Genomic DNA, 144179 nt, shown 5'->3' on the forward strand with positions numbered 1-144179 from the left:
ACATAATTTTCTTTCAATTTATTACGTTTTACTATTTTTTACTATGGTTAATTACTGTTTGCAATTAATGTAAAATAATTAGGTCAATTATGGATATGTAACAATTCCCGTGAAAATAACAATCTGTTTAAATTGTACATTTGCTTCCCCATACGCGAGCAACAGAGCCGTGATGTGGCTAGTACGTAGCGCCTGCCCGGGGGTTGGTGAGCGAAGCGAGCAGGGGGCAGAGCCCCCTAGTAAATTAAAAAAACAAAATATTATGTGTCATAGGATATTGAATATGCATTGTTAATGAAAGGTGATAGTAGGGCTCTGTCTTTGTCAGGAAGAATAAGGACACCTTGAAGGCGCTTGGGGAAGTTTCTCCTTTACTATGATAGGAGATATGGATTTGAATGTTGCTCCATGGAATCTGTTTCAGTCAAGGGGTAATAACGTGTCTGTTTCAGTTTGCCTGCCAAAGTAAAGTTAAGAAAGTGATAATAGGTGAGCCAGTCATAGGCCCCATTCACACTAGTATGTAAAGAGACATTTATCTCTTTTTTTGCCTTTAATCCACATTAACCCCATCATTTTCAGATGATGAAAATGAATACTTTCAAAAATAGAGGTACAGCATGTCAGTGTGGACAGGTGACAATGAAGACTCCATTGCTCTTTGGTTGGTTCATGCATTTTACGTGGCTCTTCTCTGACTGGATCCTGCTCATTACAACATCTCATTCACTGATTGTTCAACCCTTCATGGAAGAAAAACTTAATCCAACATAGCAGGTAAGGGAGAGTTGCTTTCCATGGAGCTTGTTGTGTTGTTTACCTGAATGCATCTAAATCACATGATTTTTAGAAACTGGTCAAGTGACTACTCACGCTGCAAGACAGAGGCACCAGTTGTATATGTGCTCAAACTTAGCAAACGCGTTTGGTCCAATTGAGACGCCACAACATGTGTGCTCTAACTATATGTGCACAATGCACCGGACTGTGGTCATTGGGCAAAGACATCTGATTGAAATTTCTGATTCTGACATGACAGAAATTCTTCACAACTACCCAATTGGACCTAACAACCACTCATACTGTGTGTAAAACAATGACAAGTGCAGCTGAAACTCGGGGTGACTCATAAAATCAGTCCGGCAACTGCAAATTGGACCTAAAATCAGTTAAGATGTCAATGCTGTGAGCAGCATGCCCAGCGTAGGTAGAAGATTACATTGTATGCATTTTCGGTCATTTTAGTAGTGGTGAAAATACTTTTGTAAATGATGTGAAAATGTCAACAGAATCGGTTTTGTCTAAAAGCATTGTTTTTAAATGAAAATCTTTTAGTGTGAATGTCGCCTTAGTGAAAAGGATAAAAAGGTTTGTTCACAGAATGGAGGAGATTAGAGGACAATTAATTGTCAATAATGTATCTGTACCTATGGGACAACAATGTTAATCAATCACACCAAGGGGGAAAATACTGTGATCAGACATTACGTACAGTGAAGTGGGGCATAGGGTGCTCTGTCTAATGAAAGGTTTCCCAAAGAACATTATATGTTACAGTTTAACAGTTATGGAAAGATAATCACACCAAATGGACTATTAATGGGTCAGTCACTGTGCAGGAATACCGATAGATCTCTTTCAATTTAACAGTGATGTGGAGACATGATAGGAATATTGTGAAAGGCCATAATGAAGCAGCCATAGTGATTAATAAGCGGCTGTAGAAGAGAGTGCTTGATAATAGCATAGAGATAGTTAATTTGGTAGTAAAGGGTCTTTCAGGGGGCATTTAGGAGACAGTAATGGTACACTGTGAAAAAAGTTTTTGTTTAATGTCACAACAATATGGAGTGAGCAAACAGATAATACATAATAGGTTTATAGGGCATTATTGCCTTGTTCACAGAGTACAGTCCACACGCAACACTCTCTGGTGCCATTATTAGGGAGTATAACAACCTTACCTGGAAACTTCCTTTTTCCTTACCTGAGAACATTTGTTATACACATGCAAACAGAATGCAGAAATTTATATTACATAATGGAACAAGTTAATGGTTGATCAAGAATGCAAATTTCACATTGTCAACCAAACTTTACTTCTGCTGTGCATTGTGACTTGTAGATGTGTCACAGAGCAACAAGGGGACAGTTAGAGCAAGGAGGTAAAGAGGAGTCAGTCACAGAGAAAAGGGCAATAGTGAGTTCATCACTTGCCAATGCAGCAACAGCCATGATGAAAAGGGGTGAAAGGGCTGTGTCTTAAAGGGGGGGTTCAGTGGACTGTCATTGTAGGGGAGGTAATAAGGGGTTTGTCCAAATTCAGTGTGTAGTCATTAAATCGAAGGGGTAAATGGGACAGTCAGGAGGAATGTGGGGTCTCTTTCATTGACTAGTGAGTTAAAAAGTGCTTTGTTGGGGCAATATGGTGTATACAAATACAATGCTTAAGACAGTTAATTGGACAGATAATCACTGTAAGATTATTAAGAGACAATAAGGGTTCATTTTATTGAAATTAAAACAGGTGATTCATGGAGAAACAGAGTAATAAGGATTCTGCTTCAATGAGCCTGTGATATGGAATCAATCAAAGAAAATGACCTGCCATGGTGCAACCAGGAGACAGACATAGTAAAGTGGTAATAACGTATATATCACAATGGGAGGCCATAATTCATGTGGAGGACATGTTAAATTATAAAAGGTGGCAAGAAGCATTTTGTTACTGAGACACAGTAAAATGGAGTCAGTCATAGTGAGGGGGCAGTGAGGACTCCTTACTGAGCCTTCACAGATCTGTCAGAATGAAGGTGGACAGGCCAGGCTTTCAAGCACTCAGACAGACTTTGACTGTTGGAGAGGGCTGTTTCACAACTCTGACATGTTGTCACCTCAGTCCCAGATATTTCCTGCTTGCTAACCTCACAGTTATCTTCCTCATTTTTAGCTTCCTCTTGAGGATTTCAGAGCTCTTCAAAATGTTCGGCCTTCCTGTCCTGTGTGCATTTGCTGTCTGCTGCAGTCCTGGGCAAGAGGTCAGGCAAGTGCAGGGTGGCAGAGGAGTGGACCTTCAGCGACAGCACCAGTGCTGAACTGGTAAGTATGAGCATTCACAAAATGTTTGGCTTTTGATTAGAAAAAGAAAGAAAGAAAGAAAGAAAGAAAGAAAGAAAGAAAGAAAGAAAGAAAGAAAGAAAGAGGTCAGAGCAGCAGTCTTTCTAAAAAGTGCAACATTTCCAACTGCTTTATGTTGAATGCTTCAATAATTAGAAAGTGTCTCTGAGCCTCAGCTTAACTGCACACAGGTTTTGATCTGTGCTCAAGCCAGCACGTGCTGACATCCAAAATGGATCAGCATACTTAAATGTTCTGCTTTAGCCCTCTCTCGATAAAAACAAGCCTTTCGCTGATGAAGTTCTAGAATTTTCTTGTAGTTTTCTGCTTGATGAACAGCCCACGTTCCAGTGGAGTCCAAGCGGGAAGCTCACCCCTTAGCTGGCAGGCATTTAAGTTTCTGTTCTGGGGGAGGATGGCACCCTGTGGGATAGAAGGACGCGTGCTAGCAGTGCTCTCCTGCAGAATGTCACCGGACCATCTGCTGCACTGTCATTCAAACCTGTCATTTTCGGATGCATGGTTTTGAAAAATTATATATTTATAAATCTCTCTTTTATGTAGCGCCTTGCTATACTGTCCACCTAAGTTATGCAAATAACCCTGCATAATGTATCAAAGCTTTAACTTTATACTCTACCTTACACAAATGTACAACTGAAAGTGCTTCAGAATTACAGGTATATTTTCTATTCATTCTGTTTTATTTTTCTTCCATAAGGGTACCTAAAAGCATTTAACAAGCTTACTTCATAATAAGATGGTGGTGACACATTAGCTTCTTGACTGGCAGCATCCGTCCATTAATCCAGTATTAAACATAGTGGCCCAACTAAAGGGGCATCAGAAAAGGGACATTGTGCTTTAGTGTCACACTTCCTCCTTCCTCAATCTAAAACTGCTACTTGTTCTCCACCATTCCTGCAGGAAGTGCTGCATTGAAAAAATCTCCACTTAAAAAGCCCACTTCAGGGTCCCCCGCTCCGTGTATTTGACAAGCTGAGTTCGACACTCAGTCTGATAGAGTGTCAGTTTGTCAAATACCCCAAGCGAGGGGCTCCATGACAACGGGCAGGTGGCTGAACTGCAAAAGAGGGCCCCCCACCACAGAGGACAAGTCCAGAAACAGGAACAACAGAGCTGCTGTGCAAAAGGTCTAGTGCCAAGAGCAGAGGGGCAGAAGAGTGTAAGCACAACTCCAATGTGTCGCCGTTGTGCCAAAGAGACGATCGGGTCAGCATCAAGAAATGGAGTAACATGAAAGAAATGCAAGCGTAAGTGAAAGTCATGAGAAATGGTGTTTTTGAAGAATAAAAATAATTTGTTGGCTTCAATTTATGTGTGCACAGAGGCATTGTCTGCATTGGCCCCCTTCTGTATGAATGAATGTACTGTCACTATCAACTTTCTCTTTACTCAGTGACGAGATTCTGCCCATATGTGATAGTAAGAGCTTTTATGTTTCAGACATGAGAGGTTTGCCTGGTGAGCAGGAGGCAGCAAACCCCACTGCTTCATCATCCAGGCATACATGTGGGTATCTATCTATCTATCTATCTATCTATCTATCTATCTATCTATCTATCTATCTATCTATCTATCTATCTATCTATCTATCTATCTATCTATCTATCTATCTATCTATCTATCTATCTATCTATCTATCTATCTATCTATCTATCTATCGGTATGGGTAGTCAAGAGTTTATGTAAATATACAGTTCACTGTTTCAGGTGACCATTATTATTGTGTCTCTTTCTTCCCACTGTCAGCACTTTTATCCTTACTTGATGGCTTGTATAAACTAAAGGTTTTATTTGTTAGTGTCCACCCTGTCCCTAAAGCCTACTCCTATACTCTGTTCATGGTGGACTAAGCCCAGAGTGCAGAGGGGTGAAGTAGACACACATCTGTTTAAAAAAAAGTTTTATTTCAGGAAGAACAAAAAAAAAGGGCAGAAAAAAAGAGAGGTGCAGGGTAACATCTGAGGTGAGCGGTGAAAACCTGCAGTACAAAGTGAAATCGGCAGTAGCAGCTCAGCATTCTCACAATGTCACCAGACAGACCCCTGAAAGTGTTACATTAAATGTAGTCGAGGGGGTTCACCATTAGCAGCTTTGCAGTGCACACTTCTACATTCAAGCAAATTACACATCTGAATTTTCTGTAAAGAAGGGAAACACTAAAAAAAGTTGTGCGGTCTAACTGGCAGTCAAAATTTGCAAAACTCAAGCCAGACCAGCAGATCAGTGGTGAGAACTAAGGTAAGATTAGAGGAGTGCAAATAGTGGTGGTGGTGGAGTGGGGGATTTTAAGTGAAAAAAAAAAGACAGACATTTTAGTCACAGTTTTATCTTGCTGCTGTTCATTTTTACAATTGTTACTATGCTTTTAATCTGCATGTGAATTTCAATATTCATTTATAGTGTAATTTTTAATACATTATTAAACATATATCTATCTATCTATCTATCTATCTATCTATCTATCTATCTATCTATCTATCTATCTATCTATCTATCTATCTATCTATATATATATATATATATATATATATATATATATATATATATGTATATATATATACAGTATATATATATATGGACTTGTGATAAAACCTAAATTCAGTTATGCCTGAAAGATCTGTGACATTTGAGGGTGGTCACCATGCACCGTGATGAACATTAGCACTTTGCCGCTTTGGATAGTGACCACGGTCATTTTGAACATCTATGACAGATCATCCTGTGGTGCTTCAGCACAAACCAGATGGTTTGGTTCCATTTGGGCAAAGATGGCTGTGAATGAATGTGTGTAATGCTGGGCGCTGACTTCATTTTGTGTGCTTATTTCTTAGTGCTATGTAAGGTGATTTTTTTTCTTTGTTTATTCACTGCTCACTTCTTGTTGTTTTATGATGGTCTCCATTACTGCTGGGATAAGCTTTAAGCCCCTGTGTCCTTCAATGGGGTAAGCGGTCTCAAAAAGATTCAAATAATGCACAGACACATATTTAGTGCATTGCTGCCATTACACCTGAAATATCGTAAATGTATGTTATGCAAATAAAGCACCTTTTACTTGAACTGGAAAAAATGGGTGTCTGTCTTTATTGTAAGAATGATCTTATTAACATGTGCTGATTTATGAGATAACTACATGTAAATAATGACAATGCTAACTTATGATTTTATACATAAGAAGGGGGACATGACGTCAAAGTGGGTAGCCATGCTGCCCAGAACTCCCGCTTTACTCCTGCCTCGCATTTTCATGTTCTCCCCGTGTTCTTTTAGGGTTGTCCTCTCAATGCAAAGACCTGTTCCTAGAATGACTGTCAATGCTAAAATGACCTAATGTGTGTGTATTCTGCCATGTTCTTGCCCTGGAAAATTCATAAATGAAGACAGAGAATGATGTGGGGATGTTTCATGGCTCGCTTTACCCAACAGTCCATGCCTTGCCACAAAACTGGTGTGAAAGTAGGCATGCAGAGTATGAGCACCTCCTATGAGGATGAATAAACTCATTTCTGGTAAGCCCCTTGATTGTACATAAATCCTCTTCTTTTTTGAATTCCTTATTTTAATGTTTGATTAGCTCATCTAACACACGTTAGTCCACTTTTTTTCTGCCTGCACCACTTCTCTGTTTCAGCCTCTTTAATTTAAATAAATCATGAATCATAGAAATGATGTTACATGTACGAGTGTGTCTGAACTGGCCTGGTGTCAATAAGTGAGTGTGCCCTGGCACTATAGTATGCCAGGGATTGGCTCAATTGTCTCCACGATAACAGTTTGGACTAAAAAGGTTCAACAAAGTATGGATTCTTTCTAAAAATGTTCTGCAAAGCAGTGTATTGTATGAAGATTAGACAGAATATTACTGGTAACTCATTACAATCAGGGTTCCTTCCTGTCCATAGGAGTTAAGTAATCTTCCTGATACTAAACCACACATTTACAATCTCAAAAAAATTCAAATTGGTACTGATAATTTAAATAAAGGGTGACACGGTGGTGCAATCGTAGAGTAGCTGCCTCATAGTGAGGAGACCAAGATTCACATCCCAGGTCCAGCCTGTGTGGAGGTTGCTTGTTCTCCCTGTGTTCATGTGGGTTGCCTTTGGTGCTCCAGTTTCCTCCCACAGTCTAAAGAGATGCAGGTTAAGTGGATTTGCAATGCCAAATTGGCCCTGGTGTGTGAGTATGGTGTGTGTCTGTGTGTGTTTGAGTTTTCATCATGCAATGGATTGGCACCCTGTCCAAAACTTGCTCTTGCCTTGCACCCTATGCTTGCTGGGATAGACTCCAGCCACCTTGTGACCATGCTTAGGGTGAAGTGGGTTAACAAAATGGATGGATGGACATCAGGGAGAGCAAAAATTCAACCTGACAGTTTCATTTAAGTGCAGATAAGGAGAAGACCCAAAATGGAGTGGGCATGCAAATGCTGACAAGGAGCTCCATTTCTCAAAGTAACTCTTGATTGCTTGTGAGAAATTTATTTGGTCCATAATTAATGAATTAGCATATGGCATTTCTACAGAAAGTGGTCTTCCAGTATTGAAAACATAATGCTTAATGTGTTAGTAAATGTGCTAGTAAATGCTTGAGCTGAGCCAAGATACTTATGTTAGGCCGAGCTTTTGAGGGCACTGCAGTTACATGAAATAAGAGAAGCTTAATAAACAAATAAATTACAGTCCATTCAATAACCATTTCCTGTAACCTTATTGATGTTATTTGCCTTCATTATTTCCTGAAGATTTATGAATAGTGTGTTTAAAAATTGACTTTGTTTTAATAAATATGCTAATAGAACCTGATACTTTCTGATTTTATTTTTCAAACTTCCAATAAAGTAGATTGATCAGTAGAAAAGCACAAGTGAAACTCCATGGAGCTCTCTTGGTAAAAATGAGTGCTGATGTCTTGTTTGGTGGGGGTCAATGGTGGCCTCTATATTCCACTCAGGTGGTGATGCTGCCACACTTTCTTTGTGCCAGAGTTTGACTGTGGGGGCCTTGAATGTGACATGCCACTCTGAAAAAGGATTGGGGGAGAGGTCATGGTGGTATGTTAAGCAGGAAAAGAATGAGAGTTATTGTGTTAGTCCAGCCCTCATAAAAATAAAGGTCTTCCATGAATAGCACCACTTCATAAAGAGGTTGCAGTCTTCTCAACTTCCTTGACTGGCTACAAAATTTAAATTCTTCTTGGCCTATCATTGCTAACAAAGTCTTCCTGTAATGGCCACCTTGCATCTATTACATGAATTTCCCTACCCTTGCTTATATGGTTTTTGCCCAACAGCCAAGTCAAGTGGACAAGTGGAGATATCAGAGCAGCCAAAATATCCACCTAGACCAGCAAATCTCAAGGTTGGTCCTGGGTGCCCATTGTGGCTGCAGGTTTCATCCCATACAACTTCTGCTTTAGTATGGACTTCTACCTTCAATAAGTGAGATATTATTTCCCAGTTTCTGTGTGTTTCAGTGCGGAAATTACAAAACTGGGTTTGCTAAACGTGTATTGGAATGTAGTGAGTATTTCTGTATGTGAATTTATAATCTTGTTTTAAGCTTTTCACCATCTATTTACCTGCATCCACAAAATATGGGTAAAGTGAGTAAGATGGTTAAGGTGCCTGCTTTTACACATGCAAGTACATTTAGGGAGATCTCCTTTGAAAAATCGCTCTGATGTCATAAAATGTCAGAAAAAAAAAGGATTAAATATCATCAGCGGTCACCATGAATCTAAAAACAAGCATGGAGTCTGTGTCTCCTGAGCAATGAGGGTAACATTACTTTTAAAAGTAACTTACAAAAAATATAACACTGCTATTTGTCCTGGATATGATGTTAAACTGCATCTGGACCTGCAACTTGCAAGGAAATCATGGTGGTTGGTGGTAAGATTGGCACTCCAGCCACCATAACAAAAAACTTCACACAGCTCTGAGACGACAGACAGGACTCCTTAATGGGGTCAGGCTTGTTGGGGATCAGAACTGGTGTGGTGCTGAGGCGTCGCCCGCTGCACAGCAGCACTCAGGTCCCAGGATCCTGATCTTCATCGTGTGGTGGATGCGGCAAGGGCTTTTACCAGTGCATGATCCACAAATTGACCTGACGAGACCTGTGCTATAAAAATTGTTGCCATCTTTCTCTTTGGTCATAACATATCCCTGGGCATCCTTTGAAAAGATTCAATTGTTTCCCTAATATTCTGGCTTAATTGCCCACCACAGCCTGGTGATTTTGGCCCCCTGATCCTCCTCTGTCCCTTATTGGCTAATTATCTCTCTCACTTCTTCACCCCCTAATAGCGCCGTGAATGTGATGGCACAAGAATTTCTGCTGTTGCACCATCCCAGTGGATGATACACCTTGGTTGTGGTTAAAGTGATTCCCTACTGTCTATGCAGAGCACTGTAAATAGCTTAGGAAAGTGCTAAATAAATGTAATTAATTATTTGTTATTATTATTACAAAGTCATGTTGAGCTGCAGCCTACCTAGCCACAAGCAGGAATCACCCTGGACTGGATACCAGTTCATTGCAGGGCACACTCCCATACATCAGGCCAATTCAGAATCACCAATCAGTGTAAGATGCATGCCTCTGGAATGAGGAACTAAGCTGAACAATGGAAATGCTGGTAAACTGCACACAGATGGTAGATGGGGATTTTTAACACCAGACTCTGGAGATGCAAGACAACAGTGCTAATCACCTCACACCTCAACCCCCAATCAACCATCTACCCATTACTGATCCCGCTTAATTCAATTCAGAATTACCAGGGAACTGGGTTTATAATGGCAGAGTTGGCACAAAATAACCCAGGGTTGGATGCCAATCTAACACACACACACCCCGACACTCACTCATATGCGGCCTGTTTAGAGTTGCCAGTTCATCTAACCTGCAAATCTTTGGGATGTTGGACAAAACCCCATGTGCACACAGTAAGAGTTTATCTAAATTCCACAATGAGAGTAACCCATTTTGAGATGAATCCAGGACTCTGCAGCTAGAGGGCAGCCCTGCTAACCACTGTGCCTCCCTTTACATGTCAGAGTTAATTGAGAAAGGGATGTTGATTGGGGATGTACATCCATGCCTTCACAGATGCTGGTCTGAAGTCAGGCTGTTGAGGGCTACAAACAAGGCGTGACTCAGCAGCGTGTGCGCTGGAGAAACTCAAAGAGACTATCTGCAAAAGTCAACGCTCCTTCTGACTTCCTCTTCTAACTGAACAGAGTTTGAGCAAAAGCGGATGTGGGACACCCTGTGATCTGATAGCTAAATATGGCCATGTGTCAGAGTCAGCGATGGTTCCTGCAGATAGAGACACCCAAAAAGAGAAAATGCTGCCTATTAGCAGGATCGGCCATGATGTTAGGAGAAGTCTTATGGAGCTGCCTTGCAAAAGTTGCAAAAAGGAAGTGAAATTCCAAATTGGGTCTCCAACAAGCCACAACATGGGGAGATAGTGTGTATTTGAAAAACCAGTAGGGAAAGGTCCACAAAAAAAGACAATCATTTTGGCGCTGGGGGTGATCTCATTTCAAAGTGTGATTGTGTAAGATGGGCAGGAATCATTCTGTATGTGCAGCATTCAAATTGTTAGACGTAGTGAGTGTGCCATTTGTATATATACTCCTACTGAGTGATGTGAAGGTATCCCAATTTGTAACCTGACGTCACTCCTTGGTCCTTGTGGTGGGGCGACAGGACACTCACACCCCCCCCCCCCACCCCCTCCCTAATGAAGAGTTCTATTTAAATTAGTCACTTCCTGTCTAATCGCCCATTTCAATCTGATAAGCAAGGCCATGTTGTGCTGAGAAAGCTAACACTTGCACACTCTAATTTTATTCACACTATGCTTTGACATTCAAAATGGTTATAAAAAAGCCTTTACAAGAGAAATGATTACTACTGAAGCTGCCCTGCTTGCCCGTCATGGTGGGTCCTTGAAGAATATAAAGACCTGATGAAGACTTTACTCTGAGATTGTGACCCCCTCCACCCACAACTTTTAAGAGTTTGGCCTAACAAAGCCAGTCCCATGATGGCATCTCATTTTTAGATCACTGGTCAATGTATCAAGAAGTAGATGGCTAAACCCATGTTATTGAACAAACCTTTTGTAAATTAAGCTGCATATAGTGTGATATTTCCACACTGGATTCAGAACAGGGAGAACACACTTGACCATCTTAACAACAATTTGGTAACTTTGAACTGGTGCCTTCTATAAATGAGCACCCAAAGTGATGGCAAAGCAAACTCTCATGCACACTTAAAATATCTGGTAAGTCTGGAATGGATTGGCTCCAGCTTCAGAGGAGTCAGCACTTTCTTCAAATTTTCAGGTTCTTAAGTTCAGTGACATTGTCCAGGGGAGCGCTATTATACCTGTGGCCAAGCAAAACAAAGAAAAGCACATTAGGGGTGTCAGTGGTCACTGTTGTAGCTCTCCAAGGTGCTAGTGGGTGGATAATCAAAAGACACAACCTCAGTAGTTTCCAATTTAGTGTTACAAGAACGATTTGGGTATCAAAGAGGTCCTGATCCTTCATTGTCACTTAACCTCCTGTCCAGATATCTCATTCATCAACCTCTTGATTTCCCAGTCAGCTCTTGATCATCTGCTCTCTTCTGCTTTCATACTCGTGTCTCCCTTGTCTTCCATATACTGTGTGGACATTGTGTGCCTCACTCTCTGATACACACGTTATTTAAAGGAGTTCTTGCATACACTGTGTAAAAGATCCCATGATAATCATGGGTCTCAATTTGTGTTCCAGTGATGGCTGGACACTGAAATCTTACTCTGGTAGTTTGGAGTATACAATAAACTATCTATCAGTTAGGATGTGCATATCCTAAGTAGGTGACTCACACCATACATGAATAAACAATTCTACAAACAAAATTCGCAGCACCTTGTATGTCTCACAAGCACCACACAAGACAGTCACTCTTCACAACATTTATGCATTGTGTGTGCATTGCTAAAATGGCTATTTGATTATGCGGATTAATGTAATTGTACATCATGAACCAATTCACCTGTTTACCAAAGACCAGTGCTGAAGCTATAGTTAGTTAAGAACACAGAAGGCAGAATCAGGTCATTTCAAGGGTGAAGCAGTGGTTTACTGCATTGTGAACTCCTTCTGTATCAGCAGTCTCTGTCACTTTCTGCTATCCACCATCACACTCTTCGGTATCACTGAGATTAGGACAAGCAACAATGGCTGTGTCAGGCTGCTGTTGATGTTTTTGCTCAAAATGTCGCTGTCCTTTTTCTCAAATACTCTCAAGGTCCATCAAAGTACATATATCCTTTCCTTGCTGGATAGGCTCCCACCAAGCCAAGCGTCTAGCCTGTGTCGCTGCCTTCCCACCCAACCTATAAGAGCTACTACAACATGTTTTTAAAATTCATTTTTAGAAATTCAAAGGCTTAATGAGGGGGTTCCCAGATCCCCAAGTACTCTCTGTATTTTGAACCATCCTTTCATGATCATTTATGGGGCATCTGGGTGATAGTTTTCTTTAGGAGCTACTTTGGTTTAACATCTTCTGCCCCCTAGGGGCTATGAGGATTAAGATCTTTTGCAGACTGGAAGAGTTGCTATTATCACTCCATAACAGAGTAACATACAGTGCAGGATTTACGTATAAGCTACACAAGCTATAGCTTAGGGCCCCCGCCCTCTTGGGGGCCCCAAAAACAAATTGTCCGAGTGAGCAATTGTCATATATACTTAAATATACTACAGCATTATTTGTCACAATCAAGCCCGGCCTTAGGCATAGGCGAAGTAGGCGACCGCCTAGGGCCCCGGCGTCCGGGGGGCCCCGGATCAACTCCTTGGTCTAATTTTCACGCATTTCACAGAGCTTCCAGGGGGGCTCCGCCCCGCTCAGGGGGCCCCTGGACCCCCCTTTCACCTAGGGCCCCATAATACCTAAGACCGGGCCTGGTAACATAACAAACAATGCTACATTTATATTTGCTGTCGCCTGCTCACCTGATATGGAGCCCCTGTACGTTTCAGATTTGCTAGTATCTTATGATCCTCTGTAGATTTTGGTCTTTCTCCTTTGGATGTTTCCAGATATCTTGTTTTCTCGTCTTTGTGCTTTGTTTTCTTTGATGTTCCCTTTCCTTTACATCCTTTACAGACTCATCCATCTCTTCCATTAGAGAGTAACATTTCCCTTTGATTTAATTAGCTGACCTCAAACTAATCTGACTTTTCTTGCTTCTGGCCAGATTCACATGCATTCACTTGTTCATTTTTCATAGCGATAAATTCCATTTCAGCAACTTCGGGTCCAGACAGTTTACAGACAGCACTGAGTGCAAGGCCAGAACACAACTCTGGATAGGACACCAATTCATCTACTCTGTGAATTTGCTTAATCCAGTTCAGGCAGGTGTCAGTCTTACCAGCAGCAGTGTAAGAACCACCTCTCCAAAGGACAGTGGTCCAAATGTAGTGGTCACTCTCACACATAGCCATAGAGGATCAATTTAGAGCTGCTAGTCAACCTAATGTGCACATTTCAGGAATGGAGGAGGAAATTCCTGAATATCTAGAGGAACCTTAAACAGACATAGAAATAAAGTTGAACCTGAGTACACAAACTCTACACAGACGGGACTGGGCAGGAAGTCAAAGCCAGGACATTTGGTTTTCTAGGTCGCAGAACTAGCTGCTGTGCAATTCACTCACAATGAAACAGTTTACCACCATTGAGTAACCTTAACACATTTTAGGATGTTTTGTAAAATGCACAGGAACCCAAGTAGAATCTGTAGTGTGCAAACACTCACACACAGCTGAGATTTGAACTCTGGATCAGTCAGGCCACCTTACCACCCAGATTCCAACTCACAATTCCCTTTTAGTCTACCATAGTCAAAGATTTATGGGGCTCTCACACTTTCCATCCAAGTCTCATCATACCTTGAAACAAAAATGTGATTTTGTTTTTGCTTACCCAAATTTCTTCTTCCCTGCAGAAACATAAAGAATAAAAAATATTAGCATTGCTGAAATCTCTGTGATCTGCGAGTGCTGATCATTTTTTGTTATTACATGTCATCATTCTGTATTTATACCTTAAGCAGAGGAGATAAGAAGCAGAAGCAATACTGCTTTGTCGATCATACAAGAGGAACAATACAATAGTGAGGCATGGCATGCCAAGAATAAGAAATCAGTGTGTCTGGAACACTGGCAAGGGAAGATAGGCTTAAAGAGCATTACTACTGAAACATTTTTCTTTTATTTAATCATAATCCAGAGAACATTTGTACCTTTCTTCTTCCTCATGTAGATGCAGATAGCGAGGCTGATGAGAACAGCCAGCGCCACTGCACTGATCAAGGTGATAAAGATGACAGTTGCTAATGAAGAACGCAAGTGAGCTGCAAAAAGACAAAACAGAGGCAACTTAGAGGCCGCTCTGTTAACCGATTTAATTTTTTTTCTTACCACCCATCTTGCTAGGTCAAAACATTAACATTCTGGCTATGATTAGCAAAGGCACTGTAGTAGCTTTTAATGTGCTTACACGTGCAAGGCACAGTTCATTAGAATGGAATTTATGTACACTCTCCTCAACTCCAGAGTACTGAGTGAAAATCCCGATCCAGTTGCTACCTTTGTGGAGTTTGATTGTCTTCTACGTGTCTGAGGGGGTTTTCTTCCGGGTGCTCCATGTAAGCTAACTGGTGACTCTAAACTCCACTCAGTTTATTTCAGTTTATTTTTTGTATAGCACTCTTCACTTGCTTGTTATGAGTGGGTGTGGGTGCCTGTGTGAATGTGCTGATCTGACATCCCTGCCAGGGATGTTTCCTGCCATATGCCAATGCGTTGGGCATAGATTACAGTCCACTTGATTTTGTATTAGAATAAGCATGTTAAGAAAAGAAATGGAATGAATGTTGAGATAAAAATTATAGGCTGGCATCCCATGCAACTTTGAGATGCCAGCCTATAATTGGTTGGAACCTGATGAAAAAACCTGGTTAGGCTAGGAAAGACTAGGAACCCCTCTGTCCTAAATTGCTTTGTGCGGGTTTCAAAATGGAAAAATTGATACATTTATTAAGGTCTATTCTGGGAAGGCTTGTGTTCCTTCTCTATGATGAGTTTACCGGGGGGCGCCTTTATGAAATATTTTAGATAATGAAAAGAAACTGTGCCTTCATGCTGGACTCAGCTGCTGCTTTAGTGTGTGTGCAATTGCATTGTGTGCCAAGAAAAAAAGAAAACATAAAAGTGGTCTTCCAGATGATGCAACATGTGTTCAAACATCCTGTTGTTTTTTTGGAGAGGATTTTCACAAACTTCCTGTGAAATTGTGCTACATAAATTTTTAAAAAGCAGAAGTGACCCATTTTACGGCTGGAGATGAGGAGGAGGAGGAGGAGGCTGACAGGATTTTTTAACATAATCACATTTTGACAGTCAATAATTACATAATGAGACTATGCCAAGAAAGAGTTTCACCATGATGGTTTGGACAATTTCACAAGTCCAGGCCTGAAGTGATTCCTGGAAATGTATTGCATCACCTTATCTGTTAAAAAATCCTGAGATTTAAAGATTCACGGACATAACATCTGAAAAAATCATTAATGATAATTAATTACATTTAGTGCTTTTAACGCTACTCAAAGCGCTTTACATAGACAGAGGGGAAGCACTTCAACCACCACCAATGTGCTGCATCCACCTGGATGATGTGATGGCAGCTATTATTGCGTCAGTTTGCTCACCAAATATTAGCTATGAAGGGGTGAGAGAGATGGCCAAGTAGGGGGCCAGGATGGAAAAGGCCGTGATTGGCAATTAAGCCAGGACATCAGGATAAAACCTACTCTTTTTGAAAGATGTCCAGGGATCTTTAATAACCACAGAGAGTCAGGACCTCAGTTTTACATCTCATCTTAACGACGGCACCATATTTACAGCACAGTGTCCCCATCACTGCACTGGGGCATTGGGATTCACACACAGACAACATGGTAAGTACCCTCTGCTGGTCTCATCAACACCTCTCCCTGCAGCAACTCAAGCTTTTCCTTGATGGTCTCCTATCCAAGTCCTGGCCAGGCCTGAACATGCTTCAGGCGGATGACCCGTTCTGAAGTGCATGTGCTATGGCTATAAATCATAAGTGTCTTAAGAGATGACACTTTATTAGGTACACCCCAGCCTCACACAAATTTATATTCCAACAAGTCATGCATCATGTAGTATAAATCAGGCAGTCCAGCTTATATAGCATCAGTTAGTGTCAGCTAAGCTTTGGAATGGACAAAGGGAGTGGCATTAGGGACTTTGAACATGGCATGGTAGTCAGCGCAAGTCATGCCAGCTTTAACATCTCCCAAACATATGTCGTTATATACTTTTCATGCACATCTGTTTCTAGAGTTTTACCAAGACAGGTGCAAAAGCAAAAAAAAAAAACTTCTACAGAGTGTGTGGAAATGTCAAAGGAGAATCATACAAAGAAACTAATGGGCCACGACAAGGCAGATCACATCCAGATTCAAAATCGGTGTGCAGAATGGCATCTCAGAATACTCCATGACTTTGTCTCAGATTGGCTTCAGCAGAAGACCACCATGTTGGGTTCCAATGTTCTCAACAAAAAAAAAAACAGTAAGTGTGTCCCCAATGAGTACAGAACCATCCAAACTGGACCATTGAAGAATGAAAAAAAGTTGTCTAGTTGGATGTGTTTAGGTTGGTTTTTCCTCATGCTCATGGACTGATCAGAATTTGTTGCCATGGAGCCATCATGTTTGTTGTCAACAGCTTAGGTCAATAGCGGCAGTGTGATGGCATGGAGAATGTTTTTCTGGTACACATTAGGGGCTACGATCCCCACTGAAGAACATCTGAATAGCAAGTGTATCTGAACATCACTACCAACAAAGTTTACCCGTGTATTTCCAAATGATACTGCACTGTGTTATGTATCTGCACCAAATGGTTCCAGGAACATGACAGTGAATTTTCATTGCTTTTGTCCCCTGGGTGTCAACTCTATTGAGCATTAATGGGATGAGAAGAAAAGAGATGAGGAATGCAGTTATTTCCACAGGGTACAACATACCTGCATGACACATCCAGCATCTGGTAGAATCAACGGCCAAAAAAATCCATGCTGTTCTGAAGGCCAAAGGAGATGCAACATGCAACTAGATAGGTATACTTAACAAGCTGACAACTCAGGAAATAAATATGCAATGACCTCAACCATTTCCAAAAATAGGAATGAAAGCCAATTTGTGCTTTTTTGGAAGATTAACTACTTTAAAATGTCTGGGAATTGTGTGAATTCTGAAATAAAAGAGTTCTTCTCTGTCTCTATTTGAGATGCATGTTTGGGGAGAGGTGATAGATTCAGTAATATGCCACCTCTGTACAAAGATCCTGAATAAACACAATGGAGTGAGACAAAGGACTTCAGCTATAAGCTATAGGTTACCCTTTACAATGTCCTTAAGCCAGAATGTTGGGGTCAGAGAACTAACTGGTCATCTGTGTGTGATCAAGTGACCTCACTGAATTCCTGGGAAAACCACATTCTACCTGTGAAGATAATTTACAGGCAAAGGTCTAGAGGTTGGAACAGAAGGAAAGAGCAGAGTAAGCAGCTTTCTTAGTGAAGTTGTCTTTCTTGAAGCTCTCTGATATCATTTTGAGCCAGGCTAAGACAGCAGTAAAATCTGGCTGTAATTCCTTGTAATGGGAGACAAAATCATGGCAGCATGGGTCTGCTGAATATAAATATGTTAGCATCAGAGCCAAAACTGCCTCCTAGGGTGAAAGTGACACCTCTCTGGGCCATTAGAAAAATCAAGACCAAGCAGAATTCTCACATGAAAGATTGACTATATCTTGGATGTTTAGTCTCATTCTTTGCTGCCTTCTGTATCTTTGTTTTTTCTAAAAATGTTATGCTGTATCTCTCAGTGGTTTAGAACAGGGATGACATTATGGGTTCAGGCCCATCCACACTTTAATGTGTAATGTATATCAGTTCTGCGGTGGGTTGGCACCCTGCCCAGAATTGGTTCCTGCCTTGTGCCCTGTGTTCGCTGGGATTGGCTCCAGCAGACCCCCGTGACCCTGTGTTTAGCTTCAGCGGATTGGAAAATGGATGGATGGATGTATATCAGTTGATATGATACCCATATATCCAATTGATATAGCAGATGGAACAATTTCTGGCATAACAGTTGCTGTGCTCTAATGTCCCCTTCACGGTTGACTTCTGCACACTCATTGCTGCCCAGATAGGCTTATCCTGACCATATAATGAATTGATGGGTTCAGAAAGTGGATAGGTGGCTGGTTAGTGGAATTCTCATTAGGATGAGGGAATTCATTTAGAAGAGTGATGCAATCATCTGGGTTGATAAGAAGCCTGTGCTCCAATAATTAATACTGGAATTAGGTGGGTGAAAAGCTTATGAGGATATTAGAGAGTAGTTTGGTCTAGGATGCAACATATGGATGTAGGTTCAGTTCTTTGTGTAGAACTGATATCTCCAAAGAGTTAATGGATTTTTGATGAAAAATTCTTGGATTTTGACCAAGAACGTTGATATAAATATTCAGTATGACTAAGTGTGTGGCTCCTGTAATGGACTGGCATACCATCCAAAGTTTGTTGCTACCTTGTGCAGATGACACTGGGTTAAGCCCCCCCCTAATGATGAAAAATAAAAAATTTTGAAAATGAATGGACAGATAGCTCATTTAAAGATAATAGCAGTGTCTAGCAGAGAATTATCAAACGGTCGGGAAGCCAGAAGACCTCTTTGAAACGGGAATCTATAGCCAGCACATTCAGAGGCAAATGAAGTCTGCTAATACCTTTTGGAAGAAGACCAGTGAGGAGGAAGTTACAGTAATTCAGCTGAGAGGTAATGGATTCCTGAAAAAGTATGTCTACATCTGAGGTGGAGGGGTAAGGTCACGATGCAGAGATGTTGCATAGATGAGATAATGAGATTTTAACAGCACTCAAGACACAGGAGTCAAAGTGTAAGCCGCTGTCAGAGATGATGTTGAATAGCAACCATTAATTAGCCTTTTATGTCCCCTTTTAGGGAGCATGCACTTTGGAAGAAAGTTGGAACTTGAGTGCATGGAGGTTATTCCATTTACTCAGGGATGCACAGTGGGTGTGCCAAGGGATCATCAAGTACAAACTCCTTAGGCACCTTGCCACACTGCAACATCTATCGCACTTGGGCATCCTGCATATATACAGTACATATAATGAGGCGCTCATATTCTCAGTACAAAAAGGGAAATGAGCTTCTTAAGGGTAGCAGTCACGGCTCTGCTGGTGGGAGAGTACATGGTCACAGCTCCTTAACGAAACAGAGTAAGTTAGTTAGTAACTGCCAAATGTGTACTGCCCCTTAGAGGGTGTTTTTACAGGGCAGTGAGCTAATATAATACCTTTGTCAGCTGGGTTATGTTTTTCAAATATCTGAGATGGCACATCATGGACTGGTAGACAAAGAAAAAGAAACTGATAAGTATGAGAGGGCTCGTCTGTGGCAGGACACCTGAAAGTGGAGCCCATTAGAAATGTTTACTCAAAATTAAATAAGTTTTCTGACAAGTGAATACATTTTAAAACTGTCACTTCTACCCTGGCACCTATGACATTGAAAACACCACATATAACAGGCTTGGCATTTTATCCAGAATTAAGACGAGTTGCACAGGTACAAGAATTTTAACACTGCATATCTGCCATAGGCAGGCTGTCTGTATGTGGGGGAGCTCATCCTCACAACCTTTCTGTTGAAATATAAAATATAGAATAGAAAATGTGTTTCTCACTGGTAATGGTGCAGGCTCTACTTGTATAAATGTACACAGTTACAGCTCCTTAACCAAACATAGCAAGACTAGATAATACTGTAACAGTCAAGTGTATACCGCCACCTAGAGGGGTTTTACAGTGGAATGAGCCAAGATGATACCTTTGTCAGTTGTGCCATCCATCTCAAATACCTGGGATGTTACATTGTACTGGGCTGGGAGAGAAAAAAAAAGAAGTTGGTTAATTTGGAAGGGGTCCTCCATGGCAGGACACCCAAAAGTGGGGCTCAAAAAGAATGTTTATTCACAATTACGCAAAGTAGATACACTTTAATAATGCTGCTTCTACAATAGCACCTATGACTCTGAAGAAACTTTACAAAAAGGTTTAGCAATCCTTTCTTCTCATTTCAGTCTTCTATGGCAGGACACTTCAAACTGGTGACAAATAAGATTTTTTATTCATAATTAAGTAAAGTCTTCTAACAAGCAAACACCTTCTAATGCTACCACTCCTTCCCTAGCACCTATTACCCTGCAGACAAGGCCTATAAAAGACTAAACTGGCCTTTTATGCAGTATAGGATCAAGTAAGACGGGTACTAGATCTTCACACTCCTTATACATTTCTCCACACTCCATTGTCTGTCATAGGCAAGCCTTCTTTATGTAGAAAGGTTCACTCACACAAGTCTCTCTTGAAGTATAGGTAGGAAAGAAAACTTGTTTCTTACTGGTAATGATGCTGGCTCTACTTGAAGAAGGGTACACAGTCACAGCGTCTTAACAAAACATAGCAAACAGAGTTAATATAACAGTCAAGTGTATACTGCTCTCTAGAAGTGTTATACAGGCAAATGAGACAAGATGATACCTTTGATGGTTGACATATCCGTCTCAGATACCTTGGAGTTTACATCGTACTGAGCTGGGAGAGAAAAAAAAAAAAGAAGTTGGTTATTTTGGAAGGGGTCATTCCAACACTCCATGTTCTGGCAGAACACCCAAACGAGGTAATCAATTAGAATTTTTATTGACACTTAAGCAAGTACACATTTATAACGCTGCTCTTACTATAGCACACATGAACCTAAAGAAACTTTATTAAACAGGCTTAGCAAGCCGTTCATCCAGTACAGGTATGAGTGTGACAGGAGTCCGTTCCTTAGACAGTGGTGCTGACTTTGCTTATGAAATGCAATGCAGTACAGCTATGGAATAACACTAAAGCACATACTGCCCACTAGAGGTGACTGGCAAAAATCAACTTTCTTTGTCAACCCGGTTATTCTTCTCAAATATTCTGGTTGATTTATCATACCAGGCTGGGAGAAAGAAAGAAGGTTATTTTGGATGGTGGGTTAAGACATTTGAACTGGTAAGCAATGCTTTTTAACACATAAACATGGCCTTCTGGCAGGCAGACACAATTTAACAATGTCACCTTTATCTTACCCCCCTCTGAAGACCCACAAGACACTGCTTATAACAAGCTATGGAGATTCTACCCATGTAGGAAAACAGCACTGGGTATGGTTCTCTTCTCTGTTCTTATTGGGGATGGGGGGGATTGAATACTGCATGAAGTGTCTGAAAAATGGGAACAAACTTAACCAGTTTAGACATCCTGCTTATTGGAGTGCATTTACAGAAACTTCCTGTGAAATTGTAACAAAAAATGTCCAAAGAAAAAAGCAGAAGCATGCCCTTACCAGGATCAGCGCTAGTTTTGTCTACAGAAGAGGAGAAGGAGAAGGAGGAGGAGGAGGAGGAGGAGGTGGTGGTCAGAACTGTTCAATTAAACAAAATGAGGGCATTTAGTAACACTAAAGTATGCCTTCACGTTTTCAGGTGGTTGATCAGGACACACGGTACTGTACCTTTGCTCTCATCCTCGAAGTTTCGAGATGTCGTTTCATGCCAAGCTGCAAGAAGAAAGGAAACTGGTCACAAAACAGAGCTAAACTTAACACTTAATAAAGAATCACATTAACACTTGAAATGTTTTTTCTATCCAGACAGTGTAATCTGGACACAGTACCTTCACTCTCTCCAGTGGAGAAGCAACAAGTGAAGGTCGATGGGTTACAAAACACATCTTTGTGGATGTTTCTTATTGAGCTGTTATATCTACAGTACAATGAGCCTTCTCCCCCTGAGGTATAGCCACTTTTTGTAGGTGGGTTTCTGCATTTAAGTGAGAGCGGAGCACTTGTGCTGAGAGCCCATGGAGATGATGTATAAAGTCAGATTTGATGTTGTGAGGTGAGCGTCTGGAAAACGCCAATCCATTTTCAAACAAGCTATGGGCAGTTCAAAGATTACACAATGAGAGGAGCTGGGCCTGATAGAGTTAGGTAGACTGAAAATATAAATCTAATAATAAATGACGCAGTGCAAAGTGGCAAATGCAAGAAATAAAAGAAGGAAAACTTGAGGTTGGACTCACAAGCAACTCAATGAATCCTCAAGCAAGACCTAGGTGTCCACACGCTGATTGTTGTTGCTGACTAGTGTAACACTTTAGTTCAGGTACGATTAAAATCCATCTCTTATTCATTTAAGTAACAAGACCTTAACAATGGCTTCTTTTGGGCTTAATTAAACTTGTAAAGTATCGATAAAGTGGTTATGCATCTCTTTGCAGTGTGATACAGTACATTAAGAGTCTTTGATAAGTTGTTAAAATTATTTATGAATTTGAAGGATTCACAGGTCTTATACTGAAGTATCTAATTTTAAAAGGGATATATCTTCCTTAACCCACCTCTGAATGTTCCTTAACTGAAGCCTTTGTTAAGGTCTTGTTTCCTAAGAGTAAATCAAGTTCATTAATTTTCTTATAACATTTTGTTTTATTGATAGGCGTTGCAATTTTGCAGAGTTTGCCTCGCTGTCTCCATGGAATTCTATCCATAGGTGTTGCTTATGACATCATCAGGTTTACTAGTATAAAGGTCTCCCAGTTATCCAAGACTGGACCAAATATAGCACATTTACTTTACAACTTTGATTTTTGGTTTGTGTTTTAGCTCTGACAATTCTCTCTTTTGATTTATAAGTTTGAATTTTGTGTTGACTTTTACTCCACTCTTTCTCCTGTTCCTCACACCGTCTTCTGGACCCACTGGCCATTTGCTGTCAGTACAACTACCTGCTTGTCTTTTATAGTGTGTCAGCCTCAATAAGTGCTTTTTTGTACTGATTGGCTACATTTTACTATTTGTTTTCACATTTTATCTCCCAGGCTGATGATCTTCCAATTTCCAAGATGGCAGCAATGTTACAACATTAGTTAGACCTACAGTACATATGGGACTGAGGTCATTTTCCCTGTCTAAAAGCAGACCTGAATGAATGGCAAGGTTGTCTTTTAATATGTAACATTTTTAAGTATTTGTTCATTTATGCCAGTGCATGTTGTTATTTTTCTCCCTTTTTTCTTTTGCTTTAGTCAGTTTTCCATATTTGTTTTGTTGCTTTCCTTCTTTCTACACGTGTGATGTCTTGTTGCTCTTTAGGAGCTAGCTGATTTCAGACAAGCATCTACCTATGTGCAGATAAGTGAGCGACACAAACACATACAAGTTTGTCTGTAAGGCCTTCTTAATTAGGTCTTTTTTATTTTTCTTTTATGATGTGTGTGTGTGTGTGTGTGTGTGTGCCCTGCAGTGGACTGGCACCCTGCCTGGGATTTGTTCGTGCCCTGTGTTGGCTGGGATTGGCTCCAGCAGACCCCCATGACCCTGTGTTAGGATATAGTGGGTTGGATAATGGATGGATGGATGGAAAACTCTAATTTCACTTCAATTTTCTGCAAACAGTTTTGCTCATCACTACTTTGAAGCGCATCAAAATTTTTCATGAATATTAATGTATATATTTGTTTATCAACACATCTACCAATATAACCTTTCATGACCTTATCCACCTAATTGTAGGTGTGAGAAACATGCACATTTTTAGGATGTGGGAGGAAAACTGGATTTTTATTTACCTTCTGTCAGAATCTGTGTGAACATACTGGTGTCATTCTGCTGATCTATTGGGTCACTGTGCTTTCCTCTTTTCCTAATTTGTTGCTTTTCTGGTACTCATTTAGTTTTAGAAAGTTCAGATGTACATTGTGATTTTTTTGTGTGCTCTGAGTTGTCCTTTTCATTTTTAAATTCATTTGTCATCATTCTCTGGACTCCACTTTGGCCACAACCCTGCTGTTTGTAGCAACAGTGTTTGGTGCCATCACATGGTGCGGTGGCAGTGAAGCTCATGGTGTCAGCATGCTGATGTTTTAAATCTAGCATAGGGACAGAATGCAAGTAACGAACACAGAAGTAACAAAAGAAGAAGAATGAAAGAGAAAAGAAGCAAGAGAGGAACAAGGAGAGGAAAGGAGAAGGGTTAGGGATTTTAAAAATCACCTCAAAATTTTGGATGGTTTAGTAAGAAAAGGAAAAGAAAGAACTTTAAAGTCTAATGAGCTTCAGGACTAGTTTGCCCTTTAATAGAGAAAAGAAGTAAAGAAAAGAAATTCAGGGTTTATCATTTACTCCTGTGTTTAGCCCTTCAAACAATCAACATTTATCTTAATTTCCAAAACTTTTCTCTTTTTGGACACCTAAACACTGGCAAGTGTCTGCCACATTGGAGTCGCAGCAGATTTGTTGTTTCGGTTTCTTCCATTAGTGCAAATAGAACATTTCGGGATACCAAAGTGTCACACACTGAAGTATTTATTGAACATACTCTTTGCTGTATACATGAGATACCCAATCAGAGTGTATGCTTTTTAAAACAGCTGAATAGGACTCTTTATACAGTAAACAGTGGTGTCTACAGTTGTCATGTGTGTGCTGTTTAGGCGTCATCACCGAGGGTGCGGTGTGTGTGCAGTGCAGCTTTTTAGTATTGGGATTCCTGGAAAAGTCGAGCCACTTGATTGCACTGTGATGTGCCACCCTAAAAAGTGCAGCTGACAGTGTGACCATCCCATAATCTAGGATACAACCCGGAACAAGTACAAAGGAAGCCAAGATAAACAGGTAAAAAGGTGAATTTTATTTTAAGTCCCTAATCCAAAAGATAATATCAAAAGACATGCAATAGGACAGAAAACAAGGTAAGGGAAAACAGGCAACAGTATCCAAATCACTGGAGAAAAGGGAAAAACCAGAAAAAAATCCTGTTAAAGTCAAAATCACAAGAAACCATTGGTGAAAGGATTTCCCAAAGGCAGGCAAGATGCTTCATTTGTTAGGAGTGTATAAATACAATATACTGTATACTTAACGGTAATAGCAGTGAGATAACGGTAAAATCAAGTGAGATTTCTTTGAGCAGGGGGTGAAAAATGTTGAAATATATATTGTTTATTACTGCTTATTATTTTGGGTGCCACCATTTTGTGTTTCTGGTTTTTATTGGTCCTGCCATTTTATGTGTCTGCTTACTATGATGCTATGCAGTTGCTAGGCATTTGATGTATGTGTAGCATGACTTGTGACATGATGGCTGCATGGTTATAGCAGTGTCCAAATTTTGTTGGAAAAAAACAAAAGAAAAGACTCAGTGAAAGGCTGAAGTAATATTTTTTTATTAAGTTATGGTTATGACATTGATTTTGTATTCCAACTTTGATGTTAGTGTCCTCCCTTGTATTTGAAGAACAATCTTTCTCTTTTCGTGTTTTTGACCTTGGCAACAACTCTTGAGCTCTTTAATCTCTGCCACTCTAGTTATTAAATTAGCCTGGCTAAATTCTCCTGCTATGTTCCACACAGGGTTTATTTTCTGGCTTAATTTTATTTTCCTTTTCATTCATGTGTTTTTTCTTATTATGTCAATTTTTTAATGTTGTTATGCACTGTGTATATGAGCATCAAGGCTACTGTATATTTTGTGCTTTGTGGGTTGAACCCCAGGAGGTGGGGCCACCATGACAACTGCTGAGGTACTGCCCTCCACTATTATATACTGGAGGAAGAGATGAGTCCCTTAGAGGTTCATGGATTGTTGGAGATTTAGCATCATTTTGTGATTATTGTTTTTAATTCTTAGTTTATTGGATTTTTGCTTATAGTTTTTGGATTCTGATTACTGGTTTGCGCATTTTGATTTGTCATCCTCGGGGTTCCTTTTTTGGCATAACTATTTTGCCTCATATTTATTGTTTATTTTGCTATTTTGTGCTTCTTTTTGTTAATGTGAATGCATGCTTCACTTATAAAGATTTATTACAATAAAGGTACAGTGGTTAAGGTTTTGAAGTTCAAATCCTGAGGTTGTAGGATTAAATCCTGCTACTGACAATGTGTGACCACAATCAAGTCACTTCACCTGTCTGTGCTCCATTTGGAACCAATTGAATCTCAGATGTTGTAAGCTGTCTTGGATAAAGGTGTCAGCCAAATCATAAGTAATGATAATCCTTTGCCTTGTCTTATCAAGCCATAAATATCATAGTTTACCCTCTCTCTTGAAAATCATTGTTGTGTATTTGGGCTATTTAAAAGTATTTTGAATTTTTAAAGCCTGAGCTCTATTTCATGTCTGAGAAGGTTTGGAATTCTTCTTCTTTAGATTGGGGTCTGACTTTCTGGGAAGTGGCCTATTTTGGGCAGCTAAGTGAAGTCCTGGTCTGGCCTTTTTTGTATTTTGTGGCCTGCAGCCCCTTTCACCATCCTGTGTGATTCAATTCAGAACAGCTTGCTCTTTCATCTCCCTTATCCTTCCCATTATGTGACTACCTCTTGATTAATGCACAGCAACAGGAAGGTCTGGGTGTAGAGACTAAGTCAACCGATAACACTACTGTCTTTCAAGTGCAAAGCCCATAAACTGTATGAGGGTGTTTTTTAATCTGTAGTCCCTTCTCTCTGTCTCTTGGTGGGGACATTTACCTCTATCTGTAAATATTTCAATTGGCAGTTCATGGTGACCTACGTTCAGCATACATGAGTCTGGTAGTTTTTCTATACAATGACATCTTTTGTTGCAAAAAAAATTAGAATGTGTCTTACAACTTTTTCGTAACATCAACAGAACATCAGCTCTCTTTGTAAATAAGTAGCAGGATTTTTGTCAAGAAGTAAGTGAACAACACACAATGGAGTGGGCTTCACCTTAGAGGCCCTTTAAGAGGTAATAAGCTGTCCTACTCTAGAATGGAGCAAATTATTATCCTTTTAGTACAATTCCTAGGAGTAATTCTGAGATACTTTATCAATACGGGCACAGATCTGGTTTCTGCATTGTGTTCAGTGGGTCTGGGTGTGTGAACTTGTATTGGATTAAGCAGCTTCAGAAAATGGATTGATGGTGTCAAGTGCCTGAGTATCATGTGCTTCTTATTGGGACTGATGTTGAGGGTGCACAGAGGAAAGATTTGGGGGTGACACTGGCACTTATATGTTTTCTCCTTTCACCCCAGAACAGATGGCTATGACCTGGGGGATGAACCATAACCTCTAATAAAGCCCCATCTCTTTTGGCCTTCCCTCATAAAAAGACACAAGAAACAGGAAATCCTCCTCATTGTAAGGAACAGTGGCACACCACGCACTACTATGGCGCCATTCTAGGCTTTCTGCAAATGAGGTATTTTTTGCCTTGCGAACGACAATTACACAGGGTTACCACTGGTATCCAAACCCTTTTTATGATTTACAGTGTCTTTGTTTAAACAATTAAATTTCTAATCATATCTCTCACTTCTTACCTGATGTTGGATTTAGTAAACTCATGATGGAAGTGGTTGTCCTTTCTTTTGCTGAAATATTTAATTTAAAAGAAGAGGTTAGTCAACCTGATGCCCAAGTCTTGTCTCCATCATCAGTCATCACTTTTTTCTTAATACCTAGCACTGTGACCAACACTGGGTCACTCTTCCTGTTGATGACCTCTGGAGCCTTATTTTCAGCCGTGCAGTAATACTCGCCACTGTCGGACAGGGTAGCATGACGCCTTGATAGAGAGTCTATGAACTCCATCACCTGCTCGAAGCTGTCTGACTTCTTCTTGTACCATCTGTATTTGACAGGTGGAGACCCACTTGTTGTGCAGTACATCCTCAAGGCCTCTCCCTCAAAGATAGTATGTGGGGACTTGACATTGGTGATCACTGGCTTTGAAACTGGCACTAAACACACAAGGGAAAGAACAGAAAATCAGGCCTGGCTGATAGAAACACAGTATGGAAGCCTCAGGATGATTCCTGGAGGATCATCAAATAAACCTGCCCTGCATCAGTAAACGTGTTCAGATATTAACATGTGTGTGCAACCTCAGCTACAGTTCTTTGACAACAAACTGAAATGCATGTGACAATGTAATAGTTCAGTACTATATATCGAGTGCAAAGTACCACTTCTCTGTAGAACTAGCTAAGGAAATTCATTTAAATACACTGGGAGAACACTAAGGAGTGGGAGAAAATGCACAGACATTGCTTGAGCATCTACAGAAAGCTACCCAGAACATTAACAGGGGCTTCCTGGACAATTATAAGGGGTCCTTTGGAAATCTAAAGTCCTGTTTGAACTCATTATATCCAGTTTGTGATTTTCATGGACAGGACATAAAGGTGCAGTAAGGGAAGGGAGGGTGTCCAGCTTGGTGGCCTTACAATTGAGTAACTGCTTTTTGCAGACGACAATGTCCTTTTGGCGGTGAACTCCAGATTGCATTGGGATGGTTTGCATCTAAGTGTGAAGTGACAGGGATGAGGATTAGCACCTCCAAATCTGACACCATGATCCTTGGTAGGAAAAAGGTGGACTGTCCTCTCTGAGTGGGAGGTGCCTTCAGTGGAGTAGTTTAAATATCTTTGGGCCTTGTTCACAAGTGAGGGGAAAAGGAATGGTGAGATAGACAGACAGATAGGGGAAATGAGTGCAGTCATGTGATCGCTATTCTCATCTGTAGTGGTGAAGAAGCAGCTGAGCCAGAAGGCAAAGCTCTCGATTTACCAGTCGATCTACGTCCCTGCCCTCATCTATTGTTGTGAGCTTTGGGTAATGACCGAAAGAATGAGATCAAGAGTATGAGTGGCCAAAATTAGCTTTTACAACTCAACTTAAGATATGAGGTGAGAAGCAAAGACAAAGACCCCAGCTGTGCATCAAGAGTAGCCAACTGAGGTGGTTCGTGCATCTGATACAGATGCCACCTGGCTGTCTCCCTGCGTAGATTTTAAAGGACAGGACTAGCTGGATGGAGACCACAGGAAACTCCAGGGGGTCGCAGGGAGGATTATATGTCCCAGCTAGTTTGGGAACATCTTGAGATCCCACAATTTGAGTTGTGGCTGTGGAAAGGACTTATGGACCTCACTACTAAGACTGTGAACACTGTGACCCGGTTGCTGAATAAGCGGTGGAAAATGAATGAAAGAGTGAATGAATGAATGAAATAATGAACTCACTGTGGACTTCAGGACACTTGTGAAGGAATCCTGAGTAGTCTAAAAATCTAACAGAACTCACTAAGTATACTGAAACATTTGCTACAGCTCCCTGATTACCAGTAACTCAACAGGCCAGATGCAGTAATGTCAGCACATTTTCTATAACCCCCTGGTTATTAAAGAGAGCTGCTTAGATTCATTTTGGGCATTTGACCACTTGCAAATTCTTCCTGGCTACTCTAAAGACCAGTTAAAATTTACTAGGGACATCTGGATAATTGTAATATATGCCTGGGCACTCAAGAGTTCTACTGAATGCATTAGAGCTATCTAGAAATGAGCTAAATTACTGTAGCTATCTGTTAGTAATTTCTTCTCTATGGAAACCTGGACACTTACTAAAAGTCATTACAGACAACCCATCTCCATTAGAGACCTGTTAGATGTCATTATTTACAGCCTGACATTTCCAGCAGCTCACTGCCTTCTCTATACATTTGTTAGAACTCACTAGTGCCATTTTCTTGGTACTCTAGAGGCCTGTTGCATCTCATTATAGACATCTGTCACTTGCTGTAGGTCCCCTCATCATCAAAAGGCCAGTTAGAACCTACAAGGTATATCTATACGTTTATTATGGTTCCCTGGGTACTCTACAAGTGTGATGTGCAGTATATCATTATTAACAATTGGTCACTGGCTTGGCAATACTAAGCACTGCCCAGAAATTTGAGTGATGGTAACTGACCATTAGGTGGGGGCCTTCATAAGTTCTTGGAAACATGAGGACATATCAGTGTTTACTAGAGTCTTCTAAAGACAAGCAGAACTTTACTAGGGACCTACAGGCCACATCCATAGACAGAGGCTTTCTAAGCTAATTGTTCTACCTTATGGTTGGTTATTGAAGACAGTCGAGATGTTCCTACCTCTGAGTATGATGATCTTGGTGTGAGCACTCAATGGTGTTATCTGGCCATCTTTGGAACGCAAGTCAACTTCACAGATGTAATCTCCTCGGTCCTCAAGAGTCACCTTAGTTAAAGTGAGAGACACATTGCCCACTGTGCTGATGTCAGGCACAGAAACCCGTCCTCTGTATTCCAAGAGGGAAATGGTGCTCTCATCTCCATGACGGGAAAAGATTGACTTTTCTCCTGTGAACTGCATGATTGTCCATTTCTGCCTGTTCTCTGAGTAACTGGAAGATGGCTGGTAGGAGCATGGAATAGTCAGGTTTGAGCCCCATAAAACTGTGATCTCTTTGATGCTGGTTAGCTCTGCAGTAAAAAAAAGAGCAAAATATGTCAAATGACTACTTGATCTAGTGACATTTTACAGGGAATGTCATTCCTAGTTGCTTGGCATGTGCCATACATTAAACATGATATTCTCAAAGTAAAAAAGCTGAAGATTATTTCTGTGCCCAAAGAGACACAACTTTTCAGGTGTATGGTCTTTATCAGGTGTGCAGCTGAAGAAGAAAGAGTGGGTAACATATAAAGAAAAAAGGGAACAAGAAGACAAAACTAGGCCAGGTGAAAGGAGAAAAGGTTAAAATAGGTGTGAAAAGCTGCCATCAGAGAGAAGATGAAGGAAGAGATTTAAATGTGATTTGATCTTTAAAAGACAAGTTTGGTATTTTTCAAGTTAAAGTTACTTCTTCACAATCATCATATATTAATTTGTTACATAAAATTGGCAATTCATATTTTATACAGTTTAAAAAATAAATAGCCTGTGGCCGGACATTTCCTACAAGAAATGCAGTAAATAAGTGAGTTTGCCAGAAGGACCAGATACAACGATATTGTTGGTGACATATTCACAATTAATGCAGCTGCTCCTGTTACAGCTCAAAGTGGCTGTTGGGGACCACAACTCTTCTGTCAAGTGAGTTGTGGACTAGTTACATATCTAAAGAAGACTATACAGCCAAGGCATTGTGTCTTTAACCTTCTTTCCTTTCCACGCCGCAAAAAATGAAATCTAAGCAAGTGGAAAAGTATTAATTTCATGACATTAAATCTTGCTTTCCTTAGTGTAAGAATTATTCTCTTACCAAAAAATTGTATTTTTTAGCTTACATTAAGAAATTTTGTCAAAGTCAATTTTGCTTACCCCATTGGTAGATTGTTTTGCTAAATAAAAGCAAAACAAGTCCCATTTAAAGTTTTTGTGTAGTTTTTGCATATGCATTTTTTGCAGTGCAGTATAGAAATAACCTTGAACTTTTATCCTTTGCAGATGGACACAGCTGTTCATTTACATTCTCAGTAATGCTTATGTCAGTTCACGGTTGTGAAAGGACTGATGTTCCAGTCACTCACTCACTTATGCATACAATCATATAGCGTAATAACTTCTTTCACCATGAAGCACGAAAAGGGGGTGCAGGCCTCAAAACAATCAGCCAAACCAGGGTTTCACCTTGAGCTGGCTCCCCAGAATTGACCTCACCAGTGGCAGTCAAGCCCCAAACTCTACAGAAAGACATCACACCTGTCTTGGCCCAAAGATGGGGTGCAAAGCCTTTAGCAAGCAAGCATAAAAACTGTACACAAAAGGAAAACAGAAAAACCATTAAAAACCTCTAATGCAATAAACCCCGTAACTAACTTCCTTTAATGTTTAATTATTTATTGGAAGTATTTAGAAATATTTCAGAAGGCAGAAGCAAAAAACTCAATAAAACCAAATAGGCTGAAGCAACCAAATACAAAAATAGAACCAGACAGGACCATTAATATGGAGCAGGGGTCAAAGCCAGGAAATCCAATATCAAAAAGAAGCAAAGACTGCAAGCAAGAAGCAAACACACAAACTTTTGCAACTTTCCAAAGCATGTAAAATATCCCTTAAAGTTACAAAAGCACTCCCAATAATGACCACTAGAGGGAGATATACTGCCAAACCCGTATTGCAAAAAACAGACAAACAGACACTGTATAAATATAAAGAGGTTTTATTTCCACAAATGATGCTCTGTGATACTGTGAAGTTTAACATAGCAAAATGGAGTTGCCTAAAACACAAAACAATACAAGCAAACAAAGTCACCAATCACAAAGCCAGAAAATGGTTTGAAAACAGCAAAAAGGTCAGCAAATCAGAAGAATATAAAAAATCCACAAAAGCACAGTAAGACACAAGAAGTCATCAAACCGAAATAAACCACCAGGAACTATGGGAGACCCTCTGGATTTATAGGGCAGAGGGCGGTGATTGACAGGTGACCCCACCTCTTGGGGGAAGCACCCATAAAACACACGGAACATATAAAAAAAAAAGTTAAATAATCAACAAAAGTAACATTAACATAAATAAAAGAAACAAAAATAAACAAAGCAGACCTAAAACATGAATTTGAATCCCCGTCAGGAGATGAACTCAAAACGAATGCTGAAGCTGTTGAGCCTTCCTCAGGTTTGGCTTAAATACTACTGGGGCCAACACCCCAGCTGTGTAATTAGGTGGTGCCACCTCTTTAGGCTCCACATAATTAAGCAGGGCAGACAACAAGAAATGCTAAGACATAGCCACTTAACATAATACAAAATTAAAAAATTATCAGCAAACAAAACAATATTAAATGCATACAATGCATTCAGAACATAACCCTGAACACTATTAATTACAGAATATGACAAATATTACATTTTCTTTTAAATGTAAATGTAATGAAAAATAACATTTAAAGGACAAAAAGATGAAATAAAGAAGGCATTAACCTGAGCCAGGGTAGCATTACTGACTGCACCATAACACTAGTTATGCCAGTTTGGAATTTGGAGACACCAATGACTCTAACATGCATGTTTTTAGGATAAATGAAAAATGGAGGACCTGGAGAAAACCCTATGCATATATGAGAAGACCATGCAAACCTCACACAGACAACAAATAGGTGTGGGATTTGTACCCAGGAGGCCGAGTCCATGAGGTATCTGTGCAAGCATGCTTTGAAAGTACAGAGCTATAACACAATTTACAAAAACATGGCTGAAACAACGGCGTTACACAATGAGTCAAGGCAAGGACTGAGCTAGCACCCTTGTAGTGTAAAATTGAACACCTTAGCCACTAGGCCAAAAAGACGTCCACAGCAGCTTTAAACCCTGGCCTTGTCATACCTCATTTGTGCGTTATACATTCTCTCTGAGAACTTAATCACTGCATGGCCTCCTGACTGTCAGCTGGCTGTTATGGTGGGTAATACCTAGCAAGTGACACAAAGGAGAATGTCAGGGAAAACATGCGAAAACCGAAAACACAATAACTGGGCAGGATATTCAGATCTTGGCAGGCAGATCTGAGGATTCAGATTATGCACAGAGCCATTAACATCTTACATTAGTAGCACAATGAAGTGATGTAAATTAGTGCCACACAATCAGTTAAACTGCCAATCCTAAATTGGAACGAATGTGTGGTTGGGGTGTGTGTGTGTGTGTGTGTGTGTCTTCGCAAGGCGATGGATTAACTCCCTGTCCAGGGTTTGCTCCTCTCTTGCGCCCTATGCTAGCTGAGATAGGCTCCAGCAGACCCCCATGACCCTGTTCGGGACTAAGCAGGTTAGAAAATGACTGACAATCAGTTAAGAGTCAACAGCCTTGGAACGTCAAGTCCAGTATCTTAGCCATTAGGCAACACTGCCTGGCCTGCTATATCTTGGCCCGGCCACTTGTCAGTTGTGCATTCCTCATTCTAGTAGAGGTATTAATGCGTCTGTCACTGCCTATCTCTGCTAAGTGACACACGAGGAGCGGCAGAGTGGCTTTATGAAGTGACACTACCTCTTCATTGCAACACAGAGCGCTCTGCCCAAAGTGTGCCATATAGTGCCTTTCATGCAAAAGGCCATTTCAAAGTGAAGGAGACAGACAAATGGACTTTTCTGTGGTTCTGAATATTTTATAATTACACTGCACAGAAAGATTTTGCTTCCTGAAGTCTTTTGGGTGTAGCTTGTGGATTTTGCCCTGCTTAATGCAAACCTCAGCTTTAAATTCTACTATCCCATACCATTTTATTACAATTTCCTCTTTTTATGATTTCCTGGCATAAATATTGTAAGCATACATATACAGTATAACACCTACAACTGGAACATCTGTGGTGGCTTAAAAGTAGCTCTGATCTACTGAGTACTGGTGATTCTTTTGTAAATGGGACAGCCGTGCTAAAGAGTCTCATTTCATTAAAAAGAAATGGCCGCTCCATATGCAGTTATTTCCAGGGCAGAAAAGTGTGGCAGATAAACTTCTTGTTGACCAACCAAAGATATTTTTGTCTCCTCTTCATATAAAACTTGGACCGATGAAAAATTTGGTGAAAGCGATGAACAAGTAATGTGAAGGATTTTGGTATTATGTTTCCATAATTAACTGACGTCAAGATTAAGGAAGGATGGGATTTTGTTGGTTCCCAAATCAAACACATCATCAATGAAAAGAGATTTAAAGATCTGCTAGTGGGGATGAAGGAAATCACATAGAAAGTATGTTGTTAATAATAACAATAATACATTTTATTTATATAGCACCTTCCCTATGCTCAAGGTGCTTCACAGAGTCTCAATATTATTATCATTATCATTATCATTATTATTATGTATTATTATCATTCTTTAATTTAATATTATTTATTGTATCAGTATGCTGCTGCTGAAGAATGTGAATTTCCCATTGGGATTAATAAAGTATCTATCTATCTATCTATCTATCTATCTATCTATCTATCTATCTATCTATCTATCTATCTATCTATCTATCTATCTATCTATCTATCTATCTATCTATCTATCTATCTATCTATCTATCTATCTATCTATCTATCTATCTATCTATCTATCTATCTATCTAGCAGGTATATGTAACATCCGCTACAGATGTTTCCTGAATAGAACATTAAAACTGATAGATACAGGATTGAGAATTTTCTTTGCAACTACAGATTGCCAAACTACATCCTGCTGGTTGACAACATGCTTCAAGCAAAGAAAATCATGAAGTGCAACAAGTCACTAAAGATTCATTTTCTGCCTTCACACTTGGACTTCTTACTTACTAATCTTGGTGCAGTCAGTGATGAACATGGTGAAAAGTTTCACCAGGACATTGCAACAATGGAGGAACGGTATCAGGGCATGAAGGAATAATTCAGTGCTGGACGACTAATGTTGGACACTGAAACGAGAGGCGTCAGTCAAGAGTACGAAAGAAAATCAGCAGTAAAACATTTTAGCTCAGTTATTATCATTAATCATTAATCGATTAAACACATGAAAAGCAAGAAAAGTTTCAGGTTTCTTCAAATCCCTACGTGATACAGTTGATCTGAAATCACATTTGTGTTAAACTTACAGCTATCTACTACAGTCACCAAATCATTTCCAGGAAGCAAAGCCTTTGAGAAAATGTATCATTCAGAGTTGGACTGTACTGACATATACAACATTCTGAAAGCCATTAAATCCAGATCATGGTCAGGGGAAGCTGAGACAATCTCAACAGCATTAGAAAAGTAGCAATCAGCTCTGGACAGGGTGCCAGTCTGTTGTAAAGTGAAATCATGAAGAAGGCCACTTTAAAACCACCAATCCACCCAAAACATTCATATTTTGGATAAGGGCATGACGACATCGGGAGAATGTGCACACTCTACAGAGATGGTGACCAAAGCAAGTTTTAAATTCTGAAGCTGTGAAGCAGCACAGTTTCACTAATCCGTTTTAATAAACAGTGCAGGCCATAAGCAGAAAGAGTGTTAGCAGGTCCCACTAGACTAAAGAAACTTTTAAAGATCAGGAATGAGAGAATCATAGGTACAGTTAAAGTCTCAAAAATCTCAAAGAAAATACAAGAGGGAAGGTTAAGGTGGGATGGTGGACATGTCATGAGAAGAGAGGTGAAAAATGTGGAGAGAAGAATCATGGATATGGAGGTGTTGGGACGGAGGAGAAGAGGACAGCCAAAGAGAAAGTGGATGGACTGTACTGTATGAACGGGGATCTACAGAAGAAAGGGGAATCAGGTTAGGAAGAGTATAAAAGATGAGGATGGATGAGGCTGCTCCAATATAGCGACTCAACATGAAAAGGGGAAAAAAAACTTTAGAAGAAGAAGATTCCTACAATTCCTTGGTACTCTCAAAATCTATCAGTGCTTGACAAGTGAAGTTTTGTAAGTTGTAGAAGAGCAGCCATCTGATTTTCTAGTTAAAAGAAAATGAAAAATAACACTTTCTTGTCTAAAGTATTTTAAAATATAATTGCCACAACAGGACCACATTAGTCATATTTGGTCATCTTTATGCTCCTAGTGGACCGGAAGCAAGGCTTCAAACCATCATCAGTGTGCAGATTATTGGAGGCTCAATGACACTGCCACACTAAAACAGTGTATTGTAGTGTTTAAGGCTTTGGACTTTAAACGCTGTGGTTGTGGGTTAAATCCCGCTACTGACACTGTGAGACCATGAGCAAGTCACCACACCTGCCTGTGATGCATAAGGAAAGAGAAAAGAAATGTAACCAATTGTATCTCAAGTGTTCTAAGTCATCTTAGATAACATCCATCCATCCATCCATTATCCAACCCGCTATATCCTAACTACAGGGTCACGGGGGTCCACTGGAGCCAATCCCAGCCAACACAGGGAGCAAGGCAGGAAACAAACCCCGGGCAGGGCACCAGGCCACCTCAGATCTTAGATAAGAGCGTCAGCCAAATAAGGAAATAGGAAGCCCTATCAACATTTGTAAAGCAAGTCTACAAGTTCAGAGAAAGCACTAGAAGTAATTATCAACACATCCGACTCATTTTAAAGTGAATCTTAGACCAGCACCCACCTGGTTATGCTAAAAGGCAAAATGAAACACAATACACTTCATTGTGAAAAAGCTGCTTTCTAGAAGCCTGTCATCCGAATGTGGACCTCTAAATGAAAACTTGTTCCCAGCGGTGACCTCTGCCTTCATTCCACTGTCATCCTTCACAAAGGTTAAGATTTGTTCCAGCAAGCTTCAATCAAAAGGGGCCACAAGTGCTGTCCAAACAGAGTGGCAAGAAGCAACAACAGAATCATAAAAAGGCAGATGAAACACTGCTGCCACCTACTGGACAATAAGTTGAGTATTCAATATTTTCTGAATTTATTTTTTCACTGAAATGGCTGCAATGTACCAGAGGATCCTGTACTAAAGAGAACACAAAAGCAGCATTGTGGTCTTGAACGACTCATGCACCTGTAGGAATTATTTTTATTTTTTGAAAAACGCATGTCTAGTAGACAAGGCCATTTATCCTATTAAGAAAGACACGGTGGTATGTTGCTTGGTGCTGGTATCACACAAATCCAGGAATGTAGGTTTGATTCTTTTCCAGTCGTGGTCTCTGTGGAGTTTGCATGTTCTCCACATGTCCACATTGACTCCCTTCTGGTTTTCCAGTTTCACAAGTATCTCAAATTGTGATAAGGCCAGGTTTATACTACATGCGACGCGACGCATAATCCAGCTGCCGCAAGCGTTTTACTGTTTATACTTGAATGCATACTTTATGTAAATCTGGAAGATTCCACCAGGTGGCAGTGCGAGATATCATCATCTGTGTTGTGAATTGCCTGAAACATCCATTAAATTCTGAGGACACCTTGCAACAATATCTCTGAAAAGGATGTTTAATGATTACATCCATCATGTGCCCATTCTAGCAGCATCAGGTGCAAGAAAGAAACAAAATCCCTGGATGGGACATCATCTTATCGCAAGGTGAACACAAGCACACACATACACTGGCGTCATTTTAGCGTCACCAAATCCCCAAAACTTCATGTGTTTGGAAGGAAATTGTTGCACACTGTAGAAACCCACCAGGAAAATATACAGACTCCAGGCAGGGAACACAAGAGATGTGACTCCCTACTGTGAGGGAGCAGCGCTACCGCTCTGCCACCGTGCTGCCACAACATGGGTAATTATAATAATAATAATAATTCTTTGCATTTATATAGCGCTTTTCTCACTACTCAAAGTGCTCAGCAATTGCAGGTTAAGGGCCTTGCTCAAGGGCCCAACAGAGCAGAGTCTTTTTTGGCATTTACGGGATTTGAACCGGAATTATAATCAGTATTCATTATTTAAATGATGTCAACGACTTATCTGTAAAATGTAACATATATACTTTGATGTATTTCATCATGAAAATGATATCAAGTACAAATCTAAGGATTCTAAATGTGCAGAGAGCTGGAATATCATAAATATAATGTGTTCTGGGTGTAGCGATTGCTGCCATCAGTTCAGGAGGAAGCCCCAGAAGTGCATAGCGATTAACAAGTGGGTCGCTTTAAAGATGACATTTACAATGGTCTACTTTAATAATAAAGTAAATTGCGAGGTTAAAGTGGACATTTCGAGATTAAAGCCGAAATTTCCACTTTAATCACAAAATACACCTTTTCACCATGCCCTTAATTTTTTTTCTCTGTGGCTCAAATACGCTGCTGTACATTTTGATAATGTTGTGAAGGTGCAAAAAAAAAAAATGACGGCACAGAAGATGGTATATGAGACCTTTAAAATGTATCGTGTCATTACGATGGGGAATATGCGACGCTTGAATATAAAATGCATTTCTATGTCGGCATTTTTCTTCACCACATCGAACCATTCATCAAACGTCGAAGCACCATCGATCCCGGTGGTTCCGCATAGTGGCTTTCTGTCACATCTGGATCATAAACAGAGGCTCTGACTTTACATTTCGACTTTTATCACTTTGCGCTCCCCGACTTTTTGCTGGTACTGCAACTCGCTGAGAACCGTGTCAAATGAAAGCTGGGAACGCGTGGCAGCCATGATGCGTGCACGTACACGTTCTGAGCGTGAAGTATAAACGAGCCCATGTGTGTGAATTGTGCTCCACAATAGGATGGCTTCCAATACTGACTTGCCTACTGTAGAGCATCTCTGTAATAGAAAATGTGATTTAATGGATAACTAGATGGATGACAGATTTAAATAGAATGGATAGTGTCAAACTGCGTGTGCTTTTGTGTGAGGAACTTGCAGATTTGGGTGCGACTGCTGATCCTAATGTGATGTGGGAGGCCTTCCGTGACAAGACCTTGAAGGTTGCTGAGGGTTGTGTTGGTGTTACCGGTGTTCCCAGAAGGAGGTGTTTCATCTCGCAGGGCACCCTGGATATCATCAAGAGGAGTCGCAGTGCACGGCTCAATGGCAACTCTGGTCTCTACCAGGAACTGAGAAGGACGGCTGTGAGGGCTCTGAGGGCAGATAAGGAGGCATTTGTTAGAGGAATCTATGAGCAAGTGGCACACCATCTGTGGTCTAACGACCCACGTCCTGCTTACAGAGGAATTGAAGCATTACGCACATCTGAATCTGTCCCTCAGAGAGTTGCAGTCAGGGTGGCTGATGGAACGGTCCTTACGAATGACACTGCAGTTGTGACCCGCTGGGCTGGCTCCTTTGAGCAGTTGTTCAAAGCTGATCCTTCGGCTAGGACGTTGGATATCTCTGGGTCCACGGTTCTTGAGGCTGATCCTCCAATTAGTTGTGAACCACCCAATCTCACTGAGATTACACAGGTGGTGAACCAGCACAGGGGAGGAAAAGCTGCAGGGATCTGTGGTATCCAGGGAGAACTTCTCCAGGCTGGTGGACAAAATATTGTCCTCCTGGCATTGCAGGCAATCTTTGCTTCCATTTGGGAGACTGGCATCATCCCAACTGACTGGAAAATGGGAGCTGTCGTCCCTATCTGGAAAGGGAAGGGTGATTGTCTGGATTGCGGCAACTACAGGGGGATAACACTTGTGACAGATAGAGGCTTTGTCCTCCTCTTGAACCCTCAGGCACCACTCTGAACACCAGGTAAAAGTATAAATATTCTTTATTTTATAAGAATATTGTGCACAAAGCACTCTCCACACCCCATTCATATAAATCAAACTCTCCAACAAACCAATCCTCCTCGCCCAGACACTTTGCCACCCTACCTCCCAGCTCAGCTCAGTGTTCTGGGCTTCCCACAATCCTTTTATATCCCCTGACCCGGAAATGGTTCCTGGCAAAACCCACAAGTCCGTTTTCCTTCCGGGTCAGGGCAAACAGTCCTTTTCTTCACACCGGGAGCACGTCGTTTCTTCCTGTCACATGACCGTGACGTACTCCCGGGTTATAGGGCACATGTGAGCCTACGAGCCCCCCTACAGCGACGCCTGGTGGCCCCCAAGGTATCCAGCAGGGCTGTGTATAAAAACTACATAGTCCATGAGGCCCTGCTGGAACTCGGGGCATGTCCACGCTGCTGGGAGAGCTCCTCCTGGCGGCCTGGGGGTGAGGGCCGGAGAAAGAAGCCGGCAATCCACCACACACTGCTCTCGGTGCCGGGTAAGGTCCTTGCTAGGGTCGTCCTCAATAGGATCCATGATCACTTGCTCATCTACCAGCAACCAGAACAGTCTGGTTTTACACCTAAGAAGTCTACCATCGACCGCATCCTGGCACTGAGGATTCTCATGGAGTGCAAACGCATATATTGGCACCAAGATCCAGGCCTTTAATAACCTCTTGGGCACAGCCATCAGCAGTGTGTCTGTTTACGGAGAGAGTGTCGACCTTGTCGAGAGGTTTACTGACCTTGGCAGTGACATTCATGTTTCTGGTGACTCTTCCTATGAAGTCAGTAGATGGATTGGGAGAGCATGGGGGTCATGATGAGGTTGCTGAGAAGGGGTGTGTGGCGCTCCCAATATCTATGCAAAAGGACAAAGGTCCTGGTGCTTCCTGTCTTGCTATATGGTTGCGAGACATGGATGCTATCCAGTGACCTGAGACAAAGACTGGACTCCATTGTACTGTGTCTCTCCGGAAAATCCTTGGGTACCATTGGTTTGACTTTGTGTTGAATGAGCGGTTGCTCATGAAGTCCCAAATGAGGCACATTATCTGCATTGTGAGGGAGCGTCAGTTACGGCACTATGGTCATGTTGTGCATTTCCCTGAGGGTGATCTAGCTCGTAAGATCCTCATTGTTGGGGACCCGAGTGGCTGGACCAGGCCAAGGGGACGCCCACATAACACCTGGCTGCAGCAGATAGAGGGTCATTTCTGGAGGGTGGGACTGGACCGCGTGTCTGCCTGGGGGGTTGCCAACTGGGATCCCGAGTTATTTCGTCATGTAGTGGGTGCGGTAACGCACTGTACCAGTGCATGCTCCCCAACTTGACTTGACTTGTGTCCTAGTGGGATGCAGCTGGGGAAAGTCCATTTTGTGGATGGTTTAGAGGAGCAGAAGACAGGCCCATTTTCATGAGTTAACAAGAGCCAAAACTGGTAGCATACAACAGGAGTGGCTACCTGCATTGTAAGAATATTTCAGATTTGATCTTAGTGATGCTTGCTGCACATTCTTTAGTATTTTGAGGATTTAAAACTTACAAGCTGCATGATCAGTGAATCGACTGTAATGATTAATGAGGCTGATTTTCGCTAAAGAACATCCATCCACCCATCTATGATCATCTTAATTCAAATAGGAATTTAGCAGGGGCCAACAGGGCCGTGCAGTTATAAAACTCTGGAATTATAAATATATGTGCGCAAGGACTGATAACAAAATATTCGGCAAAGCGGACGTGTCCTGTATAAATGGGCTTTAACCCTCACTAACGGCGTTGAAATCTGTGGATTTCATTGGTCATTTCAGCTATCAGTCAGCGTTCCCTTCTAGAACTGAAAGTAAACACCAAAGCCTCATGACTTGTCAATCACAAATTCTATGGATTTCATTGGCCAAAATTAACTGTCGGTCACAGCTGCCCCGCTGACAGAGAGTCGCCGGCTGCTTTCAAGAAACGTCAAAGAAAACGGGATTAAGTTAAAACATACCACCTGGAAAATGCAGCAAAGTAGTTTGGAAATTACAGCCATGAAAGATTTATCAAGCTCAAATAGTCCCCCACGGTTCAGATTCACTCAGTAGATAGACTGAAAAAAGTTATCTTTATTTGTTAAAGATGGTAGAAATTTCAGCAATTTCTCCCATATTTCCCACAATTTTTCTTGTTTGATGGCAGTACGGACGCATAGCATGCACTCAGAGGTATCAACCAAGCCGGCGTTACTCATAGACATTAAGTTTTTATCAGGTTATTAGTACTGATGTTTTAACATGAACGCTGCAGTGCCGTAGTTGTGAGGACCTTCTGTATATTAAATACTCGATCAAGGGCATATGGTCGGACTGCAATAATCGAAATATTTAGAAAGCCCCAGTATTGCAAAGTTTTAAACAAGGAATCGTGACGTCACTAGACTGTGCGTGGAAGTTTATTAGTGTGGTGTCTGAGCACAGAACCCTAGAATGCAAATGTTCATTTTGTGATTGGTCTGAAAAGTAGGATAGGAACCTTGTGTTTTTTTAATGTGTACAGTAATGCATCCTGGGTGCTTATGGTAGGAAACAAACGAGAAAAATGGAAAAGTAAGCATCTCTGAGGTCTGAGAGAAATAAAAGTTTGTTTGTTACCTTAAAGGTCTGCGGCCCATGTCTTTGGCATAAAACCGTGAGAACCACCACCCCCTCGGTGAGAGAAGAAAGATAGAACAATTGGCACTCTTAAGTCTGAAGTACTCCATCTCGCTCAGATTTGATTTTAACGAGTAATGAGCCAAATCTGCTCTATAAAGATGAGCCTGTGTACACTTAACGTTCCTTACCAAACACTGCTTATCATACGACTCGTTAGTTGTAGAATATTTGAACTGAAACGCCGGACCTCCGAGGAAATCACACAGGTGAGGTCCGTGCAGCAGTAGAGAACGGGGGCGAAGCTATGACCGGTGAGCAACATAAAAAGGGGAACAGGACAGCTTACCTAGAGACCACCCGTGAAGAGGACAGTACGCGATTGATACTGCACTGCCGGACAGAGCCTGACTCCTGAAGCGGCGTCTTCCGTGGTCATTCAACGAGAGTTTGAAATGGGTCTGCGATTTAGCATCCAGCAGGGCATACAATAAAGAAATCTTTTAATAATTACTGGTGTCTCTTCCTTACCATCGGGTCGTTACAGAACCAACTGATTGATTGCAGTCGGTAATATTTATATATCATTTAAAAAAAAAACTTATGGAAATTGCATCTTTAAATGTAGCAAATCCATCTGACTGTTTACTTTGCAGTGATGTGGAACTGAACTGAACAACCACTGAATGGCGATGGCGTTTATTTGTGACACTGAGTACGAAATCCACGGCTGCCCTGTTCATTGATCCTCATCGTTGAAGCAGATTGCAGCATCTATATTTATATTCCTACATTTAATTGCATAAAAATTGTCTTTCTTCTTTTTATCCTGCTTGTTTCGTAATCTAATTCAGAGCTTTCAAGTATTTATCAATTATTTGGTGTTTAGTGTCTGGTATTAGCTTGTATCTTGTGTTATTAATGTTAGCTTTGCTTTTATTCCTATTGTATTCCTTTGAATATTTGTGAGGCACTTTGAGTGTAGAAAAGTGCTATATAAATTAATGATAATATCCATCCATCCATCCAGTTTCCAACCCGCTGAATCTGAACAAGGGTCATGGGGGTCTGCTGGAGCCAATCCCTAATGATAATATATAATAATAATAATAATATACAGTGTCACGAGTTCAGATTGCTAGCCTGGTCAGTGTCTGTATGGAGTTTGCATGTTCTCCACATGTATGTGGCCTGAGTGTCTGCATAACTTCAGATATTGTTTTATACCTGGATATTAGAAGTGTGTTGTTAAGGTCTCTTAATTGCCAAATTCTATCTATTCTTACATGTGTTGTTAAATTGCATTCTCCCAGTTTGTCTCACACGGGGTTCCACATTTGCCTATTAATTGAATGGTCTGAGATGTTGCTATAACACTAAACTAAAACTAAATAAAAACAAACTACGAAACTATAAAAGCAGCAACTAACACCGTGTTTATCAGCACAGCGCCTCAGCAATCGGCTGTGCATCTTGTTCAGACTTATGACTTCGGCACAGACTTCAAATTTCCATCAGTACACCGATGAGGACATATGAACTACAACGAGCCACAGACCCTCCACATCCAACACCGACTACAACACAGGAATGTTCTTATCACTCGAGTTGGGGTCTGCTGTCCATGAAAGCAATTTTAGCCATATAATATTGTAGAATGAAGTTAAAAATATTTAATACACACTATTAGTACATGTAATTACATTCTGTCTTCACTGTTATTTCTGAATGTGATTTACAGTAACAAAAATATATCATAAAATTGTGATACAAACTCTTGGATGAAGTGACTACAAGATATAAAAAACCAGCTCACCAAGTGTCCAGACGCACCTGAAGGTCACACCATGCTTACAGTCTCCTACTTGTTTGTGTCTGCTAAGAGCCTCATGTGTGAAGTAAGGCTGTGCCAGTGCTACCAAGTTAAGGCCACAGTACTCTGACTTTAATTAAGCTGTGGGTTTCTAACTTGTGGTGGGTTTCAGAGCAGAATGGACACTAAAGTGGCAAGAAGGGGTCCAGAATGAATTGCTCATTTGATTTTAAGTCTTGGTAACAGGGGGCTATTTAAATAATAATCTGTACAGACAATGTCACAGCAAAGCAGATTTTTTTAAAATTATACTCTTTGCTTATATGTTTGCAATTTATGTTTCCTGTGAGCCTGTTACAAGTGAGCCACTGCAACCAAAAAACTGGAATAAAAACTAAACTATAAACATTTACAGGATAACATATTACTTTTTGGCATACTTCGAGGTTGCAAGCTTGATACAAGATTGTCCAAAATGTACCCAATTCCATAACGTCCCATCACCTCCTAACTGCTATCCTACCTCTCGAGCTCCTCCGGCATGCAGCTGCTTGACTGCTGTTGTCATTCCTGCTGTCTCTCTACTGGCTTCCTGTTACTGCAAGGATTCAGTTCAGATCCCCTGTCTTGACCTATGGCTCTCTGCATGACTCTGCTCCTCAATATCTTCTAATTTTAGACTCTCCAAATGTCCCTTCAAGAAGTCTCCATTCTGCCTGTCTGCTGACTGTTCCTCCTCTTGCCAGACTTGCCAAGACTGGACAGTGTGTCTCCATTGTTGCTCCAAAGCTGCCCATGAGCTCCATTTGTCTTTTTTTGAACTGCTCCCAATTTACTAATGTTTAGGGGTCTCTTAAAGACACATATTTTCATTAAATATTTTAGAACTGCCTGTGGTGGGTTGGCACCCTGCCCGGGATTGGTTCCTGCCTTGTGCCCTGTGTTGGCTGGGATTGGCTCCAGCAGACCCCCGTGACCCTATGTTTGGATTCAGCGGGTTGGAAAATGGATGGATTTTAGAACTGCTTCTTCTACAGGATAGCTGCTATTATACTGACAAAGAGTTTAGATTATGGTGTTTCTGTCTTAGTCTAGTTGCAGGTATAATTATTGTATATTGTAGTAGAAATAGTACTACTCTGGCTTGCTCTGATTTTATCTTGTTCTCTGTTGCTTTCGATGCTTACACCTTCTAATCATTCTTCTGTGCATTATAACTTCCTATGTAAGTCACCTTGGATAAAGCACCTATTAAATAAATAAATTAGTAATAATAATAATAACCATAATAATAATAATAATAATAATAATAACAATGCCTTTGTAAAAATGTAAACAAATATTCTGGTGGGCAAAGTGAAAAAGAGATGATGGCAGATGGAAACATATTAAATAATGGGTTGTTGCATACTACTGATTATTCTCCAACCAGGCAGACAGTTCTAGCAAAGGAGCCTCATAAATGACAGGTTGGGGTCTTGTGTCTTACGGGGGCCCAAAAGTTCTTAAAGTCCCTTTTCGTCTTTAAATGAAACAGGCGGCTCAGGAATTCATGTGTTTCTGTGGCCACCAGAGGACACTGTGGTCTGGTTCTTCTGGGAGTTTCACTGGCATTCGTGAACTCCGCAGTAACTCTGTGGTAGGTTTTAGATGTCCACCACCTGACAGGGCAAAATGAGTGAAGTGAGGTTGGTGGAGCAAAGTTGGAGGTGAAATGGTTGGTGTTTAGGCAGGTAAGTTGTGGGAGGCAGTCATTCCTGTTATAAGGAATAAGTTATAAAAGAGTAAAGTTCAATTGTGCAGTAGATTTTCTCTTCACTTTTTTTTTTTTTTAAGACAGTCTAGATGAGAGCAGGCCACTCAGCCCAACAAAGCCTGCCAGTCCTATCCACTTAATTTTTCCAAAATTACATCAAGTCTAGTTTTGAAAGTCCCTAAAGTCTCACTGTCTACCACACTACTTGGTAGCTTATTTCATGTGTCTATGGATCTCTGTATAAAGAAAACCTTCCTAACGTTTGTGCGAAATTTACAATTAACAAGTTTCCAGCTGTGTCCCTTCTGTTCTTGATGAACTCACTTTAAAGTAACAGTCTCCATCTACTGGACTAATTCATAATTTTAAACACTTCAATCATGTCTCCTCTTAATCTCTTTTTGCTTAAACTGAAAAGGCTCAGCTCTTTTAATCTTTCCTCATAATTCATCCCTTGTAGCCCTGGAATCAGCCTAGTCGTCCTTCTCTGGACCTTTTCCAGTGCTGCTATGTCATTTTTGTAGCCTGGAGACCAAACCTGCACACGATACTCCAGATGAGGTCTCACCCGTGCGTTATAAAGGTTGAGCAGAACCTCCTTGGACTTGTACTCCACACATCAAGGTGCTATATAACCTAACATTCTGTTAGCCTTCTTAATGGCTTCTGAAAGCTGTCTGGCAGTTGAGAGTGTAGAGTTCACCACGACTCCTAAATCTTTCTCATAATATTTACTTTTGATTTTCAGACCTCCTGTTGTGTATTCAAACCTAACATTTTGACTTCCTACATGTAATACCTTAAATTTATTTCATCTGCCACAAATCCACCCAAGCCTGTATGCTGCTCAAGCCCCTCTGTAATGATTCAATGGATTCCAGGTTATCCACCTATCTTGGTATCATCTGTAAACTTAAGCGGCTTGTTGCTTATATTCCTATTCAGATCATTTATATATATTAAAAATAGCAGAGGCTTGATACTTTAAATACCTTTCATCATCCCTTTTTGTTCTGCTCAAGAAAAGCATCACTTTCTATATTTTTAGTTTGTCAGTTATTATGTATCTGAGCAGATATGACCCTACACAGATGGTCCCTTAAACTAAAATGGATATCGTCACACACGTGCGCATGGGAGGCAGCTAAATGACTTGAGTAAGGGCAGGTCCGAGGCATACCGGGATGTGGCAGAGTGCACTGACTCTTTTTCTCCCTTTCCTGTAGACCATTCACAGGAGATTCCACCTGGCTCTCTTGATGGGGCAGAGTGGTGGCTCTGAGGCTAAGGATCTGCGCTGGTATCCCGAAGGTTGCCGGTTCGAATCCCCGTCAGTGCCAAAAGAGATCCTACTCTGCTGGGCCCTTGAGCAAGGCCCTTAACCTGTAATTGCTCCAGGGGGCGCTGTACAATGGCTGACCCTGCGCTCTGACCCCAAGGGGTATGCGGAAAAAAAAACTAACAAACACTGTTGTAAGTTGCTCTGGATAAGAGCGTCTGCTAAATGATGTAAATGTAAATGTAAATGTGATGTCACTTCCGGGACCGAGCCTATGGAAGGAAACCTTGCCGGCTCCGGCCCCTGTGATGTCATGCCTGGGCTCGAACCAATGGCTGAAGAACATGAGCCCGATCCCTATGACCTCACTTCCTGTCTTCCCCTTTAAAAGCCTGCACCTTTTCCCTATTCCCTCAGTTCCATCTTGGACTCGGTTTTATGCACATCAGTGCACTATTTCATTTGAAAGCAACTTTTGCAGCCAGGAAAACAATTACACGGGTGGCAGCCTCAAACCTTTATATGACTCTGTGTCGAGTTTGTGACAATATGTATCATTTATTGGAAGATAATAACTTTACCTACCACACTAACATCACAGTGCTGATGTTGAAATGCCAAGATGGAATATCCTACTCACCCAGAAGGCACCTGTTTCAGGATACAAATTGAATTGATCATGTCTGGGAACATCTCCATAGCTAAAGACATTATCAAAAATGAAAAAATGGCATTTAATTGGAAAAATCTGTAAAGTTCTTAGAAAAAAATGGATGTCTTATTCATCTTTAGGCATGGCATGGACAAAGCAAAAGGCCATTTGAAAAACATTTCCTATACGAAGACTCACAATCTTTGCATTTTATTGTAATGGAATAAAAAGCTCTGCTGCACACAAAAAAGAAAGAAAAAAAAACAACAACTGATATTCATTGTCATGTGGCAGTATGGCTCCAAACTCCATTTCTTTAAATAATGGCTTTCAGCACAAGCGGCTCCATCGGAGACAGCTGTGCTCAAAGAGCCATGAGGGGCTGTAGCAGAGAGCTGAAGTGATCATCGCAAGGCGGACCTGCTTATTCCCGTGAGTGCTGTGCTTTCATTCACTTATTTCTTTTCATTTCCAGGCTCCCGTTGCGTGTAAAGCAGTAATCGCATTTCCGAAGAGTTTCATTGGGATTCAGTTCACACACTGGGCAGAGCAGCAGGAGGCCAGCTAAAAATGGAAAACACTCACACATGCACAAAACAAATAATGTGTACCAATGTGGGCTGCAAAGAGTACGGAAAGAGTGGGCAATGAAAAATGACCAGCTAGAATCTACTGTTTCAATGAAAAAAGCAATCTTTCCTTTTGCTTTTGAAGCCCTTTTTTCCCCAAACTAATTAGGGATTTAAACAAGGGTGGAACATTAGGCCTTAGTTACATTCCCACATACTATAGAACCCAGGACATTGCTAGGCTAGCTACACCATGAACTCGCTTACTATGATAACCCAGGAGAATACCACTGGGACAAAATCATGAGATGATGTATCCCAGAAGAATAAAATATTCATGATAATTGACACATGCAGGGATTTTATCTCAAAGTGTGAACCTTTATACTACACCAATCATCCACAACTTTAAAACCACCTGCCTATCCAGTTTTTAATACCTGGAAAGGTTTTGGGATTAAAATGCTCAGAGATCTTTATATAGACAACATATTTGCATCTTTTGAACAATTATGTTCAAAATTCAACCTCCCAGCTACACATTTCTTTCACTATCTTCAAATTAGAAATTTTGTTAAACAGAAATTGCCCGATTTTCCCCACCTCGCACCCTCCACAATGCTGGAAAAAATACTGCTCAATTCCAAGGAATTAAACACCATTTCCGCATTATATAAAATCCTATTAGACTCCCTACCTTTCAAAGATCCAAGAGGACATTGGGAAGAAGATCTCTTAATCAATATATCAGAAAAGGAGTGGAAGGTAGGAAAGCAGAGAATTCACTTGAGCTCCAGAATTATTCAACTAAAAATTATATATCGAGCCCATCTGTCTCGCTTAAAACTGTCCAAAATGTTTCCAGGGCAAGATCCAACCTGCGAACACTGCAACCAAGCTCCTGCCTCACTGGGTCACATGTTCTGGGTCTGCACCAAATTAACATCATTTTGGACAAAAAATTTTAAGTGCCTTTCAGACAGCCTTGGGGTCACAATCCCTCCTAACCCGTTAACAGCTGTGTTCGGTGTTCTTCCAGATGGACTTGAAGTGGAAAAGGACAAGCAAACGGTGATTGCATTCACTACACTTTTGTCACGCAGACTTATTCTGTTAAATTGGAAGAATCCTAACTCTCCTCTGATAAGTCAGTGGGAAACCGATGTTTTATATTATTTGAAACTGGAAAAAATCAAATTCTCAGTTAGAGGATCTGTACAAAATTTTTTCAAAACCTGGCAGGATCTGATCAATATTATTTTAGAATAAGAGAAATAACCATTACCGCATTTAATTCCCTTCTCCATCTCTTATTTACATATATATTTATTTCTCCCTTTCCTTTGCTTAATGTTGTCTTATTAAAAAGCCCTAAGCAATTCTCCTTTAGCTAAGCTCTCCTTCTCAGGGGTGGGGTTTGATTTGTCTTTAATTTGTTTGGTTATAAATTGATCTATTTGTATGGAATGATTACAATAAAAATTAATAAAATATATTAAAAAAAAAAAAACCACCTGCCTACTACTTCATGGTCCCAAAGCAGCTCTAACCCATCAAGGCATGGACTCCATAAGACTTCTGAAGGTGGTCTTTGGTATCTGCAACCAAAATGTTAACAGTAGATTCTTTAAATTCTGTAAGTTGTGGGGTGGAATCTCCATGGATCAAATTTGTTTTTTGCTGCACATCCCATAGATTCTCAATCAGATTGAGATCTGGGGAATTGGGAGGCCCAGTCAACATCTTGAACCCTTTGCATTTTCCTCAGACCATTCCTGAACAATTTTTGCAGTGTATCAGGGCGCATTATCCTGCTGAAAGAGGCCATTGTCATCAGGAAATATCATGAAGTGTTGTACGTGGTCTGCAACAATCTTAAGGTAGGTGGTATGTGTCCAAGAAACATCCACATGAATGCCAGGACCCAAGGTTTCTTAGCAAAACATCACACTACCTCTGCCGGCTACCTTCTTGCCATAGTGCACCTTGCTGCCCACATGATCTAAAAGAAAAGGATTCATCAGACCAGGCCACCTTCTTCCATTTCTTCACGCTTCAGTCCTGTTACATGCCCTCAGGGGGTTTTCATGGTGGACAGGGGTTAGCTTGGGCACTCTGACCATTCTGTGGCTATTTAGCAAACTATAACGCACTGTGTGCTCTGTCTGTCACCTCTCTCTCATGGCCAGCATGTGTGTTACAATAACTCTTCTGAGTGATTGGACCAGACAGGATAGCCTTTGCTCCCTTATGCACATCAATAAGCCTTGGGTGCTCATGACCCTGTCGCCTGTTCACCAGTTGTCCTTTTGGTAGGTTCTAACCACACCACAAGACGTGTTGTTTTGGAGATGCTCTGACCCATCATTCAGCCGTCACAATTTGTCCCTGGTCAAAGTCACTCAGATCCTTACACTTGCTCATTTTTTTTAGCTTCCAGCGCATTAACTTGAAGAACTGACTGTTCACTTAATGCCTAATACATCCCACCCCTCAATAGGTGCCACTGTAACGAGATAATCAATGTCATTCACTTCACCTGTCAGTTGTTTTAATGCTGAGGCTTATTGATGTATGCAGCCATATAATTTGTTCATACAGTATTACAATATGTGCTCCATAACAACTTCCTCCTCAGCTTGGAGTTTGAACAGCTCCCTAATTTCAAATCAAATCAAACTGTCTTCAAATCTGACCCTTATTTGTGAAAATACTCAAGCTAGTCACAGAATGAACCTCAACTGATGGTCCCTGTGTGCCTCTTACCTATAGCGGTATTTTATGGGCTTAACCTAAAAACTTTATATTAATCAGTTTGAGTAAATTTCTGAAATTTGGGATTAGCAAAACAATTCATACAAAATCAGATTTTGAGAGCAATTCCGCTTTGCTTTGCAAAAAACTTTGGCAAAACAAATGAGGTTTTGCTTCCAGTGAAATCTGTGCCATTGACACAAGAAGAAATATGTTTATTTCCTGTCTAGAACATTTCTCATGCATTAATATCACATGCATCTGTCTGCCATTTAGTATTTAAATAAAGATCTCTTATGAGAAAAAGAAAATCTCTGCACTAATTTTCTGTCACATGTAAATGTCTTCTTGAGCTGCTACTCATGTTTGTTTGCTATTCGATTTCCTTTTTCAGGAAACTCCTTTGCTTTTTGTCCTCTTTGGAACTTTGAGCATTTTTGTAAAATAAATCTTTTTGTGACTAGCTGGGGCTTGATGGTTTTCTCCCTCTCTAGGGGGCACTTTTAGGATATTTTGGGTCTTTGTGTTCAGGACCTCAACAGCACCTGGAGTGTGAATATCTTCAACCTCTTTTGTAAGCATCAAGGCATCATTGCCAACTTGATGCTCCATCTGGCACCAAATTCGGTTCTATTTTGAGTTCATTTTAGAGATTTCCAAGGATGATATGGGATTGGAGCGCGACTTTGGGTTTAAATTCTAGCCTTACTATTGTTGGTATGGAGTCTGCACACTCTCCCAGTGCCTATTTATGTTTGGCTGCTTTTTATCTAATTTCCCAAGTACATGTAGATTAGGTTAATTCATGACTTTGAAATAGCCTGATGTGGGTGAATGATCATTCCCTGCAATTGAATGGCATCCCATCTAGGGTTTTCTGCCACCTTCCTCCCCATGTGCTGAGATAGGCAGCAGCTCCCTGTGATCCTAAACTGGATAAGCAGGTTAGAGAGTTAGACAGATTTAGGATTAACAGAATATGTTTATCACTTGACCTAATTTTTATAAAATTACAATTTTAAGGAAATTGTATGAGAAAATGGAAACTTCCTGCAAGTTACACCACTGTACCTTCTCATCAATGTCAGCATCGTCTGTGTCAAAATGGCCACCACACAGGTGTTTCTTCATCTCAGGAAAGAGAAAGGAGTCAGAAGGTGCCAATATGGAGAATAAGGGGGGGGGGGGGGGGGGGGGGGGGGGGGGGTCGCAACAGTTCCAAGTTGCATTCTTGCAATGTTTCGACTGACACATGCACTCTGTGTCATGGAGCATCGTTGTGATAAAAGAGGACTCTGAAGGACAATATATATATATACCTGATGTTATTCCTTCATTGGTAGGGTCATGCCTTTCAGACTCTCCTCGTATGTCTGATTTTCATATAAAACCAGATATACTGCAATGTATAGAACTTATTAGGGGAATTACCACTGCATTTTAATATTATATTTCATCCAATTAAAATTTTGGTGTGTTAGAAATGTAAGTGAACATGCTTTTCTGAGAGAAATCAATATACTGCACTTTGAAAAACATACAGTTTTCTACTTGTTTTACAACAGTTGGAATGAACAATTCCAAAATATGAGGCTGAAAAACACACAAAGGACAGACTGTGATCCCTCACGTTGTTAACATACAAGGATAAATCAGAAAAACATGACAATGTGTGTAAGATTGGATGCATGCCTCCAAGATGATCTTGCCTACTACACTCTTGGGTGAGTCTACATGTGTCTTAACAGCAGTCTGCACATTTAACGATCAGGATATTACTCTTTTATCACTAATAAAAATGATATTGAAACTAAGACAGGGCTTTTTTGTGCACATCACCCTTTAGATATCAGGATATTACTTTTTTATTACTAATAAACATGATTTTGATACTAAAACAGGGTGTCGATTGTGTGCACCACCCTTTAGATATCATAACAAATGTATAAATAACATATTTATACCAGGCGACACAATGACACAGTGGAAGCACTGCTGCTTTGCAGTATGGAGACCAGGTTTCACATCCCAGGTCCTACCTGTGTGAAGTTTGAATGTTTGCCCCAGGTTTGCATGGATTTCCTCCCAGGGCTCTGATCTCCTCCCAGTGCCCAAAGACATGCAGGTTAGGTGGATTGGCAACGCTGAATTAGCCCTGGAGTGTTTGGTGCATGAGTGTGTATTTTTATCCTGCAAAGGACTGGCATCCTGTCCAGGGTTTGTTTCTGCCTTGCACCCTGTGCTAGCTGGGATCTGCTCCACCCCTCTTGTGACATTGGTCTGGATTAAGCTAGTTAGAACATGATATAACATATTTATAGGGCAGCATGGTGAAGCAATGCTCCCTGTTTGCAGTTCACTTGTTACACCCGTGCCTGCATGGGTTCCCTGACACAGTCCAAAGACATATGGGTTAGATGGTGATGTTAAATTGTCCTGTGTGTGTGTGTGTGTGTGTATGTGTGTGTGTTCCTCTTGTGTTGACCTGGAGCTCTTTCCAGTTCCTGCCTTCACCTGATATTTGCTTAGATAGGCTCCTGCTTTCCCGCAACCCTGCTCTGGATAAGTAGGTTTCAGATCTCACAAAATTGAGTACAGTACACCCCTCAAATTTTTGTACATATTTTATTTTATCTTTTCATGGGACAACACTGAAGATATGACACTTTGATACAATGTAAAGTAGTCAGTGTACAGCTTGTATAACAGTGTAAATTTGCTGTCCCCTCAAAATAACTCAACACACAGCCATTAATGTCTAAACCGCTGACAACAAAAGTGAGTACACCCCTAAGTGAAAAATGTCCAAATTGTGCCCAATTAGCCATTTTCCCTCTCCGGTGTCATGTGACTTGCTAGTGTTATAAGGTCTCAGGTGTGAATGGGGAGCAGGTGTGTTAAATTTGGTGTTATCGCTGTAACACTCTCTCATACTGGTCACTGGAAGTTCAACATGGCACCTCGTGGCAAAGAACTCTCCGAGGATCTGAAAAAAAGAATTGTTGCTCTACATAAAGATGGCCGAGGCTATAAGAAGATTGCCAACACCCTGAAACTGAGCTGCAACACGGTCGCCAAGACCATACAGTGGTTTAACAGGACAGGTTCCACTCAGAATAGGCCTCGCCATGGTCAACCAAAGAAGTTGAGTGCACGTGCTCAGCGTCATATCCAGAGGTTGTCTTTTGAAAATAGACGTATGAGTGCTGAGAGCATTGCTGCAGAGGTTGAAGGGGTGGGAGGTCAGCCTGTCAGTGCTCAGACCATAAGTCGCACACTGCATCAAATTGGTCTGCATGGCTGTCATCCCAGAAGGAAGTCTCTTCTAAAGATGATGCACAAGAAAGCCCGCAAACAGTTTGCTGAAGACAAGCAGACTAAGGACATGGATTACTGAAACCATGTCTTGTGGTCTGATGAGACCAAGATAAACTTGTTTGGTTCAGATGGTGTCAAGTGTGTGGGGCAGCAACCAGGTGAGGAGTACAAAGACAATTGTTTCTTGTCTACAGTCAAGCCCGTTGGTGGGAGTGTCATGGTTTGGGGCTGCATTACTGCTGCCAGCAATGGGACCTACAGTATATTGAGGGAACCATGAATGCCAACATGTACTGTGACATACTGAAGCAGAGCAAGATCCCCTCCCTTCAGAAACTGGGCCGCAGGGCAGTATTCCAACATGATAATGACCCCAAACATACCTCCAAGAGGACCACTGCCTTGCTAAGGAAACTGAGGGTAAAGGTGATGGACTGGCCAAGCAGGTCTTCAGACCTAAACCCTATTGAGCATCTGTGGGGCATCCTCAAACAGAAGGTGGAGGAACGCAAGGTCTCTAACATCCACCAGCTCCGTGATGTCGTCATGGAGCAGTGGAAGAGGATACCAGTGGCAACCTGTGAAGTTCTAGTGAACTCCATGCCCAAGAGAGTTAAGGCAGTGCTGGAAAATAATGGTGCCCACACAAAATATTGACACTTTGGGCACAATTTGGACATTTTTCACTTAGGGGTGTACTCACTTTTGTTGCCAGCGGTTTAGACATTAATGGCTGTGTGTTTTAGTTATTTTGAGAGGACAGTAAATTTACACTGTTATACAAGCTGTACACTGACTACTTTACATTGTATCAAAGTGTCATATCTTCAGTGTTGTCCCATGAAAAGATATAATAAAATATTTACAAAAATGTGAGGGGTGTACTCACTTTTGTGAGATACTGTAGATGAATGGACAACACATTTATATCAGAGGACTCCAAAATATTGTTCTATTCCTAACTCTTCTAAGATATTTAAAACACAATTTGTGACATTTGAGTCATTTTGAAATTACTTCCTTTGAAAATGCATTGTCTGAATGGGATTTCCAGTCTATTTTAAGGTATTACGAAATGCATAAGGGCTATTGCAGTTCTCCTCTTACTGTAGGGTAACGTGGAGTTAATTTGTGTACATATGTGCCTTGTGGTGGGCCAACCACTGTGCCATCAGTAGTACATTTCCCATCCTTGTGCTTGGTGCCACTACAATATGCCACCAGTTAAGGGAACCATAAAACTGGGATTATGTACTTCCACTAAATGGCTCTTTTAAATGGAAGTACTTCTTTGCAACATGGCCACTTTGTGTAAGGAGATGGCACACTCTCCCTATCCCTGAGGGGGTAACCTCCAATAGAGGTAATACAAGACACTTTCTTTATGGCATTCGTGGAATTAAATCCATCAGGAGACACTGCACAGTAGGTGATTTTGCTGGCGCCTAACCTATGCAGGGTGGGGGATATGTGAAATTTTGAGGGGTTAATGACATTTAAAGTGACACAAAAACTACTGAAATGAAATCACGGAGCCACTGATTAATGCCAGACAAATGACAGAAAAACCTGCCGGTAATGTACTGCATATGCCGCCAACAAATGACAAGTACTAACCACACTAAACTACCAAAAGGAATAAAAAAAGAATAACTCAATGAAGGTAAACACTAAAAATACGATCACCGTCCTAACAAACATAATAGAATCCAGCTTTACCTTATTAAAGTTGCAGTCTTCTTTCTGTAGAGCTCAATTTCCTAAGCTCGCTTTCCTTCAATTCTCCATGAAATTTGCTGGATAAGTCCCTTTCAAAAGCCAGTTGAATCATTGAGCTTTCCTTTTGTGTACCTGTGTTCCTAAAACATATTTTTTAAACGCAGAGAAAGAATTCTCGCACATTGCAGTGGATGCTCCAAATGTTAGTGCGTGTCGGAATGCAGTCAGCACAGGAGGCATTATTTTGAGAACGCTGGAGTAACCCCGAACATATTTTTCTAGTGTGTCTTTCCTCATCTGGGCCTATGAGCAGTGTCTTCTAAAACTGATGAACAACAGCAAACTGAGCCTCTACCATATCAGTCAGTCATTATCCAACCCGCTATATCCTAACATAGGGTCATGGGGGTCTGCTGGAGCCAATCCCAGCCAACACAGGGTGCAAGGCAGGAACAAATCCCCGGGCAGGGTGCCAGCCCACCACAGGGCACACACACACATACACACCCACATACTAAGCACACATTGGGGACAATTTAGGATCGCCAATGCACCTAACCTGCATGTCTTTGGATTGTGGGAGGAAACCGGAGCACCCGGAGGAAACCCACACAGACATGGGGAGAACATGCAAACTCCACGCAGGGAGGACCCAGGAAGTGAACCCGGGTCTCCTAACTGCGAGACAGCAGCGCTACCACTGTACCACTGTGCCGTCCCCTCTACCTTATTAGTTTTTTTTTTAATCAAGTAATGGTATAACTTATTCAGCATCCAGAAAATTTTGACTGCCAGAATTTAGTGTAGTTAATGCATTAATAAATTTGCTGTTACATTTGCTGAAACGTGCAGCCATTTCTCCAAGAACCGAGTCTAGAGTGCTGAATAACAGCCGTTTACACTCCTGTTTGCTGTTTTCGTCCTCTTGCCCAAGAGTCTCTTCAACTGTGTAGTCTTGCAGAGATTTTGGTATTAGTTGTTTTCATTTTGTGGGATTTGCTTTGGTGCCTTCACAGTTTTCCCAGTTTTTCAAACTCGTCATGAATTTGCAAACTTCCTATGCAAGCTGTGACACTCGGCCCCCGCTCTCCCGCCTGCCTACTGAAACAGTCATATAAAAAATTAATTTATTGACCACTTACAAATTAGAAGAGTCTATTACTGATTGTGCAAAAAAAGAGCGGCAGATAAGTGGCAAAACTGAGGGGGTGAAGAGGGATAATCCAGTAAAGGGGGAGATGCTAGCTCTGGGCAAGAACCAACCCTAGATAGATAGATAGATAGATAGATAGATAGATAGATAGATAGATAGATAGATAGATAGATAGATAGATAGATACTTTATTAATCCCAAGGGGAAATTTACATACTCCAGCAGCAGAATACTAATACAAAACAATATTAAATTAAAGAGTGATAACAATGCAGGTATACAGACAGACAACAACTTTGAATAATATTATTTACCGTTTATTAACGTTTACCCCCCAGGTGGAATTGAAGAGTCACATAGTGTGGGGGAGGAACGATCTCCTCAGTCTGTCAGTGGAGCAGGACAGTGACAGCAGTCTGTCGCTGAAGCTGCTCCTCTGTCTGGAGATGACACTGTTTAGTGGATGCAGTGGATTCTCCATAATTGATAGGAGCCTGCTGAGCTCCCGTCGCTCTGCCACAGATGTCAAACTGTCCAGCTCCATGCCTACAATACAGCCTGCCTTCCTCACCAGTTTGTCCAGGTGTGAGGTGTCCTTCTTCTTCTACTGCGTAGGAGATGTGGCATCCCTGGGTCAACACAGAGTCACCAATTAATCTTACTTATCCTAATCTCCAGTTCATGGCTTTTCTGTTCATATAGAATAGGATTGGTGACTTGTTTTTCAATCCTATCTTTTGTAAAAATTGATCGATTTGTATGAATGATTACAATAAAATTAATAAAATTATAATAATAAAAAAAAGAATAGGGTTGGTGAACTTTGCTGGTCTCTTTATCAAATAACAATATTGCAGATGGGGCTGGTGAATCCCAAATTACAACATTAAGGATGGGGATGGTGAACTTTACTGGTCTTTGTGGAAGTACCAGATGACAACATTGTAGAATTCAGTCACAACAGTTGCCTTATCCTTTACAACTAGGGCTGAGTCATGTTCTGAAATTCAGACTGAAACTGAGAACTTCACAAGCTGTATCGTGCAGCAGACTTTAATCTGAAATTGTATCTAATTGTGTTATTTATTGAATTCAAAATAATTTCACCATTCCATTGTTGAACTCTTTTATTCAGATATAAGTGGTAGCTTGTCTATCCCAGCAGGAACTGGAACCCACACTCCATGGGGATGTAGTCTACTTCAGAGCACACTTGAGCTAATTTTGAGCTGCTGGTTAATGTAGCATGGATATGTTTCTGATGTGGGTGGAAAGCCGGATCACCCAAGGACAACCAACACATACACAGAGACTCATGCGATGATGGAATTTGGAGCTGAACTCAGACTCTTTGGCCCTTGAAGCAGCTGCTTTAACCACGGTCTCACCACCCTGCCCGATTACCACAGAGTTATTTGAAATTCTCAGATCAATGGAAACAAGCCCATAATGCCACGGGCTGTCATTTGTTCAGTCTGTGTACACAGGTTATGGGGCTTCATGAAAATGTGGAAGTGAGCATGTGAGTGTGTATCCCTTCATTCTGACTTTTTATATTTTTTGCCAGTGAAACACATTACATATTGTCAAATCAGCAGAAGCCTAAACTGAGCTATTTTTGCTTTTCCTCGCTGATTCAGAATTAATGGAAAACTTGCGGACTTTTCAGTTCCACTTCCACAGCTGGCGTCACAGGACCATGAAAGACAAAGAAGAAAAAATGTCATTGTCTGATTTTGACAAGGGGATCCTCTAAACTGTTGGTAGACTGAATCAAAAGAGCCATTCCTCACGTGTGGACCCTGGCACTCACTTCTCAGCTCCTCTAATGTAAGAAGCTCGCCAAGATTCTGCAGAGTCTGGATCTTAGTAGAATAATTTAGATGATTTGTTTCTGCGTTCTTTTAAGATGATTCTTTTAAAGTTGCCACCTGAAAACTATACAAGGGCACAATAAAACACCATAAAGGCAGGTTCTTTGTTATATGGACTTACTAAAATTCCACCCTTTAGAAACTATTAAGAAAACAAAATAATAAGCAGAAGAATCAGAATGTGAAAAAACAAATAAATTAAAGGAACAAATAGACTTGATTGAATTAGAAGGGGTAGCACACTAGTTAGTGCTATTGCCTCACAAATCCAGTGACTTGGGTTCAAACTTGAGATAACCTAACATGCACATCTTTGAGATCTGGGGAAAAACTGGAGTCCCTGAAGACAAAACCCACATAAACATGAGGAGAACATGCAAACTTCATACAAGCAACAGCCAAGCATGGAACACAAAATCACCAGTGTAAAATGAATTGTTGAGGAGTTAAAGCAACTCTTAAAAGTCTATATATGGCAAAATATGGAAAAAAGTGTGTGTGTGCATGTGTGTGTGTATGTATATATATATATATATATATATATATATATATATATATATATATATATATATATATATATATATATATATATATAGTGTTTTCATCAACATACTTTAGGTGTTAATTTAACACTGGAGATGTTGCTGTGAGCCCAAGATACAGTTCATGGAGGCAAGTGTTTCACCGTGTTGTGTTCCAATTCTAAAAATTAGGGAAGTTGCTATCATGTCTCCTGTTCTTGTAAAATACCTTGGATGGAATCATCTAATAAACACTCAATAAAAAGAACATTTTCAAACTTGCTTATGTCACTTCAGGGTTGCAGGAAACCAGAGACTATGCCAGCAATATTGGCCACAAAACCCATTCAGCCTATTCACTGTTGCTTTCTTTCCTTAACCCATTTTACACACATACCAAGGCAAACTTCAGATTGTATAAAATAAAGATTATTTGATTAATGCGTGAAACACTTCTCCACTTCCCATGTCCCTTAATGATAACCTCTACCACCTCGGCTTGTTGCAGTCGCAACCTTCCACCACCTTCATTCTCATTCATGCACATGTACTCCATCTTACTCCTACTGACTCTCATTCCCCTTCTCTGCCGTGTGTACATCCACCTGTCTGGGTTCACTTCAACCTACTGTCTATTCTTACTACAGAACACAATGTCATCACACAGTGATGCACCCTTATCTACAGTGGGCTCAAATGAACTTTTTGAAGCTATTCTTCTCTTTATATATTGATTGAAAATTTAACTTTTTATGAAAATGTCCATCCTTCCACTCACTTGCTGAACCCACTTGATCCAATTTACAGTTGCAGGAGACTTCATCTTAACCTTGATAACCATCTCTGGATGACATGCAATATAAAAATGCTGGGTTTTAGCCTATTTCAGCCAGAACAAACTTTGGATGGGATGTCAGTCCATTGCAATGCACTCAAATGCATATGGGGCCTATTTACAGTCACCATTTGACTTAACCTGCATTCTGCATCCCAGAGATGTGCTAGTGGAGCAGATCAGCCATCTATTATCTCTACCTGGTTTATTCAGTTCATGTTTGAAGTAGAGTTAGGGTTAGAGTTAACAGCAGTACTGCACACAAAGAATTGCCAGTCCACTGTAGCATGCTATTATATTGGGCTAGGTACGCAAATTTAAAGTTGATGGTGCTGCACGGTAAGATTATGAGTATGTTGTCACCTTCACTGTAATCTGCCTGTTAGACTGGTGGGTTAAGTAGAAAGCTACCCTTCCAAGTTTTTGTTTATACTACTGTTAAAAACTAGTTTATTTTTTCATTCATCTGACAAAGATTACATCTTTTTAGGGAAATGTGAAATACACAAATGAAAAAAATCCCACCAATACAGCCCAATTGCTCTGTGTTTTCTGAAGTGCATGCATTTTCCCAAGACAGTCTTCCTCATTGGCTCCACTCTCATATCCACAGGTTTCTAAGTGTAGATTTATCTATGATGATTACTCTTGAAGCATTTTGAGTAGTTGGACATTGTGAGCTAACAAACTCACAGATGTCCTGCACTGTAAATAATTTGTGGTCTGCATGTAGGTGGTATTCATACTTGTCCATTAGGGTAAATCTGTCTGCAATGAGAAGTCAAGCAAAATGACACCTTTTATTGGCTTACTGAACAGATTACAATATGAAAGCTTTCGAGGTAACTCAGGCCCCTTCTTTAGGCAAAATGTAATACAGAAACTGGAGTTCCCTGTTACATGAGCAAGGCCTACGGTGTGATTTGAACCCATTATCGTGTAGCAGCAATACTCATCATTGGCCATGAAGCAGGACTGTGCTGCTGTTTCAAATACAGAACATTTCAGTTAAACCACAAAATGATATACAACCAAAACAGCACAATATTGTGTATTGTTTTGACAGAATAAATGTACATTTACCAAAATATTCAGACTTTTTAACTTTCTTTACTCACAACTTCCATCCACCCATCCATTTTCCAACCCGTTGAATTCGAACACAGGGTCACGGGGGTCTGATGGAGCCAATCCCAGCCAACACAGGGCACAAGGCAGGGAACCAATCCTGGGCAGGGCACCAACCCACCGCAGGACACACACAAACACACCCACACACCAAGCACACACTAGGGCCAATTTAGAATCGCCAATCCACCTAACCTGCATGTCTTTGGACTGTGGGAGGAAACCGGAGCGCCCGGAGGAAACCCACGCAGACACGGGGAGAACATGCAAACTACTCACAACTTAATAACACTAAATACAGAAGATGTCTTTTAAATCCAGCCACTCATTTTTAAACCTGCTTAATCCAATTCAGATTTGTAGTAACTGTCTTGGCAGCATCAGACACAAAGCAGGAACCAGCCCAAGATGGCACCATGGTCTATTTTAGAATATGGACACATCCACATTAGCACCTATGGGATACACACACACACACACACACACACACACGCACACACGCACACACAGAGAACATGCAGACCCCACAAAGGCACTGTGGCCACTGCAGCACCAATGTTTGTAAATGATAGATAGATAGATAGATAGATAGATAGATAGATAGATAGATAGATAGATAGATAGATAGATAGATAGATAGATCCAGCAGCAATCTGCACATTGATTATTAATGATTATTAACAGATAACTTAAAAGGCTTTCATTAATTGAGGAAGTCTGTAGCACCTTTTTGTCTGGAATTTTCATTTTTGCGTCACAGATTTCCCTTAAAAGTCAATACATACACCCAGGTTATTCCTTTCTGCTTTTCAAAATTAAGGCAACACCTTTAAAATTAGAAAGCTAAGCCAGAGGGTTTAAACTGGCCTGAAAGTAAGAATACAACAAGCCATCGCTTATTAGGAAAACAACCAGAATAAAGATGACTGCACAGTCCGAAGCCCCATTTGACCACCCTCATTCAGGTTCAGCACCAAGCACCACCATCATGGCAATGACAGCAGCATGTAGCTACCAGGAATGGCTAAGACAGCAAAGAACTCACCAATGGAGAGAGTCCCAAGGAGCAGGAGCTGCACCAGTATGATCAGTAGCCAGACTCGGAAGGACATTTCTCTTGTGGAGGAGACGGTGATGCCTGCTTGTCAGTCACTTTAGAAGTGAAGCAGAATTCTTGTTTACATTGCTTCACCATCCACTCTTGCTTCCCTTTCCTTAGTCCACTATTACAACATAGACCTTATCAAAATTCTGATACTAATATGACACACCCTCACAAGTACTCAAAGGACACATTTTATCAAACTTTTGCACATTTGTACAGTTCAATGTGTTGTCATATCGTGTGCGTCTTACACATCCCTGTTAGTCTCATGCACTGCAGAAATGGGCAGTTTACTAAATAACAAGCCAATTTAGCTCTTAATTAAAGAGAAAAAGGAATCCCAACATGTTAGCCATGCAGCATCACTCTAAGCACCACAAGCAGGGGTGTCACAGTAGTTGGTGATGTCGCCCCGTATCTTCTAATCCCAGCCTGGTCATTGTGTGCGTGTGTTAGACTAACTGGTGACTCTAAACTGGTACTGAATAAGTGAATGAAGATGTGTAGAGGAGTGTGCCCTGTAGTAGTTGGGTGTCCTACTCAGGACAGGTTCCTACCTTGCGCCCCTGTCACACAGACAGGCTCCAACCCATTTGTGAAGTTGGCATTCATTGAATGAGCCTAACACAAGCTCCGATTATGACCCCTGAGAAAAGTGGTGTCCCCTTGGAGACTCAATTGTTTCATTGAGATGAGGGGGGATGGATAAGTAAAAAAAAAACCCTTACCTGATGGTGGGTCTGCCTCTTCACTCTTAAAAATAAAGGTGCCAGAGTGGTTCTTCAAGTGATGACATAGGGGAGCCATTTTTTGATTCCCAAAAGCACAATCTGTATGAATGCTCCATTTATTTTGATTAGTAACGGGTTCCTTAAATAGCCATAATTATTGATAATAATACTTTTGGAAATACAAATGAGTTCCTGATTTTCTGCTGTATACGATAATACAGACTGAGTCCAGGTTTTATTAGCATCGTAGGCTACAATACAATACAATAAATAAAGATTTCTGTTTTCTTCACTGCTTAAAGAACTGACTTCATATGAAAAGAACACTTCCTACTATGAAATATTTTTTCCCTCAAGCAATGTTTCTATGAGGAACCACAAAACCCAGTCATGTGCCATTAAGAAACCATTAAGAAACCATGACCTCACATACACTTTTCTAGTGTATTTTTTTAAATTACCCATTAGCACATTTTAATATACTTAAAATTAAAATTAGCAGGAATATAATTTCTTTTACGAACTAACAAAATAATCCAATTAAAGGTTGCATATCCCAGCATAACAATTACTATTTGAATGCATTATGTGGTAAAGAAGCAACAAAGCCATGGTGGTAAATGAAGTTCCCTTTGTGTGGTTCAAAGACACGAAACTGGCTTTCCAGTTTAATCTGAGGGCTAATCCGGTGTTTAATTTTGTCTTTTCACTTTTGTCTGTTATATCTGACAGTAGACCACACAGAGTTTATTATCTTCAGGGATGCTGATGACTGGAGTTTGTGTTTTTATCTCCATTATTTTCAATAATAATATTAATGGACTGCGGTGGGCTGGCGCCCTGCCCGGGGTTTGTTTCCTGTCTTGCTCCTTATGTTGGCTGGGATTGGCTCCAGCAGACCCCTGTGGTTAGGATATAGCGGGTTGGATAATGGATGGATGGATATTAATGGACATACACTGTAGGATACATTTTGTGTTGATTACATTGAAGATTTGCTCATTGTGCTTTAACTAATCTGTATTTTGTGTGTGTGTGTATTTTGTAATTGTATCTTCCCTGTGAACTCGTTGCTCGTCTGAGCCTCTACTCAGTTTGAGCAATGCCGACAAATCCCACACACGGTCCCGGGTGCAAGGAAAAACCTAAAGTCCCCAGCTAATTCCAGCTGCCAATGTATCTGTATGGAGCCCATGAGAGGACTTGGGTAGAAGCAAAAGAAGTGGTGTCCATGTTCTAATTAAAACTTTCCCAAGATTTATTTAATGATTGCGCCTGCGCACTGCATCACCCTGCTGTGTTTGTTGTAGTACACTAAAATACGGCAAAAGTAAAAGAACTGTTTTGCCTGCCTAAGGTAAAGTCATCGCTGATGACTTGCAGGAATCGTTGGGTAGAGGGGTCCTTTCATTGGATTTGGTGGCCCAGCACTGTCTCAGCTGTGCAATGCCCAATATGGGGAGGCAGCTTCATAGGTGAGGTCTCCAGAACTCTAAACAAATTCATATCATATTATGTGACATCTTCTTCTTCTTCCTTTGGCTGCTCCCGTTAGGGGTTCATCTTCTTCCATATCTTTCTGTCCTCTGAATCTTGTTCTGTTACACCCATCACCTGCATGTCCTCTCTCACCACATCCATAAACCTTCGCTTAGGCCTTCCTCTTTTCCTCTCCCCTGGCAGCTCTATCCTTAGCATCCTTCTCCCAATATACTCAACATCTCTCCTCTGCACATGTCCAAACCAATGCAATCTCGCCTCTCTGACTGTCTCCTAATCGTCCAACTTGAGCTGACCCTCTAATGCAGGGGTGGGCAAAGTCATTCCTGGAGGGCCGCAGTGGCTGCAGGTTTTTGTTCCAACTCAGTTGTTTAATAAGAAGCACTTATTGCTCTAGAAACACTTCTGTTTCATTTTAGTTATCTCCGTCATTAAGATTTTGAACCCTTATTGCTTATTTAAGTCTTAAACAGCTGCATTCTCAGTTTTTAATTGCTCCTTATTAGCAATAAGATGCAAATGACAAAAGAAACCAGCAGTTATCCATTTTGCTTGTTACCCTTTACACCTGTGTGTATTTATCGTGCACTACTTGGTTTAATTAAATACTTGGAAGGAAAGAGAAGAGAAAAAAGTGAAGGATTGAGAATTACCTATCCGTTTTACACTTCAAAGTATTTGGATGATATCTTTAGAATGGAAAAAAAATCTAGGATATGAGAATGACTTGACATAGCAGTGTTAAATCACTAACAAGCCATGAAATGTAATTATTGGCAAGGATTGTTTTCTAATTAAGCAACTGGGTTGGAACAAAAACCACTGTGGCCCTCCAGGAATGACTTTGCCCACCCCTGCTCTAATGTACTAATTTCTAATCCTATCCATCCTCATCACACCCAGTGCAAATCTTACCTTTTTTAACTCCACCACTTCCAGCTCTGTCTCCTGCTTTCTGGTCAGTGCCACCATCTCCAACCCATATAACATAGCTGGTCTCACTACCGTCCTGTAGACCTTCCCTTTCACTCTTGTTGATATCCGTCTGTCACAAATCACTTATGACACTCTTCTCCACCCATTCCACCCTGCCTGCACTCTCTTTTTCACCTCTCTTCCACAATCCCCATTACTCTGTATTGTTGATCCCAAGTATTTAAACTCATCCACCTTCGCCAATTCTACTCCCTACATCCTCACCATTCCACTGGCCTCCCTCTCATTTACACACATGTATTCTGTCTTGTTCCTACTGACCTTCATTCCTCTCCTCTCTAGAGCATACAGTATATCCACCTCTCCAGGGTCTTCTCAACCTGCTCCCTACTCTCGCTACAGATCACAATGTCATCAGCAAACATCATAGTCCACGGGGACTCCTATCTAATCTCGTCTCTCACCCTGTCCATCACCATTGCAAATAAGAAAGGGCTCAGAGCCGATCCTTGATGTAATCCCACCTCCACCTTGAATGCATCCGTCACTCCTACCGCAGACCTCACCACTGTCACACTTCCCTCATCTACTGTTAAATTCTTCTCTGTACTTGTAATATTGTTATTTTACTATTATATTGAGAATTACTTGTGTTCTGTTCTGTGTATTGCATTGTATTGACCCCCTTCTTTTTGACACCCACTACCCGGAAAGGGGTCTCTCTTTGAATTGCCTGTCCCAAGGTTTCTTCCATTTTTTCCCTACAAGGTTTTTTTGGGAGTTTTCCTTGTCTTCTTAGAGAGTCAAGAGGCAGGGCCTGTTAAAGCCCATTGCAGCACTTCTTGTGTGATTTTGAGCTATACAAAAATAAACTGTATTGAATTGTAACTGTCAAATGACTTCTGAGAAAGGCAATTCAAAAATGGCCCATATGGCATCTGTTCCTGTTGTCACTCAACATAAGGATAAAAGAGGTGTCAAAAGCAACACAGCACAAAGATGGCTGTAACAGCACTTTGAACATCTCTCTGTAATGGTTAAGATTGGCGCAGGGATTCTTTGGTAAGCTCACCCAGAATCCAAAACGCTTTCCGGAACGTAAGAAATTCAGGATAACAATTACTTTACTTATGGACTTAGTGAATACAGCGACAATGGGTATGTTGTCATAAAACAGCTGCAAAATAAATTCTGTAAATTATCAGAGAACCACAGGTTTCAGCTTTAGGCAGAAAGCCTTTGGGTTTTTAGAATACGATAGAATCAAATTCACAATGCCAGGTTGACATTTTAGTGGCTCAAATATAGAAAAAGAAGAAGGTTCCGATGTGAACACACTCCGTGTGCATCACGTTATACCCATGCAGTCTTCAAGCAACTTGTAACAACAGATCAGCAATAAAGTGAAGAACGTCTTCAGTGTTGGTATAGTGTAGAGTCGTCGGTCGAGCCCATTAGACCCGAGAATGCTTTGCAGCTGCCACTTGCTCAGACTGGGAGCGAGAGTCGCTACAAGGCCGTTATTAACTCATTCCCAAATCAAAAATCTGCGCTATCACCGAGTCTCCATCCATTAAGGCGTACGCATTCGATGAAATGTTTTAATTAAAATTTGCGCACGGTACTTAAATCGTGGTAACAGTTAAACGCGAGCACAAACTGCAAAATCGTTCCGCCAATTTCTGTTTTTACTTACACATATGCTCTCCGGGGCTCCGTAGTATGTAATGCGAAAATCTATACATGTCAAAACTCAGAATTTGGTAATTGTTAGGCTACTAGTTATTTAAAAACGAACGAAATCATCACTCTTTTGTAAAAACCGTGAGTGTACTACATTTTCCATCCAGAATAATAATGATAAAATGACATCTTTATACTTGGAATTGAGTAACCATGATCTATGGACAATGTGAGTCGATTTTTTGTACATTCACCATCGGTTTTTGGAAATGTTCACCCTATTCGTTGTTATGATTGTCAAGATAAGTAATTGTTAAACACTTCCTTATATGAAAGTTGATGTTAACTTCTTGTAATTGAGGGATGATCCCTAACTCGCAGGAGAGACATGGCGGTTGTAAGAAAGATGGCTGACCTGTAAATGAACCACTAGAGTAATTCATTAGTAAAGACTTTATTTAAATAAATCTTTCTGTGTTACTTTCAACTGCATTAAAGTCACATATTACAGAACCCAAAGAACATGACATGGTGTCAGAAGCGGTGCAGTTGAAGTAGATACGTGTCCTGCGAAGCATTTGTTTTTTCTCGAAAAAAAAAAAAGAAAGAGAAGAAAAGAAAATAAGATGTCGTTAAAATGGAGAAGCTACAGCCACCTCCTAGCCTTCAGCTTTCAGGTAACCTTGCCGAGAACTGGAAACGGTTTAAACAACGCTTCGAAGTATATTTAGCGGCAATTGGTGCAGATGAAAAAAGCGACAAAATGAAAACGTGCATTTTGTTACATATAATTGGGGAGGAAGCGCTGGAAATTTATAACAACTTTCAGTTTGATCAGGGAGAACATATGAAGTTAGACGTTATACTGGATAAATTTGAAAGATATTGCATTCCAAAACGGAACGTCACTTTCGAAAGGCACAAGTTTTTTACTTGTATACAGAAGCAAGGTGAAACGATTGATCAGTACGTTACCGAGTTGCGCACACGGAGTAAAACATGCGAATTTGGAGAGTTAACAGAATCTTTAATAAAAGACAGGATCGTCTGCGGAATTCCAGATAACGCACTCAGAGAAAGGTTACTAAGAGAGCTGGATTTGGATTTGGAAAAAGCAGTAAGAATATGTAGGGCAGCTGAAACAATCAAAGTACAAGTAAAAGAAATGTGTAATGAAGAAAACGCAGTACACGTGCTGAACAAAAAAGGAAAGAACAAAATGCATTTAAATACAGAGGAAAATAAAAGTGGAAATAAAACAATATACAGCACAAAACAGGCATGTGGACGTTGTGGATCACATCATGCTCCCAGACAGTGCCCAGCATACAATAAAGTTTGTAAAAAATGTGGGAAGAATAACCATTTTGCTCGCTGCTGTAAATCACAAGTGAAACCAAGTCAAGTGCACACTGTAGAAGAAACTGAAGTTGAGGAATTTTATATAGATGCATTGACTTAAGTAAATGGGAGAAGGAAAGAATGGATTCTGCCAGTTCAAGTGAACAATGCCATTATTTCATTTAAATTAGATACTGGGGCGCAAGTGAACATTATGCCTGAAAATGAATATAGAAAACTGCAGCCCAGACCAAGTCTGCAAGAAACAGAAATAAAAATTACTGGATATTCAGGAATGCAAATACCTGTTACAGGGCAATGTGTAGCTTGTGTTAAGTACAAAAACAAAAAATACTCACTGGTATTTGTGGTCGTGCCAAAGGGAGTTCAGGCAATTTTAGGACTGTCTGCTTGTGAGAAAATGAACTTGATTGAAAGAGTGCTTACTATTAACATAGAGGACAATACTGAATATGAAGCACTGCTCCAAAAATATAGTGATCTATTTTTGGGACTAGGTTGTCTTCCGGGGGAACACAAGATAATCACAGACAAAAGTGTATCTCCTGTCATACACCCCTGCAGAAAGGTCCCATTTGCCCTGAAAGAGAAATTAGCAGAGGAACTAGACAGAATGGAGAGCTTGCAAGTAATTAAGAAAATCAATGAACCTACTGAATGGGTAAACTCTCTGGTTATTGTAGAAAGGAAAGATGGAAAATTAAGAATATGTTTATATCCCAGAGACCTGAATCGAGCCATCAAGAGGGAACATTTCAAACTTCCAACAAGAGAAGAAATTATGGCACAGTTTGCAAATGCAAAATATTTCAGTAAACTAGATGCTTCATCAGGATTTTGGCAACTAAAATTGGATGAGTCTAGTTCTAAATTATGCACATTTAATACTCCATTTGGCAGATATCAATTTCTGAGATTGCCTTTTGGCATAGCATCGGCGCCAGAGGTCTATCACAAAACAATTCATATGATTTTTGAACATTTTGATGGAGTTGACACCTCCATGGATGATATAATTGTATGGGGTTCATCAAAGGAAGAGCATGATGAAAGGCTGAAGAAAGTGTTGGATGCTACCAGAACAGCAAATTTAAAGTTAAACAAAGGAAAATGTTTGGTAGGAGTTCAGGAACTAACATTTTTAGGAGATATTCTTAGCAGTGAAGGAGTAAAACCTGATAAATCAAAAGTATCTGCTATTGAAAACATGCCAAGACCTCAGTGTAAGAAAGATATACAGAGATTTATAGGTATGGTAAATTATCAGGCAAAATTTATTCCAAATCTGTCAAATATATTGGCACCTCTTAGACAACTGACAGAAAAAAATGTGGAATGGACTTGGAACTATGAACAAGAAACGGCCTGGAATGAAGTCAAGAAGCTACTAATAAAAGAGCCGGTTTTAAAGTTGTATGATCCGCATAAACCAATCAAAATTTCATCTGATGCCTCACAATCTGGATTAGGAGCTGTACTACTACAAAAGCATGATGAAACATGGCAGCCAGTTGCATATGCATCTAGATCTCTTACTGGAGCCGAGACTAGATATGCACAAATAGAGAAGGAACTATTGAGTATCACTTTTGCACGTGAACGTTTTCATCAGTTTGTGTCGGGACAAGCTATAATGATTGAAACAGATCACAAACCTCTACTTGCTTTATTTAAAAAACCTCTTAATGACTGTCCACTTCGTATACAACGCATGATGATTAAACTACAGAGATATACTCTGCAGGTAACATTCACTCCTGGCAGATGGATGTTTACAGCCGACACCCTATCAAGAGCAGTAGATGAAAAGTATAGACATGAAGAAAAGAGCTCAGAACTAATAGAGGCATATGTGGATATGGTGATAAAAGCAATGCCAGTGTCAGACAGCAAAACACAGCAGATTAGAACAGAGACAGCAAAAGATGAAGTAATGCAGATGCTGAAAGAAGTAATTGTTCAAGGATGGCCAGAAAACAAGCATAACTGCAACCCACAAGTAAGTGATTACTGGAACTGTCGAGCAGAACTTACAGTTGTTGATGGAATTATACATAAAGGTTGTAAAATAGTGATACCATTATCATTAAGAAAGCAGATGCTACAAAAAATTCATGAAGGACATCTAGGAATTGAAAAATGCAAGAAAAGGGCACGAGAAGTAATGTATTGGCCCAAGATTAATCAAGATGTAAGTAACGAAGTAGAAAGATGTTCAGTATGTTTAAAATATAGACCTAGTAATCCTTCAGAGCCATTATCACCTCATCCTGTACCAGAAAGGCCATATGAAAAAGTTGGTGTAGATTTATTTACCTGTCATGGGAAAGACTTTCTGATGGTCACTGATTACTTTTCTGCATATCCTGAAGTGTGTGCATTGAATACTACCAACAGTGAAACAGTAATAAAATGTCTGAAAGCTGTTTTTTCCAGATATGGTGTGCCAAATGTAGTTTTTAGTGACAATGGGCCACAATTTACAAGTCTTCACTTCAAGAACTTTGCAAAAGAATGGGACTTTGTACATCAAACGTCAAGTCCAAATTATCCTCAATCTAATGGACTGGTAGAAAGGTTAATTCAAACAATTAAACATCTTATGAAGAAATCAAAAGAGAGTGGAAGTGATTTTTACAAAAGCCTTCTAATATATCGGAGTACACCACTTGAACATGGAGCTTCACCAGCACAGCTGCTCATGGGACGAAGACTACGATCAAACCTTCCAATGAAGCAGACTCTGCTAAAATCTGGAATGGAAGATAAAGTGCGAAAAGTGAAAGAAAACATAAACAGAAAACAAAAAATATACTTTGACAGAGGAACCAGAATTCTCCCAGAACTGGAAATAGGAGAGGAGGTTAGAATAAAGGACAGTTCAACAAAAACATGGAATCTGCAAGGAGCAGTTAAGGAACAAATAGACCCTAGATCATATATTGTTGAAACAAGCGATGGTACGGTGCTTAGAAGAAATCGACGAGATATAGTCGTGGATAAAACATCAAAAGAACCTTCAAAAGTAAGCACTGAAACAGTAGAAATGACCACATCAACCAGCAGAATGTCAGAATCGGGCAGAGATTCAAGTGAGACTCTTAGAAGATCATTGAGAGTGAAACAACCACCAACAAGACTGATAGAGACCTGCTAAATGTTAATAAGTTTGTGGGACTCTTAGACCAGCACTCGTAAGAATATAATGTATATAGTTGTCAGTTGTTACTGAAAATAGCCTTGATGTTTGTAACAAATGAAAATCCTATCTAGGTGTTGTTAACTGAACAAATAGAATATTGTATTATTAGTATGATTAAAAAAAAAAAAAAAAAGGAAGATGTCAAGATAAGTAATTGTTAAAAACTTCCTTATATGAAAGTTGATGTTAACTTCTTGTAATTGAGGGATGATCCCTAACTCGCAGGAGAGACATGGCGGTTGTAAGAAAGATGGCTGACCTGTAAATGAACCACTAGAGTAATTCATTAGTAAAGACTTTATTTAAATAAATCTTTCTGTGTTACTTTCAACTGCATTAAAGTCACATATTACAGAACCCAAAGAACATGACAATGATGTCCGTTATTAAGTCGTGCCAATGCGCAGGGTAAACAAATCATTCATATCAGAATTATTCCTACTACTCCAATTCCAGCACTTCGGCTTTAATTGACTCCGCGGCATTGTCGCTGTGATGTGCCGCTTTGGTGGGAGATGTGCTGGCTAAGCGGGTCCTACTCTGGGAATCGTCGTCTGCCGACTAAGTTTGGCATCCGGTAGTACGTGCTACTGCTACATAGAGAACCGTAGTCATCTTTGCGTGTTTTCTAATGGTCACGTCTGTTCTTTGCGTTATTCACTACTCGACTTAAAACATTTGCATTCACCTCCTGCTGCAATCTGTCAAAAATAATAAAGAATAAAATGAGGTTGACTGATAGCAGTCTGACAAGGGCACATGTCACGCAGTGACGTAATACCCAATAGTAGTTACCTCGTCTGGATGGAACCCGTTTCTAATAGATCACTCTATTTTATTTTAATAGATGGACGTTTATCCAGAATAACAAACACATTCCAAATTAGACTTACAAACTAGGGATTCTTCCTTAACATCTATTCATCCATCCCGCTATATCCTAACACGGTCACGGGGGTCTGCTGGAGCCAATCCCAGCCAACACAGGGCGCAAGGCAGGAAACAAACCTGCAAACAAACCGGGGCAGGGCGCCAGCCCACTGCAGGGCACACACTAGGGACAATTTAGAATCGCCAATGCACCTAACCTGCATGTCTTTGGAAGGAAACCGGAGCACCCGGAGGAAACCCATGCAGATACGGGGAGAACATGCAAACTCCACGTAGGGAGGACCCAGGTAGCGAACCCGCATCTCTTAACTGCAAGGCAGCAGCGCTACCCACTGCGCCTGCCCACAAATACATTCATAATAAATAATTTCTTGTTCCTCTGTTCTCTAACACAACTCAATAAAATAAAATGTCAAAATGTTTCAAATTTCAAATACACCCTTAATTGCTTAAAAACACTGCTTTGCAAATAAGACAAAAATCATTTTGAGAACATAGAGCACACAAAGAGATTCACCATAGAGACTGACGTTCACCTGTATAAAAACTCACATCATTGTATAAAACCTATGAAGAATTTGAAATTATATCTCTTTAACCTTTTTTGTAATATAAAACCTATCAGGAATGAGGGTTCGAGTGTCCATGAGTTTGAGATCTGTCGCAGTGTGCAGGTCATACATTTGATGGTAAAAATATTTCACTTTGCGATGGCAGGGGAACCCTATGGCAAAATGTTTTACTGGCAACATTACTGTCATCAGGAGCTGGGGGGCCAGCTTTTTTTTTTTTTTTTCTTCCTCATAAAAATATTTTGGCCCTTTGTGACCATGCTGTGTGGCAGACGGGCTGCCCATCCAGGTTTGATTCCTTACTTGCACCCATATGGTCTAGAGAGGTTAGGATTCCTGGTTTTCATCAGGGTGCCCCGGGTTTGACTCCTGGCATGGAAAAGTTTTTTACTCTTTCACCTTAGGGCTGAATCACGAGCTCGAGGACACCAGTTGAGATTAAGGAGAGTGCATTTAGGACTGAAGCATGGAAGCACTTCTTTACACAATGAGTTATGGGAATTTTTACCAAGACATGTAGTCAAAGCAGAAACCTTGATGACCTTTAAGATGTGTCTGGATGAGATATTGGGACAGCTTATCTATTAAGAAGCCTGATGGACTAAATGGTCTCCTCTCGTTAGTCAAGTTCTGACTGGATAGGCTCAAAGCCCTCTTAAATGGGGTTGAAAGCAGATGGGTGGAATCTTTCTGAAACAACATTACTGGCTAAGGCACTGGACATAAGGTTGCTGATTGAATTCTGACCTGTGACTGTGAAACCCTCATTAAGTCACTCATCCTTCCATTATCGAACTTGTCATGTCCACTTTGCCGTTATGTAGGATCAGGGCCTGTCTCAGTTGCATTAAGTGCAAGCTAAGAAGTATTTCTAGATGGGCTCATTAATCCATGGGCTCCAGTTGTACAAAATATTTACTGTAAGTGCCCACAACTGTAAAGTCCTAAATCAGGCACTGTGACTGGGTGATGCCCACTTTACTGTGAGGCTTGATCTTCTGTATTTGTGTCCTTCCGAAATGGAAGACGCAATCCAATAATTGCACCACTAAGAAGACAGCTTGGGACAAACCTGAATAGTGACTACCTGGCAGAAATAAAGGTGATACCTTAAATGCTGGTGCAGTTTAGTCCAGAACTCTTTAGGTTGCGCCATCCAAACTCAGTAAATTGGTGTCCAAGAAAACAAGTCACATTTTACATTTTCTACACATTCTTTTTTGTTATGCAATATTTGTTATGTGAAACACATACTGTATATTAAAATGTATATGCACAAATAAAAAGGTGTTTGAATTATTTGTTTTAGAGGAGTAAACATGTCTGGATGAGGAATTTCAACCGTGTTGGGCAGACAGACTATATACAGGATGAAAACATCAAATGCATTTCATCAATGTTCCCATAAATCATTTTAAAATAATACTTCAATTGCTGTAATGTGAATATATACATGTGAATAATTTAATACAAGTAAAGTTAATTTTAGCATTTGCTCACCATTTAATGATCTATTTATTTATTTATAGAACTTCTGTAAAAAGCTAAATTTGACACTGGGGACCAATAAAGTTCGATTGATCTGTCGTTATATAGTGCCTTTATCTATCGGGAGGAAATAGGAAAGGAGAAAATTGAAACAAAGCTATTATGAACAATGCTGCACATCCTCTCTCTGACACACTAAGGACTTTCAGACAACAAATCCTTCAGCCGAAGAAACACTATGGGAGCTCCTTTAGAACAACAGCAATCCACTTGCATAATGCATCACTGCGACTGGTAACTGCCAAGGCAGAGCTTTTCTTTCTTTTTAATTTTCTTCCGGATTAGTCGTTTGTGTGTGTCCTGACCATTGTGTCTGTATATATACATTTATCATTTATTTATGTATTTAAAGTGCTTCTGTAAAAAGCCAAATTTCCCTCATGGGACAAATAAAGTGCTATCTATCTATCTAAAAACGACAGTAGCTTATACTGGTGCCAAGTGAAAAGATCTGAAATGGGTAACAAAACACAAGCTGGAATAATTTGCTTTTTCCGTAACAGTTATAGCAAGGGAAAGGAAAACAGCTGGGAGTGTTTGTGTGTTTTCGTATAACTTAACCCATGGCACCATGTCAGTGACTGATTGATCTGAATAAGTAAGAATTCAGTTTTTTAAAAGAAATAAATTTATCACAGCAAGAACACATGGAGACTGTTTTCTGTGATGTGGTGCAATCTCCAATTTCTCAGAACCGTACTTTTCATTATTGTATGTGACACAGTTTCCTAAGTATTTGTAGTGGTATCATATGGTATTTCATCTTGTTATTGCCCAAATTGTAAATGTTGTTGGGACATCACAAGATGGAAGTGGCAACTTCTAATTTCCAATAAGTCATCTTGAAATTTTCTTTATTGTGTCATGTTTCACATAGGGAGGTTTTGAAGACTTGCATTCTTATGTAAGGAAATGATTAGCACCAACCAGAAAACATACAAATCTACATCATTTTGCTTTTCCAATTTTTGTTGTAAGTTAATTTGTAATTTTATTCCCTCTAGTAAACAATTTCCTAAATGGCACAACCAGTAGCAAGGCTGAGATGCCTTCTCATATTCTTAACATTATTGGGTGAAATTTGACTGCAGGTTTTATGGAACTGAAGCATTTTTGGAGGATAAACTCTTGTAGGATTGGACATGCCCAAAACATTTCTGTACAGAGGCATCATAATCAGACACCCAAACCACCTCAACTAGGTCCTTTGAGGTTGAGGAGCAGCAGGTCTACTTTGAGCTCCTCCCAGAAGTCTGTACTTCTCACATAACTTTATTTAGCATATATATATAATATTTTGAAATATGCAAACGCAATCTAAGAAGCAACACATTCAAGGCAAGACCCAACGCTGGATGGCCTGCATAATTGAGTGGTCCTGCAATGGCTTTTTGTTTGTTGTTACTAGAAAAGGCTCTTGTTCTTTGATATCCTGTATTGGAATTTTGGAACAAAAATAAAACCAGGGTCTTGCCTGAAACAAGATACTGCAATCACATTACTCCTCAGCTGGCTCATCTGCACAATACTGAATTGTCTTCCAAACTTTGCCACTGATTTACATTGCACAAAGCTGTTGACTTCAGGTCTCCATAGCACATGTCTGAACTGCACACCTTCTAGAGAACTGATGGTAGAGAGTCCAGTAAGTGTCTACTATTCCATTATCATTAACATTAACCCTCCTACTCTTTGGTAGGACGGACAAGGGGGAGGGGATGAGGAAAATCCTTGGTCTACTTGTGAAGCTTTGTCCATCTCAACATCCAAATCTAGACTGAAGACCACTTTTCATTTCTGGCTTTTTAATTATTGTTCCCTACTGTTCACCACTAAAATGATGTGAAAACATTAAAAGCTGTGTGCATTTGATCAGGTTATTGTTCACTGGTATTTTGTCTAATACTACCATGACATACTGAAGCCTTGTTTTTAGTTGTATAATGTAGCCATGTGTGAGTTTTTTGTGTTCTCACACTTCAGACTAGATCTACTACTTAATTGTTGTATTGTGTTTAGTTCTACAACTGCAGCATTCAAGTTTTGATACTGATTGGGAGGAGATGGTTGGGGTTGGGGAATGCAACCCTCATTGGCCGGAAAATTAATTTTAATTGTTGAAATAACAAATGAGAATATCAGGAAAACAAAACAAGAAAAACAACAACTGAACATTAAGGACTGTCACCTTGAGTTACTCTGGAGAGTTGTGACTGCTGTAGGGTCAGGACATGGAGGAGATGTGAGCAGGCCAGCAGCAGTATGGGTGGTAGATCTGATTCAGTCTCTCAAATGGGCCAGCCAATGTGATAGGTCAATCCTGTTCTAGTATAGACACTCAAGGGCAGTCAGATCTTAGGAAGTTATCAGTTTTACTGACCTACTAAAAACTTGCGTACAGTCAGAACGCAGTGGAGTGACTCAATCCAGAGTTTCTAGAAACGATTTCCTCGCTACAGCATGCTTCTTGCTACTGGAGACATCTGAGGCACTATGGAACAGAGACAAAACTAAATGTATGGCTTTTGAGTTGTCCTTTCTTAAAGTGACCTTATCAGACTTTGTTTAACTTTAACCTCAAAAGTAAAAGTGTACCTAAGCAGCTTTGGCATTTATGGCAAGTACAAGCTAAACTGCTGGTCAGCGGCCTAAAACAATACAACTTTCTGTGAAAGGACATGAGAGAAACATTACAGGACATGTTGAGTTTTGTGCCAGTACCAGTGCCCCCACCCCTAAAAATCAGTAAATATTTGAGACTGCATTTAATTCTTGTTTACTTGGTTAGGTATCTTGGACAGGATATAAAATGACGTTTAAATCCACTTAACTCAATTTAAGGACATGGCATCAGTGCCTAACCCAGCAGAACTGGATAAAAGGCAGGGAATCAGTCCTAGTTGGGGCACCAGTCACTGCCAGTGTCCTTTCACTACCACAGGTATAATTTTCAAGAACTGACAAAATAAGCATGCTTTTAGGGATGTGGGAGGAAACATCCAGGGTAAACTTCTACCAGGCTGGTTGTAAGGCTGTCCTCCTGGCATTGCAAGCAATCTTTGCTTCCATTTGGGAGACGGGCGTCATCCCAACTGACTAGAAAACGGGACATGTGGTCCCTATCTGGAAAGGGAAGGGTGATTGCAGCAACTACAGGGAGATAACACTGCTCTCAATGCCAGGTAAGGTCCTTACTCAGGTTGTCCTCAATAGGATCTGTGATCACTTGCTCACATACCAGCAACCGGAGCAGACTGGTTTTATGCCTAAGAAGTTTACCATTGACACGTCCTGGCACTGAGGATTCTCATGGAGCACAAATGCGAATATCGGCAGTTTCTTTGCAGCCTTTGTCGATATTCCTAAATCGTTCGACTCAACTGATCGAGTCGCCCCGTGGGACATCCTGAGACTTTGCGGGATCCCTTCAAGGTTGCTGGATATCATGGCTGGCCTGTACACTAGTACTGTGAGTGCTGTGCAGAGTGGAGGCAGAACCTCCATGTTTTTCCCCAGTTGATTCTGGGATTTGTCAGGAGTGTGTTTTTTCTCCTACTCTGTTCAATGCTTGCATGGACTGGGTGTTGGGCAAGGCTGTGGGGTCCAGGAGCTGTGGGGCATCTGTTGGTGAAGAAAGATTCACTGATCTTGACCTTGCTGACAATGCTGTGAACTTTGTGGAGTCAATGGAGACTCTGATCGGGGTGCTCGAGAGACTGAGTGAGGAGTCTGAGTGTCTGGGCTTGCGAGTGTCCTGGATAAAAACCAAGATCCAGGCCTTTAATGACCTCTTGGGCACAGCCATCAGCAGGACTCCTTTGGTACTGTGTCTATTCAGAGAATCCTTGGGTACCACTGGTTTGACTTTGTGTTGAATGAGCAGTTACTCATCGAGTCCTGAATGAGGCACATTACCTGCATTGTGAGGAAGTGTCAGTTATGGGACTAGGCCATGCGGCTCGATTCCCTGAAGGCGATTCGGCTTGCAGGACGCTCACTGTTGAGGACCCAAATTACAGGACCAGGCCAAAGGGACGTCCATGTTAACACCTCAGATAAAAGGTCATTTCTGGAGGGTGGGACTGGAAAATGTGTCTACTCTGGGGGTTGCTAACCAGAATCCCAAACTGTTTCATTGTGTGGTGGGGACAGCAACGTACTGTACCAGTGCATGCTCCCCAACCTAACCTGAGGAAAAGTGGGAGTACCTGGGAAAAAAAGTCAACAAGCAGAAGACATGAGAAGAAAATGAAAACCCCACACAGATAAGAGAATAGGTGCTGAATTTGAACTCTAGGTATAGAATTTGTAAAGGCTGCAATCTTAACCACTACACCACCTTTCCTTGCTTACAACAACATATAAAATAGACACTGATTAACACCTAGGCTTAAAGATGCCAAGTGTGACCAGCAGTGAACAGACAGCACCCAAAATGTGGTACACTTTGCAAAGGAAGGGGGTGGTTATAATTCTTTTCTCCATTGAAGTGCCACTTGACAAGTAATGCTTTATTCACTAAAATAATAAAGCAAACAGCACCAGAAATGTTCTGTGTACATTTATTACATTGTTATAATGGATACATATTGGTTCCATGAAAGATAATAAAAGCACGTCAATTCAGTTGAGTCAAGTTCAAAAAATATTCTTATACCTGTAGGGGAAACATTTTCACCTTAGATGTACAATATAAAATAATGCCCAAAATACAAACTGCTGAAGGAAACAGACAATAACGGAGGCTTTTCTGCTCCTTGAAGAGCACACAATCACCTGTTTTTCATTAGCATAATACAAGTGCAGCACCACTTGAATATTTTGCTGAATTCATTATTTTGATTGAAAGATTCTTTTTGAGGAACAACATTAATTCTAAACCTACTTGTTTGGCTGCTCTGGAACTTTGCTTTCTTAATTCAGAAATTCTTTTGCTGGAAGGGAAACTTGATGGCGCTTTCCTTGCTGCATCTGTAAATATCAGTTGCTTCATTCAAGTTAGCGTTCCAGACTGCCTATTTTAGAAGGCTGCAGCCATCAATTTCAGCATGAGAAGACATGGTATTTGATCAAGGAAACTGGCTGAATAAAGAAAGATTCTGAATGGGTGTTAAATGATCGTTTGGGTCACTCAGGAGGTTCAAAAACATCACAAGTTGTGCAGTCAGATTCAGCTTCAGAAAAGGCCAATGGAATACTTGAACATGCCAGAATATCTTCTGAAGAAAGACCATCTTCACCTAAAGGTATAAAGTACAGTAAAATAAGACAAGTGCATAGCAACAAAAAGAAGCAACTCACAAAGTCTAAAAGGTTTATTATCTGACATTTCAACGAGAAAATGAAATGGAAGACACTTCAGTGTAAAATCGTTTCTTTAGCTGGATGGTAAAAGCATCAAATGCATTTGTGATATTACTTCACCCTTACCTGGCTAGATCAGAAAATGCACTTTATTATCTAATAATATCTACTTTTGTTTCGATTTCAGGTATTTTCTTTATCAGCCCCTTTCATTTTGTTCTGTTTGAAATAATCAATGCTTGAATAGCACTATATTTTTTATTAGAAATACATACATACAAAAACATTCAAGTTCTCAATTACATCCTACAATCCATGTAAGGAGACAAATCCAATGGTTTTAAGGGAAAAATACTATGTCATCTATATTGGCAATTATCGTATTTTAAAGAAAAAAGAGCGGAGTCTTGGGTAATTGTACTGTGAAACCACTCTCCTTTTCTGGTCTTGAAATTAGTTACTTTACATTCAAATTCTTTTCCATGCTTTTCACAGATAACTGTATCAAATTTGTCACCATGCTATTAGGCTTTAGAAATAAAAGTGTTCTTCCCAGCTGTCAAGAAATGGAAAGTGTTGTTAACAAACTAGCTGGAGCAGATGGGACTTGAATAGAGCAAATCCAGTCCACCCCTAATTATGAACCAGACCTAGCAAACAGCAAAGCTAAACTCAAACAGCAGTCAACTCCAGAAGCACTGAGTGAACCCTGGAATCTAGTTGGCATGTGCTGCTTTACAACATTTCTTATTATGTTTGACAGTTTAAAACTTGATCATGCAGCAAATTCAATTTCATCAGGTCAATCACCCAGCAACTTACTACTCAATTTTTGATTTAAAAGCACATCTATATTAAAATTTATGATTTCTCTTAATTAGAAAAGTTATGGAATACAAGAGAATTTGTGTGTAATACACAGTACTAAAAAATATATACTGTTTGTGTGTAAACTGTATAGTAAGAAGACACATCAGTACTTGTTCTCTTGAAATGACCAGTACATCACAAACGATTTGGGAGAACTATTTCGTAAATTATTTACAATACCACAAGCGGCAGAATGTATGACTATTATATTCTTTGTGTATAAAGATTTATTATTTGATCTATTTTCACTGTTTGTGTCGATGTTTGGAATTCCAGGATCCTGAGAGATGTTAAAACTGCCTGTGTGCCTTTTTCATTTGTGTTTAATTTTCCGCAACGTTATTGTGCAAAGATACTTTAAATTTCATGGGTGAATTGGAATTGAAAATAGCTTAAATCTGAGGATGATATCAGAGTGATCAAGTACTAATGAGTGACTATTTTAGTTACAGGCACAGTTACTTTATGTGCTTTTTCTTATACATTGTACAATGATATCACACACTCACCATTAGCACAGGTTGCATCACATGAGCTTCCAAATTCATCCACATTTTGTAAAAGGTCTGGCTGGAGTTGTTGGATGTCAGGAAGGGCTGGGTTTGTATCAGCTGATAAATCAGGAATTAATGGAGAACAGTCAGCTGTATCTAGAGGTGTTATTTGGTTAGCCTTTCCTGAATCCCAGTTAGTGCAGAGCTCATCTAACAGCGTCAGCAAGGGGTAATTTTTGTAGAGAACTACCCGTTTTCCTAGTAGAAACACAAAACATATGTTAATGGCAATTAGATGGCTAGAAATGACAGACTGCAACATAAAATATACTGTGTAAGTTTGAAAAAATTCTGATGTCATAAATCTAACAAGCTCCAGATTTGTATGCATATTATGACGATTAGAAATAATTATGTGCAACCTTCCACAAAGATGTGGTGTTTTTTTTTTTTTTTTTTTTACACTTTTACAAAAAAAAAATCTGCATATTGAAGTATACAAGTCAATTATAAACACAATGATCTAGCTTTAAAGGCATATTCTTGATTACTAAACATCCACAATTTCTCTTTTGTCAAGAACAATCATCCAAGATTAGGATATGTAACAAATATCTCAAATATCCAAAGTGCATCTTTTTTCCAGCTTCAGTGATTTGGTCTCTTTGCTGCTGTCTCTCTTGAGACTGCACAAATTAGTTAAATAAATAGCTTGTATCAATCTTAATTAATCATGCAAACAATCAATACGGGCTAACAAGTGAAACTGTTGTGTTTTAATGAAAGGAGACAATTTGAGTTAAAGTGCAAGGAGAGCAGACCTTATAACTTAAATGAATTCTGAAAATTAAATCCAAAATGACAAAGGAAACAAGATCTCAATTATAACAATGTATAAAAAGAGAAAGCACAAACACCCAGAACAACCAGTAGCAGCACAGAAGGGTAGGTTCAGCTTCACAGCTGCATAACATACTGCATATTTATTAGGAAACCAAATCAAACAAAATGTTGCAGACAACTTTGCTCAAGGTAAGGCAGTCTGAACAAATAAGATTTTGTCGATATCTAGAAAAATATTTTTGCAAACAACTTACAAAATAATTATTCCCTGTTTGAGTAAACATATTCAGTGGTTATGATTACATTCAGGGTACTTTGGCATTCAGATAAAGTTTATTTCACATGATGATTCACTAAAAGCTTAAGACATTTGTGTACATGTCAAAAGTATGTGATCAAACTTGAAAGGAAAAACATGAGTCATGCATTGCATGTCTTATTTACACTTCTATTATTTCTTAAAATTGGACAGATTTAGTAAAATGCACCCCTCTTAAAAATGATTAGCAGATCGAGGAGGCATCAAGAGGACTACAGATGGCAGTGTCATTTAAGCATAGTTTATGTGAACTTCAGATGTCTTAACATGTACGGTAAGATTCAAAAGACACACCACCTTTCCTTGCTAGTTGTTTGACAAATTTTACTGCATCTTTCCATAAACCTTGAAATAACAGCATTCACCATTTTTGCATCCTTTTAAGAGGAACATCTGACCAAAGTAGTGAAGGACACAGGGGCTTGATACTGTTTATTTGAAAATTATGCATAGTTCACAAGACTAAGAAAATACAGATAAAGCAGGTAAGGAAAGAAAATAAAATGACTTTGTTCTACTAACACTCAATACTAAAGAATTCGCAAAAATTCATTATAGGACGTATTTGCAATCACCAATGTCTATTTAAAAAAATCTTATAAAGAGAATATCTTTAAACAATAGCACTTTAGTGATAGTGCAACTTTACGTTTTAATGTATTTCCTTTACAAGATTCAGTGCAACTGTATAAATATTACATATAGTACCTGCTTCATCGGGCGGCATCGGGAGACCTGGGGACCCGGGTTCTCTTCCCGGGTCCTCCCTGCGTGGAGTTTGCATGTTCTCCCCGTGTCTGCGTGGGTTCCCTCCGGGCACTCCGGTTTCCTCCCACAGTCCAAAGACATGCAGGTTAGGTGGATTGGCTATTCTAAATTGGCCCTAGTGTGTGCTTGGTGTGTGGGTGTGTTTGTGTGTGTCCTGCGGTGGGTTGGCACCCTGCCCGGGATTGGTTCCTGCCTTGTGCCCTGTGTTGGCTGGGATTGGCTCCAGCAGACCCCCGTGACCCTGTGTTCGGATTCAGCGGGTTGGGAAATGGATGGATGGATGGACCTGCTTCATCTGTATGTTTTTATCACGTTGAATTTCAAGTGGAAGTCATGATTTAGGAAACAGGGTAAGCAAAAGAAAATTACTAACATACTAGAGGAGACATAAGGAAGAAATAATAATAATTATAATAATAAAATGCCATAGTGAAAAACATGAGACCGAAAACTCATCAGAGGCCAGGAGACACTTTGTTTAAAAAGAGATTTTTTCATTTTCTGAGATGACACAAGGTACAAAGAGCAAGATTTTGGTAGGAGGATATCGCATCCTAACAGAATCAATAGAAGAGAAGTACCTTGCATTGCTAATCAAAATCTATACTGTTTGCATTAATAGAACAACCTGACCCATAATTCTACTCCCAGAATCAGCAGTAGATTGGAAGTTTGTGCATTACAAAAACTGAACTGCTAAACTACCAAAAAAGTATAATATATACAGTATATGTATATATATATATATATGTGTGTGAATCACCTATTCAATTTGATATCTAGTGACTGTGGAGGCCATTTGAGTACAGTGAACTCATCGTCATGTTTCAGAAACCAGTCTGAGATGATCTGAGCTTTGTGACATGGCGCATTATTCTGCTGGAAGCATCCATCAGAAGATGGGTACACTGTGGTCATATGGTCAACATGGTCAGCAACAATATTCAAGTAGGCTGTGGCATTTAAACAATGCTCAGTTGGTATTAAGGGACCCAAAGGGTGCCAAAGAAAATATCCCCCATAGCACTACCACCATTGATACAAGCCAGGATGGATCCAAGCTTTAATGTTGACAATGTCAATTTCTGATGCTACAATCCAAATGTCACAGCAGAAATCAAGACTCATCAGACCACAAAACATTTTTCCAATCTTCTATTGTCCAATTTTGGTGAGCCTATGTGAACTGTAGCCAGAGTTGCCTGTTCTGAGCTGACAGGGCTGGCAGCTAGTGAAGTCCCAGTGTAGCCCATCTGCTGTAAGGTTCAACGTGTTGCGTGTTCAGAGATGCTTTTCTGCATTACCTCGGTTGTTAACGAGTGATTATTTGAGTTACTGTTGCCTTTCTATCAGCTTGAACCAGTCTGACATCAACAAGGGATTTTCTGCCAGACAATTGCCACTCATTGGATATTTTCTGTTTTTCAGACCGTTCTCTGTATCCCTAGAGATGGTTGTGCATGAAAATCCCAGTAGATCAGCAGTTTTTAAAATACTCCGACCAACTTGTATGGCATGAACAACTAAGCCTTATTCAGAGTCACTTAAATCAACTTTCTTCTCCATTTTGATGCTCGGTTTGAACCTCAGCAGGTCATATTGACAATGCCTACATGCTGAAATGAACTGATGTTTTTGCCATGTGACTGGCTGATCATTAACAAGCAGTTGAACAGGTGTACCCAATAATGTGGCTAGTGAGTGCATATGTATGTGCGTGATATATATATATATATATATATATATATATATATATATTGTGAGCTGCGAAGCTAATCCTACCCCCAAAAAGATACAGACGCCCCTGGAAAAAGCCGTAGGAAACCCCTAGGAAACTTAAACAGACTACCTGCACATTTCTCCTTTTCCTTCTGGCCGGCTCTGTCGCGTAATCTGCCTCCCGCGCGCTACTCCGCCTTGTCAAAAAGCCTGTGCCGACTTCTCTCTGTGGTTAAAAAATGGATTTTCTGCTTCTTTCTCTCTCTCAGACCTCTGGTGCTCCTCGCACGTATTCCTCCGAAGCGGAGGTGTAAACTCTTTCAAGGAGCACGTTTGAAACAGTTTTAAAAGATAAATGTTTGTTTGCAGTGTTTGAATAAAAATTCGAGTTTCTTCAACTTCCACTGGTCTTCTGTGCAATCTTGTAACCCAAGCGTGACAAGTGGTACCAGGAGTGGTTGCACAGATGGATGCATTAGCACAAGCGGAAGTCGAATACCTTTTCCAAATCGCCCAGAATGTTCCTATCCCATATGATTCGGAAGATGATTTACATTCCGAACATCCTGCGCCTAGCCTCCAGCCTCCGTCTGTCAGACGAACAGACACCCAACAATATATTCAGCCTCGAAGAGCCTCTCCAATCCCTCAACAGTATGTTCCGCCTCCACCAGCACCTGCGCAAGTTACTAGACATGTAATTCCTCTGCCTCCACTTCCGGACAATGCTAAGAATGTCCTGTCGAAGATGGGCCCATCTGATGACCCAGAGCTATTTCTTTTGGCTTTTGAACAAGTGGCGACTGTGTTAGGATGGGACAAACGTCTTTGGGCTGTTATCATCACCCCGTTTTTGTCTGGTGATGCACTACTTTCATTACGAAATATACCTAACGACAAATTTGGCGATTATGATTTTTTGAAAGATCAGCTTGTCTTGAAGCAAGCCACGACGTTTTTGTCAAAAGGTTTTGCACTTTACAACTGGAGGTTGGATATGGACAGGTCTGTTCGTGCTCAGATACAAGATTTGATTCTTAAAGTGCAATGCTGGTTTGAGGGAGATAAGGTTGAGCGCATCGTTGAAAAAGTTGTTATGAACGTAGTGCTGTTTGGAATACCTGCACCCATCCGAGATGAATTTCTTCGTCACAATCTTGAATCTCTAGATATTATTTCACAACGTCTAGAAGGCTCCCAGACCACTTTCAAAACAAGCGGTAGCTTCGGTACTCAGTATCCTGTGTTAAAACCTATAAGGGAACGCCCAGAGTATCCTCGTCAACTTGATCGTGTACCTCATCATCCTTCAACAACTGATATTCAGATGTCGTCGGCTAGACCACCAGGAAATGCAGTTGCTGCAACCACAAATGAGATGCCTGCTACCGGAGACAGAGGTCGTGGTCGTGGACGTCGTCGATTTGGTGCCGGCGAGCGAAGAGGTTTCCGGTGTGATCAGCCTGGTCATTTAGTGAGAGATTGTCGTCTGTCTCCAGCCCGTTCAATGGAAATTGGCATAGCAGAGGTTTGTTGCTCGAATATCCCGGATCCGTCGAAAAACAAAGATGGCTTATTTTTCTCTGTAAAGTTCGGGAGCCGACAGGTGACAGCGTTTTTGGACTCGGGCAGTGACCTTTGTGTTGTAAGACGCGACTGTCTTGACGACAGTTACCATAAACCATAATAATACTGAGACTGTTAACATACGCTGTGTACATGGAGATGTTAAGAACTATGAGACATTATTTCTTCCTGTAACTTATAAGAGTCGTCACTTTACAGTGTGGTCTGCTATTTCTGATTCATGCCCTTGGCCTTTGCTGATAGGCAGAAGGAATGCTCTTTTTCCTATATTAATGGCTGAACACCAGTCACTAATCGACTCACCTGTTAAACCCATTCGGGGGGAGGGAGACGGGGAACTGGTGGCAGTAGGGAACAATTTAGGTCCCAATTTACATATTGAACCAGATCTCTCCAGTGAGTCGGAGGAAAACTCCTTGGAGAATTTCTCAAATTGTCAAGACCCTTGCACGTCCTCTCAAATTGTAAATGTCTCAGAACCCAAACCGAGTTCTAGCGAGCAGCAGGATTTTGTGCGCTTGCAGCGTGCTGATAGCTCGTTGGAGTATGCATTTAACCAGGCTTACACTGCCAGTGACTCCTATTACCAAGACCGATATAATGGGAGCCTAAAAACACCACACTTTCTGGTGAAAGATGGTTGTATTTTCAGAGTGATTTCGGATCATTTATTGGAAGACTTTATTGAGCAATTAGTAGTACCTGAAACACATAGGGAAATTCTTTTACAGCTGGCTCACTCTCATATCTTGGGAGGACACCTGGGGTCTGATAAAACAAGAGAGCGATTATCGAAGCGATTTTATTGGCTAAATATGGGAAAAGATGTTGAATGGTTCTGCACTTCATGCCCTGACTGCCAAATCGTCTCTGCTCATAAGCCTCCTAGGGCTCCCCTTTGCCCTATGCCTATTTTGGATGTCCCCTTTCAGAGGGTGGGTTTAGATATTGTAGGACCTTTGCCTAGAACTAAAAATGGTTTCCAGTATATGCTGGTGTTAGTTGATTATGCAACGCGATATCCAGAAGTAACTGCTTTGAAAAAGGCAAACTCCTCGTCTGTAGCCAAAGCTCTCTCTGTGATGTTCACCCGTATTGGCATTCCTAAGGAAATTTTAACTGATCAAGGCACACCTTTCACTTCTCGTGTGATGGAACAATTATGTAAACGGTTCGCTATTAAGAAATTGTGCACCACCGTTTACCATCCTCAAACTAATGGCTTGACTGAACGGTTTAACCTTAAAACAGATAATCAGAAGAGTTGCTCATAATGATCCCACAACATGGGACACTGTCCTGCCTTTTTTTTTGTTCGCTGTACGAGAATCACCGCAGGCATCCACTGGTTTGAGTCCCTTCGAGCTGTTATTTGGCAGACGCCCAAGAGGCATCCTAGATGTTGTTCGAGAAGAATGGATAGGTCATGAAACAACCTCTCTTGGGGAGGGTTTTGCAGAGCGAATAGTTTCCTTACATGAAAGAATTTCCAGACTTTCTTCTATTGCTGTAGAGCATCAACAACGAGAACAGGAAACACAAAAACGTCTATATGATAGACGCAGTCAGCTTCGTGAATTCAAACCAGGCGATCGTGTTTTAGTATTAATACCGTCAGACCCACATAAATTCCTAGCTAAATGGCAAGGCCCAGCAGTTATCGAAGAGCGTATGGGACCAGTAAATTACAAGGTTAGAATTCCTGGTCAACGAAAACCATTTCAAATTTTGCACATTAATCAATTAAAGAAATGGCACGACAGACAACAGGTTCACAATACCTTGACTGCTGTTTCTCAGACTGATGTTGTCATTGGCAACGATTTGACTGATCCACAAAAGACAGAATTATTAAACTTAATAGAACAGAACACTGATGTTTTTTCAGACTTACCAGGCGTTACTAATTTAGCAGAACATAAAATCACAACTGAAGCCGGTGTTCGGGTGCAGATGCGTCCATTTCGAATTCCGGAAGCACGAAGGAATATTGTGCGCGAAGAAGTCAAGAAGATGCTGGAACTAGGTGTGATTCGTGAAAGCAAAAGTGACTGGTGCTCTCCGGTCGTGTTAGTCCCCAAGCCGGACGGTTCGGTTCGTTTTTGTATTGATTTTAGGTGCTTGAATAAGGTGTCTAAATTCGATGCTTACCCAATGCCCCGGGTGGACGAGCTCTTGGAAAAACTGGGTCAGGCGACCTATATTTCCACACTAGACCTCACAAAAGGTTATTGGCAGGTGCCTCTTGAGGCTAATAGTTGTGAGAAAACAGCATTTACGACTCCTGATGGACTTTATGAATTTACAAGACTCCCATTTGGTCTTCATGGAGCCCCTTTAACTTTTCAGCGAATGATGGATCAAATACTACGCCCACATTCTTAATATTCTGGGGCGTATCTTGATGATGTAGTTATTTTCAGCAATGATTGGCATTCACATTTACAACGCCTACAAGCTGTACTTGATAGCCTGAAACAAGCTGGATTAACTGCTAACCCTAAGAAATGTAAACTAGGTATGTCTGAGACTCATTATCTAGGTTACTCGATGGGCAGGGGTTTACTTCGTCCACAACTAAGGAAAATAGAGGAGGTGCTTGCTTACCCACATCCTAAAACGCAAAAACAGGTGCGCGCTTTCCTCGGACTAGCTGGTTACTACAGAAGATTCATCCCTGACTTTGCAAATAGAGCTGCTCCTCTTTCAGAGCTTACTAAAGGAAGAAAAAACCGCCCTATTATATGGACAGAACTTTGCGAACGTTCCTTTTCAGATTTAAAAAAAGCCTTGTCATCTTATCCAGTGCTACGAAATCCTGATTTCTCTAAAAATTTTATTCTACAAACAGACGCTAGTGCATTCGGAGTAGGAGCGGTCCTTTCCCAGGTATTTGAGGGTGAAGAACACCCTATCACGTACTTGAGTAGGAAATTACTCCCAAGAGAACGCAATTATTCAACTATTGAAAAAGAATGTTTAGCAATTAAATGGGCTATAGAAGCACTACGGTATTACTTATGGGGACGCAGGTTCACATTAGTAACTGATCATGCTCCACTTCAATGGTTATACCGTCAAAAAGATACAAACTCCCGTCTTATGAGATGGTTTTTGGGATTACAACCTTACAGTTTTGAAGTCAGACACCGACCTGGCTCTGAACACATAAATGCTGACGTGCTATCACGTCTCTTTGAACCGGGTCTGGAGAATCGCTTGATTCACGGAAACGTGAATAAAGCTGAGGGAGGGGGTGTGAGCTGCGAAGCTAATCCTACCCCCAAAAAGATACAGACGCCCCTGGAAAAAGCCCTAGGAAACCCCTAGGAAACTTAAACAGACTACCTTCACATTTCTCCTTTTCCTTCTGGCCGGCTCTGTCGCGTAATCTGCCTCCCGTGCGCTACTCCGCCTTGTCAAAAAGCCTGTGCCGACTTCTATCTGTGGTTAAAAAATGGATTTTCTGCTTCTTTCTCTCTCTCAGACCTCTGGTGCTCCTCGCACGTATTCCTCCGAAGCAGAGGTGTAAACTCTTTCAAGGAGCACGTTTGAAACAGTTTTAAAAGATAAAAGTTTGTTTGCAGTGTTTGAATAAAAATTCGAGTTTCTTCAACTTCCACTGGTCTTCTGTGCAATCTTGTAACCCAAGCGTGACAATATTATATATTATATATATATATATATATATATATATATATATATATATATATATATATATATATACACACACACACACACACACACATATATATAATACATATATACACTCACTGGAGGCAGCTGATAGGTACCGGCAGGCCAAGGAGAATGTGGCTTTGGTGGTTGCTGAGGCAAAAACTCGGGCGTGGGAGGAGTTCGGGGAGGCCATGGAGAACGACTTTCGGACGGCTTCGAGGAGATTCTGGTCCACCATCCGGCGTCTCAGGAAGGGGAAGCAGTGCAGTGTCAACACTGTATATGGTGGGGATGGTACGCTGCTGACCTCGACTTGGGACGTTGTGGGTCGGTGGGGGGGAGTACTTCGAAGACCTACTCAATCCCATTAACATGCCTTCCCATGAGGAAGCAGAGCCTGGGGACTCAGAGGTGGGCTCCCCCATCTCTGGGACTGAGGTCACCGAGGTGGTCAAAAAACTCCTTGGTGGCAGGGCCCCGGGGGTGGATGAGATACGCCCGGAGTTCCTCAAGGCTCTGGATGTTGTAGGACTGTCTTGGTTGACACACCTCTGCAACATCGCATGGACATCAGGAACAGTGCCTCTGGACTGGCAGACCGGGGTGGTGGTCCCCCTCTTTAAGAAGGGGGATCAGAGGGTGTGTTCCAACTACAGAGGGATCACACTCCTCAGCCTCCCTGGAAAAGTCTATTCAGGGGTCCTGGAGAGGAGGGTCCGTCGGATAGTCGAGCCTTGGATTCAGGAGGAACAGTGTGGCTTTCATCCTGGTCGCGGAACAGTGGACCAGCTCTATACCCTTAGCAGGGTCCTGGAGGGTGCATGGGAGTTTGCCCAACCAGTCTACATGTGTTTTGTGGACTTGTAAAAGGCATTCGACCGTGTCCCTCGGGGAATCCTGTGGGGGGTACTCCGAGAGTATGGGGTACCGGCCCCCCTTGATAACGGCTGTTCGGTCCCTGTACGATCGGTGCCAGAGCTTGGTCCGCATTGCCGGCAGTAAGTCGAACCCGTTTCCAGTGAGAGTTGGACTCCGCCAGGGCTGCCCTTTGTCACCGATTCTGTTCATAACTTTTATGGACAGAATTTCTAGGCGCAGCCAGGGCGTTGAGGGGGTCCGGTTTGGTGGGCACAGGATGGGGTCACTGCTTTTTGCAGATGATGTTGTCCTGTTTGCTTCATCAGGCCGTGATCTTCAGCTCTCTCTGGATCAGTTCGCAGCCGAGTGTGAAGCGGCTGGGATGAGAATCAGCACCTCCAAATCCGAGACCATGGTCCTCAGCCGGAAAAGGGTGGAGTGCCCTCTCAGGGTTGGTGGCAAGATCCTGCCCCAAGTGGAGGAGTTCAAGTATCTCGGGGTCTTGTTCACGAGTGAGGGAAGAATGGAGCGTGAGATCGACAGGCGGATCGGTGCGGCATCCGCAGTAATGCGGGCGCTGCATCGGTCTGTCGTGGTGAAAAAGGAGCTGAGCCGCAAGACGAAGCTCTCAATTTACCAGTCGATCTATGTTCCTACCCTCACCTATGGTCATGAGCTATGGGTAGTGACCGAAAGAACGAGATCGCGAATACAAGCGGCTGAAATGAGTTTCCTCCGCAGGGTGTCTGGGCTTTCCCTTAAAGATAGGGTGAGAAGCTCAGTCATCCGGGAGGGACTCAGAGTAGAGCCGCTGCTCCTCCGCATCGAGAGGAGTCAGATGAGGTGGCTCGGGCATCTGATCAGGATGCCTCCTGGACGCCTCCCTGGTGAGGTGTTCCGGGCACGTCTAACTGGGAGGAGGCCCCAGGGAAGACCCAGGACATGCTGGAGGGACTATGTCTCTCGACTGGCCTGGGAACGCCTTGGGATTCTCCCGGAAGAGCTAGAAGAAGTGGCCGGGGAGAGGGAAGTCTGGGCATCTCTGCTCAAGCTGCTGCCCCCGTGACCCGACCTCGGATAAGCGGGAGACAATGGATGGATGGATGGATGGATATACACTCATGTACGGTGGGGCAAAAAAGTATTTAGTCAGCCACCAATTGTGCAAGTTCTCCCACTTAAAAAGATGAGAGAGGCCTGTAATTTTCATCATAGGTATACCTCAACTATGAGAGACAAAATGAGAAAAAAAAAACAGAAAATCACATTGTCTGATTTTTAAAGAATTTATTTGCAAATTATGGTGGAAAGTAAGTATTTGGTCACCTACAAATGAGCAAGATTTCTGGCTCTCACAGACCTGTAACTTCTTCTGTAAGAGGCTCCTCTGTCCTCCACTCGTTACCTGTATTAATGGCACCTGTTTGAACTCGTTATCAATATAAAAGACACCTGTCTACAACCTCAAACAGTCACACTCCAAACTCCACTATGACCAAGACCAAAGAGCTGTCAAAGGACACCAAAAACAAAATTGTAGACCTGCACCAGGCTGGGAAGACTGAATCTGCAATAGGTAAGCAGCTTGGTATGAAGAAATCAACTGTGGGAGCAATTATTAGAAAATGGAAGACATACAAGACCACTGATAATCTCCCTCGATCTGGGGCTCCAAGCAAGATCTCACCCCATGGGGTCAAAATGATCACAAGAACGGTGAGCAAAAATCCCAGAACCACACGGGGGGGACCTAGTGAATGACCTGCAGAGAGCTGGGACCAAAGTAACAAAGGCTACCATCAGTAACACACTATGCCACCAGGGACTCAAATCCTGCAGTGCCAGACGTGTCCCCCTGCTTAAGCCAGTACATGTGCAGGCCCGTTTGAAGTTTGCTAGACAGCATTTGGATGATCCAGAAGAGGACTGGGAGAATATCATATGGTCAGATGAAACCAAAATAGAACTTTTTGGTAAAAACTCTACTCGTCGTGTTTGGAGGAGAAAGAATGTTGAGTTGCATCCAAAGAACACCATACCTACTGTAAAGCATGGGGGTGGAAACATCATGCTTTGGGGCTGTTTTTCTGCAAAGGGACCAGGACGACTGATCCGTGTAAAGGAAAGAATGAATGGGGCCATGTATCAGATTTTGAGTGAAAACCTTCTTCCATCAGCAAGGGCATTGAAGCTGAAACGTGGCTGGGTCTTTCAGCATGACAATGATCCCAAACACACCGCCCGGGTAACGAAGGAGTGGCTTCGTAAGAAGCATTTCAAGGTCCTGGAGTGGCCTAGCCAGTCTCCAGATCTCAACCCCATAGAAAATCTTTGTAGGGAGTTGAAAGTCCGTGTTGCCAAGCAACAGCCCCAAAACATCACTGCTCTAGGGGAGATCTGCATGGAGGAATGGGCCAAAATACCAGCAACAGTGTGTGAAAACCTTGTGAAGACTTACAGAAAACGTTTGACCTCTGTCATTGCCAACAAAGGGTATATGACAAAGTACTGAGATGAACATTTGTTATTGACCAAATACTTTTTTTCCACCATAATTTGCAAATAAATTCTTCAAAAATCAGACAATGTGATTTTCTGGATTTTTTTTTCTCATTTTGTCTCTCATAGTTGAGGTATACCTATGATGAAAATTACAGGCCTCTCTCATCTTTTTAAGTGGGAGAACTTGCACAATTGGTGGCTGACTAAATACTTTTTTGCCTCACTGTACATATGTACACATACATATACATAAATATTTGTAGTTGGAGATCCACAAAGGGAGAGAATGAATCACTTATCATAAAGTAGTTTTTATTCCTGAGCTTTCCGCTCCTGCCAGGAGCCGTCATCAGAGGATAATGATTAGACATACAAGAATCAAAGGCAATATATAGCAAAATAAGGCGCAGGGGGGATGAGTAGGTGAGTGTGTGGGTTGGGGGTAATGAGGTGGGGTTAGGAAGGTGTTGGTTGTTATTGCCTTTGATTCTTGTAAGTCTAATCATTATCCTGTGATGATGGCTCCTGGCAGGAGCGGACAGCTCAGGAATAAAAACTACTTTATAAGTGATTCATTCTCTCCCTTTGTGGATCTCCAACTATAAATATGCAAACCGTATCACAGACCTTCGCTTCCATACATACATATATACATATAATATAATGTGCCAACAGGAATTAAAGGAGTTTAGAAGTCTGCAACTGTGTGTAGTATTTATCTTGAGTATGAAACAGAGGTCATCACACTTTTACTCAATCAAATTGTGTGTCACTACCTATCTTTAAAAAGGTACATTTTGTTTCCTCACTGTGCATACAGGTCAGATAGTTACTTTCACATTGTAAATGCTTTGAGATGAGTCAGGCAACCATTTTGTCTGAACTAGTGTGATGACAATAACATCTTGGCAGTGCAGCATCTCAAATACCTACAGGTCCTAGTTGGTAATGCTGGAACATGCTTAATGGGATGACAGAGATGACTTGGAATTCACTATAGAACAGATGCATAAAGTCGAGCCAATATAATCCAAAATCTCTGCCAGGGATTTTATAAAGTTGATGGCCTCAGGAAAATAACTACTCTCTTGATGAAAGCTGTACACTTGAAACATTAAAAAAAGATGTGCAGAGACATAATTTTCAGCAAGGAAATAAAATCTACTTTTGCTCTTGCAGACATATGCTGATGAAATCCTACACTACAACCTTATTATAAACTGGTAACTGAAACAAATTCCTCACGTTTACATGAAGTGTTCATAACTTATAATGTTAGAAAACAAAACCAACATAAAAAATAAACACCTCTGTATAACATCTGCAAGTCAGAAGTAAGTAACAACACATTACCAGATATTGTAAATTAGCTATTATAAAATATGTGTCATACTGAGAGCAGCTGTAAAACTATTTGAGAAACAGCTACTCATCATGACATGAAGAAAGTGGCCATGTTATACAGTATACAGTGATCCCTTGCTATATCGCGCTTCGTCTTTCGCGGCTTCACTCCATCGCGGATTTTAAATGTAAGCATATGTGAATATATATTGCGGATTTTTCACTGCTTCATGGATGTCTGCGGTCTACAGTACGTGTGCTTCCTCAGTTGATTTGCCCATTTGAATTGAAACAAGGGACGCATTTGAATTGAAACAAGGGACGCTATTGGTGGATGGCTGAGAAGCTACCCAATCAGAGCATGCGGTTAAGTTCCTGTGTGCTGCTGATTGGCTCAGCGACGGAGTGCTGCATTAACCAGGAAGTACTAATCTCACTCATTCAGAATTAACGTGCACAAGCGCCAACAGAAGATGCAAATGATTGCAGAAAAGGTAAAAGTTTTGGATATGTTGAAGGAAGGAAACAGCTACACCGCTGCAGGACACCATTACAACATAAATGAGTCCACGATTCTTTTTATTTAAAAAGGAGGAAAAGCATACAAGATCTACGGCCGCAGTGTCTTTTAACCAGGGCGCAAAATGAGTTGCAAGTGGACGTTGTAAGGCAGTAGTCTGGATGGAACCTGCTTTAGGGATTTGGATTGAAGAGTGATGGAAGAAGAACAACGGCGGTGCTAAACAGTCGCCTGAAGAGGCTCCTTTAGAAGAGCTGTAACGCTATCCTTTGTTGTGCAGTAAAATTAAACTCATCGTTATCGGACAAGTTGTTGTGTCATTGTTGGTGAGTAACCATAATTATTTACGTATAATACTTATTACATGTACATAGTTTAGTGTCACTGTACACACATTTTATTGTATACAATTTTTCTTGCATTGTACGTATTTATTGATGGTGGCCTGTCTGTCGTAATGGCTGTAACATATGTGATATCCGAGACGCTCGATATCTTTAAAATAATATTTAGGTTTTACTGTATGTAAACTGTGTTTACGTACATAATTTCAACGAATCTTACCTAATATCTAAGAGAATACAAAGGGTTTATGCTGTATAATTGTGCGTGAAATGTTTATAATAGTGTGGGAGAGTTTATAAGGGCTTAAAATATATAAAAATAACCACATGAACATATGGTTTCTACTTCGCGGATTTTCTTATTTCGCGGGTGGCTCTGGAACGCAACCCCCGCGATGGAGGAGGGATTACTGTATACAATTTGAACAACAGGAAGTTACAAGAAATTTCACTCTTTTACTCGGATATGTTGAACAAATATGTCATTCAACAGTAACACTCTAGCACTGCACAATCATCAAAAAACTGTTTACTGACTGGGTCCCTCACCTGTACTCTCAGAATCTTCTTTTCTGGTCCCTGCGCCATCAGTGTTTTCAAAAATCTCACTAACCTAAATGAAATTACAGTGTCATTAGTCTGGTAAAAATACACACAATGGAAGGAGCATCTATTCAAGGATTACAGTACAGGTGATTTTTATATTTAATGTATCTTTAAAACAACTGGATTAAACACACCCTCCCATAACCTAGCCATTAAACAACATGCCTTGCCAAGCCTCTCCATATTGCATGCTCTTCAATGGCATTCCCAAAATTAAGACCAAAGTTAAAGTGTTTAGAAAACTCTGTCTACTTAAAGGCAGCACATTTGATGTGCTTTCTATCATGTTGGTATCTGCAGCAGAGACATCAGGGTTGAAGAGCTACAGACAAAAAGTAACAAATGTCAATAGCACTATAAGGACAGAAATAAAATCTTTATGTTGTATACAGACTATGTTTCTAATACTGAAGTCAAAACCCACCATGCAGGCTGCACATTATAAACTAATAATTCAAATTGGTCACTGAATACTAACAAAGATTCAGAAACAAGACAGGAGGAAGACATTTGGTTTAACAGAGCCCTAGCCTGTCATATAGTGAGGAGGGTAATGAATGTCAAACTTTGAAGCATTGAATGATACATCACCAGTGAAAGCCACCCCTCATCCTGATGAGAAGGCACTGTGTCTGGAACCGGATGATGTTCTACGGACTTTGAGGAGAATTAATCCAAGGAAAGCTGCGGGACCAGACCAGATACCAGGTTGTGTACTCAAAGGATGTGCGGAGCAGCTGACACATGTCCTTACGGATATATTTAACATCTCTCTGTGTCAAGCTGTTGTGCCATCTTGCTTTAAAACCTCAGAAATCATCCCAGTTCCGAAAAAACCCATAGTCACAACCATGAATGACTATCGCCCTGTAGCCTTAACATCAATAGTGATGAAATGTTTCGAGAGGCTGATCAAGGACCACATTACTTCTGTCCTACCCTCCTCTTTTGACCCACTCCAATTCGCCTACCGCTCCAACCGTGCCACAGAGGATGCCATATCTATTGCACTCCATTTTTCATTGGAACATCTGGAGAATAGACACGCTATGGTCCGCATGTTGTTTGTTGATTTTAGTTCGGCTTTTAATACCATCATCCCTCAGAATTTGATCAGCAAACTGGGCCCATTGGGACTGGGCATACCTCTGCAAAACTGGATATTGGACTTTCTAATGGATAGGCCACAGTACGTACGGGTAGGAAAGAATAAATCAGATACCATCTCCTTGAGCACAGGTTCTCCACAGGGGTGTGTTCTAAGTCCCCTCCTCTTCACGCTCATGACCCACGATTGTTGTGCCAAGTTCAGCACAAACCAAATTATTAAGTATGCGGACGACACAACAGTGGTGGGTCTCATTCGAGGTGACGGGGAAGGGGATTACAGAGAGGAGGTGAAGTCATTTGTGGAATGGTGTGATAAAAACAATCTGATACTGAATGTCGAAAAAACAAAAGAACTGGTGATCGACTTCAGGAAGAAACAGCTGATACACATCCCGGTCTACATTAAGAACACTGCTGTGGAAATTGTGCAGTCTACTAAGTTCCTGGGAGTTAATGTGACGAAAAACCTCACCTGGTCCCTGCACACCTCCTCCGTCATCAAGAAAGCTCACCAGCGCTTGATCTTTCTGCGGAGGCTAAAGAGGGCCCATCTCAGTAAGTCAGTCCTCACCACTTTTTACAGAGGGACCATAGAGAGCGTGCTAACCAGCAGCAGCTCTCTGTGGCAGGAGAGCTGCAGCGCTTCGGACTGGAAAGCACTGAGGAAAGTGGTGAGGGCTGCGGAGAGGATCATTGGAGCCCCGTTGCCTAATGTACAAGATTTGGCAAAACAACGCTGTCTGGCCAGAGCTGTGCGGATTTCTAGAGACCCTACTTATCCTGCCTCTGAACTCTTTTCCCTCATGCCCTCAAGCAGAAGGTACCGCAGCCTGAAATGTAGAACTACCAGGTTTAAAAACAGTTTTTTTCCTACTGCCGTTCGTCTTTTAAATGAAGCATTTTAGTATTTTATTGTAGGCTGATTTTAACTATGTGTTTTTATTAATGTCTTGTGCATCGTATTTTCGTTCTGCAGCACATCTTGGATGTTCTGCTAAATGACAAATAAAATTGAATTGAATTGAATTGATTGAATTGAATTGAAATTGATACTGACCATAATGAAAAAGTAACTTTAGCAGTTTCTATTCCCATAATTTTTTAAGGAACAATACAAAAACATTTACAAAGATATGAAACTTCCTTTACTATTCATATCTTCCTCATTAGCTGCTGACACATTCCAATAGTGCTTATTTTTCCATTTACCAAAAGAAAGCAAACTTACATCACTGACAAAATCAGGATCAATGTTAAGCTGTTTTCCGGACAGCATAACCTGCAAATCTTCCAAATTCTCATCAATGCAATTAAGAAAGTCACGAATTTCTAATCTACATAAAATAAGACAGAAAAGTCCATTATAAGACAAGCTCTACTACTATACATTAAACAGTTACAATGTTTAACGTGCTCATGCAGAATATTAATTTATTTTATTGGGTAATTAATACTATTCTCGCTTTTTCAACTGGGTTTTATTATTTTCATTCTGTGACAATAGTGGTATGATTGGAAATTGATCAATAAAGCTCCCCAATCTCCATGTCTGACCCTGAGTATAACAATGAAGTAGTCACGTAAGGTGTAACTCTGGGATTAAGTTTCTTAAGTCAAGAAAATAAAGAGTGAACTTTATTGTCCATTGCTTTGCTAAATTGCTTAATTTGGGCAGGCATTTAATCATGGGGAAATTGCAACATACCTTGGACAGTTCCCATTTATAAAAAGAATGACACTAGTTCAATTTTAGGGCACACTGGCTTATTAAAGTGAATACACAAAAATATATAATAAATACAATTGGGTTTTAATCTAAACAGAACTGATCAAGAAACAGTTTAATACATTCCATGTCATCCTGATCAAAACATCTCACCAAAAACACTGAGAGACAGTTAATAAAACACACAAAAACCATAACAAATAGTAAGATGACAGACCATAAATTCTAAACAAATTTTCTTACAGCTTTGATAATAGCAATAAATAAATAAATAAACGCGGCACGGTGGCGCAGTGGGTAACGCTGCTGCCTCGCAGGTGGGAGACCTGGGGACCTGGGTTCGCTTCCTGGGTCCTCCCTGCATGGAGTTTGCATGTTCTCCCCGTGTCTGCGTGCGTTTCCTTCCACAGTCCAAAGACATGCTAGTTAGGTGGACTGGCGATTCTACATTGGCCATAGTGTGTGCTTGGTGTGTGTGTCCGTCCTGCGGTGGGTTGGCACCCTGCCCGGGGTTGGTTCCTGCCTTGTGCCCTGTGTTGGCTGGGATTGGTTCCAGCAGACTCCCGTGACCCTGTGTTCGGATTCAGCGGGTTGGAAAATGGTTGGATGGATGGATAAATGAATGAATGAATGACGAATTAATACATAAATATATAAACCAAGCCTAAACTGTTCTTGTAACAGGTTCTTGTAACCTGTCTATTAAAGAGCTACATTCAGGAGCAGGCCTATCAATGCACTGCACATTGAAGCACTCAGTTTTACTGGCTGCCTCATCACTGGCAAAGGAGTCAGTGACTGAGTCACACACAATGTTGCTTGTTGAAGCTTGTGGGCTGGTTACACAATCAAAGCTGTCATTTGGGCACTCCTCTGGCATAATCTGGACCCTGCAAATATCAAAATCTGTCAGAATGGAAACTTTTTTCTGTAATATGAAAAAGGAAAAAAAAATTAACAATATATTAAAACCTACTAGACAATATACACAGTGTAAAAGATTTCATTGTTATGTGACTGGAGAACAAAACATCACAATCTTTAAAAAAAAATCAATAAAAGTCTCAATGGCATTAGTGTAAATACATTTTTCATTCAAATTACTATGCAATTTACACAATACCGACATTACTTTTCGAAAAGACATAAATTACACTTTCTGCTGGATAATTTTTTATAGGACAGCAAAAACATTGGTGGCATCAATGCTTATTTTTTCATAACAAAATGTAGCAGAGTTGTGTGTCCTCATCTCATAATTAGACACTTGCTTTAAAAAGAAAAAAACAAAAAAAAATCATTTTTATTTATAAAGCACTAGGCTTTGCCCCCTGCTTGCTTCGCTTGCCAACCCCTGTGTTTGGTTTTCAGGATACACACTTTTAAGATTTTTTTTTCTTTGAATTGTTGCTATTTCATTAGTTTCACTTTTATTTCAGAACTTCTGTAAAAACAACATTTGGAATCTTTGGAGTCCTAATATGCTGAATCTTTTAAATAAGGTCAGTGAGTCATGTGTTTAATGACTTTGTACCATAATTCAGGATAGGTTTCTCTGTTTGGAATTTCAGCACAGACAAAACGATCTACATCATCAGCAATTAATATTTTTTTTTTGCAAAGTAACCAATAAATGCATGTGAGGTAAAATACGTTTTTGAAATTCTCTGACTTAAACTTCAAAGCCGTACAATATTTACATACTTCTGACATATCACCTATGTCCATATATTCGATCTCTATTCACCTTTTCGTTATTTCTCCGAGTAATAATGTCTTTTTTTGTTGTGTTAATGCGATGTTTACTGTCTTTATTTTGACACTGTCGTTTTTTTCTGCTTTCATATTCTGTATCTTGCTCAGCATGTGTATTGTGCCTACGTTTTTTTTTTTTTTTTTTTAGTCTATTGAATTCCAGTTTTCATTATCTCTAACCTGCTCTGCATGTGTTTGGCCCCCTTGTTTTTTAACCACTTTATGACGTTTTACTTTGTTTTCTACTCCGGTCTTTTATTTCTGACCTCGCTTTGTCCTGCTTTTTTTTCAATGACACCAGGGGCCTCATGCATAACGCCGTGCGTAGAATTTGCACTATAACATGAAGTAAGCACAAAAGCCAAAATGTGCTGACGCACAGAAAAATCCAGATGCAGGAATCTGTGCGTTAGTCAACTTCCGCGTTCTTCCGCTACATAAATCCCACTCAGCGTGGAAATAAATGCACGTGCACGCACTTGCTGTCCCTCCCCAACTCCTCCCAGAATTACGCCTCTTTGAATATGCAAATCAATATAAATAGCCCTTAAGCCCAGCGTTCTGTGAAAAGGCAATGGCAAAGGTACGAGGAAAAATAGAAGAATTTCAGCGAATACCAAATGAAGGCAAAGAAAAATGTACTACTTGTTGGTTTAAACAGTTATATAAGCAACTAAAGGAAGTTGATGAAGTGACATAGCGTGTCGGAGAAACTCGAAAGCTCAAGTTCCACAAAGTCGCACAGTGCCCGAAATAAAAAAGTTGTCACATATCAAAGTCGGCGTGAAAAGGTGACTCGTAGCCCACCGTCTGAGTGTCATATGAAAGCTTATTAGGGTACAGTGAAAAAAAAAAAGGTACACAGTGTGAAAAAAGCACAAAATGTCAACTTTAATCTCGAAATTTCCACTTTAATCACGTAGTTTATTTTGTCATTAAAGTAGAACATCATAAACTTCATCTTAAAATTGTTTAATTTACTAGTTTCTCAAATCCCATCGTAACTAATGTAGCACGTTAAATGCTTTGTTTTGTATTTGATCTTATATGTGCCCGAATCACTATGTGCTCTTCCTCCGACGGGACACAGAATCCATTACGTTCGTAATATTACAGCTCTCTGAGTAATTAAAATACTGAGAAGTATACGTGATATAATTTTCATGATGATATGAGTTAAAGCATGTTATTAAACATGGGAACACGGGTGGCGCAGTGATTGTTCATGTCTTACAGCAAAGTACTTACTGCGCCACGCGCGACCTTCAATGAAATGCTTTATTACAGAAGTACTGTCTTTTTCAAACGTACTAATCTCCAATTCCTATCCTTATTTTTTTTTCTCCAAATACCCAATCGCCACACAATCAGCTCTATAATAGACGTTAAGCCATCTGTAACCTTAGAACTCCGATTGTAACCTTAGAACTCCGATTCTTCAAAACTTTTAAGGAATATCGAAATATCTTCGTAATGTTTAATTATTCTATCCATCTATCCTTCCAGTGTCGCGCCAGACACAGCATGAAAACAGCATGAGGAGGAACAAACAGTGAACGAAGCTCAAGCTTGCTAGTGCTGCGGCACTGTGATAGTTAAAGTTTTATCTGTATAATATAATCAACATAGTTTGCTGCATTTCATCTTAAAAATGATATCGTCATCATATGTAAATACGCGCTTTATAAAGTGGCTCAGGTTGTGCAATATTACAACTGTATCATAAGTACAATTACCTCACGGTAACTTGCAAGTACAAACAGTTCTACAAGGAGCACTTGATGGACTGATTGAGTGCATTTATAGTTCTTGGGATGAAATTGTTTGTGAACCGCAAGGTCCGAACAGGAAAGGCTGTGAAGCACTGGTCGGATGAGAGCAGTTCAAATAGCTAATGGCTGAGGCAGCTAGTGCTTGATGCTGTATACTGATAATTCTCTTTCCGATCAGCTGCTGTAGATCTGTGATTCACACTCAGATACAGTGATATAAATACTCCGAGTGGTGCAGTGAGAGTAATATGGAAAAAGATGATCCGCTGTGGCAACCCCTAATGGGAGCTGCTGACAGTAGAAGAAGGTGCAGTGAGAGTAACAACGCTAAAGCAATTATGGTATTTAGAATAGTTTGACCATTCTGTGGACCATTATATTGTTACAGGTTAATTGCAATCAGATGCATTAAAGTTATGAATGATATGCGGTTAATTTCAGTGTATTTGATAAAGCCATCGTTGTGGATGTGGATCTAAGAAAGGGTAACCACACAGGAACAGTAGCACTGCTTTGACGCTGGGTGCCTCCAGTCTGCAAAACCGAGCGGAGAACTTACGTACGACAGGGTATGAGGTACTGTGGAAAAATGCGTGACTTTACGTCAAGTGTAGGTTTTATGTATCGCGATTTGAACGTGGAAACGTTCTTATGCAACATTTCTGTGCGTACGCATCGTTTATACATGAGGCCCCTGGTTCGTGGTGATTATTTTCCCTTTTTCAAGTGATAATTTCCATTTGTTTGTGCTACTGCGATCTTTACTTTCTTTTTTTTTTGTATACTTTCTAATTTTCCTACTTTCATATTCTTTAACTTTCTCCACATGTGTATCGTGCCAACTTTTTTTTTTTTTTGAGCCTTTCGAATTCCACTGCTTTCATAATCTCTAACCTGCTCTGCATGTGTATAGTGTGAACATCTTTATGAAGTTCTACTTTGTCTTTTACTCTGTCTTTTAATTCTGAGCCCGATTGGACGTGCTTTTTTCCAATTCCACTTGTTCCGGGCTGATAATTACTTTCCTTATTTTCTGAATTTGCACCTAGTTTATTCTTTTTTGCTCTTTTTTCTCTCCAACGCTTTTGAGTCTCTTTTTTCCGCGATGCTTTCTTCTTCACTTAGTCGTCGACGTTTCATTTATAACGTATTGTCCTTATACGCTTTATATGCACTGAGACCCTGAATCTGTACGTGCTCAAATCTTTTAGACGACTGAATGTTTTGCTGCCCGTTGTCTTATTTGATATTGGTTTGTAAGTAGGGCGTGTCTTGCAAGAATCTCATGTTCTACGTCATCGCGACACGGTCCTGGGTCAATCTCTTGGCACAAAGTCTCTTATTTAAGGTCCCCGCAAGATGCTCTGTGGCCATTCTCTTTTGTCTCGTGGGTCTTTTAAGTGTCTTCCGTGATCTTAACGTGAAGATCACGTCTTGTCTCCCGTCTTTCTCTCCCAGGACTTTTTTTTTTTTTATAAGAGAGAGATATTTAAACCCAACAAATGTTAAGTGTTGTACATAAACACAGAATAAAAAGTTCAGAACAAAATATATTAAACATATAAAAATGTTCAATTAAAAATAAAACAAATACAAATCTTACAAAACCTTTAAAAGTCTATAATAAAAATATGACACCACTACCTTTAAATACCTCCATATCACAATTAAAATATAAAAGATTTTAATTAAGATTTAAAAATATCAACAGTGTTTAAAGGCCAGATGTAAAAGGGCAGACTATTACATAGAAGAGGGACAAATAAGGACACATTTAGTGTATAACAATAAAATTAACATGTAAGGATATTAAGATAATGTGCACTGTACACTGACAGTATTCTTAACAGATCACAAACATATTCACGGTAGTAGGGAGCCTAAGTCTGTCTTAGTAGTATTAAGCACAAAGGAAGAACTGACCATGGAAACGGTACTGATTTACATTCACATGGCCCATTTAATCAAATTAAATAAAATGCACGTCTTTGGGAATATTGTAGAAAGGCTGGAGGTGACAGTGAAAAACACAATAGCAGATCGTGAAAACTGTACGAAAACAGTTATCAGATCAAGGATTCAAACCAAGGACACCAAATTCTTGACGGAGCAGTGCTAATAACTGTCCTACTGTTTGTTGCTGACCACTCCTTGAATAAGAATTCCAAATAACGGGTAAAATATGGCAGAAAAAAGAAAAATAATACATTATCAGTAAAAATAGTCCAATTGAATTAAATACTATAAATAATCTCTCTATACGGCTCAGTCTGATTACTATTAAAATTATTAACTGAAAAGAGAAAGAATCTGCAGGGTTTAAAAGAAACTGTTAATGATTTTGCCTAACAAAATATAAAAAAGGTACAATTCTGTCAAATATTAGAAAGCTTATAGTGTTATAGCTCAATTCTTATTAAACATTTTAAACTTTCTGAATCTGAGATACACTGAACTCATGACACCGTAAGTATAAAAATGTTAATAAGTATTATACAGGGTGAGCCAAAATGAAGTACCACATTTCTTAAGGTCATTGTGTGAGGTAGAGGCAGCCAAGTGGGTTGGGGTGGGGGGTCCTTTGATAGGTGATCACTTGTAGTTTTCAGTAGGCAACATGCCTTAATCCGGTGCGCACCATGCTTTTGCTGTGGAAGCATTCCTTAAAAACAACGAACCCATCATCACTATGCAACTCACCTTCCAAAAGCACATCTAAGCATTCCTCCTAATAGTGACATCCCAAATCGGAAAACAATTCTTCAATGGGTGGCTAAATTTAGACAGACGGGTGCAACATTGAACAGAAAATCTCCAGACTTTATGTACACCTACACCCAAGCTGGAAAGGAATCAACTTTGCAGCCTACCAGACAGAAGCATGCATCTTGGGCATTTCCAACACATCTTTGAGGAGGATTTTGCATGAGCAACAGCTTATATGGTACAGAGATCCACTCAAGTTTTGTGGGAGATGTTTCCGGGGAAGGTGATCTTCTGCGTGGTGATGTCAGGTGACCTTCATGTTTGCCTCATCTCGCTCTGTGCGATTTCTTCCTGTGGGGCTATCTCAAGTCGAAGGTATACACACACAGATCTCAAAACCTTGAAGCCCTCGAGTATTGTATTCACCACAAAATCACTGCTATTCCCCTTGAAATGGCTGAACAAGTCATGTGAATGCTCAGAAATCGACTCGAAGAGTGTATTGCTAATGATGGCCACCACCTTGAAGACATCATTTTTAAAACACAGTGAAAAAAATCTATTTTGCATATCCTTTCTTGTGTAGTAATGAAATTTATTTTATCTTGTAGCGTTTTTATAGAACAAACGTTTGAAATGTGGTACTTCTTTTTGGCTCACCCTGTATATGGACATTATGTATTCATTTAATGGTGTAAGATGCATCGGACAATAACAATTTAGAATGCATGGCCCTGAGGATGGGGCTATCTTAAAGGCTACAGTCTAAAGGACATGTATTAACACATACATCCTACTGGATTTATTATGGAAGGGAAGATGGCTTTAATGGACATTTGTATAGAAATAGTTAATAATTTGTGTGACCCCAAGAAATTGTTACATTTTAATTATGGAAGTCAAAAAAATGGGAAGCCATTTGTTTTTTTTTGTTTTTTTTTAAATGTTTGAAGGTCAGTAAGCATATAACAAGTTTTATGTATGCAGACAGCATTTTTTCCTTAATTTGCTGTTGAATATCTGAATATACTAATTGCAGATATAAATATTAAGAAAGTTTAGATATTAAAGTTCTTACAATAAATTTAATCAAGGCCAGGATCAATATAAAATGGACATTTGTTATTTTTTTATTCTGTTGCCAACTGATATTTGATAACTATAATTTAATTTAAATCATCTCAAAATGTATTTTACATTTTACAAGTACTTCGTTCCCAAAAACTCTGTATTTATTCAAGTATTTTACACAGCATTTATTTCTTATTCATTATTATGTTGTCAGATACAAGAGCTTTTTCTAGCGGCACTGGACTCAAAGCAGGAATCAACCATGAATAGGAAGTCTATTTCTATTGTGAGGTCCACACATGCAGGTCTACCTACACATACTAATATGGGGTGATTTAACAGTAGGCACTAAACTCCATGAACCCATGTTTTTGCAACCTGGAAAACCTTGATTCCCTGGATGATAAAAAAGAAAAAAAAAAAAGAAAAAAAAAAAAAACAAGCAGATATTTGAATATGTTGAAACTACTCAGTTACAGTGACTGGACTGCGATTAAAACTCAGATCCTAGTAGTTTATGCATCGTCAACTAGCCAATAAAAATTTTTGATTGTATACACATAAAACAAAATACCATTAGTACTTTAAGACATTACGAAACATACTTTTCTGTCTTGTCAGATGAAACCGTCATATCAGTGATCAGATTCCCATACTGAAGTTTATCTTGACTCTTGTTATTGGGTTGAATCTGTGAAATAAATTCACCACCAAACACAATTTAATTAATATATTAAATTTCCCAGTGATTATTAATGTGCCCCATTATTATACTTTAAGCATAATGTGAAATGCTAGTTCAACCAATTGGAAAGACCAAGTAAGCATAAAAAAACATGACAAAAAGATGTACAAAATAGTACAAAATGTATTAGGCAACAATGCTTACCATACTGATGGCTTCATCTGATAAGATCGTACTAGGGATAAATACCTTGCACTTTGGCTCTTCAGTGATACTTGGCATTAAAGACCTTGAAATAAAGAGACAGATAAACAAAAATTTGGGTAAAAGCAAAATCTCCCAATTTGTACGATTCAAATGATGACATTAATAATTATGTTTACCATTTTCTTTTTATTCCTACAATGCAATTTCCATGTACAAGGTCCATGATAAATTGGATGACCTGAAAGCAGACCATAATGAAGTAAACACAGACATACAGGCCAGTAATCAACTGTTTTTACCAGTTTGAAACACTGTAACTAATGAAGATTCGTGAAATGGCAAAAGTTATGAAGTTATGAGTCTGAACAATAGTGCTCATTTAGAACATTTTACCTAAGAACTAGTAAGCTATACAATAACCAATTAAGTTAGAAGTACATCTTTAATTTTCAGGGCTCAAAATTCACAGATCTGTCGGGCAAGCTAGTAACTATAACATTTACTTTCCGAAACTAATTTTGCCAAATGCACTATAAGAGAATATTATTTATAGGCTTTCTACAATATTTTCTGATTAATTATATTTTAGCACAAGAAAGTACAAATGTACTGTAATTACCTGAAGAGCAAAGAGTATACAGCTTCAACAGCTCCCTTCTAAACTTTATAATGAATATGGATGTTGTAGCGTGCGGCCGGGGCTCTTTCCCAGCTGGGACGCCTCCACGCTGGGAGGACTGGGGGAGCAAGCCTGGCCAGAGTGTTACCTCCCCCAGGACGATAGATGGCAACCCCCTTGGGTTGCAGTGGTGCCTCCGACTCCCGCAGGGCTTTACGGGAGTTGGAGTGTGGTGCAAACCGGTTGGGATCTGCAGGCGCCGCCATGGGGTTCTGCAGCAGGAGCTGCTGAGCCCTTATGGGGATTTCTTACGCCACACCTGGAATTACTGCCGAGAAACGAGTAATCAAGCACCTGGAGCACTTCCGGATGCCTTATAAAATGAGCCAGCAGCCACTACCCGAAAAGTCAAATTCATGAGGAGGAGCGACGAAGCTTGACCCGAAGAGTGAAGGAGGAGAAGGAAAAAAGTGTAAAGGAAGGGATTAATTCTTTGTGCTGGGAATGTGTTATACTTGTGGGGAACGGGGAAGGCGTTTCCCACAATAGAAAAAGAAAATAAAAATCAAGAGTGTGCCTTATACTTTTGTTCCACGCTTGTCTGTGTCGGTTTCAGCTGCTGGGGCCAGCCTGGTGGGCCACAATGTGTAGAAGCTACCATTAGGAAAAATAAGTAAGAAACCCTCAGTCTTACATTCTCAATTTCCCAGCCACTAGGCTTGTTTTAACAGGCATGCTTTCAAATAATGAGGCAACACTGCCTCAAATCAACGAGCAGTTCAAAGCACCTGACTTAACAGCTTAACAGAGTGTTCCACTGTACCTAGATTTCAGGTTACTAAAGATTTAGATTTAGTTCTAGCATTTTAAATACTATCTCAGGATGAAACAAGTATATCAGTTTCTGAATATGTGGAGAAGGCCGAGATGAGGTCATAACAATACATTTGAAACATATTGTGTCGTTTAGATTTTAAAAATTAAATACAGTGGAACCTTGGTTTGCGAGTAACTTGGTTTACGAGTGTTTTGCAAGACGAGCTAAACTTTTTAATAAATTTTGACTTGATAAACGAGCGAGGTCTTGCAATACGAAGTAGTATGTATACGCTTTGTCTGCTGAGCGTCATGTGATCACAACTGAGCTGATGGTTCTCTCTCTGAATGGGTAATCGTCTCCTATTCTCCGTCTGAGTCAGCGTGCCTTACTCATATAGTCAACATCCGTACGAGCGTATACTGTTTACTACAGCATTGTGATTGTGTGTGTGTGCTGTGACATGCGAGTCCCCGTCTTGCACCCCAAAACACGAAGTTGAGTCTCTTTAGTAACACCAGCTTTATTCAGCTTGAAACAGCAACAGCGCGGTTATTTATTGTAGCGGGATCTGCCACTCTCCTATACACAGACTCAGCAGTCAGGCAGGATCTTGGCCAAGTAATACTGTACCCTGCGCATTTATAATGTTCCTTGTATCACCCATCGACGGCAGGCGCTTATAGTATGTCCGCGATCTTTTCGGATTCGCTTTTACGGCGAACTGCTACAGCACTGGGAGACTGTGATTGCTTTGGGACGTTCTTCTGCGTGTCATCCCGTTGGGTGGAATCCCACAAGAGTTTAGAAACTCACTCACACCAGCCATGATTCTTTTCAAAGGTAAAGTGCAGGTTAATTTGTTTTATGTATTTTTACTTTATATTTTTTATTAATCATTTTTATATGAATAGTTTTGGGTTGTGGAACGAATCATCTGTGCTTCCATTATTTCTTATGGGGAAATTCGCTTTGATACACGAGTGCTTTGGACTGTGAGCATGTTTCCGGAACGAATTATGCTCGCAAACCAAGGTTCCACTGTATTCCAAAAGTAGTAGAAAAGATTGACATATAGTAGATGATGCTGCAGTACAGACTTCAGATGCCTGTGTTTTATTTCCTTCTAAAAGTATATTACATTTATCCCAAGCAATGCTGTTCAAGATTGTTGAAAAAAATCCAAATGGTGTTTTACTCAAATAAAACTTTGGAAGCATTTATAATTATTTTTGTGCAGGTTCCAAAAAATCAAGCAGTGAAAGATTCTAACTGTCAGCATAATCTGACTGAAAAGGGAAATCTTTCTGCACATGTATACTTACATGTTTGGGTCTCTCTAAGCATCCTTGTTTCATCGTACTTCACCCTATCCATTCTTATACACAAAATGTGTACAGGTATGGTTACAAGCAAGTAAGACCAGTATATATTGCATTGCAAATTGTTTCAGCTTAATACATCAATATAAAACATTAATTACAAAGAAGCAGAATGTGTAACTAGCATACATGCATTAATTATTAAAAAGAAAGTGGTAGTAGTCTTGCCTTTTTAAGAAGTCTTTGCTGTTGGCTATGCTTACGTCGCATGTAAGCTAACTCCCTCCATAAATCTTTGTTTTCCCTAATAAAAGAGGAGAAAAAACAGCTGAAGGTTTATAAATAAAACTTTATAGTAATTATATTACCTGTGCACATTGAATAGCATATTGTATATACACACATACATACTGTATATATGGCCCATCACAAAATACATTGCGCATCCTCACCAGATCAGATATTAAAGTAGTGCATAAACTGGGAAACACTCTGCAGACAGTTCTTTTTAATGCCAAAAGCAATAATTCTGAAGCAGAGACACGAAACAAAGTATACAGCATACCATGCAGTATATGCCCAGCTATATATGTGGGACAAACATCTAAAACCCTCACAACATGTATACAATATTGCAATGCTCCCAGAAGGCAAGACCCATGGTCTATGATATATGCACATTCCAATTCAACCGGACACATGTTTAACCGGGATATGAGTGCTAGAGAGCTGGCTAAATCTTGGCTATCAAATGAAAACACCATTAACAGACATTTGAACAAAAAAAAAAAAAAAAACACCTTACTAATCCAACCCTCTTACACAGACCTACCCCCACCCCTTTTCATTTGCTACATATTTTCTTTGATTCCTGTATGTCTAATCATTTTCCTCTGATGATGATGATACCTGGTAGTTGTTGAAAGCTCAGAAATAGTAGTAGTATTTTAAGATTTGCGATTCATTTTTCTCCCTTTGTAGATTTTTATGTATCTATCCATCTGCATACATACATACATACATACATACATACATACATACATACATACAGTATGACTCACTCGTTCATCAAAAAACATTAGTTCCTGTTTAGTTAAATAAATAGCTTAAATTTGGCAGGATTGTACATCTAAGTCAGTATCCATCAAGAAATGATATTTTGCTATAACAGCATTTGGTGTTAAAACCCCCATAGTAAAACTAAATACTACAAAACCTCAAAAATGCATTAGCGAGTTTGATTGAAATTTATTGATTTATAGAAAGAAAAAAACCAACAAACTTATCAGCTACTTTTTATCTATATTTGTCTATAATAAAGCTTCAATGAGTGATGCATTCTTAAGCAGCACATCCTATTTTGCTTTTGTTGTGATCGCAAAGAGAATTAGGGCATGCAGTTCATGTAAATGAACACTGCAAGCTGAACACCACCACTGTACAAGCCGATGCTGTAATCATGCAGAGAAATAGGGATGGCAGCTAGTGAAAAAGAGCAGTTGCCCTACACAGAAAAAGAGAGCTGCATAGAAAATAAGATGTGAAGTGGACAAAATGCATAGCTTGAGCATATCATTCCCATACCAAGAAAACCTCAAACTTATATATCCATTTGCAATTTACCTGCTCAGACTCTTTAACTTCTCTTTCATGTTATCCTGCTTATCTTTCATTTGCTGCACATTCTTCACAACTCTGTGGATATCTTCCTGCTGGATCTGCGTGTCATCCATTTTAACAGAAGATACCTAAAAAACATAGTTTAAAGCAAAAACGTTTAATAAGTAAACACTAATTCTTTGAAAACAAACCTACTTGAAATTTAAACATGTATGGTATAGGAGAAGAAAATCGTTATTAAACTAGAAAATTAAACTACATAATCTAGACAGACCTTAAATATATATATATTTATTTTATAGAAGAAAACTATTTTTGCCTTACTGACATAAATAGAAGTTTAAAATTTCAATAATACTGTCAATCTGATTTTTCAACCTATGATACAAACCTGTACCAATATCTACGTAATTTAATGGAAATAATAAAAGGGGTAAAAACCACTCAGGACAGACATTTGTCTGGTAAATAAATACCTGTTTTCAGAACAAAGTATCATAAAAACTATAGCTATTTTTAATTAATATGCTCTTGACAGTTTCTACTTTTAAAATTATCACCAAGTTTTTACATTTTCGGTATAGAAACTTTGGACAGTACGCTAAATACAGTGAAAGTTGCTTGATAAACTTAACGAAAATTATTTTTTTCTTTAAGTTGTATGTCTTTGTTGATGTGTTATCTGTAGGAGTTTAATCAAATCCAAAGCTATATCCAACTAATATTATTATGACAATAAAATATTTATTTTTTAGATACAAAAAAATACTTCTACAATGAACAGAAAGAAATCATACCAAACAGAATACCATGGTAACATTGCAAAACCAAATATCAAATTATTAGTGGCATGAAAGTGTTTTTCAAGAAGGAAGGAAATGTTGGGAATATGAATTTTACTGTTTTTCACCAATATTCAACAGATAAATTGGTGAATCAAAAGGAGACTCTTTGACAAATAGGCACAAATTTTCCAGTTATTAAAAATACTGTATATTCTTTCCAATGCTGTATACTTAAAGTGAATTTATTTGCATTAACGGTAACATGACAGGATTCTGGCTATTACAATTTGTTTTTGTTCACCTAAAACGTGAACATTTTTGGATTAACTTTGATTTAAAAAAAAATACCTCTTTACTATACACAACTCTAAAACACAGTTGTAGTACGTAGCTCACTATGCCTAGAACAGAACATTCAACATCAATGACAAACATCTCATTTCAATAGCTGATATTGGGCTGAAAGGGTGCCTAGAGGTCACAGATACACTATTCAAATTGGTCTGCAAAGACATGAAATGATAGACTCCAGCAGAAAGCCACAGATTTTTTTTTTTTTTTTTTAGGATGGAAACTTTTTTAAGGAGTGATACATTATTTGTATAATGTTTGCTGTGACTTTTTTTTTTTTTTTAGGGGGACAAGTTCCACCAAAGTTTTCATATTTTACCTTAGCCACTGTAATCCTGAAATAAGGGAATACCCTAATATAAAAACATACATTAGGCCAAACATTTTAAAAAATGTAAAATTATTTAGCAAATGTTAAGCTTTTAAATACCATAAAATATGCATTGTGAAAGCTGTTTTAAGGGATAGTATCAGATTATCTTTGGTAGCACATCTGTCCGTCTAATAGCTCTTCTCTCTACTTTCTCTAGTACAACTATGCATTTTTCTGTAATATAGATGCTAAAACTGCACACACTACTCCAAATTAATATTTGCGTTTACATGTGTGAAAAGATGCTAATTGTTGATTTTGCTTTGGTTCACATCTTGGCTGATTTGGTTTCTGATTTTTTTCCATGCATTTAACAAACACAAGCATGGAAATTTCTTTGCTCATTTTCTGCATTAGTTACATGGGAGTAAATACTATAAAACACTGAACTTGCCTTAAAAAATTGAAATATAATTATTATCAAAGTCATCTTCAGGTCGTACAGTGGCTAGACTACATCTTTTTATACATAAAAATAATCACAAAGGCTTTAATGGTGAAATGTACTAACTTACTGATGAATGCTTCTCTGACATGTAAATCTATTCATCAGTCACTCAGCATTCTATATAGCACCTATAAACAGCGCACATCATCCCAAGGCACAAAAAGCAGGCAAGAAGTCACATCTTAATGGTTTTTTGCAACAGTTGTATTATCCAATAATCTATAATGATCCACGATTTGCTTAAAACAAAAAGAAAAAAAAAGAAACTGTCCAACTGTTACTCTTTAAAGATTTTAAAAGAGATAAAAAAATTCAGTTTGACTAGTTTGCATAAGTTTACTGTAGCAAGATATATACCACATCATACTGAAATTGGAAAATAACATTGATAAATTCTGCAAATTTAAAAAGTATTGTTTACTCTTGAAGATGCTTAGTATTAAAACATTTTTGTCTTTATATATATATAATATATAAATATAATCACTATTGTGAAGGACAGCCGGGTCCCATGCCCGGCAGGGACGCCCCTACTGCATCTGTTCCGGGGGAGCTACCATGGACAGCTCAATACCTCCCCCGGGACGCTTGGTGAGAGCCTCCCTGGCAGACGATGATTCCCCAACCGGGCGCATGGCTCCATGGGAGATGGAGTCCTCCACAGCCTGGTTGGGGGCTCGGATGGCCGCCAGGGGGAGCTGCATGGACATTGCAGCCCGGCTGGTCAATTCCTCAGCCCCACCCGGAAATGCAATTAGGCCCATGTGATTAAGCACCTGGAATACTTCCGGGTGGGGTATAAAAAAGGCCAGCCACCACCACTCGAGAGAGCCAGAGTCGGGAGGAGGAGGACTAAGCCTGAGGAGGAGTGGTGCTGCCAGAAGGATTGTTGCTGTGGTGAGATTTGTGCTTGTTTGGGACTGTGTATTGCCTGTGGGTCACGGGGAAGACGTGCGCCCACGGGTGAAGAAAATAAAACGTGTGTGTTCAAGACATACGGTGTCTGTCTGTCTGTGCCGGGGGCCTGGTCTTTTACAATTATATATATATATATATATACATATATATATATACACACACACACATACATACATACATACATACATTAGACCCCCACAAAGTCGCGGTTCAGAGTTTGCAGCCTCAGTCATTCGCAGATTTTTCCTTAGAACCTATCTAACAATTATTACCGGAAACCGCAAATATCCTCTGCAATTTTTCTGGCTTTTTTTATGGCAATACTGTACTGTAGAGAGAACAGGAAGCAACTGCAGCGCAAACGCGGCTTGGGATGGTGAAAGTAGCCAATAGAATTTGAAACTGCGACTCCAAGCTGTCCCTGCAGAGGCTCTGATTGGTCTTCGGCTGAGGGTGCTGGGGCTATTGGGGTCAAAGGATATCAGCTCGGCTTTTACAAAGGGGGCCGGTGACCAAAAGCAAAAAAAAGTTTTTGTAATTTGTGTTTCAAGTTCCTGTCTCTCTGTCTGCCTTCTGTTGGGTTACCTGTACTTATTTGTTTTGTCTTGGATCGTTTCATGTTTGGCGTCTACATTGTCTGCCTGTGTACATGAGGACTGTAAGTGGATTCATGGCCATCCTGCAAAGAAGCGCTCCTGAACCCATCTTCACCATTTCAGAAACTAGCGGTAGGACTATCTTTACAGTCCCATTCAACGTGCAGATCTCTGGACTATCTGTTTTCATCATTACATTTCACCCGTTGCCGTTTTTCATGATTTACTGTGTGTGTTTTGTTCGTGATTTGTTGTATTTAATGTGTAATTGCTGTAAGGGGAACAGGGGAGGTATAGTTGTTTTCATTTGTTTTCATTACATTCTTTATTTGCTGTTTGATTACTGGATTGCTTTGTTTTTGTCTGTTTGTGAGTGTGTGCAGGTCGGGTCAAAGTCCCCGGAATCTCCACCATAAAAATAAATAAATCGCCGTCTTCTTGACGGTGTGCATCTTAGCGGCACCGGACTGCTACAGCGTTATTCATTTCTCCTTGCTGCTGATTGACTGTGATGCATCTCCAGCCGAGTGTTCTTGTGTTTACTGTTTTGTTCCTCTTAACCCTTAAACCACCACAAGTAGCTATAGTCGTTTCCCAGTGTCATTTGCGAGCACGCAGGAGCTGACTTAAAAGCCTGAACAGCGCCTGTCCTTTTAGGATGATTGCTTCGTTTCCCTCTCCTCCCCCAACATCCTCTACTCCTGTTGGGGGTTGTGCTCCACTATGAGGTTTGTCTATTCTTTAAATCTATAACTAACTGCATACGGAGCTCGTTTAACTTCTGAAATGTTTGTCTATTTGAAGTACTTGAATAAAGTTCCTGCCTCTACAATCTCCTGTGTTTCTGTGCAATTCTGTGACCCAAGTGTGACACCCTGCAGCACTACAGCCTGACTGTCTTTGGGATTGAGACAGCGTCAGCGTTTACCTCTGTATGTTTGCATGCTGCCAGTTCAAGTGCAGCTGGCTCGGTGATTTACTGAGTTTCATCCGTCAGTTGCATCTTGTTCCAGTAGTTTTTTTTAAAATAGTTTTTACAGTTCATTAGCAGTGTGTAAAATGATCAGTGTTGCAGTAATTGTGATGCTCTTTGCATGGAAAAAAAATGTGTTCTATTAAAATTTCACTTTTTCTTTGTGAATTGTGACATTTACTTAAAGTGCAACAAAAAAAATTTTTGGCGTCCAGGGATGCACCAACCCCCAAGTATGTGGCAGTTTAACGGTTAAAGCCTCAAGATGCTGTCGAAACGCCCTGCACCTTCTAAGGCTTCTTTCTGGCAATGAAAACATGCTTGCATGAATTACAGTACATATAGCGGTAACATCGGCATTTTACATTCTAGCACTGCGGGAGACATAGCAGTACAGTATACAGGTTTACCTTTACATTCTTTTTTAGGTAATGCATTAAGCTGAGTTTGAAATCAAATTAAAGGGTTTTGAGGGCATATTTAGGGTTTAAACTATAAAAAATAGGCATTTTTTTTAACCACATCCAAAATTTGCGGTTTTTCACAATTCGCGGGTGCTCTAGGAACGTAACCCCAGCGAATTTTGGGGGTGTACTATATAAATAAATATTAGTCATTTTTACATGTGCAGTAATAAGAGCTGAGACTGACACACATTTTTGTTTTCAGTAATATGTGAAATTTCATCTTATGTATAAAATCATGGAAATATATGAAAACAAAACTGTATATTATACTTCCTGCTAATATACACTACGAAGAGTGACATAGTTGAGCATTTTTTTTTAATGCAGATGCCTTATAGCTTAGCCAGTTAAGAGACTGAATCCAAGTAAATTTAATTTGGCTAAGTATGAGAGGTATAGGGAGATTAAAAAAAATTCAGCAACATTGCAGTACTTTTGTTAAGATGCATTATAGTAGGGGACAATTTTTGGAATTTTTTTCTTTTTATTTATTAAATTGCTGTGGTATGTTTAGGTTTATGAATCTCTGCAGCAGTGATAATGTTTGCAGTGTGCCACCTCTAGAAATAAAGAGGACATATATTTAATTGCCATTGCTTTACCATTCACACAGATGGCACACTGAAAGTAATTCTATGACATCACATAAAAGCCAGTAAAACATGACAGTAAATTGACTTTGTACAGCTACATAGGGTATCACCTGCATGAGGTGCGATCCAAAAGTTCCCGGAATGCATTTATTTAAAAGCATACACACCAAATAACAATTAATGGTGAACAGTTCCTTCAAAATAGTCACCCGCTGAGTTGATACACCAATCCCAGCAAGATTTCAACCTTTCGAAGCAGCTCTGGAAGTCATTTTTTGTCAGTGTGTTCAAGACGTCGGTTGTTACCGCTTGGATCTCCTCCACCATCTCAAATCCGTGTCCCTTGAGCCTCATCTTCATCTTAAGAAATACAAAAAAAAAAAATCAGACGGCACTAAATCAGGGGAGAGCGGAGGGTGGGGAATGCCAGTAAACTTTGTAGAAGCCAAAAATTTGCGCACAATCAGAGATGTGTGAACTGGTGCATTGTCGTGATGCAAAAGAAATGACTTGTCAGCCCACATCTGAGGATGTGTTCGGCGAATTCGATTTCGCAAACGCCTTAGAACATCCCTGTAGAATGCTTGTTGCAACATTTCATGGCGTTCTTTTGCTATTTTTCCCAGTTTAAAACAGAATTTAACACACACTCTTTGCTCTTTCAAATCACTCATTTTCACGAACAACCCTTCACAGACGCAACCGAAGTTTAAACGAGAACTGCGACTTGAAAAACAACTGCGCTGACATTATAACGTGTGATAACAGCTCTCAAGGACAACTTGAACTGCATTCCAGCGGCGATTGATATAACCACACCCTTCTGGCTGCAGAATAAATGCATTCCGGGAATGTTTGGATCGCACCTCGTATATAATGAAGCAGCAAACAGTTGCAGGCACAATGCAAATAAAACCTGCACTTCAACAAATCACTGACAATAGTCATGGGCATTTTCCCCATTTATTATAATAATAGAAACCTGAAATGTTCAACTGTACTTTAAGTGGCTCATATTCTTTATTATACATTATTGAGCTCTACATTCCTCAAAGTATTTCTCATTGCAGGGAGGAAGACGGAAGAAATCATTTGTTTTCATGTCATGACTTGGTTTCTGTACAGGGTTAGCTGTTGTAAGAGAGGCTCCAGCTCAATACAACCCAGAAAACGAAAGGGTTGGGGAATAGATGAAGGCTGTTTTCAACTTATTTTTGTATTACAGTGGAACCTCGGTTCACAACCATAATTCGTTCCAAAACTCTGGTCGTAAACTGATTTGGTCATGAACCGAAGCAATTTCCCCCATAGGATTATATGTAAATACAATTAATCCGTTCCAGACCATATGAACTATATGTAAATGTATATGTTTTTTAAAGTTTTTAAGCACAAATATAGTTAATTATACCACACAATGCACAGCGTAATAGTAAACTAAATGTAAAAACATTGAACAACACTGAGAAAACCTTGAACAACAGAGAAAACTAACACTGCAATAGTTTGCGCTATAGTGCTACCAACCGCTGGCTAAAAACACTTTTTTTTTTTTTTTTTTAATGAGTTTTAAGCACAGGGAAAAAAATGAACATTTGAAAAAATCCGTAATTTAATAAACCACCAAGCAAAGTAACATTGCACGCTACGAACCGATCGCTGTAAACAGAAGTGAAAACAAAATCAAGCCCAGTGCATTCTTTAACTGCCTTCCTACCTTATGCGTCCAGCCTCCTCTCTCTCGCTGCCTGTGTGTGTGTGCTCTCTCTCGCGCTGCCTATGTGTGTGTGTGTGTGTGTCGCAATCTCTCGCTCTCTCTCTGTTGCTCGCTGCACAGGAAATGCACAGGGAGAGACTGAACACGTACAAACCGAAAGGGAAACTGGCTTGTTCGTATACCGAGTGTGTGGTTGTGAACCGAGGCAAAAGTTTGGCGAACTTTTTGGTCGTAAACTGATTTGTACGTGTACTGAGACGTTCGTGAACCGAGGTTCCACTGTATTTCCTTTAACAATGTAATAATGTAAACATAAACCATGAAAAATAATTATCCCTACACTGGAGTAATAAAATTATGGTATCTATTATGCAAGATTGGTTACTTAGAACAAACAAAAATGAAAATAGAACCCCAGCTATAGAAGCAATGTAATTACAAGCAAAAACATTGAAAAACACAAAATAAGTTTATGGTTGTTACCTTGCGCCTTATATTTTCCAGCAGACTGGGATTTGCTCTTTTAAAGCAAGGGTGATAAAACTCAATAGTTGAACTGGTTACATGATTTACAACACCACTGTCCAATTTAATCACCTTTCGAAAGCCATCTGATAAAGGAAAAAAAAAAAAATTTCTTATAAGAAAATACATTAATCTTTCAAAATGAAGGGAATGCCAACTGCACAAAAACACTGCAGATGGCATAAGACTAAACGTGCAAGAGACACAACTAGATTTTGGTTTGTTGCATTTGCCAGGTACATAAAACAGATTGCACATGATTTCATAGTAATGTAATTTGTCAAAGAGAAAAAAAAAAAAAAAAATCACTGAAGCAGCCAACAGTAATTATTGTCAGTAATTTCCAAAATTATTAACTAGGCATACTTACTCTTGTAAAATTGTGATATGCACATGCATGAAAATATTTTACAAGAATTATTTACTCTAATGTATACTAATTAGACACCTCAGCACTACTGTGTGATGTGCTACTTGAGCTGTAATAGATCTATCTAGTTCTTAATGATTTTATCCCTCTCATAAAAGCAAAACCTACTTCTTATTTGTGTGCAAAAGTACAGAATGCATTTCTGTTTGTGTATAAAGTTATATTTTCTTAGATTATAGGTAAAAAAAATTTGGATTCTTCTTAAGAAAATAAAAATAAAAAATAAAAAGCTCCAAGCCATGACCTTGGAGTGCCATTATAATATCTAGGCCACAGGATAATTCCTGCTTTTTAAAAATATATAAATTTTATATAAATTTTACTTTCAAACATGACAATGTGATGACTGAGGAGCAACACTTGTACCTATGGAGTTCTGGGTTCATGTTCCACCTCAGGCACTGTGGGACACTGTGTAAAATGTAAATAAAAAACAGAATGCAATAATTGACAAATCTTATAAACCCATACTTTATTCACAATAGAACACATAAAAAATATAAGATGTGAAAGTGACACATTTTACTATTTCATGAAAAATATTTGCTTATTTTTAATTTGATGGCAGCAACACTTCTCAAAAAAGTTGGGACGGGGGCAACAAAAGTCTGGAAAAGTGGTACTAAAAAGAAATGGAGGAACATTTTGCAACTAATTAGGTTAATTAACAAGTCAGTAACATGATTGGTGTACAAAAAGAATGTCTTAGAGAGGCAGAGTCTCTCATAAGTAAAGACGGACAACTGTTCACCAATCTGCAAAAAACTGCATCTAGAAATTGTGGAACAATTTCAGAATTATGTTCATCAACATAAAATTGTGAAGACTTTGAATATCTAATCATCTATAGTTCATACTATCATCAAAAGATTCTAAGAATCTGGAGAAACCTCTGTGCGCAAGGGACAAGGCCGAAAATCAGTACTGGATGCACGTGATCTTCAGGCGCTTGGGTGCATTAAAAACAAGCCTGATTCTGTCATGGAAATCACTGCCTGGGCTCAGGAACACTTTCAGAAATCACTGTCTGTGAACACAATGCGCTGTGCCATCCATAAATGCAGGGTAAAAAGCTCTGTCATGCAAAGAAGAAGCCATATGTTAACATGACCCAGAAATGCTGCCATTTCCTCTGGGATAAAGCTAATTTAAAATGGACTGTGACAAAGTGGAAAACAGTTCTGTGGTCAGATGAACTGAAATTTGTTTTTGGAAAGCATAGATACCACATCTTCTGGACTAAACAGGAGAGGGACCATGTGGCTTGTTATCAGAACTCAGTTCAAAAGTCTGCATCTCTGATGGTATGGGGGTGCATTAGTGCCTATGGAACTGGCAGCTTGCACATTTGGAAAGGTACCATCAATGCTAAAAGGTGTATATACAGGTTTAAGAGCAACATACAGTGGTGTGAAAAACTATTTGCCCCCTTCCTGATTTCTTATTCTTTTGCATGTTTGTCACACAAAATGTTTCTGATCATCAAACACATTTAACCATTAGTCAAATATAACACAAGTAAACACAAAATGCAGTTTTTAAATGATGGTTTTTATTATTTAGGGAGAAAAAAAATCCAAACCTACATGGCCCTGTGTGAAAAAGTAATTGCCCCCTTGTTAAAAAATAACCTGTGGTGTATCACACCTGAGTTCAATTTCCGTAGCCACCCCCAGGCCTGATTACTGCCACACCTGTTTCAATCAAGAAATCACTTAAATAGGAGCTGCCTGACACAGAGAAGTAGACCAAAAGCACCTCAAAAGCTAGACATCATGCCAAGCTCCAAAGAAATTCAGGAACAAATGAGAACAGAAGTAATTGAGATCTATCAGTCTGGTAAAGGTTATAAAGCCATTTCTAAAGCTTTGGGACTCCAGCGAACCACAGTGAGAGCCATTATCCACAAATGGCAAAAACATGGAACAGTGGTAAACCTTCCCAGGAATGGCATGCCGACCAAAATTACCCCAAGAGCGCAGAGACGACTCATCCGAGAGGTCACAAAAGACCCCAGGACAACGTCTAAAGAACTGCAGGCCTCACTTGCCTCAATTAAGGTCAGTGTTCACGACTCCACCATAAGAAAGAGACTGGGCAAAAACGGCCTGCATGGCAGATTTCCAAGACGCAAACCACTGTTAAGCAAAAAGAACATTAGGGCTCGTCTCAATTTTGCTAAGAAACATCTCAATGATTGCCAAGACTTTTGGGAAAATACCTTGTGGACTGATGAGACAAAAGTTGAACTTTTTGGAAGGCAAATGTCCCGTTACATCTGGCGTAAAAGGAACACAGCATTTCAGAAAAAGAACATCATACCAACAGTAAAATATGGTGGTGGTAGTGTGATGGTCTGGGGTTGTTTTGCTGCTTCAGGACCTGGAAGGCTTGCTGTGATAGATGGAACAATGAATTCTACTGTCTACCAAAAAATCCTGAAGGAGAATGTCCAGCCATCTGTTCGTCAACTCAAGCTGAAGCGATCTTGGGTGCTGCAACAGGACAATGACCCAAAACACACCAGCAAATCCACCTCTGAATGGCTGAAGAAAAACAAAATGAAGACTTTGGAGTGGCCTAGTCAAAGTCCTGACCTGAATCCAATTGAGATGCTATGGCATGACCTTAAAAAGGCGGTTCATGCTAGAAAACCCTCAAATAAAGCTGAATTACAACAATTTTGCAAAGATGAGTGGGCCAAAATTCCTCCAGAGCGCTGTGAAAGACTCATTGCAAGTTATCGCAAACGCTTGATTGCAGTTATTACTGCTAAGGGTGGCCCAACCAGTTATTAGGTTCAGGGGGCAATTACTTTTTCACACAGGGCCATGTAGATTTGGATTTTTTTTTTTCTCCCTAAATAATAAAAACCACCATTTACAAACTGCATTTTGTGTTTACTTGTGTTATATTTGACTAATGGTTAAATGTGTTTGATGATCAGAAACATTTTGTGTGACAAACATGCAAAAGAATAAGAAATCAGGAAGGGGGCAAATAGTTTTTCACACCACTGTATACTCCCATTCAGACGTGTTTTTCACGGAAAGCCTTGCATATTTCAGCAAGATGATGCTAAACCGCATACTGCATTTATTACAATAGCCCAGCAACTGGTCTCCTCAGTTCCAGGACATTTACGGACTATTGTTAAAAGAATAGGGGATCCTACACAGTGGTAAACATGGCACTGTCCCAACGTTTTGAGATATGTTGCTGTCATCAATTTCAAAATTACCTTGTTCTTTTCTTAAAATGGTACATTTACTCAGTTTAAACATTTGGAAGGAAGCAGAGCTGGAGGGCTCAGGGGGAGGGGCCCATCCATAACAGGGGCTTAGGTCGACGAGGTAGTTAAAAAGCTCCGAGGTGGCAGGGCCCCTGGAGTGGACGAGGAACCCACCTCAAGGCTCTGGATGTTGTGGGGCTGTCCTGGTTGACACATCTCTGCAACATCACATGGACATCGGGGGCAGTGCCTCTGGATTGGCAAACCGGGGTGGTGGTTCCCCTTTTTAAGAAGGGTGACCGGAGGATGTGCTCCATCTATAGGGGGAATCGCACTCCTCAGTCTCCCCGGTAAGGTCTATTAAGGGGTGCTGGAGAAGTGAGTTCGGTCGATGGTCGAATCTCGGATTCAAGAGGAACAATGCGGATTCCGTCCCGGCTGTGGAACACTGGACCAGCTCTACACCCTGGCCAGCATCCTGGAGGGGGCATGGGAGTTTGCCCAACCAGTCCACATGTGTTTTGTGGATTTGGAGAAGGCATTCGACAGTGTCCCTCGAAGCATCCTGTGGGGTGTGCTCCAAGAGTACGGGGTACAAGGCTCGTTGTTACGAGCCATCCAGTCCCTGTACAGGAGGAGCAGGAGCTTGGTCCGCATTGCCGGTAATAAGTCGGACTCGTTTCCTGTTGAGGTTGGACTCCGCCAGGGCTGCCCTTTGTCACCAATTCTGTTCATAAGTTATATGGACAGAATTTCTAGGCGCAGCCAAGGAGGGGTGGGGGTCTTCTTTGGTGACCTCAGAATCTCGTCTCTGCTATTTGCGGATGAGATGGATCTGTTGGCTTCATCGGACAGTGACCTCCAGCTCTCACTGGAGCGGTTCGCAGCCAAGTGCGAAGCAGCAGGGATGAGAGTCAGCACCTCTAAATCCGAGGTCATGGTTCTCAGCCAGAAAAGGGTGGAATGCTCTATCCGGGTTGGGAGCACAGTACTGCCTCAAGTGGAGGAGTTCAAGTATCTCGGGGTCTTGTTCACGAGTGAGGGAAGAATGGAGCGGGAGGTTGACAGATGGATCGGTGCGGCATCCGCAGTAATGCGGGCTCTGCAACGGTCCGTCGTGGTGAAGAGAGAGCGGAGTCAAAAGGCGAGGCTGTCGATTAACCAGTCGATCTACGTTCCTAACCTCACCTATGGCCACGAACTTTAGGTAGTGACCGAAAGAGCAAGATCACGGATACAAGCGGCCAAAATGAGTTTTGTCCGCAGGGTGGCTGGAATTTCCTTTAGAGACAGGGTGAGGACTTCAGTTATCCGGGAGAGACTCGGAGTAGAGTCGCTGCTCCTCTGCATTGAGAGGAGTCAGTTGAGGTGGTTCGGGCATCTGGTTAGGATGCCCCCTGGACGCCTCCCTGGGGTTGTGTTCCGGGCATGCCCCAATGGGAGAAGGCCACGAGGCAGACCCAGGACACGCTGGAGGGATTATATCTCCCGGCTGGCCCTGGAACGCCTCGGGGTCCTCCCAGAGGAGCTGGAGGAGGTGGCCGGGGAGAGGAAGGTCTGGGCTTCCCTGCTTAGGCTGCTGCCCCTGCGAACCGACCTTGGATAAGCGGTGGATAATGGATGGATGGATGGATATGTTTTCTATGATGAAAAAATGTGGGTTTATGAGATTTGCAAATCATTGCATTCTGTTTTATTTACATTTTACACAGTGTCCAAACTTTTTTGGAATTGGTGTTGTATGTGCATGTTAGGTCAATTATAAACCATACAAAGACTGAACAAGTATTGGTGTGTAATGCAAGTCTGTACTGTTATGGCATGGTAAGATATGCTCTGGTTGTCTATGATCCTAAACTGGATAAGCAGGTTAATCAATATATGGATTAACAGAGCAAAGCTTCCAAATCTGCACTGCAAACGTACCTTGTAATATTTTACTGAATCACATTGGCATTCCTTTCAGATTACACATTTCTTACTCAAAACTGCAAAAAATATAACTGGGTGAATTCTGGATTGTAACTGTATTACATTTAACCAATCACATATCAAATTACACACAAAGATAAAATACCTTTAGCAGGTTTTAAGTGATTCTGACTAGCACTATAGAAAATCATACGTTCCTTTCGGATTTTTAACATCTACCTAACATAGAAAAAAAATAACCCTTAGTTCACAAAGAAATAACAAAGAAGCGACAGGATCTTATTGGTAAAATGTACATATAAGGATGGACAGAAAAAAAGAGTTTAAGTGAATGCACTTTATTCTTTGATGACAGAAGTAATATGTTTAGATAGGTCTCTTCTGAATTTAGTGAACCCAGAGTTTGCAATTTTACTCTACATTTTTTTGCAGAAGCGTTCAAACGATTACAGCTTTTCATTTTTCATCACAAAAGTCACTTGATTAATCAAGGTAGGTCAGCCAAGTCCAGTTGTCCCCTGTGACTGTTGTGCAACTACTTATCTGCTCAAACTGCAAAGACTTTAGTATAAATTACTGATACGTAAAACAATTGTCCCAATGTAATGTGTAAGAATTTTCAGTCTGTATAGTCTGATGCAATACAATTGTGCAATAAACAGCAGAAATGAAAGCTTTATATATTTTGCTCCATTAATGGACATAATTAAAGTTGTACATTTTTTAACTGTATTCTGCCAGATATTTGCTGCCTAACTTTAGCATTGTGCTTATTTTGTTTTTAATTAATAAAGCAAGGGTGTTGCACTTCTGTGATATTAAATAATTAAATAAAATAAATAGATAAGTAAATAAAAAAAGAAGAGAGAGAGAGAGAGAGAGAGAGAGATAGATACCATGCAGCCTGCCTGTGCTGGTGGAGTAGGTGAGAAAGAGAGGGCTCACCTGAGACTTCATAGAAATCCATCTGTCTCAGGGCATGATTCCTGAGCTGTCTCTATACTGGAATGGATTGGCTCAAAGAGGTGTGGAAATGACAGGGTGCCAATGTGAGCATTGGAAGATAGGAGCAGCTTCAGTGACAGACTGCTCTCAATGTCCTGCTCCACTGACAGACTGAGGAGATCATTCCTCCCCTACACTATGTGACTCTTCACTTCCACCCGGGGGGGGGGGGGGGGGGACGTTAAAATTATACAAAGTTATTGTCTGTCTGTATACCTGCATTGTTATCGGCATTGTTATCACTCTTTAATTTAATATTGTTCTTTATCAGTATGCTGCTGCTGGAGTATGTGAATTTCCCCTTGGGATTAATAAAGTATCTATCTATCTATCTATCTATCTATCTATCTATCTATCTATCTATCTATCTATCTATCTATCTATCTATCTATCATAAAGAAACATGCTCATTTTATCTGAAGTAGGGTACAAATAGTGTAAAGCATCAGAATTTTCACATGTGCAAAACTGAATGACCTCCCAAAAGTAACGCCATTGCTAAGGAGATACTCAGTGATTTAGAGACTGTAGAGGTAAAAGTGCTGCTTGGATTAGAAAACCTGAAGTGAAACAAATCACTGGGACAACATTTACCCGAGAGTGTTTATGGAGGTTAGTGAATGCTTCACCGTGAAATAAGAAAATTCCTAAGAACTGCAAGATCCCAAATATTAACTTGTTATATAAAAAGTGTGATATAGATACTTGGATCCATCCTAGGTAAGTAAGCTTAACATAGACCACAGGTAAATTAATGGAAGTGATTAAGGAAAAAGATGGAGCATCACATGATTAAAACAGGTAGGTGTGTGTGTTAGCAGTGAGCATGGGTTCAGACAGAAATGTTGTTTTTTACTGATATGCTGAACTTCTATGAAGAAGCAACAAAAGGATATGATCATTGAGATGCAAATTATTGATCTGGATTTTCTGGAAGATTTTGATAAGGTCCCACATGAGAGACCATGCATCAAACTAAAAGCAGGACTTGATGGTGTGGTAAAATGAAGTCAGCGGCTGTTTGGCACTTTAAATAAATAACCGCTACATTTGCATCTTCGTTCGTGGTAGTGTGGCGAGTGGTTCCTGTGTGCGATATGGGAGTGGGCGGCCCTGCACTTAGCACACAGGTCTAGGATTGTCCGTGACCCTAATTGACACCAGGAGCTGAGGGGGGAGCTGAAGGAGTGATGGCTCTGGCTGAGTAACTCAGGGAGCCAGAGCGATGCACACTAAAAGCACCGACTTGCCATGGAAGACCGGGAAGGCAGCGGGGGTCGAGGAAGCTTGGGAGGAGAACTCCAACGTGAGCACCATGGCCATTGGGGTCTTAAGCCTAGGTCCGGCGAAAGAGCCTTACCGTAGCCATGGGACATCAGCTGCGTGTGTCAGTTGGGCGACTCCTCTGCTGCAAGGCCCATATGGGATAAGCAGAGGAGGTGCCAGTGAGAAAGTTTCCTGCCAGCTGATTTTAACCTCGTTTTTAATTAATAGTTATTGGGATTATTTTAACGTCCACTTCACCTTTTGTTTTTATGGACTATTTATTTATTATGGATATGGGAGCACTGCACTTTTTGAACACTTGGTTGGACTTGATTTTTAATAAAAGCACTGATCACTTTTACATGATCCCGTTGCTTCATGTGTGTTTTGTCCTCATCTGTCATGCTCATTCGGTTACATTATCGACAGTGTCAGGTTCAAGAGGCTCCCAAAAATAAAGAGGGAGCAAGGAACCAACCCGCACCATCACAGATGGACTTTCAAATCTCGACTTGGTGTTATTTTACAGAATCTAGGTGGATATAATTGGTGATATAATTTAACTGTATGGCTGGCTCTCATCACAGTTATTCTAATGTTCTTAGTAAAAGAAGTGTGAATTCAAGGTGGAATGTGCAGATGTTTGCAAAGCTGGCTCAAATACAGAAGTATAAGATTATTATGCAATAAACTATCAGAATTGGGTGATGTTAAAAGTAGTGAACCTTATGGGACAATGCTGGGGCAGTTGCCATTTTTAATATACAGCATAACTGTTCTAAATAAGAATATAAATAACAAGCTGGCTAAGTTACCAGACAATACCAAACTAGGCGAAACCAATGATAATCTAGAATCTGTAATTAAAGACAATTTTTTTCCTTTTTCTTCTAAATATTACCTGGAAAATATTTATACACAAAGACAGTATATGAGTAGAAGTATTATCTTGTATAGTGTTTTACAAAGAACATTCTTATCTTATACCCAGGCCAAAATATAACAGTCCTGGTGTAAGCGTAGCACAAATGAAATTATTCACAATTATGATGGTCAGAGCAAGACAATTCTTGTATTAATTAAAGATTTTTATTTTTAACATAGTGTTATGCAAGTAAAACTGCTGTACACAAATACAATTGTATTGATCTTTTTGTTATTTAAAAAGATGAGTAAATATTCTCTTTGATGCTAACCTAACTACTAAGATTTGAACAGCTATTACAATATAACAGGGGTGGTCAACTCTGATCCTGGAGAGCCACAGTTGTTGCAGGTATTAGTTCCAACCCAGTTGCATAGTTAGAAACCAATCCTCAGAAATAACAGATCTTATTTAATTTCATAGCTTGTTCATGTTTTAACTCTAAAATGTTAGATCATTCTTAAATCATGGATGTTTTTCCTTTCTAATCATACATGTATCATACAAGTGATTTGAAGCCTAAAACAGATGAGTAATTTTCTGTTCTTCACGCTTTCTTCAGTTTCCTTCCGAGTACTTAATTAAACCAAACAGTGAATGAAAAAGACACAACGTTGAGACAAGCTAGGTGTAGAAATGCTGGATCCTTTGTCATTTGCATCTTATTGCTAAGAAGGAGCAGTTAAAACAATGAATACAGCTGTGTAAGACTAAAATAAGCAATCAAGGGTTCTGAAAAACAAGTGATACAACAAAGCAGAAAAATGTCACTTGAGCACTAAGTGCTTCAGCAGCGATGAATGATTGCAATTGGGTTGAAACAAAAACCTGAAGCCACTGTGGCCCTCCTAGACCAACGTTGCTCGGCCCTGATTTAAAGGGTCTGAGTTTTAAATAGCACATAAACTAAATGAAAATTAATTAGTGGCAAAATTTAGTCACTAATTAAAAAAATAGAATGAAAACCCGTAGCCACTGTGGCTCTTCAGGATCGGAGTTGGCCAACACTGCAATATAACATAAAATTAATAAGCTTAATATTAATAATCTCTAGTAGCTTGGCATCTCTCATTTAACATTAACTAAAAAAAAAAAAAAGAAAAAAAAATTAAGCAAGTTTGTTTGTCAAAATGTGCACATTCGTATTCTGTCTGGTCTAGGTGGGTTGAAGTCATTTCACCTCAACTCTACAGTTCGTAAACTGGATGAAAACTTACAGAATTTCCTGCCAAATGAGACACATTGATTAGTTTCAGTAGTTCCACATTCAAAACTGTAATTAGTACAATAGACCAAGTTGAAGAACCTCAAGTGAGAATGAAAGCAAGTACTATTAAATTTGACTAAAATGATTACAGACAACTTATCAATTTATTATCAACACCCCTTAACCAAAGTTTGGGTCACAGGGACTAAAACCTATCTTTAAAACAGTGCTTGCACAGCAGAAAGCCATCACAGATGGATGGTAACTCTAAAGCAAGGGATTCACCCACTCACACAGGCCTATTTTAGATTTGACAATTAACTTAACATGAATGTCACTATCTTAAAAAAAAGAAAAAAAAAAAGATACAAAACAGGAGAAATTCCAAACAGACATGAAGAGAAAAGGTAAACACCACATGATAGTGCCTAGAAATGGGAATTGAACCTTTGGACTCTGGAACTGGCTATACTGTATATAAGTGATTAATATAAAACTGAACAAATTGAAAAAAAAGTCTAAAACATAATAAATTGATAAAGGAATATAAATTTGACAATATACCCTTCAAGCTTCCTTTCAAAACAATTATTTATTTTGAGAATTAATTGGAAAGATAAACAATGTCAAAGCAGACAGACAGATATGTGATACAATAAAGGACATTTTTCAAGTTAAAGCTATTTCTTTACAAAAAAGGTATATATTAGTTTCCCACATAAACTTTTGTCGAAGCACGTTTCATAAATTAAAAAAAAAAAAAAAAAAAATTGCCCGCTCTTGCATTTTTACAATATTGCTTACAGGTACTACGGGTCCCAATGAGATGAAAAGCCTTAAAATATACCAAATACCTCAAACTTGTTCAAGCCAAAAATGTTATCATTGATCCATGTCTTAAGATTAAATCGTTGTGAGATTCAGACATTTTAAAAAGAGACCTCACTTCACCAAGTTCGTCTTCCTCCATGATACTCAGCAGAGCCATGGACGTGGACTAAAACAGGAAAGTCATCGCTAAGCACTGTGTTAAGGACATTGAATTCTGATGCCCAGTTGAGAATTTCTGTCTCTTTACTGTACACAATTAGACAATAATCACTGAAAAATGTCACACAATCATTTATATTCGTTCAGGCAAAGTTACTGCGTGCTGCTGCTGAACTGACAATACACATGTGCTTCAGTGACTTAGAATACGGAGCAGGCACGTAGCCAGAGCTTGAAATGGGGTGGCATGCACCAATACACCCTACCGGGAGTTTTGTGTTTCAACAGTGGAGTACTGCCTGTAAATGACTACTCACTCTGACACCCCTGCCCCTTTTCCACATATGAATATCTACATACTTTAAACTCTGAGAGGGACACCCCACATCTCCTCAATTAAGAAATTCTGTTACAATTATGCTTCAGGAAGTGAATGAACCAGCCAACAACAAAAAAAAAGAGTATTAGCAATTATTGGTTTATACTCCAAGCACTGCAAGTCACAGGTACTCAAGTGATGGGAACCAATCAGAAATTATTAGGCTTCCATCCGTCCACCTTCCTATCCCAGCCAGCATCGGAATCAGGGTAAGGAGCAATCTTCAGACAGCGCACCAATCCAGTGGAAGGCAACCACATAAAATATGGCCCACTTTGACAATGCCAGTTCACCTAATCTGACTGCATCTGGATTGTGGACTGTGGAAGGAAACTGAAGCACCTGGGGAAAACATGAAAACTCCACACAGGGAAAAACCAGGATGCAAACCCCATTCTCCTTCACTGTGAGACAAGTACTATTATTGCTGAATATCTTCCTCCTCTAAATCTATTTGTATATTTTTTCTCCGCTACAGGGAAAAAAAATCATCATCTATCTATTGGTCCATATTCCTGTGGCACCTAGAACCTATCCCAGTAAATATAGGGAGCAAGGCAATAGCAACACATAAATAATACTAATGCTATAATAATAGCAGCAACACCATCATAATTTTTTTCCTCAGTATCTTTCACCAATGGGACCCAATGCCCCAGTGCAGTGAAGGGAACATTGTGCTGTAAAAAACAGCGACATTCTTCAGATAAGATGTAAAACCAAGGTCCTGGCTCTCTGTGGTCATAAAAGATTCCTGGGCATCCTTTGTAAAGAGTAGGGTGTATCCCAATGTCCTGGCTAAATTGCCTACTAGAGCCTGGTCATTTTGGTCCCCTAATCATCCCTGGTCTCTAACTGGCTAACAATCTCTCACCACTTCACCACCTAACAGCTAATGTGTGGTGGGCATGCTAGTGCAAAAATGGCTGCCGTCGCATCATTCAGGTGGATGCTACACATTAGTGGTGGTTGAAGTGGCTACCCACTCACTGAAGCGTTTTGAGTAGTGTGAAAAGCACTATATAAATGTAAAGAATTATTATTATTAATCTATTCCTATTTTTTCCCACTGTAGGTACAATAATAATAATAATAATAATAATCCATCTTCTTAACTTGCTTATCATGGGGAGGATCACAGGGCAGCAGAAGTCTATTTCTATAAACAGAGGACGCATTGCACATTGCACTAGTCCATCATAGGGCAAACAAACACACCCAATACATTTGGGCCACTTTAGAAAACCTAATTCACCAAAGTTTAATGGCTGAAGATTAGTAAGTTCAGGACAGATACTTTAACATAAGCAGAGTGGGATGTCATTTATGCCTCACAGGTTCAGGTTCTGCATGGAGTTTGTATGTTCTCTCTGTGTATTAATGGATTGATTGTTATCAGGGTCAGTGAAATTACTAACTCAAAAACCATTGTGCTCAGTTCTTTTATAACCATATCAACAGCAAGAGCAAATCATCGTTGTAAAAAATCAGTTTGTGCCATTGTAACCTTGCATTTTTTATTTTCTAAGTTTTCTTTTTTTTTTTTTTTTTTTTTTGATTGTGCGTGTGCAGGGAACACCACAGATAAGGTGGCTTAGCTCTTTCAAAAATCTAAGGCTTTTATTAAAAATACAATGCAGTGTAATGAGTTCAGTTCAGATTTACTGTTATGTGTACAAAATACCATGACACTTTATATGTGCACTTTTCATTGTGCCCTCACTCAGCATGCATCTTGTTCTTAAGGCTTTTTAAAATAATACAGAAAGTAATGGTCTGGTGGGGGGTATTAAAGGGGCTTTTCGGCATTAGGCTGTCTGCTGCTACAGGCAGACAAACAAGCAAAAAACATATTCTTACCTCGAGAAAATAGTACCAAGAATCTATGAAATTTTTTTCCTAGTTTTCTTAAGTCAAAACCTTTGCTGCTTCAAAATGGACGTGTTTGGTAAGTTTTAAGGTGTTTTTTTTTTTTTTTTCCATTTTTGGATCTCGGTGTCCTATAGCCCCAATGTAAACTACAAGAAGAGTCAAGGGTTTTATAAAATTTATATAAAAAAACACTTCATTTTGGAACACAATTTCAAATGTCAAATTAATTTATACCATTATTGTGAAGAAACAATTTGCAGTTATGAACCAAACATCAACCTTGTGATTACAGAAAAAACAATGATCAATTTACACATCTCCATTTTACAACACTACTCTAGGAGACCTCCTATTCTATTTTATATTTGACCTTCTAAAACTGCTTTAGCCAGAGAGAAGGGCTGTAGGGAAGCTAGAGCCTATCCCAGCAAGCACTGGGTGTGAGGCAGGTCCAATCCATGAACAGGGAGAAGACACACACACACACACACACTCAAATACAATATGGTCAATTTAGCACTGCTAATTCACTAAAAAAATAATTTTATCTCCATTAATTACCTCTAATTTCTTGTGAGGGTTAGATGAAGATATTTGGGGAGAAAACAACACATTTAATTTATATTTTCCATTTAATTTATTTTGTAAATCATGGCCTTTTGTTTAAATAGAAATATTTAAAGTGAGAGAATGACAAAGCAATTGAGAGATCAATAATAAACACTACTGAATTTGTACAGAAAACAAAGCATGGCAGGTTATCCATTTTCTCCTTTGACTATACAATACCTTCATTTCACGTAGACAGCACCTGGATCTAGGCTCTTCCAACAGCATGTGAATAATTGCTATAGAGCAGTTCTGCTTGCGTTTATGTTATATCTTAGTTTTCTCTCTGCGGTCTACATCACATTGTTTACTAGATTCGAATATTCTAGCCATGGAGGATAGGCTGTTTCACTGTAGTACAAATGCTAAGAAGTGGCAAGGTGATGATTAACTTCTCAGAAACAGCACTGTCAGACAGTTAAAGAAACTGACAGTAGATGTCTTGCTTATATGCAAGACCAGAACCATTTATACTATGAAAGGGCAAGAAATTAAAACAAATTCATATGTTCTCCTCAGTTATTCTAATGAAGTAAAATGGCTTACTCACTAGCTTCTGCGCTTTGGCTTTTTGAAGGTTAGCCATTACATACAGTATAAGTCCAAAAACAAAAATAACCAAAAAAAATAATGATGATGATGATGATAATCATCACTATGTCCATTTTAGATTTGAAAATCACAGCTGTTAGTTAATGTTGAATAACTTCAACCAAACCACAATAGCCCCAAGAATAAGGCAGATTTTAAAAACAATTAAAGGGTTTTTGATTGCTGTATAGTTTATTATATTTTAATTATAATAAATTAGAACTTAACCCTTGAGCTGCCATGTATATTATGACATTAGAAAAACTGAGAAGAACAGGCCATGAAGCCCAACAAAACTTGCTATTCCTATTTACATAATTCTTCCAAAGTACAACTGAGTTGTTTTGAAAGTCCATAAAGTCGTACTCCATACCATGGTACTTGGTAATTTATTTTGCGTGTCAAAAGACCTTTGCCTGAATAAAAACATTCTAATCTACACTTAAAACTTCCATCCAGTATATATATATATATATATATATATATATATATATATATATATATATACACACACACACACACACACACACACACACACACACACACACACACACACATACATATACAGTCATATGAAAAAGTTTGGGAACCCCTCTTAATTCTTTGGATTTTTGTTTATCAATGACTGAGCTTTCAAAGAAGCAACTTCCTTTTAATATATGACATGCCTTATGGAAACAGTAGTATTTCAGCAGTGACATTAAGTTTATTGGATTAACAGAAAATATGCAATATGCATCATAACAAAATTAGGCAGGTGCATAAATTTGGGCACCCCAACAAAGATATTACATTAATACTTAGTTGAGCCTCCTTTTGCAAATATAACAGCCTCTAGACGCCTCCTATAGCACTTTGATGAGTGTCTGGATTCTGGGTGGAGGTACTTTTGACCATTATGCCATACAAAATCTCTCCAGTTCAGTTCAATATGATGGCTGCCCAGTTCTTTTTAATTTCGGGGACATTGCGACTTTCTGAACTTGAAGTTTTGTGTGCCTCCACCACACTGTACCACTCCATCAATTTTCTCTTTTGTATACACCAGTGCTTAAGCCACCAGATAGTATGTTTTTCCTTGTATACACTTCACTGAGCAGGACCTCCATTTTGCATTTGCTGAAATTTTTTTTTTTTTTTTTTAAAAAACACATGCTTTTGACATTGACTCTCAACACAACACTGAATGGAAGGGGCTATTTATATTGATTTGCATATTCAAATAGGCAAAATTCTGGGAGGAGTAGGGGTGGGGCTGTAGGTCTGTGCATATGAATTAAAATTCAGGTTGATTGCTCTTCGTCTTTAGTCATCTGTCCACCCTATTGGCTAGTGGTGCTATTCGCATACCACATGGTTCATTTGCATAATACCCATTTTCAGTGCAGAGCACATTATAATATTATGTAACATAATATTAATATCAAAAAATTTATTTATGAAATAAAAAATAAAGACCGGGGCCTCATGTATAACGCCGTGCGTAGAACTCACACTATAACGGCGTAAGCACAAAAGCGGGAATGTGCTTACGCACAGAAAAATCCAGATGCAGGAATCTGTACGTACGCAAACTTTCACGTTCTTCCACTACATAAATCCCGATCAGCGTGAAAAGTAACGTACGTGCACGCGCCTTCTGTCCCGCCCCAACTCCTCCCAGAATTACGCCTCTTTGAATATGCAAATCAATATAAATAGCCTTCTGTGAAAAGACAATGGGAAAAGCACGGGGGGGAAATATAGAATTTCAGAGAATACCAAGTGGAGGCAAAGGAAAAACGTACTATTTGTTGGTTTAAACAGTGGTATAATCAACAAAAGGAAGTTGATCGAGTGACAGAGTGTCATGAGAAACTCGAAGGCTCAAGTTCACAAAGTCGCACAGTGCCCGAAATAAAAAAGAAATCACATATCAAAGTCGCCGTGAAAAGGCGAGTCGTAGCCCACCTTCTGAGTGTCATATGAAAGCTTATTAGGGTACAGACAAAAAAATGAAATGTCAACTTTAATCTCAAAATTTCCACTTTAATCACGTTGTTTATTTTGCCATTAAAGTAGAACATCATAAACTTCACCTTAAAATCGTTTAATTTACTAGTTTCTCAAATCCCATTGTAACTAAAGTGGCACATTAAATGCTTTGTTCTGTATTTGATCTTCTATGTGCTCTGTGTGTGAATCACTACCTGCTTCTTAAACGGGTTTTCTCTTTCTCCAACAGGACACATAATCCATTACATTCGTGATATTACAGCTCTCTGAATAATTAAAATACTGAGATGTATACGTGATATCTTTTTCATGATGATAGGAATGAAAGTATGTTATTAAACATGGGAACACGGTGGCGCAGTGCTTGTTCATGTCTCACGCAAGAGGCTTGCGGCGCCATGCGCGACCTTCGATGAAATAATTTATTACAGAAGTACTGTCTCTTTCAAACGTACTAACCTCCAATTCCTGTCCTTACTTTTGTTTCTCCAAAAACCCAATCGCCACACAATCAGCTATATAGATGTGAAGCCATCTGTAAGCTTAAAACCCCCGATTCTTCAAAACTTTTAAGGAACATTGAAATATCTTCGTAGTACATGTTTAATTATTATATTCGTCTATCCTTCCAGTGTTGAGTCAGCACCAGCAATAACACAGCGCAAGGCAGGAGCTATCCGTGAACTAGCTAGCGCTGCGGCACCATGTCCTCACATGTTTAATTATTAACAATAAAGATTATTTAAATGAAGTTAGTTTTATCTGTATAATATAATCAACATATTTTGCTGCATTTCATCTTAAAAATGATATCGTCATCATATGTAAATACCCGCTTCATAAAGTGGCGCAGGTTGTGCAATATTATAACTGTAGTGCAAGTTTACAGTGAGGTAATTGTACTTATAAGTAAACAGTTCTACAAGGAGCACTTGATGGACTGATTGAGTGCGTTTAGAGTTCTTCGGATGAAACTTTTTCTAAACCGCGCAGTCCGTACAGGGAAGTCTCTGAAGCGTTTTGCCTTGGCTCAGGCAGCATCTGCTTCATGCTGTATACCGATAATTCTCTTTCCGATCAGCTGCTGCTGTGATTCCCCACTCAGATACAGTGATATAAATACTCTGAGTGGTGCAGTGAGAGTAATATGAAAAAAGATGATCTACTGTGGCAACCCTTAACGGGAGCAGCTGAAAGAAGAAGAAGATGCAGTGAGAGTTACAACGGTAAAGCAGTTATGGTATTTGGAATACTATGTCTATTCCCTGGACCATTATATTGCTGCAGGTTAATTACAATCAGATGCATTACACTAATAAACAATATGCAGTTAGTTTCAGTGTATTTATAAAGCTGCGTCAGGAATGTGGAGCTAAGAAAGAAAGGGTGACCACACAGGAACAGTAGCACTGCTTTGACGCTGGGTGCTGCCAGTCTGCAAAACCGACCGCAGAAATTGCGTACGCCAAGGTATGAGTTACCGTGGAAATGTGCGTGGCTTTACGCCAAGTTTAGGTTTTATACATCGCGATTTGAGCGTGGAAACGCTCGTACGCAACATTTCTGTGCGTACGCACCATTTATACATGAGGCCCCATGTGTTGGCCAATGTTCTTTTTTCTATAACTTCACCAAATTTCAATCAAATCAGTCCTGTCTTAGCAGACACCTACTTTCACAAGATATGAAGGTATAAAAAGCTTTGTTTATAGTCTGAAATCCTCCCATACCTCAAAAATGAGTATGCCAGGCTCAATGGTAATTCAGAACCAAGGCTGTATGAAATGGGCGAGTATAGGCGTTTGTGAGAGCATGAATATGCCCTGTGATTGCTTGGCACCTGACATTTTCTTCAAAGATAATTATCCCATCCATGGTCATTTATCTAGAACATCCTAGATTATAATTATCTTATCCATGATCATTTATCTAGATTAAGTCCTGGGTATGACGTTAAACTGCATCCGGCCCTGCAACCGGTCCTGCAACTTGCAGGGAAATCATAGGGGTTGGTGGCAGGATTAGCACTCTGGCCACCGTAAAAAAAACTTCACAAAGCTCCGAGACTACAGAAAGGACTCCTTTTTGCTCTCCGTGGGAGTAGCTCTGCTGCAGCCGCCCACTGGAAGGCTGCTCGCATCATGAACGGGATGGGGGAAAGCCCTCGGGAGCCCCATCTCCAGAAGAGTCGAAACTGTTGAAGAGCCAATAGGGTCAGGTCTGTTGGGGATTGGAACTGGTGTAGTTCTGAGGCATCGCCTACTGCACGGCAGTACTCGGTTCCCAATTTGAGGCGGCCCATACGGGTGGGCGCATGGAAGGTCTTGTCTCTCCAGCAAGATGATCATCTTCCTCTGCTGTCAGAGGAGCTACATAAACTTTGCATTTCAGTGGCAGCACTCTCTGAGGTGCGCAGACCGGGGACTGGCCAGATCTCTGTAGGTTGATACACCTTTTATTGGTCTGGTCGGTCTGATGGCTGTCATACTCAGGGAGTAGCTGTTGCTGTAGCAGATTGGCTTCTTCTGATGGTGTCCGATGTCACTCCTTTCAACGAGCGTATTATGGGACTCAGATTACGGCACTCCCTGGCTGCCTTGTCTGTTTGTCTCAGTGTATGCTCCGACCGCGGTGAGTGATGTCTAGGCGAGGGAGACATTTTATTCGCAGCTTCGCTCGGTGGTTGATGGGTGCCCACGGGGTGACACTCCTCTGGTCATGGGCGACTTCAATGCAGCCACTGGCACTGACAGGGCTGGCTATGAGGATTGTCTCGGTCCCCATGGGTCTGGTGACCGTGGTGAAAATGGCTCCATGTTCCTTGACTTTGCAAAAGGTCCGGGGCTGCGAATCGCTGGATCCTGGTTCCAGCACCCTGAACCGCATTGTTGGACTTGGTACTCCAATACTGGTGGTGCGGTGAAGGAGATCAATCACATTCTTGTGGACAGACACTGGAAGCTCTTGCAAAACTGCAGGGTCTACAGAAGTGCCCAGTTTATGAATTCTGACCATAGACTTGTTGTTGCTATACTTAGGATCTAGCTTAGGTCCAGTAGGTTACCACCTACTAGGAAAATGATCCTGGACTTGGCCAGACTCCAAGACCAGGCTGTTTCTAATGAGTTTGCACGCAGTTTGTGTCAGGAACTTTCAGATTTGGGTACGACTGCCGATCCTAATGTGATGTGGGAGACCTTCCATTACAAGACCCTGAAGGTTGCTGAGGGTTGTGTTGGTGTTACCAGTGTTCCCAGAAGGAGGCGTTTCATCTCGCAGGGCACCCTGGATTATCATTGAGAGGAGTCGTAACGCATGGCTCAATGGCAACTCTCGTCTGTACCGGGAACTGAGAAGGACGGCTGCGAGGGCTCTGAGGGCAGATAAAGAGGCGTTTGTTAGAGGAATCTGTGAGCAAGTGACATACCATCTGTGGTCTAGCGACCCACATCCTGCTTACAGAGGAATCGAAGCATTACGCACATCTGAATCTGTTCCTCGGAGAGTCGCAGTTAGAGCAGCTGATGGAACGGTCCTTACGGATGACACTGCAGTTGTGACCCACTGGGCTTGCTACTTTGAGCAGTTGTTCAAAGCGGATCCCCCTGCTTGGACAATGGATATCTCTGGGTCCACGGTTCTTGAGGCTGATCCTCCAATTAGCTGTGAACCACCCAATCTCACTGAGATTGCACAGGTGGTGAACCAGCTGAGGTGGGGAAAGGCTGCAGGGATCTGTGATATCTGGGGTAAACTTCTCCAGGCTGGTTGTAACGCTGTCCTCCTGGCATTACAAGCAATCTTTGCTTCCATTTGGGAGACTAGCATCATCCCAACTGACTGGAAAACGGGACTTGTCATCCCTATCTGGAAAGGGAAGGGTGATCGCCTGGATTGCAGCAACTACAGGGGGATAACAGTGCTCTCGGTGCCGGGTAAGGTCTTTGCTAGGGTCGTCTTCAATAGGATCCGTGATCACTTGCTCACCTACCAGCAACCGGAACAGTCTGGTTTTACGCCTGAGAAGTCTACCATCGACCGCATCTCATAGAGCGCAAACGCGAATATTGGCAGAGTTTCTTTGCAGCCTTTGTCAATTTTCACAAGCGTTCGACTCAGTTGATCGAGCTGTCCTGTGGGACATCCTGAGGGTTCACGGGATCCCCTCGAGGTTGCTGGATATCATGGTTGGCCTGTACACTGATACTGTGAGTGCTGTGCAGAGTGGAGGCAGGACCTCTACGTTTTTCCCCCCAGTTGATTCTGGGGTTTGTCAGGGGTGTGTTCTTGCTCCTACTCTGTTCAATGCTTGTATGGACTGGGTGTTGGGCAAGGTCGTGGGGTATGTTGGTGAAGAAAGATTCACGGATCTTGACTTTGCTGACAATGCTGTGATCGTCGCGGAGTCAATGGAGGTTCTGATCGGGTGCTCGAGAGACCGAGTGAGGAGTCTGAGTGTCTGGGCTTGCGAGTATCCTGGATAAAAACCAAGATCCGGGCCTTTAATGACCTCTTGGGCACAGCCATCAGCAGTGTGTCTCAGAGAGAGTGTTGACCTTGTTGAGAGGTTTACTTACCTTGGCAGTGACATTCATGTCACTGGTGACTCTTCCTGTGAAGTCTGTAGACGGATAGGGAGAGCATGGGGGGGTCATGAGGTTGCTGGAAAGGGGTGTGTGGCGCTCCCACTATCTATGTAAAAGGATGAAGGTCCAAGTTTTTAGAGTCCTGGTGCTTCCCGTTTTACTATATGGCTGTGAGACATGGACGCTATCCAGTGACCTGAGACAAAGACTGGACTCCTTTGGTACTGTGTCTCTCCGGAAAATCCTTGGGTACCGTTGGTTTGACTTTGTGTCGAATGAGCAGTTGCCCATGGAGTCCCGAATGAGGCACATTACCTGCATTGTGAGGGAGTGTCAGTTACGGCACTACAGCCATGTGGCGCGTTTCCCCTAGGGTGATCCGGCTCATAAGATCCTCATTGTTGGGGACCCAAGTGGCTGGATCAGGCCAAAGGGTCGCCCACGTAACACCTGGCTGCGGCAGATAGGGGGTAATTTCCGGAGGGTAGGACTGGACCGCGTGTCTGCCTGGAGGGTTGCCAACCGGGATCCCGAGCTGTTTCGACGTGTAGTGGGTGCGGCAACGCACTGTACCAGTGCATGCTCCCCAACTTGACTTGACTTGATAGCTTCTAAAATAATGGATGGAATAAGCACGAATGCTGATGGGTGGTACTGTGGCCTCAAACTTATTTTAATCTGTTTCTACTTTTTTTAAGTTTTACATGTTTTCGTGGGCTTCTTCTGAAGACTCCGGGTTCTTCTCACAATCCAAAAATACACTCTTAGGATATAACCTGAATTTCCATCCATATATCAAAGAGAAAGGGTGTGAGAGACAGTTGTATGACAGTTGCCCAGCAATGAACTGCCAACCTAAAAAAGACCAGATCATGTACTGAGAAGGTCATGTCCAGTATAGGAGATGGATACCAACAAAGTACAACAGTTCAAAATAAATTTTGACTGCATAAATATAAAAAATATTATTTTTTTGACTGCAATGACCACACATGCCAACTTTGTATTTGCATGTAGGGAACAAATTATAGGGCTGTACGGAAATATGTAAGACGACAGGTTTAACAAAATCGGCATATCAAATTAAATGGATTCTTTGCAGATAATTTCTTGCTTAGAAATAAACATAGCATACATTAATGTGGTATGCATATTATATCTTGGTGAGTCTAGGCATGTGTAATGGGCTATAAACTAGTGTTTTAAAGAAAAGGCAGAATTTCTGGAAAATTCTGCTACAGGTTATTGCTGATGGCTATCTACAGGACACAAATATTTACCTGTCTTGCTAAAAAGTCACCTGCTTTGAATAGTCAGACTGCTTTGATTTAGTATCTTATCTACACACAATGTGTAGATACAGAACTGTCTGCTTCCTTGGAAAATTAACGAGTTCTGGGGACATTGGTTTCTAATCAAGTACTCAAAGTAAATGTGTTTACACTATTTGTTATACAGAGTAAATTGGCTTGCACCATTGTTTTCACTGATTACCATGTTCATCTATGCAGAAATTGAAGCATATATATATATATTTCTGGGGAAAGGAGAATAAAAGTAGAAGAGAACAGAGAAGTATGGTCTGAGACTCGGGACTGCTGTCTGTTTCTTTTATGCTTTACACCATATTACTGTGGCTACACCCTGTAGCAACAGTGAATTGTTACCAACCCGGCCCATATTCTTTTGTGAGTCTCTGCTATAATAATTAAAATGAAGACACATTTGAAAAACTTTAAAAGAAACAAAACTAATAAAAGCTCCTTAATTACAATGCACACCTAAAGAGCAAAAAAGTTTACTTGGAAAATAAGAAAACTTGCAATACTTACACATGTTTAGTTGCCGTACAAAACTTGACATGTTGCTGTGCTTGAAATACCTGGGAAGTGTTACCTTTGTAAATCTTTGCTCTTCCACCACTTTTACATTATTTCCATTCTGAAACAAAAATGAAACAGTATAGGCTCCTTACAGGATAACATACATCATAAATAAACAAACTAAAAGAATATGTAAATCAACGCAAAACATAATTTCAAACATTTTATTTTTGCGCAGCTATACCAAACTACAATAAACTACTCCCTACACTAACATTATAAATCATATTTAAAAAACAAGTTTACAATAAAAAGCTTCAAAACATTTTAGCTCATCAAATGTTATGTATCTACTTCACACCATGAAACTGAATGTTATTTCTTTGCTTTACAATTCACCAAGTGTATCCATTCTATGCTGTTCCATCTCTCATGTATTTTTTTTCTTCTCTCTCACCTGGGAAATGTCCTTATGTTAAATAAAATTATACAAATCTCCTAATTTAGCTTTACTTAACTATGCCAGCACCTTCTCT

The 144179-nt window shown here is 40.2% G+C and overlaps 3 protein-coding genes and 1 long non-coding RNA gene across 4 annotated transcripts in view; 1 reads left to right on the forward strand and 3 right to left on the reverse strand.

The window, feature by feature from the left end:
• The first annotated feature begins 2551 nt into the window (after positions 1-2551).
• LOC114662139 (uncharacterized) lies at positions 2552-4419 on the forward strand. The gene is made up of 2 exons (XR_003717958.2): positions 2552-3099; positions 4045-4419. It is a non-coding gene; the product is annotated as an uncharacterized LOC114662139 (long non-coding RNA).
• Positions 4420-5754: 1335 nt separating this feature from the next.
• On the reverse strand, positions 5755-64412 carry LOC114662137 (Fc receptor-like protein 5). The gene is made up of 12 exons (XM_028815490.2): positions 64193-64412; positions 30359-30709; positions 27882-28163; positions 27744-27794; positions 21907-21951; positions 21739-21816; positions 20901-20954; positions 20761-20808; positions 20188-20241; positions 14473-14583; positions 14154-14169; positions 5755-11552 (listed from the first exon to the last, which is right to left on the reverse strand). Exons 1-12 carry the CDS (start codon positions 64269-64271, stop codon positions 11498-11500), a joined length of 1224 nt encoding a protein of 407 aa, XP_028671323.2. The 5' UTR covers positions 64272-64412; the 3' UTR covers positions 5755-11497.
• A 15960-nt stretch (positions 64413-80372) lies between these two features.
• LOC114662140 (heat shock factor protein 3-like) lies at positions 80373-111535 on the reverse strand. The gene is made up of 9 exons (XM_051934508.1): positions 111439-111535; positions 108854-108915; positions 108675-108759; positions 108391-108476; positions 101177-101371; positions 99984-100089; positions 97589-97652; positions 82573-82815; positions 80373-81129 (listed from the first exon to the last, which is right to left on the reverse strand). Exons 1-9 carry the CDS (start codon positions 111469-111471, stop codon positions 81017-81019), a joined length of 987 nt encoding a protein of 328 aa, XP_051790468.1. The 5' UTR covers positions 111472-111535; the 3' UTR covers positions 80373-81016.
• A 69-nt stretch (positions 111536-111604) lies between these two features.
• The window catches only part of LOC127529775 (heat shock factor protein 3-like), a 61596-nt gene continuing 29021 nt past the window's right edge, over positions 111605-144179 (reverse strand). Inside the window, exons 2-5 of the mRNA XM_051934516.1 lie at positions 143653-143761; positions 120760-120887; positions 113059-113183; positions 111605-111739 (exon numbers count right to left, since the gene is read on the reverse strand). Of these exons, the coding sequence (XP_051790476.1) occupies positions 111637-111739; positions 113059-113183; positions 120760-120887; positions 143653-143761 (465 nt within the window). The 3' untranslated portion in view covers positions 111605-111636. The remainder of the gene's footprint in view (positions 111740-113058; positions 113184-120759; positions 120888-143652; positions 143762-144179) is intronic.

The sequence above is a fragment of the Erpetoichthys calabaricus genome, chromosome 12, assembly GCF_900747795.2.
Source record: "Erpetoichthys calabaricus chromosome 12, fErpCal1.3, whole genome shotgun sequence".
NCBI lineage: Eukaryota > Metazoa > Chordata > Cladistia > Polypteriformes > Polypteridae > Erpetoichthys > Erpetoichthys calabaricus.

Bases quoted from the DNA above. Each gene is read 5' to 3' on its own strand.
- LOC114662140 (XM_051934508.1), bottom strand. From the start codon at position 111,471: ATGAAACAAGGATGCTTAGAGAGACCCAAACAT. The intron at 108,760-108,853 runs GTAAACATAATT...CTTTATTTCAAG, and splicing joins GTAGGAATAAAAAGAAAATG to GTCTTTAATGCCAAGTATCA. The intron at 101,372-108,390 runs GTATGTTTCGTA...TGATATTTGCAG, and splicing joins TCATCTGACAAGACAGAAAA to GGTCCAGATTATGCCAGAGG.
- LOC114662137 (XM_028815490.2), bottom strand. From the start codon at position 64,271: ATGGCTCCCCTATGTCATCACTTGAAGAACCACTCTGGCACCTTTATT. The intron at 28,164-30,358 runs GTAGGAACATCT...TTGTGTGTTTAG, and splicing joins CAAGATCATCATACTCAGAG to TGCCAGTTTCAAAGCCAGTG. The intron at 20,242-20,760 runs GTAAGAAACAAG...TTTCTCTCCCAG, and splicing joins TAGAGCCAGCATCATTACCA to CCCAGTACAATGTAACATCC.